Source organism: Sturnira hondurensis, unplaced genomic scaffold (assembly GCF_014824575.4).
Source record: "Sturnira hondurensis isolate 20B ecotype Veracruz unplaced genomic scaffold, ASM1482457v3 Scaffold0008196, whole genome shotgun sequence".
Classification (NCBI taxonomy): Eukaryota; Metazoa; Chordata; class Mammalia; order Chiroptera; family Phyllostomidae; genus Sturnira; species Sturnira hondurensis.
Window position 1 is genome coordinate 16,213,594 of NW_028080827.1, and position 116,213 is coordinate 16,329,806.

General features: G+C 41.4%; 2 protein-coding genes across 4 annotated transcripts; both read left to right on the plus strand.

Moving 5' to 3' along the window:
- Positions 1-10,042: 10,042 nt before the first annotated feature.
- On the plus strand, positions 10,043-68,131 carry RAB8B (RAB8B, member RAS oncogene family). Its single transcript, XM_037054065.1, has 8 exons — positions 10,043-10,255; positions 50,778-50,838; positions 54,111-54,171; positions 59,772-59,849; positions 60,799-60,888; positions 62,424-62,489; positions 64,589-64,639; positions 65,386-68,131. The coding sequence occupies exons 1-8, from the start codon at positions 10,132-10,134 to the stop codon at positions 65,476-65,478; spliced, it is 624 nt and encodes a 207-aa protein (XP_036909960.1). The 5' UTR covers positions 10,043-10,131; the 3' UTR covers positions 65,479-68,131.
- An 11,288-nt stretch (positions 68,132-79,419) lies between these two features.
- Positions 79,420-108,806, plus strand: APH1B (aph-1B gamma-secretase subunit). 3 transcript variants are annotated; one of them, XM_037054067.1, is made up of 7 exons: positions 79,421-79,669; positions 81,032-81,202; positions 87,818-87,888; positions 88,624-88,746; positions 100,241-100,368; positions 105,476-105,669; positions 105,953-108,806. In XM_037054067.1, the coding sequence occupies exons 1-6, from the start codon at positions 79,557-79,559 to the stop codon at positions 105,641-105,643; spliced, it is 774 nt and encodes a 257-aa protein (XP_036909962.1). In that variant the 5' UTR covers positions 79,421-79,556; the 3' UTR covers positions 105,644-105,669; positions 105,953-108,806. The 3 variants fall into 3 exon arrangements, with proteins under 3 accessions (XP_036909964.1, XP_036909962.1, XP_036909961.1); XM_037054066.1 differs by having other exon boundaries at positions 105,476-108,806; XM_037054069.1 differs by lacking the exon at positions 88,624-88,746 and having other exon boundaries at positions 79,420-79,669; positions 105,476-108,806.
- The last annotated feature ends 7,407 nt before the right edge of the window (positions 108,807-116,213 follow it).

Below are 116,213 nucleotides of genomic sequence, written 5' to 3' on the forward strand. Positions count from 1 at the left end.
GTGCCCACACAAGTGTCCACCTTCCTGAAAGCATACCGGCAGCTGCCCCACCACAATTCAGGTTCTCACATTGATGTGATTCGTCTTCTTTGTCTGCTCAGTTCAAGGGCAGTGTATGTCCAAACTAAGTGACTTAGGACTGGCTATCCCCACTTGCTGGGGGGATCCTGGCCTGCCATTTAATAAGAAGCATGGCTCTTGGATGATCCTGATGACTGCTGGGAAAGCCTGGCATCACCGATACTAAGTGATATAAACTCTCACTTACCCAGAGCAGCCAGGGAATGGGGAGTTCTAATGCACTGGGTAATCTGCCTAACTATAGACTGCCAGTTCGGAAAGAAAAATTAATTTTGAAAGAACCAGAGACTTACAAAACAGCACATTACTGGCATAGACTAATTTTACCCAGCTTTGTAATTATTGATGTGTGTGCCCCATCTCTCCTTTAAGAAGATAGGCTTCTTACAGGATGGTCTATGTCAATTTCATCTTTATTTCCTTAGAGCACCCGGTGAGTTGCTTTATACACTGTAGGTAATAAAATAATGTATTAAATGAATGAAAATATAGAACACAAACTAATTTACCAACATAACTGCATTCTTCATTGATGACTCAGAAGGCTCTCGAGGATTACACATTTCTTCAGGTTCATTTTATGGCTAATAGCTCTCAGAATGTTTAATACAGTCCAAGTGGCTGAAAGGGGAATTCTACAGTGACTGGAAGTTAGGACTGGCTATCTACTGACTCATTCCAATTCGCATGTGCATGTGTTTAAAAGTCAAATATTGAAGCGACGTCATTCACTGTTGCCTAAAAGAAGTACCACATCACAGTGCAGTTTATGAAAAGAATGGACTGCAATAAGGAGTGTTAACCAGCTTATAAATCTTAGCCAGGTCAAGGAGTTTATCTTTGAGATTTTTGAAAAAGTAGTATGTTATTAGTTCCATTAGTATATTATTACAATTATTTTGGAAAGTCCAACCATCAGATTATAATTTGGCAATTAATGCAAACATATTTATCACTCTATGCCTAATATATGCCAAGCTCTGTGTTAGTCATTAGGGATACAATGTGAATATGATTCATGCCTTCAAGAAATCTAAATAATTCATCTTTGAAAACATTTTATTGTGCAGATCATTTTATAGAATTTACATGTCACTGTAGGAAATTAGCCTGAGTGTGATGTGACCCTTTGACATATCCTACAATTCACTCAAAATACAGAATAATGCAAAAGAAAAAAAAGTGAATGTTAGCTTAATTACTTACTAGTGGTGTTTTTCTCTGAAAAAAACAAAAACACAGCATCTAGGATGTTCATTTAAAAATCTGTTCTTTTGCACTTTCAGAATTCTGGGTAAATGTGCTTCTGCACAAAAGGTGATTTTCACTTCAGTTTAGTACAATGTCTGCCGGTCCCCCAGAACTTGGGGGTAAGGCAGCTGCCCCAGGTAGGGAGGAAACAGCCATCTGGCACCCCCACACCCTTGGCTGATCTCTCTGTGGGCCCAGTAAGGGATAAGGAACCAAAGCAGCATGAGGGAGCCCTGCTCTGGGATTTAGGAAAAACCCAGGAGGTAGGAACAGGTGTTCTGGGGCCAGTTTGCCCGAAACTCTGGTAATGGATGCTGCCTCCCTTCCAGACAGCTTCCTGTAAACATGCTGATTTTCATCGTAACAGCAGGACTTTACTATTTAGGTCTGCATATCTAAAACTAAGGGCTTAGATTAAACCAGAGACTCTCAACATATATTCTGCAGGACACGGGTCCCATAAGATGCTTCCTCAAAGAGGGACCTCAGGCAGGATGCACACCACTCTTCCTCTGGGGAAGAGAGCACAGCACACCCAGTTGTGGAGTCACAAGGCACACCAGCCTGTTCAAGGTCTGAGAGGCTGTACCATCAAAACACTGTGATAGCAGCATTTCTCAAAAGGGTTTGACCATGAAACCCTTTCTTCTAGTTTCACCTGTTAATATTTGCTGATTCACCTAGTATGCTGAGGTGTGAACTTTGGAAGCATTACAATAAACAATCTCTATATTTATCGGTTTTATAGCATCATAAAGCAGAAACTAGTCTAAGAAACCAGACATCCATGAGTAAGATCTCGTTGCTAGTCTTGCCAAACTAGGCCCCTTCAATTCGGCAATTTCTTGTATTTCATGTGCTAAAAACCCCAATGAGTGAAATTTTACAGTGAGGAGGGCTAGAAAAACATCAGTAATAGAATTTAGAGATAATCTCTGTAAAAAAAGTGAAAACTCCAGGGTTTTCACTTTTGGTTAAACCCTGTTGTTTGAAGTTACTTCTGACCAAGCAAAACCAATGGTACATATTCATAGGCTAGTGGAGATGTACTGAGCAGAGGATTATCTACAGTTCGAGAAGCTAATGAGAAGAGGGAAGGAAAAACAAAAGGCAGAGTCCAAAGCCCAGGTTATTAGCTCCTGGGTGACTAAGACTAAATTGCCTTTTCTTTGATACTGAGTTCAAGGAGATCCTTTCATTGTTATTATTTTTTGAAGTACTGAGCCATGTATGTCTTTGGTCAGGACTGTGAAAAGAGAACCGATGCTTGCTACACTGACCTTAAAGTCCTGTGTCCGAGCTAATGTCTCCTTAAAAAAAAACTCATACATCACTCCACAATAGTCTTTGCATTGAGTTAAAAAAGATAGTATTAGGCTTCAGTTTCTTTTCATTCTATTTGTTTGTAAAGAATTCTTTAAGTTGGTGCCTAAGTAAACAGTATTCTCCCAGCAGTGAATGGGCTGTCCCACAGCCCCAACTATCCTATGGTCTAACCGTGAAGTCATTAAAGAACCAAGCAATTGCATTCTTTTTCAACAAAACTACTCTTGAGTAGCAGATGGCAAACACAAATGTTTTGCTCTGGAGACATATGGAAACCTCTCTGTTTCCTCAAAGCCTCAATGAATATTAAATGTCGAATGATGCCATTCATTGCAGAAATGAGATGTTGTGATAATCCTCCAAACAGTCCCAATTAGATCATATAGGGACTGAGTTTCAGAAAGTAATAGGTGGGGAATTACTGTGACTGCAGTTTCATAAACAGTTTTTCTTAGACTGAATATTCACCCTTGCTCAAAAGAATCACCTATTCAGCTTTATTTCTTCAGCATTCTATTAGATCATCACCATACTTTATAATTACAAATCTTAAAAATGAGTAATCAAACAGTTCTGCTTGATTTCATATTAACTCTTCGGGTCTGCCTGAACAGTGGGAGCAAGGAATTTCAAGAGAGATGGTGTGGCTTGTCATAATTTCTGGGGCATTCAATGTGCTCTGATTAACTCCATCTGTAAGCCCTTGCTACTAAGTTAGGGAAAAAATAGTCTATGTTTAAGATTATTCAGGAGAGATAATTATTCAGTAATAGATAATTATTCAGGAGAGAAAAATTATTCAGTAAATTTGAGGCAAGAGTCTAATTGGATATGGTTCCAAATACAAAGCAGAACTTCATTTTTCACTTACCCCTATAGATTGGCAACCCAATAAATTATTGCTGCTGTCACAGAGGGGACTGAAACTTTGCACGCCTTGTAAAGAGAGAAGTCCTGATAACTGAGTCATAGGGTGAACTGAATGCTATTTAGAACAAGGAACTAGGAGTCTCGGGCGCCTTTCCCAGCACTACACCCTGTCTGGCCTCCATGGGATCTGCTAGGCCTGGAAACTGTTGATAAATCCCCTTGATTCACCAGGGTGTTTGGTTTGTCTGTAAAACTGAAAACCCCACGGCAAACCTCAGGTCATCTGTTAAGGGAACTTTGATTCAAGCACCAGAGGAATTTATAGACACAAAGGTATTATCTAGTCTAGTACTCCTTCATTTTACAGATGAGGAAACGGAGCCACAGAAAGGTGGTTTTCTTTTTTAAGGTCACGGAGCTAGTTAGTGGCAGAGCTGGGAAAGAACCCAGGTCACCAGATGCTTAGTTCACTCCTCTTTCCTTTACAGAATCCCAGAACAGACTTGACTGAGCCTGACAGAGAATGTACAGAGTTCCATGCTGTGGGAGTGTTCAACCTTAGCTGGTTGCTGAAGTAGGGTAGAAAAAAGACCCGATGTTTAGGTGCTTATGTTAATTCTAACTGTGGACTACACATCCCCTTCTTAGGGAAATGATGTTTCTTTCATGCCTCTTCCCAATTCAAGATCTGTTTAAGAAAATGACAAGTCAGAATTTCCCTGTATTTAACCCATGACTCCTCCAGAAGTTCCAACATAACCAACTATTTAGCAGTACATGATACAAATGTCAATATGCACTTGACACTGAAACAGGTGGAGGTATTCATTTGCTGCTTCTGCAGCCTTGTTTCCTTATGTCTTCTCTATTTTTAACAGAACCCTGTGATTTAGGGTGAGTTTGACCTCACTCTCAGCTCCAGTGGCTTAAGCCAGTTGGCTTATACCATTCTCTTCGGCCCCAGGGTTAGTTCAGGCAAGGGCAGTCACGGCTCAGGGAGCTCAGTTCTAGAGTATATATTTGAACTCTCGAGAAAGAAGATTCTCTACATTTTGCTCTGTCTGAACCTGAAACCAAGAGTCCCAGGAGTTTCAGGAAGACATTTTGTAACCACCTGGCGCCAGCCTGTTGAAATAAGTGTTACTTTGAGGAAGCATTGTTAAGAAACCAAAAGAGAGAAAACCAGGTCCAAGCCATGTCATTTGAGCTGCTGGGTTACTAACCTGTCACTATTATTTCAGTATATGATTAAATAAATATTTTTTATTATTTAAGGCATTTAGTGTCCTATGATTTGCTACTATAAGTTTCCTAATACCTGTTATGATGCTGATTGTAAATTTTGGTTCGTCTTGACTTTGCCATTGGATCAGAGTTCATTTTAAAGTTGGTCCTGAAAGTCTTTCTTTAATCACTCAAGCTTAGAAGAAACTGTACTCAAAATTCCTAGTACTTCCTGCATATGGTCAATTTGACACCAATCTCACATAGCAACGCCAAGGTTAATGAAAGGAAAGAATTTTACTAACATGGTTTATTGTCAAAAACTTCATTATCAGACAAAGAAATAATATAAGAGGTAAAAGAATGGTTCCTTCCCCTCCCCCTTAGTAGAGTAAAATACTGAGCCAACTCTCTGTGCGAGCTAAGCTCTGCCTCCCCTTTCTGTGGTTCAGACCCAATCCAGAAATGGAGCCCCCCGGAATATTTGCAACTTGGGTGGCTTCTTGTCTATTCTAGGAGATTAGGTATCTGCTCTCAGTTCCGAGGAAAAGAGTTTTGCCTTCATCTGGGCATTGACCATGGCCCTTGCCTATTTCTAGGGACCCATGCCATAGATGGTCTTCCACTCAGTTATGTTCATTAACCAAGGTCTGAGGGATGCAGACTGTCTACGTATCCCCTCTACACCTTGCCAACTTTGTTATAAGAAGCTACCTTTATACAGATTTGTTGATCAAGAGGATACTGTACTTTCATGTAGCAATTTTTTTAGATTGTCATATAATTTTTATTGAACTTTTACATCGAGTTGTAATATGTAAAATATTTTAGTATCAGTTTTGCATGAACATTTAACCAAGCAGATTGGGAGTCTGACCAATCAGAATGTATATGCAAATAATCAAAATGGACACCCAACCAATGGACACCCAATGAATGCCTAATAAATCTTAATTAAAACCAACCAATCAGAATAGACACGGGACCCATCAGAATAAATGAAGCGTGTACCAGACAAATATCTGCCTCCCAATGATCATTAAACTTTTCATGAATGCATCCTCTCCTCAATTAGCTTAGCAAACTTAGGGCATGGACCACATGATAGATCTCTTTGTATCCTCCAGGTTGCCTTGCTTCATTGGTTTTATAGTGTGAGCTTAATGAATATTTGTTTGAGTAGACAACATTCTCTGTGATTGCTCAGGAAACATCAGTGGAGGGAAAAGAATATAGTTAGCCCCTCTCTTATAAAAATAATTATAGAATTATCCCACTGGAATATCACTAAACAAATAGCATATTTTTGGATGACACAAAAGTGATAAAGAGAAGTTGGTATTTTTGAGGAGTTATTATTCAATATGATCTTGACAAGCTAGAGAAATAATATATAATCACACTAATTTCTTAAACATAACAATGAATCGTATACTTAGAGAATGAATAACATACATACATGGCTAGAATATAACCAAAAGAGTATTGGTGAGGCCAAAAAATACCTAGGTATTGCAGCAAATAATAAACTAAAGGTGTCCCAGATGTTTTTAAAATACCTAGACTGCTGGCATGATAGATGTTCGTTCATTCAACAACTCAACTGAGTACCTACTATGTGTAAGGCATCATGCTAGGCATGCTGGGAACAAAGTGAGAAATTAGCAATGTCTCTTTATTCAATCAGCTCAAGTTTTAAGGGAGAAGACAAAGAAGTACACAAACTATTATTAGATAACAGAGAGACAACTTATTCAATGGCTGAGTCATCAGTCAGTGAAAATAATCACCATGAAGGACATCTTTGTAGCCCACCGGGACAGCTGTGCTCAACAGATGGCATAGAACCAGAACTCAGGAGTGGTTGGACAGAAGCATCAATATGGATGGGCACAGACTGATGGGCAGAGGATGCTGTGCCCCTAATTTTTCAAGACCACATAAGCACCTGGATTCTTGTAGGATAGAATTAAGGGGAAGAAGAGTCCCAATAATGATGGCTACCAAATGTGTCAGCCTTTGACGAGAAGGAGTCTCAGCCAAATATAATTTCATCTAAGCAATTAAGAAAGGTGACATTTCTTGCAATCAAGTTTCATGGAGCAATTTAAACCAGTTAAAGAATGCTTGAATTAATTTGAAAATTTTCTTAGAGAACACACATACCCTCAAGAATATGAGTATAGATTCTTGGAGGTCTTTGGCCCTTAAGATGAATAAACTACTGTAAGAGTGAATAATGCCTTGGGAATTGTGCAACATGGCAGTCCTGCTTGCTACCACAAGGAAAGCTAGCCCAGTGACAAATGAAACATCTCGAAAAGGGCAGCAACAAAAGAATACAGAAAAATGAACGAGAGCTCTAGTCAAAACCAAGAGTTCACATAGACCTCACACCAGACAGACTTCCTTTCAGTATCATTAGAAGATTCATAAAAAAGAACTCAAATGGACCCAGCCTGGTCATATGCCCATTTCTGTGGCTGGAGGAGTAAAGTAGCGTGATTCACAGTCACCAGTGGGGGAGGAGCAGCTTCCCAAAAGCAGGAAGGAAGAGTGCTGGCCTGGCAAAAACCAAAGAGGGTAAACTTGGATGTCTACATGTCTGTATAAGTCAAGCTGCCACGTGCAAAAGCTTCAATAAACATTTTCAGAGTCAAGTGGAATGTGCTAGTTTGCCTAGTGCTCTGCAGTGATGTAGCATTTCAACAGTGGGTTTGGGTAACTGACAAAAGACTAGTGATGTGATTTCCTTTAAAAAATTATCTGTAGATGCCACTTGGAGAAAGAAAGTGGCAACCAGCCACCTGTTACCTGTGGTACTCTCAGACCCACAAATATATTGTCTAGTCCTTTGAGCAAAATGCCTTGATTCAATAACATTGCTACGACCACCAAAATCATATGTCTAAGTAACATTATTATATAAAATATGAAAATTAATAATGCATAAAGGAAAATTTTGGATTTTTCTTGAAGTAATGTTAATATATCAAAATGCTTGGATGGTTCAACAATGGTGCACATAGTTACCTGCTAGAAAGTACCAATGTTATATACATTTGGTAGTAGAGAAAAACTGAGGAAGTGAAAATAAAATGGAATTTTAAAAATTTCCCATTAATTAAGAAATTCCCTTAAGGAAATTTAGGGACTTTAACATTCCTAACTATAACTTCTCTTCTGAACTTAAGTTCTTTACCACATCAGCATGTTCTTATTCACACAAAAATAGAATGCCAACAGTTGCATGCAGATAGTGGGACTAAAAGTTACTTTAATTAATGCACATTTTATAAAAGAAAGAAGATCCCACTGGTCTTTGTGGATTTTGTTCTTCTTTTCCAGAATGAAGATGAAGGTGTAGAACTGAGCTGTCCACACTTGTTCAGCCTTGGCTGAGGCCAAGTTCACAGACTTGCCTAAGAACTGGCTGGGGCAAGGAGGCTCAGCCTGTGCCAGGGGGCAGGATCCCTCCTCATGAGGTAACAGAAAAGTGAGACCTTGATTTCCGTAGAGCTTTGTTCCCATCAAATGCGCTCTAAGAATTAGACATTAGATTAGCAACAACTTCCTGGGTAATGTATGATCAAAAAGTGTGAATTAATGATACATTTCATCTGCTTTCCACAGAGAATGTAAAGGCCAATGCTAGGGCCAACTGAATCCTCTTCCATACCAAGACTAAGAGTGTAATCTCACTGTCATTGTACTTGAAGTCATAAAGCACTTAAGATGTGTTTAATAAAAGCCTGCTGTCTTGTTCAACTAACTATCCAAGTTTTTTCCTTATTCCACTAATGGTTGAGTCCAGTGGTTCCCTTAATGACCTCCTCCAACCTACTAGAAGGTGTTTCCTTAGATCTAAGGAAATGCCTAGGCCAATGTTTCTCAAATATTTTGGCCTCAAGACCCCTTTATCCTTTTAAAAAATAATGAAGATTCTAAAGAGCTTTTGTTCATGTGGGTCTTATCTGTTGGTATTTGACATGTTAGAATTAAAACTCAGAAAGGTTAAGAAGAGATGAGAAACAGGGAGCCCTGACAGGGAGCTTCTGGTCCCAGACCTCTTTACTATTTACTTGTCCTTTAGCTTTACCTGAGCCAGTGAACACTCCTTTCAGATAGCTTGGTCTGGTTGGGTTTCTGCCAGTAGCAAATGAAAGAGGCCTGAACAAGTAGTACTTCTACAAAAATAAAGAATAGTATAAGATATAAAAGGTTAAATGGGGAATTTTCCCCCCGGCATTCGTCATCCATTAAGTGAGAGCCTGCCTTGGAGGGTTGAAGAAGGTAACCAACACTATTAACATTTCTGCAATGCCTTGTGAATTTCAAAGTGCTTTCACATTCAGTGTCTCATTTCATTTTTCCCTACAATCCTATGAAACAGCTTGTTTTATACCCATTTTACAGACAAGAAAAGCCAAGGTGCAGACGACCTGCCTGTGTGCAGTTAAGTAGCTAAACCAAGACAAAATCCAACTGTCTCTAGATTCCCATGGTTCTAATTCCTGCCTCACATGATGCTTGCAATTTTTAAGGGCACAGACCTGTAGCACACCCTTAATGTTCTCAATTCCAGTTTTGTTTTTTTAATCCATCCTCCTGCGGGAGCAGGGGAGCGGTCTGCATAGTCTATGCCGCAGGTTGGACACCCCTGGTATAACCGATCCTCTAAAATACCCATCATATTTGGCTCTGGTCTGCAGGCCTGAAGAAGAGAATAGGAATGTGGTTCAAGTTAGTACAGCAATCCTTGTTTTACAGCTTTGTAACTTAGGGGCTGCTGGACGGGGGCTTTGAGGAGGTTCAGGGCAGAAACTGGAGGAGAAGCCCAATAATGCACTGCAGATAATCTACAGGCTGCGCCACACCAATGATTTGGAAAGAAAGCATCTCAGCTTTGGGTCCCGGCGGAAGACAGGCAGGAACCGCGGGACTCAGATTCCGAGGTCTTGTATTTGAAAGGCACCCGCACACAAAGAAATGGCGAAGTACCTTCGGCACGACACGCAGAGTTTGAAACTTGGCCTTCATTGCTAGCTGGGATGTAAACGCCTAGTCCACCTGGTCACCCCGTCCACAGAGGGATCTTTTATCTTCTGGAGCAGTCCAAACCGCCGGCGCCAGGCACGCCCGAAGTTCCTGGAAGAACTACAAATCCCATGAAGCCCCGGGGGCGCGGGGCGGTGATGACAAATCCCCCGCGGATTGGCCGTGTGGGGCGGGGCGCGCAGGCCTTCTCTAAGGGAAGGGGCGGGGTGAAGGCGGGGCTAACAGCAGCGGCTGGGCGGGCACGCCCCCCCGTCCCTGGCCCCCTCCCCTCCTCGCTCCGCTGCTGCTCTCGTTCCCCGGTCAGAGGGCCGGAGCGAGAAGATGGCGAAGACGTACGATTATCTGTTCAAGCTGCTGCTGATCGGCGACTCGGGGGTGGGCAAGACCTGCCTCCTTTTCCGCTTTTCCGAGGACGCCTTCAACACCACCTTCATCTCCACCATCGGTGAGGGAGGGGCCCCGGCCAGCGACTTGGAGTGAATAGGGGGCGGGTGCAAGGGGGCCTTAGGGGCCCCGGGGATGGGACCCCGGGGACGGCGGAACGGCCAGGGCAATGGGAGAGGGTAAAGGCGTGAAGGAGAGGGGCGGGCGGAGATGCGAGAGGGCAAAGGACGGGGAAGGGGAACCGGAGGAACAAGGACTAGGGGTGTTAGGGGAAATGAGAGGGTTGGGAGGTGACAGGGAAGGGTCTTAGAGGGACAAAGTGTGTGGCAGGGAAGAGCACAAGAAATCTCACGGTGAGAGAGAAAGGCACAGTGGGTGTAAAATGAATTAAAAGACAGGAAAAAAGGAAGGAAATGTGAAGGGGGAAATGAAAGGTTGGGGTAATGGGAGGGACGTGAAGTAGAGGAACAGAGGACACAAGGGACAAGAATGGTGAGAATACAGCAATGGGAAGGGAGTTCAGGGGAATAAGTCATCAGGAGGTGTGGGGCCAGGGGCATAAGAGGTCTTGACAGATGTCATAGTAGGGGGCAGAAGAAAACTGTAGGTAGGAGAGGAGTTCAGGGCACCAGAGGATACAATGAGGGTACTTGGTAGAGAAAGTAGAGGAAAGCTGGGTGTGATATAAAAACGGAAAAAGGAAGCAGGATATACAGTACCGAGGTTGAGCAGCGAAGACAGAGAAGGTGGCAAAAGGAGAGGAAATGGAAAGCAGTACTTTCTTCAGTAACAGGGAGCACTGTTACCATTTTCTCTTCTTCCCTTTTGAATCAAGTGCAGGAAAAAGAGAAAAAGTGACTAACTATAGGATGGTGTCTATGAAACAATAAATTGTTCTGTGAGTGTTACCGGTATTAAGAGAATTGGTGACTTGGGATGGTGTGGTCAGGAAAATATGACTCCTTAACCACCATCTCCTGCAAAGCAACACTTTTCAATTTTTAGAACTCTTGGGCTTGAATGTTTAATAACTTAGCTGAGGAGTCTGCCTGCCTCCCTGTATATGTTGCTTTAGTTTTAATTATTAGTTGCTCAATGAATCACAACATACAATACTTTTCCATTGATTCAGTGTTTCTGATCTTGGCTGGGAGCTGTCCTCCTCCTTTTGTACTGGAAGACTATGTAGGTAACAAATTCTCTCACTATAAACTAAAGACGAGATCAAAGCTGGTTTTACGCTGCCTATACAACATCATTTTCCTTGTTAAAGAGTGGCAGTTACTTAAGTACATTAAGAATCTTAGTTTTTGGTTGTCTGGGTGGTGTTTATAGCTGCTAAGAGTAGCTCACTTAAGAATCTTTCAAGTTGTTCTTATGCCCTATTTCACCATGAATTTTTTGGGATTATTGTAGGGAGCTAGTACAATGGTAATAAGTGTATTTGATTATTTGTATGTTTGAAGGATAATTTATCATTTTTTTATAAAAAGAATATTTGGTTGTAGGGTCGTTTTCAAGTCAAGTACTAGGAGATAATGGTTGGTTGGTTTGTTCTGGCCTCTTCCATATGGACCTAGTGGTCTGAAACCTCCCGGGTGTTTTGATGTCTAGGCTTAGGGAAGTTTGAGTTGCAAGTTCTTGGCAGGCAGTCTTGAGTGGGACTTTTTCTGAGGAAGCAGATTTTAAATGTCATGTCTCAAGTATATTCCTAAGAGATTTGGTTGGAGCTGTTACAGCAACTAAAGGGCGTTAATTTTGATGTTGGTACTAATTGCAAAACCCTGAGTAAGCCTTTTACGTTGTTTTTTTTTGTAGTTGTTGTTTGTTAGTTTATTTGCTTTAATTTATTGATTTTAGTGAGAGAGAGGAAGGGAGAGGAAGAGAAAGAACATCAGTTTGTAGTTCCACCCATTTGGGCATTCATGGATTGGCTCCTGTATATGCCCTGACCAGGGATGGAACCCGTAACCCTTTAGTGTTGGGACCACGCTCAAACCAACTGAGCTACGGGGCCAGAGCCTGTCCTCTGTTGTTGAATGCATGCAGCAGTCCAGTTGGTAAAGGACAACTTCTGACAGCCGGAGGGGTAGTCTTTTGTTTGTTCCATGTGCGACCCTCCCAGAAGCATTCTCCTGCTTTGAAAGTGAGGGAGTCCTACAGATGCGCTTTCTGTTAAGCTCCTTGGATGACCTTTGCTTGTTCATAATAGTTTTATTAGTTTTCCCCTTTTTGCCTTAATTTTTGTCCCACATTTCCCGTGGGGGGGACTACTTCCGTTTACAATAGTAGCTTTTAAGAATTACTTTTTTATTCTGAAGGATGAGAATCTTGCATGGATTTTGTTTTTTAATTGAAATTCAATGGAATTCAATTCAATTTAATTGAAATTGAAATTAATAGCGGAGGGTTGCAGCTATTAGGGCATGAAAAACAGTGTCCTGGAACTGTTTAGAACAGGTGGTAGACAGTTAAATGAGGTGACTCTCATGAATAATCTTAGTCTTTGCATTTTCTGTGGGGTGGATGTGGTAAAAAGAGGCTGTGAGCTGCGTCTTCAGCTGACATGAGGAAGGGGAAATCCTCCATGCCTCTTGTTCAGCCGCAGAGCCCCGACAGGAAGTGGTAGCACGCTGCCTCCGAACAGTAGAACAATTTATATACCTGAAACCTAATGCTTTGTAGTTGGAAGTAAGTTAGGAAAGTAAGGTGAGTGTTAGTACCATCCTAGTAAAAATTTCCACACACTTTCCACTGACTGCAGACATAGGCTTAGGGCATCCACATCTCTAGCCGCAACATCCCACTCTCTGCGCACCCCATCCCACCCCCACGGATCTGAAGTTGCTGAGGTTAGAGCTAGTGAGCCATCTCCTCCCAGTCTTGAGTTTTTGAAGTCCCTAAGTGTGTAAGTTCCTGGGTTATTATGACTGGGTTGTGACGAGGCCTGCGGCAGCATTGCTGACAGAACTTGATAAGGTCCACATCACAGAAGAGACCCGTTTCTTTCCACCTGGGGTTTGTGTGAGCGTGTGTGTGTTTTTGTAGATATGTGTGCTCGTGCCTGTTTCTTCTCAGGAGGGTGCATTTTAAGACTCAGTTTTGCTTTGTCAAACTTTCAGTAGTTTTCAAAAAGGCATCTTGCCATCTTTAGACACTTTTAATAGGGCTTCTTTAGTCATGAAAGGAAGGCGACCATTAGTTATTTTTGTTACAGATACAGTTGTCTCGCAGGTACTTTGTTCTTACTTTTCTAGGGTGCTGCTGTCTTCTCAGTTGTCCTGGCTCCCCTCATTTCCGTTTTGCCCTTTTCGGTGGTATTAATACTTGAGAACTGAAAAAAGTTTTTTTGATAGGTTCTCCAAACCCTTTACCTCGTCATAATTAATGTGTAATTAAATGTCTATAAAATGTAACCTTAAGACAACTAGGAAACAGCTGTACAGTGAGCTTTTATTATCTTTTCTATGGGATATGGGTGCCTTTTGGTACTGATACAAGGGCATGTTGACATCCCGGAATGGCCTGTACTGAATATGGTGCTGGTAGAAGAAAAAGAAAGCCAGGGCCTGTCCTCTAACAGGACAGTCTAAGCCTCCTCCCTTTGCTCTCTTTCCCCTGCTGTCCTCCCCACCCCCACCGTCTTCCTGTTAGGGTACTTCCTGAGTGGTTTCATTTTAGTGTAGTCATACTTTGACAGCAGAAAGAATCTTAAAGATTATCTACTTTATGCTCCGGCCCTAATTTTATAATTAAGAAAGCTTAGGTTAAGTAAGTTGATGTTGTCAAGATGAAACAAGTAAGTGTAGCAGAGCCCCCAGTGAACCCCAAATGAAAGTCTGTGTCACTTTTCACAATCAAGTTGCTGCTATTTCTGATCAGTATGACCATTTTCATAAACTTGTCACCACGTTTTCTAGAAAGGAATTAGATTTTGCACATAGGCTTTTATGTGGAGAAAGTGAAATGTCCTCGCTTTGATTAGCCAGTTCTGTTCAGGGAAATGGTAAATGCTCCTGCAGTGATTCAGAGTGCTATAGGAGTATGTGCAGGGGAAGCTCAGCATGTACTATAGCTGTCCTTTGCGCTTTCTGTGTCTACAGTTTCAGGTTAGGAGGTCAAAAGGCATCCCGTCATTAAAACTCCTTCGATGTGCAAAATAACTAATGAAATTATGTTATTAGTGCTGTGCTGGTTATTGTTGCAGCCTCGTTGCACCAATAGGTGTAAACACCAGAGCACTTTTAGGTGTTTTATTTGGTAACATTGCATTTTTTCCCCTTGGATTCACATTTCTCAAAATCAGGGGTTGACAAACTGTTGCCCATAGGCCACATGTGGCCTGCAGCCTGTTTTTCACAGTCACAGGCTAAGAATTGTTTTTACATATTTTAAGGAATATTAAAAAATCAACCAACAAAGAAGAATATGCAACAGAGACCATATGTGTCCCACAAAGCTTAAAAATATTTACCGTTTCTTTATAGAAGAGTTTGCCGACCCAGCTTAAAATTAAAAACTGTTTCTCGCTGGTAGCAATTCAAAGCTTTTTTTTTTTTTTACAAGACTTATTGATGGAAAAACAAACTTTGTCATGTTTACATTTTTATCCAAGATGATATCAACATTTGGCTGAGTGTAATCCAGATAGATACGTAGAGCAAGTTGATCTTAATTTTCGTAGTTGTTTTTGTTCATTTCATCTTTTCAAACAAAAATATGCACAGAACATTCATCTTCAAATTGAACATTTTGTACATAAAGCCTTATTTTAATCTCATTGTGTTCTTTCAAAGCTGTCAGTAGATTTCTAAGTGATAGCTTTAAAGTAATAACAGTACCTCAGAAAAGGTAAAATTTAATACCTGATAATAAAAGGTTAACCTCATGTCTTCAGTTCATGTTCTAGTAAATGAAAAAAGCTGCCCCAAAAATTAAGTAGGGGGTGGGGGAATGGAGTCTGGAATACAGACATCGGCATGTCTTAAGTGTAAGTGTACTTTAGTAAGGAGCTTGGCCAGCTGTTCTGTGTGGCAGCAAATCAGGGAAGAGATTCTCTTGGCAACAGCACCAAGATTGTTTGGATCCACGGAGAAGAGCTGGAGGGAAATGGGTTTGCATACTGTCTCGGAGGGAAATAAGTCTAGTCTTTGAAGACAAGGAAAAATTTCGCAGTTGGCTTTTGAATTGAATCTGATAACTGAAGCTGAGAGAACCGTGGAATCAGAAGCGGATGGATGACCAGGATGCTGCTGGCATGGCCTGGAGCTGGTTCTCCTTTGGGCCTGACTGTCTGCACACAGCCGTCCCGGGGACCAGCTCTCTTGTATGTGTCAGAAGTGCTACTTGGAAATATTTTGTAGGAAAGACATTTTCATAGCAGGATGAGAAGAACATTGGGGTGGGGCTGGGGCAGTAGATTTAGGTCGTTAGCATTAATATTGTGGAATAAACATAATGTGAAGCTTCTGACATGTAAGTAGCAGTGAAGTGGACTTGTGCGTGTTTGGTGTGAGGAAGGTAGCGTGATGCCTTGAGGAGAGCAGTTGGTCTGGGCCAGATCTGGGTTCTTGTCCTGGCATCTGCCTTTGCTAGTTTCCTGGCCATTTGTGAGTCAGGCCATTCCCAGGCCTTAGTTTTTCATCTATTATCGAGTGTAATAATATCGTACCAATTTTTCAGAATTGCTGTGAATGCCTTAGGGCAGAAATCAAGTCTTATTTATCCAAGGCCTGTATTAAATGACCACTCAGTTGGATGAATGAATGACTGCATAATGAATTGTGAAAGCACTGTGTAAGCTGTAAAGTATTGCTTTTGTTTTAGGTATTATCTTTCAGAGTATTATAGGTGACATCTGTGATAAGATTAAAAGCGCTGAATATGAACTCCTTTTACGAGAATGCTACTTGCCCCAGTGTAAAATGCTGTATGTCTTTCTATGATCGGTTTTAAAGGGATGTTTTAAAATATGCACCTTATTTCACTTATTTTTCAGACTCCATAATAAGCTGTTTAACACCATGCTTCCAAATCCCCACTAACATAAATACCGAAGAGAAAATGAGTGAAATCACTGCGTTTGCTTTTGAAGAGCCATTTCAGCTTCATCTCTGCCCATTAGATTCAAACAATGCAACAGATGCCTGTTAACAGTTTTGTGCCCAGTTTTAATTAGCAGATGGAGTCGTGTTTGTGTCTGTGTTCTGCCCAGCACTCATTTGAGTGACAGGGTAGTGAGTGGATTGGAACTTGGTGTTTGTGTTGAATAAAGCCAAATTCTATTTTTAAAATGATGAATATAAACCTTATTATATAGAACCATTTGCATATCTCACTGGAATAGCATACATAGTGTCTGGAGTAAAACTAGTGTTTGCAGTTGTGTTTTCTGCTCTTATTAAAGGAAAAAAATTACCATTTTTTAGCTTAAATGCAGGTTTTACTGTATCTCGAAACTATCAGGAAGTGGCTTTCTTTGAAGATCCATTTCAATATTTTGGCATAATACGTTAAGGAATATACAAAGGCTGGACAAAATAGGCTCTAGCATGAACGCCTACCGACAGATTGGTAGAGACCCCCTGGAACCCTGCGTCGTACAGAATTCTGAGGTCCTGTCTCAGCTCAGCAATCCCGAGGGCTGTCATGGACCCCTGGCGTCTGCCATAGCAGTGGAGGGAGGAGTGGACGGCAGCGTCATGCACATACACTGCCTGTTTTCTGAAGTGAGGAGGTAGCAATCCAATGCAGTCTGTCTAAATTTCAGTATTAGAAATATTATCGGTGAAGGATTATTGGATATATTGTATATGGAGATGTGTCCTTTTCTCGTTTTTCCTACTGAATGTAGGAAAGTCCCTCAATTTGTGTTTTGGAACTCTTCTTATTTTGACTTGAATTAATAAGAACCTTAAAGGAAGTAGATGCCTGATTGCAGAAGAAGAAATAAGCCTGCTTTTTGTTTTATTTTTTTGTTACTTGGTTACTCAGGACTTCCTTTGGGAAGCCGTATACAGTGGTGGAAACAGTTTGGAAAGTCTCCACAGTGGCCCTGTTACTTGGCTGTGATGAAGAATTTTGTTGCTCTCCTACCTGTAGCATTCAGCATCCGTTTAATTAGGCACTTTAGTATTTACCTGTTGCTGAACCTTTGGATACGAACTTTAATTCTTGGCTCCCAGGAGAAAACACGAAAGCCCTACATGTCCTTAGTGTTCATCAGGTTTGTTCTTGTGACCGCTGAGAGAGACTGGGCAGCAGTGCCGCTTGCATCCCCTGACAGCTCTGTAAAATTTCAGAGCACCTCGCAAAAGCTGGGTCAGGTTGGAATCTCTCCTCATCACGATGCACACCAACCGCAAAGCAGTTAAGCGACGTGTAGTGTTGCACAGCTTTCCGCTGGCAGAGCTTGGACTGGCGTGACTTCCCCCACGTCCCATTATAATTTTGCGTGTTTTGGCAAAGCACTTGGCAGTAACCATTTTAATAACTCATAGATACTGAAGTAGAAGGACAGTCTCTGAAATACGTGAAGAGGTTTTCCCGTGATACATAAGTGATATATTTAAGAGCTGAATTTTAAGAGTTTGTTTCTTGGGACACTAGGCAATATTTGTTCATCTGGGATAGGTATTGCAAAATATTCTAATGTCCTACACACTGACAAGAAAAGAAATACTGAGGTGTTCTTAACTAATTAAATTACAGTAGGGCGTAGAGTGAGAGAGAGAGCAGTTAGGCTGTGAATAGCTGGGGCCCAGCTAACCAGACTGTTCACATTCCTGTGTGTTGGAACTTTGAATTAACTTCCAGGTGGCTATTATCTAAAAGCGGGGATAGCAGGCGCCATCAAATCCCTGGAGCCTCCGCATCTTGTTTACACACAAACTTTACAGACTGTTGCCCAGGACCAATCCAAAGGAGCAAATACTTCTTCCTTACAGACTCTGCACCTATCCCAGCACTAGACCCTGTTCACCCTCTCCCACCCCCTTTACCTACAGCCAGTGATTGACATACATCTTTCTTCCCCCTGCTTTGTGGATGTGTAAAAGGCCGGCCAACTCCCAGGTGGCAGACGTGTTGTCTTTTTCACCTGGTGCTGCTGCCGTTGATTTTAGACTTCATGCCCCAGGACCTGGTCCTCCCACCCCTGCCCCCTCTTATTGGCAATCACCCAATAAACCCTTTCTTTTCAAAAGATTCTTAGCCATGGAAGTTAAAATTTTTAACTTCAAAAAATTTTTAACAACAAAAAATACACAAAATCCATGACAAAAAAAGGAGTTTATGTTGTGAGATGTCAGTGACTGATCCTACTGTAATTTGCTTTTGCTTATAAATTTGGATGGAGGAGCTGTTTATGGTTTCCAATAAAGAATACTTAACTTTTTTTCTTCTTGCGATCTCTGAATAAAATCTCGAGATGACGTAGGAAACAATTCTTTATTGAGAGTTAACTTCTATTTCTAGAATGACCCAGACCACCTTCTCATTTCACTCCTCTGTTAACACCTCACCCATACCAAGATGTGGGGACAGGAGGTTGGACTGGAACGAGAATAATGGAAGCAACATCCTACCCTCCTCCCTTATCTATTTCTTTGGCTACTTGTGTATTCACTTGCTTTTGTTAGCATTTGGAGTAAACTATTGGGTTTAGAAACTTCAGCCTAAATAGTTTGAGAATTAATAGTGATCTCTGACTGTATTACTCTCTTATTGTTTAGAACTAGCACATTAAGAAATGGTGCTTGTCTCAGTCACAGCTGACATACAATGGTGTCATACGGTGAGTGACACACAGGTAAGGGCGTCATCCACAGACAGTAATTTGAGTGAGTGCATTTCTTATTTTCTCAACTATTGTTTTGAAAATTTTCAGTTCTTATAGAAGCATGAAAAACTCATGAGACAATGGAAATAATTTTTTTTTACTTTCATAAAATTTCATTATAATTAAAACTTAAAACTTGCTTATATAGTATAGTTAGAGGTATGTCTCTGTCATGGCCCTTCAGACTTCAACTCTGATAAACACCATTCCATTTTAAATTTGTGTTGTGATCTCATTGTATGGTTCAGCACATTTTTTAATCAAATTATCTCTTTATTATTATGAAATAGAGTTCTTTGAAAAACAGTTGGTGAATGTTTCCAATCAGTCATGGCACAAGTTCCTCCCAAGGACATTAGTCTAGGCCTGTTTTCTCATCCTGCAGGCAAGTGCAGGCTTCGATGGTCTTCAGAGTTTCTTCTGGCCACAGCCGTCTGTGACTCTATGAAACCAAGCAGTATCTGTAAAGAACAAAGGGCCAGGTCTCTTTTGCAGTTGGCCACCGGTGTTTCGATGCCCTGCAGACGGGAGGAAGGAGCCTGCGTTAGTTCATTCAAGCCTGTGTCGATCTTGTCAGTTCGACTTCTGTCGTAATAAAGGAACGGCTCACTGTGTTCGAGCCCTGCCCTCCAAAATGCCTTGGTTTTGATAATAAGACCAAATTGCACCAGAATAACTACTTGAAAGTTGTAAAAATATTACTTCAAAGGAGATATATGTTTTCAAAGTATCTCATTTTATTCATATAAAATATGGCAAAGTAGGTGAAATATAATGTAAAATAATCAGAAGCCATTTGCTGCTTAGGAGTGCCGATGCTGAATTTCCGTTTGGCAGATGAGGGGCCCGAGGTTCAGAGGCATGGAGTCTGGTTAAGGTCCCACAGAGCCTGGCCTTGGGCTTTGGTTTTCTGAATTCAAGTGTCTCTTACACCTCATATACCTTCAGTTCTCCTGCTATGAAAAGACATTGATGGTATAGCATAAAATCTGGATATAGTTAGTCAACTACATCTGATGGGAGAAACGTCAGACCAACTAGGAGATGTGAGTCTGAGTACCGCTCCACCCTCCATGCACCATTTGCTTTGGCTGAGCCTTTAATCTTTTCGGGGCCTTTTCTTTTTCTTCTTCTTTTTTGGTCTTTGTTGTTTTAATCAGTAAAAAGCAGAAGTGGGGAGAGAGAGCTTCAGGGATTTGTTAGTCAACTAACAGTGGTTTGTTGGTAGGTTCACTAAATTCACAAACAGCGTTTTTAGTCGCCAAATTTTGAGAGCAGCAAGAGTAACAAGTATCCAGGCAGTTTTACTACAGTGATAAAAATGACCACAAATGAATAGATACTTGTTTTTATGTTATGAAAGCACAGAGGAGAGATAGAGGCAAACTTCTGGGAGGAAATGTCACCTAAACTAAAATCAGAACCCAAAGGAGTTGGCTGGTAAAATGGGAGAGCCTAAGGAGGGGTGACTCTTCCCTGCATCTGCCAGGCCCTACGGCCTCTGCAGGAACTCGGAGAAATCCTGTCTGACTAAAGCCTCAAGCAAATCGGGGCGCAAGGTGAAGTTGGTGGGTGATAGAGGGCAGATTGAGAAGGGATTTTAAACCCGTTTGGAGTCTGCACTTTTATCCTGAGCACACAGTCCCTGGGTGTTTTACGCCCAGAGACCAGTTAGGAGATGAGCAGACAGTTTCAGCTGCCCCTTCCCTTCACTGGGACCTGTACTGTTTACGGAGTATTTCCACTTACATCAGAATTTAAACTTCTCAGTATTCCTGTCCATGGACAGAGATCATTATCTCCATGTTCTAGGCAAGGAAGCTAAGGTTCTGGTCAACCAAGGAAGCAGGTAGAGGGGCTGGGACGCCAGCCTTGCACTTCAGTTCCGGACCACAGTGTGTTCGCAACAACCTGCACCTCCTAACAGGTCCTGGAGTTTTCCATGGGACTCAGTGCATTGGCACTTAGTGTGTGGTAGTGGTCATTTCCAGTGGTCTGTGAGAACTGTGTAAACTGACCGGCAAACCCTTGGGAAACGTGTTGAGTGCAAAGATGAGATCAAGCTCTTTGTGGACAGGACCCAGAAGAGCTATTGCAGACATGCATCACATTGCGCCTTGGCCCTGGGAGGTCAGTGGACTTGCGGTTTGGGGCTGTCTCCTGACCGCTAACCCTGTCCCATAGGAGCAATCAAATATACACACAGCAGCATGTGGGCAGGAGGGGACAGTGTTTAATTATGAGTCCAACTCTTTTTGTGTTAAGGAAACTAATTATGTCGGAAATCTCAGCGTTGCCGCTCCACGTGGTTCGTAGGATTGTTAAGTTTGTACGTTGTTGGCCTTAGATAGACTATAACATTACTAGGAAGAGCTACTATAATTGTGAGCTTCCTTCCTTTGACAGATTAGATTTAAACCTCCTGTTAGCCTGTCCTTTCCTTTTTTTTTTTTTTCCAGAGTGAAGCTGTCTCCACTCTGGGTTTTGTTTGGAAAGCCCTGGTTGGCAGAGTTTTCCTCAGAGTCACAGCGCATTGTAGATTAGCCTAACACCTGATTTGTTTGCTAACCCCATGTCTCCAGAATGGCGCAGTGAGCCAGAGAGCAGAAAGCAGCTAAATTTGATATAATAAAGTCCATCTGCTAAAATTCATGAACTTGCCTGAGAGGGGAGCCCCTAGGTCCCCACTTAGCCATGGATTCTTGATTAGTACAGTGGTCATTGGTTTCACTGAGCCCCTGAAGGCTCAGAAGCAAGGCTGAGGCCCTCCTAGAGGCAGGTCACCAGCATCCAAGAGGAAGAAATGGCAGTGTGGTACCCAGCGATAGCATTCATTGTATGACTTTGGGCAAGTCAGTAGTAAACTTTCTAGGCTTCCATTTCTTCATAAGCAAAAAGGAAGTATTGTGCTAGGTATACTCAGAAGTCCCTTCCCAAACACTGTTCCTCGATGATAACCTATGGACTCCCTGACAAAATAGAAAAAGTGGAAATGAGAACTCAGAATAACATTGTGTAAATAAAAGAACTTGGGCTTTTGAGACAAAGTCTCAAATTTGAATACTGATCCTGCTACTGGGTATTTGCGAGCCTTGGGCAAATTATTGAACCAATTTTTCTTACTGATGAAGGATAGTAACTCCCATGTTACATTTTTGTTTCATTTTATTTTTGAGAATGAAATGAATTATTGTTTGTGTACTGTCTTTGGCACATGGAAGACTCACACACACAAAAAAGGCATTTGTGTGTGAACATGTGTGAGTGAAGGTCCTGGGCCTTCACTGTTAGAACACTTGCTCTAAATGGTAAGAGCTAAACTAACCTTTACTGCGTTCTTTCTGTATACCAGGTGCAGCTCTAGGCCTTTCGCATGAATTACCACTTTTTTATGGACTGTTTAACTCTCACAGCAACCTCTTAGGTGCATTCCATTGTTCTTTCCATTTTCCAGATGAGATAATTGAGGCACAGAATGGTTGAATAACTTCTCAAGGTCACACAGCTAATAAGTAGTGGAACCAACTTAGATTTGAATCCAGGCAGTTTGGTTTCAGAGTATGTGTTATTAACCACTGTGCCTTTTGTCCCAAGAGAGTTAGAAATATTTAAACAAACCAACAAAAAGATGGGTCATCTTTAAGAAAGCCATGTGCTGCAAGTTCAGCAATGGCACCACTCCTTACCAGCGGGGTGATGTCACCAATTCTTTTAACCTCCTTGGTCCCAATGCCCTCGTCTGCAGAGGACTGTTGCACGGCGGCTTAGTAGTCCTGTAATGAAGCATTTAGCACAGGGCCTACCCCACAGTAGGGCTCAGTGACATTTTGGTTACCTAATGGGATGTGCTTCAGTTTTCTTGAAAATGAGTTCTTAAAGTTTAGGACCACATAATGCATTTTACAAAGCTAGAGAGAAATATTTGTCTTTAAACTCATTCCCAGAGTGAAGGTGGTTGTCTCTGGCATCCTCTGGCATAAGGAGGTGTCCCAGAGCAGCAGTCCTTGACCTTGGGCCCAGAAGGTCAGTGTGATGTAAGAAGCAAGTTCTTTTTACACAGCCTTCCAGCTGCTGCAAACTCTGAGGGCATTTTGAATTCATCCTTTGGGTGAAAATAAAAACAAAAACCAAGTCAGTGTAGAATGCCCTGTTTACAAAGGACAAAGGTTTCAATGAAAATATCCTCTGTTAGGGCCCTGAATTTTAAGTGCAGTGAGTTTCCAAATGAAGTCTTCTGAATCTTAATGAGTTTGTTTGCATACATGAATTTGAACAATACATTAAATCTCGAAATACGTAGCCTATTTTAATGGAGTAAATTGCCCAACTTGAAAGTTAGTTAATAGGCTTCTCCTTACCTAATAGTCAAGATGACGATACTTTAATCTCAAGAAGTCATTCACATTTTTATAATATCGATACATGCTATAGATTTCTTTTCAGTCATTAAACTACCTCATCAAGAAAATTAGTGAAACAAATGTGTCGTAATAAACATAAAGCACGATTCCCCCTTTAACACTTTCCTTCTCGTGCTGTCTAGTGCGTGACGATGACTAAAATGTGTGGTGGTGGGGATCTGCAGTTGGGTTTGGTTTTCTACCCTACTTGCTTTGAACCAGAAATGTGAGTTGAGATGCTTTTCACAGTTTAAAAGATCTTTTTAAACATTAAAAAAAAACGCCATAAAAAGAGGTGACAGGGGTGAGATCATGAAGGGCCTCAAAGATCAGTGCAAGGAAGTTAGATTTTATTCTGACCACAGCCGAAAGGACATATGCAGGGGTTTGTGCAGGGAAGTACGCATTTGATCTATACACTAAAAAGCTACCGTGGTTTTGAGAGAGTTAATTTGGAGGTTGAATGGTGCTGCAAAACCATGCCATGGAACTCTGGTCCAGTCCATTCCCTAAAATGACGTTGCATCCAGAGAAGTGTCTTGTTAAAAATGTTCATGTGGCTGGAGTCTTGCCTTTTAATGAAGCATAAAGATTGTGGTGGTGGGTTCAGTTAATGCACCAAGCATTGCCGTGTGCCAAAATGATGGTAAGGGCAGAGGCTTTCGGGCCATCACGTCTGATTGCGAACTTCTGGAGAACAGGAACTTGCTTCTTCAGAGCTCCTTTATCTGTTGCGCAGGCACACTCTACCTGTTTGTGGGATAAGTGAACCCACACCATGTATTTTCTTCTTAGGAATGGATTTTGGGCTCCTGCAATAGTGGTATCTCATCCATTAGCACATACATAAGCTTCAAAGGATGTATAATTATCACCTGTTATTGCTTCTGGTCTTTTTCTAGATGTGAGAACGATAGAAACAACCTGTTTCGCTTTCACCCAGAGTATTTATAATAACAAATGGCTGTTAACTTCATTTATGCCCAGGCATAAATGCCCACTTTCTGGGGCATGGAAGGCCCTCAGCAATAGCTCGTTGAATGGACACTTGACGGCTAACGGTACTGTCCACAAGTCCAGCTGTTCATATCGTACTCAGATCACAGCAAGTGACTCCCCTCTGCATCTGTTTTCCACAAAAGACTGCGTGACTCCCTACCAAGAGTTTCCTCAACTTTCTTACTGTCTCTAATTTCTGGGTATTTTCACCTTCTCTCATTTCCTTTCCCCTTCTCCCCAGGGAGCTAGGCTGACCTGTTGGTTGATGTTCTTGATTTAACTAATACCTGCCCGTTGTCCTGGGACCCAGCTCTGGCAGTGCTCCCCTCCTATCTTACATCTTCTGTCTTCTCTTTCTCTTGCCCTTTCTACTGTTCTTTCAGTCCTGTTGAAACTGTCCCCATTCGACTAAGGGGACAGAATCTTTTAAATTCACTGCTTCCTCAAGTCACTCCCGTCTCCTGTCTCTCCATCTCCTGTCCTTTGTGTTTAATTTTTTATTATATTTTTATTGATTATGCTATTACAGTTGTCCCAATTTTTCCCCCTTTACCCCCTCTCTGCCTGGTACTCCTCTTCCCTCCAGCAATGCCCCTATCCCGTAGTTTGTGTCCATGGGTTGTACATATATATTCTTTAGCTTCTCCATTTTTATACTGTTCTTAACTTCCCCCAATCTATTTTGCACCAACCAATTATGCCTCTTATTCCCTGCATCATTTCCTCATCCTCTCCTTTCCCCCTCCAGGCTGATAGCCCTCCAAATGATCTCCATATCTATGATTCTGTTCCTGTTCTGATTGTTTGCTTAGGTTGTTTTTTTAGTTTTTTTGTGGGTCTTTTTAGAGTCAGTTGTTGATAGTTGTTAGTTTGTTGCCTTTTTAATGTTCATGGTTTTGATCTTCTTTTTCTTAAATAAGCCCCTTTAATATTTCCTATAATAATGCCTTGGTGATGATGAACTCTTTTAGCCGGGAAGCACTTTATCTGCCCTTCCATTCTAAATGACAGCTTTGCTGGATAGAGTAATCTAGGTTGTTGGTCCTTGCTTTTCATCACTTTGAATACTTCTTGCCCGTCCATTCTTGTCTGCAAAGTTTCTTTTGATAAATTAGCTGATAGTCTTATGGGAACTCCTTTGTAGGTAACTCTCTTCTTTTCTCTTGCTCCTTTTAAGATTCGCTTTATCTTTAATCTTTGGCACTTTAATTATGACGTGTCTTGGTGTGGCCCTCTTTGTGCCCATCTGTTTCAGACTCTCTGCTTCCTGCACTTATATGTCTATTTTCTTCACCAAATTAGGAAAGTTTTCTTTCATTGTTTTTTCGACTATGTTTTCAATTTCTTGCTCTTGCTCTTCTCCTTCTGGCACCCCTATGATTCAGATGTTGGCATGTTTGAAGATGTCCCAGAGAATCCTAAGCCTATCTCATTTTAAAAAAATTATTGTTTCTCCTTTTTGTTCTGGTTGAACGTTTACCTCTTCCTTATGTTCTAAATCGTTGGTTTGAATCCCAGCTTCTTTCCCTTCTCTGTTGGTTTCCTGTGGCTTATTCTTTATTTCACATAGAATAATCTTCATTTCTTCCTTTATTTTTTTGCCGTATTCAGGGAGTTCTCTGAGCATCCTGATAACCAGTGTTTTGAAGTCTGCATCTGATAGGTTGCACTTGTTATATCTCCGTTTCACTTAGTTCTTTTTCTGGGATTTTGATCTGTTCTTTCATTTGGCCTGCATTTCTTTGTCTCCTCAATTTGGCAGCCTCTCTGTGTTTGTTTCTGTGTATTAAATGGAGTTGCTTTGACTCCCTGTCTTAGTAGTGTGACCTATTGTCAAAAAGGCACCTGTGAATTGTGTGAGGCAGAGCCTTGTAATCGCCAGGGTGGGGCAACCCACTTGCTTTGTTGCTTTATGTAGAAGAGGGGCTTGGCAAGGGGACTGTGCCACTGGCTGGCTTCTGGAGGTTTGCCTGTTACTCACCCCATTTCCAGTCACTTTAGTCACTCCCTGTATGTGACTGATGCCCTTCTAGCTGTTGCTTGGGTGTTGAATCCCACAGTAGGTGGATTTGCATACATTTTGCAGGCCCTTTAAGTGGAGTTTCTTGAAAATTCAGCAGTTTCTTCCACTGCCCCAAGCCCCACTGGTTTTTACACTAGAAGTTATGGGGATTTATCTCCCTGGTGCTGGAACCCTGGGCTGTGCAGTCTGGTCGGGGGCTGGGATCATTCACTCCAATGTACCCCTCCCAGTTTTTATACAGCACATGTGAATGTGGGACTGCCCCTGCCTTTTCCACCCCATCACGTCTCTGTACCACACTGCGCCTCTCCACCCGTTCCACCCATCTGGATGAACCTGGCTACTTTAAATCCTTGGTTGTCAGACTTCCGTAAAGTTTGATTTTCTGACAGTTCTGGGTGTTACTTGTTTTGAGATTTAGTTGTGATTGTTTGAGGAGGTGAAACATGTCTCCTTACACCTCCATCTTGACAGGAAGTCCTGAGATGTGTCTTTATGTTACCATGTCAGAGTCTTCTCCTTGCCCTTCCCCCATCAGAAGATGCTTTCTCTTTCCTCAGTGGCACTTTGAGCCCTGCAGTTCTTTGGACTTGCACATAGCAATTTTTATGATGTTTCTGCATTAAAAGTAGAACTGTCTTCTTTTTTCTCCACCTACCCTACTCCCCACTTCCATGATAACTTCTTTTAGGACAAAGGCTTGTTTTATTTTTTGGTTCTTTGTATTGCCAAACAGTGTATTTGGTGCTCAAAAAAAATGTCATTGAACTGAAATTTCAGAGTGATATGGATGAAATAATTTAGTTAAATAAAACTGTCACCTTTGGGGGCAGCTTAGAATTTTTTTTGGATGATTCTGAAATTAGATTTATAATTGTTTACTAAAACATGTTAAGAATGATTGTTCAGCCCTGGCTGTGGTGCTCAGTTGTTGGAGCATCGACCTGTGCACCAAAAAGGTTGCAGGTTTGATCCCCAGTCAGGGCACGTAAAGGAGGCAATGAACTGGTGTTTCTAGCTTATGTCGGTGTTTCTCTCTCACACACTCCCTCCTTTTCTCCCCCACCCCAGGCTCTTCCTCTCTCTAAAATTAATAAAATGTGTCCTCAGATGAGGATGGAAAGGAGAAGGATTTCCCACTAATCTTTTGAAGGTAAAATAATCTCAGACTGTATCTCTAGATATCTCAATACTGGATTTAGGTAGGCTGTGGTTGAGGTGGTTAAATTGAGAAATTACACATTTCATTTGACATTCTCCTGTGAAACCTGTGTTGAAAAGTGATTTCATTTTGACAGAGGACATCCTGAAAATCTTTCCCCCAGATGAGAGGCTATAATTTCTTTGCCTCTGACTTTCTCTTGAGCTGTGGGCACCCTGTGCACGTTAGCCTGATCTAGATGATGAGGCCTTCTCGGTGTCTAAGAGGAGGCCATGTTTGAGCTATGTACAGACCTGCCACTTTTGTTCTTCAAAAAAAGAAAAAGTTTTTCCTAGCTGCTTTGTCTAGCTCTACCCTCCCCCCCCAAATCTTTTGTTCCTGAGTTTGAATCGTGCAAAAGGAAACCTGCAAGGGAGATAGATAGGTGGTACCCAGCAAGGCCTCCTCGTATAAACTGTCCTGCAGTGCAAAGCACCTCTTCCTTTGGGTTTCAGACCTTTTGTGGTAAAGTCACTTTTCAGCTTTTTCCACTGAAGCCCTGCAGTCATTGTGGACTTGTGAAAAGGGCAGCGTTTCTGGCATGGAAGGCCCTGAGTGGAGAAGGCAGCGTTTGCCACTACCTCATCTGTCTTGTCTTTTCTACTGAAAGAGGAGCGGGGAGGGTGCTGAGTAGTGACCGCAGTGGTGGCAGTTGCAGCTGTGACCAATCTTGGCCTTCGTAACTGTAGGCTTGTTTTGGGTTATGAGGAACTGGTATTTAAATAAGAGATGAGAAATTACATTGTCTATTGAAGAGAATGAAAGCTTAACATCATATAGGCATTTTCTAGCAGCATGCTAACAGTACTACGTGGTATGGTTTTAATTAATTAGCCTTGAAGAACCAGGCTTCAACTCAACCTAAGGAAAGTTCTTTTGCCAAAAGCTACCACTACACAGTGACCTACTGGAGCCTTTGCAATATCAAAAGATAAAAGCAGGAAAAGAGTTTGGGGGAGGATGCTGAGGTTTTGGGGGATGTATGTTTTATCTGCAAAAGTGCAAATAAAAGTGAATGATTAACTTTGCTTTCATTGGCTCAAGTGTTTTGCATTAAAATCTCTTTTGGCTTCTTTGGCCTAACTTTTTTGACAGGGGAACAAATAGTAGAATATCATTGTAGATCAGAAGTATAGAAATTATTGAAATTATGGGGAAATATTTCACAGATGTTCCTGAAAGTACAGCCAAGTTGAGTGAATTCTTGCCCCTTTACGTGTTGGGAGGTTTGGAGATTATCTCACTTAGTGGGGTATTGTAACAGTGCTCCGTTCCAGGCTGTATACACTCATTGCTTCTCTCACTGACAGGCTTATTTAACCCTATTTTATCTTAACTATGATGGCCATTTGAACAGGAAAGAATATGTAAGACTTTAGAGAAAGCTCTGGTTTTAAATTTTCTTTATAAAGCTTCTTTGTACTATAATGAGCAAGAAATGCTTCCTTTACATATATATCTTGTTAAAAGTAAAAATGAGTGTGGTAGATTTCAAAATCTCCAGTTAAATCCAGTTATGGTCCTGGTGGATTTTTGCCCACCAGCACGCTGTCCTTAGCATTGCCATATCTTTACTGACCAATACAGCTTATGTACATGGGATCTGAAGGTGAAACGCCCCTGGTTGATTAGTGGATCAATATCATTCCCAGCCCTGTCTTCCTAGCACAGTGAGTGCACTGTGGTCCTGCCTTCTGAGTTGGTGGAGAAGCACCCTTGCAGCATAACAACAGAGCATGCTGAGCTAGCTCACAGCAAAAACAAACAGCCACAAAAACTTGACATCCAGGTTGTCATTGCAAATGGTCACCGTGTTTATCACTTTTAAACATCTGGGGCTGTGAGATAAAGTTTTTAAAGGAGGGATTTTACCAGCACATTTTCTGTTTCAGTCCACACTCAGCTGTGACTCATTTATTCTGGTCTAACCCCATTTTGTTTGGAAAGTTTTGTACTAGAAAATGTCACTTTCAACTAGGGGAGGGGAAATTCTGACCAAGGATCAGAAGAGTCAAGGTACTGTAGTGACAATTTGGCATCACTTTTAACTAAAAAAAAAAATAGAGAATCCTTACAAAGAAAAGTGTTATAAGTACAAAGTGATTGTCATAAATACAAATAGGGAGAGAAAATGTCCTCTGAACTTCACTGTCAGAAGGAAGGGGGGGATCAGGGAAATTATTATAAAATTTGTGTACGTCTTGGGGGGATAGCCTCTGGACTTCCCCGCATGTTCCCCTTTTCACTAGGACAGTTTTAGTGAATTGCCTCACGATTGCTGTATGAAGAGAAAGACGCTGGAACTCTTAAGCTTGATCTTGAAAGGCTCATCTTCATATATAATCAGCTGCAGATGTCTGCATGTGATTATATATTCCCATAGTGAGGGCATGATAACTGCAAATGAGAATCATGATATAATTTTGCCTTGCTTGCTTGCACATTTTCAGAATATAATTAAAAGCACATGTCACTGCCAGTAGTTAACTGTGAGGTTTGTGTTAGGTTTTTGTAAGACTTTGGCAAGAACTAAAGCATGTTTTAGTGTCTTAAGTCTTCCCTCTCCCCTCCCTCCTTCCCTCCTTCTTTCCCTCTCTTCTTTTTCTTTCCCTCCTACCCTTTGGAATCAAGAGGTTCTGACTAATGTCTTTTCAAAACTAGGGACAATTTCAAACTATACATAGATTAATTTTCATTTTTCTGCTTCCTAGGAAGCTGGTACCTGATATCATAACCAAGTTCTACATCATTGCTTTATGGTTCAAATAAAGTCTGACGAGACTAAATGTCTTCTGGGCACTATTTCACCAAAACAAGTAGATATATATGGAGGTGGGGTGTGGGGAGGGAGACAGAGGTTAGGTTAGTGGAACAGTCATAATTTGACTTCAGTCAGTGGGTGGGTGCTTAGTAAGTCATGGTTTTCCAGATAGTGCCAGGCGCCCAGACAAGCCACTGTAGTGCCTAAAGGATAACTTGGTCATTTACTCACTCTGCTTATGCTTAAGACTGTAATGTGTGCCTCTTTTAAATTCAGTAGCCTGTGCTTTTATGACTGCAGACAATGCAGCATTCATTTTAAAAATAATGATAAAAGCTTAAGTGGTTAATTTAAGTTGTAATGTGATGCTAAAAAAAAAACAATTTTCCTCTGGTTAAGGGGAATTTTTACATGAGTTCTTTCCAACTGCTTTTGTTTATGAGTATGGAAATTTAAAATGGGTAAATTCTGCCTTGCAAATAGTTTTCTCCATCTCCCACTTATTCCTATGTTATATCTGCTCTCAAGAACAAATAAAAGTGCCTTTATTCTCTCCACCAGTTTTGTAAAATATAGAAATTTTCAGTGCTTAAAAATTCTAATTGGTCATTCTTTTCAAGGTATTACAGTGTGGGAGGTAAAGGGTCTGTCTAATGCGGTTATTCAAGAGCTTAATTTTGGTTAAAAACCAGTTCTGAAGTGGTGTTGAATTCCTTGGAAATGGGCGTGCTGCTCAGTTTCAAACAGTGTACAAAGCTCGGCCCTCTGACAGTGGATGTGACTAGGCGGATCGCTGGCCTTCAACTTCAGCAGCNTAATTGGTCATTCTTTTCAAGGTATTACAGTGTGGGAGGTAAAGGGTCTGTCTAATGCGGTTATTCAAGAGCTTAATTTTGGTTAAAAACCAGTTCTGAAGTGGTGTTGAATTCCTTGGAAATGGGCGTGCCGCTCAGTTTCAAACAGTGTACAAAGCTCGGCCCTCTGACAGTGGATGTGACTAGGCGGATCGCTGGCCTTCAACTTCAGCAGCAGCTCATTTCTCCTTCCTTGTGTATCCCTTGAGATGTGAGTTTCTGCTTTGGGGAGCTCACGATTCTGTTTTTTCCTCCTAACTTAAAAACTGCATATAGTGGGGGTTTTATTTTTCAGAAAAGAGAAAAATATTTTTAATGAAATGCATATATAGTATTTATATATTTTTTCTTGTTTATCGAGTTCTTTAACATTGATAGGGTACCCTGAGCTCTTATGTCCTCTCATACCTTCCACCTCATTACCATTGAGTCAAGTGTCTGCAGTGGAACAGGAACCTAGGCCCCTTCCCCATTCCTGACACAGCAGATACCTTCTGTTGCTGTTTGTGGCCACATGCTGTGTTTGCCCCAGAGCACCAGCTGGGACCCAGAGAATCTCGAGTTGAAAACGGATGTCCGCTTAATTCAGTCCCAGGGCCCTTCCTCTCTTACCACCCTCCCTCACCCAGTCTGCGATTTGGACTCTAGCCTTCCTCTGGAGCTCAGCTTCCTCTTGTGTAAAACAGGGGCATAGCCTCCTTGCAGGCAGGTAGTGAGACTAGTGATAAGGTATATACATTAAGTACCTAACACAGTGCTTGGAACTAAATGCGTGCCTGAGAGGCACAGGTGGTAGCTGTTTTTAGTAATGATAGCCTGTCCCAATATGGCTGTCGGCATTGTTTTCTGCTGAGGGGGAGAAGGGGTCTCAGGAGAGTATCTTGAGGAATATCTTTTGATTCCATTCTATAGGGTTATCTAGCCTGATGCTCATTTTGTTTGGCTACATTTTGTTCTTTGGTACAATTTGTGCTGTAGCCATTCTGGATTGATTAAAACTAGAGTCCTTGACTATGCAGGCAATAATTTTCTCATGAAAAGGGTGTGGTCCCATGCATTTGAAATAAGGTCAGTTATCAAACCATGTTGATTCTTTTGCTCTTTTGCGATGGGCTTTTTTCTCTTTTGCTTCGTGGCCTTAGGCGATGGATCAAAACACCTCAAGTGATAGAGAAAGCAGAACCTCTGGCAATGCCACGCTAAAAAAATTGGGCATGTTGCCCAGGCAGTATTTCCATTATTGGAATTCTCCATTGTCTCCTCTAAGTCTTAGCCCCCCTGCTGCTTTCTGTTACTTTACCCACAAAACACACACACATGTACACACACATGTAGACATTGATGTGAGAAACATTGACCAGCTGCTTCCCAGATGCATGCTGACCGGGCATCAAACCTACAACCTAGGTATGTGCCCCGACCAGGAACTGCGTCTGCAGCCTGTGGTGTGGGGTGAGCCCCAGTCAGCTGAGCCACCAGCCAGGGCTGCAGTTGTCATTTTTTTCTCTGGTTCTCTCTCACTAAAAAGGGAAGGCAGAGCAGCCTTTCCTTATCAGCAATGGATTTTTTTAAAAAAGAAGGAAAGAAACTGCATGTGACCTTTGGTTGACTTCCAGAATGTTCTTCAGGCCAGTATTTTTCAGTGTGGGTTGCAATCCCATTGGGTAATGAAGTCAATTTGGTGTATCCAGACCAACTTTTAATTATTTTTTTAATGGAGGGAAAGAGAATAGACCAGAATGTTAAGAGAATGGAAAAGAAAACAGTCATATGTACAAGAGTAACAAGGAGTTAAGGTCAAGTGCTCTTTTTGAAGCTTTTGTTTCAGTTATTTAAGTATGTACATATGTGTAATATGCTGTAAAAAGTATTTCTTAAATGTGGATCAAAAAAAGTTAGAAAGCTACTGCTGTGGCTGAATTTGTTGCTGAAGACTTAAAAAAATTTTAAACCAATTCTTTGGAGGCTGTACTTAATCGGAGAAAGCCCCCTTTTTCCGCATGAAAGGAAATTGGGCCTTTCAATTGTCAAGCCCTTGTGGATGGAGGGCGTCACTACTGGTTTGGCCTCCTGGGTTTTTGTTAGGGTCTTTTGGGTCAATGAGCTTGTTACTGTCTCTTTTCTCTGTTTTCTGCCTTTTCTCTCTAAGTGGACCCTGTAAGTTGTTCTGGTTGTTGGAGCAATGGTAGAAGTTCGAACACAGCAGAGACATTTGCAATGTACGGTTTTGTGGTCATTGCTAATATTTTAAGAATATTACGCTTTCTGACTAAAGTAAAACTGTCTAACCAATGTGAAATATCCAATTCTTTGTTTTCTCCCCTTGCGGTAGCAATTATATTGATCCTCCTAACATAAGTACAGAATTGGTATTCATTTCATTGAGTGTGTGTTTTAAAAAATCACCCAGACTCCTGAGCTCGTCTGGATTAACATATGATTTTAAGGATTAGATAGACATCTCTTTTATGTTTACTTAGTACGTAGTGTGTTATGTGATTTATTCTTCTCTCTAAAATTTAAATATTTTAGTGTTTATGTGTGTTCCTTTTCTTCTTCTTTTTTTGCATTTATCACCTAAAGTTACTATACAAATAAGTAACTTAATCTGTCAGTCATTAAGATGCACTGCAACATCAGTTTGGAGATACATGAGTCTGATTGTATTCAAAAGTGATTACTCCATGTCAGGAAGTGTTTACTGAGTGCCTGTGATGTGCTTGGCAAACAGGAGGGAGGGTCCAGGAGCAGTGCTATGAGTAAAAGATGAGGCTCCCGCTTCTAAGGGCTTTTTAAAAAAAATTCATACCTTTAAACATTTATTAATCACCTACTTAATCAGTGACATACTGTGCTATATTCTCTGCCTAGGTCTCAGTGGAAAAGCAAAACTTATATCAAATAATAATTAAATGCCATATCTAATAATATTTATTGTAAATTCTGCAGGAATTTGGGTAGAGAGCAGATTCGGTTCACTGGCATATCTAGAGGACAGAGGAAGTGGAGTTACTGAACCTTAATGGGAAGGATGGAGATTATTCCAGACAGTGGAAGGGTCCTGAAAAATGCTTAGAAGCAGAGAATATCAGAGTGGAACATGAAGGAGGCATTTCTGAGGGTGTGTACTAAGGAATTGCACAAAGTAAGGTTGGCTATGTAGGGTGGGGCCATGTATTTTAAGGGGTGTAATTGTAGAGTTCCATAAGCTAAAAAGGTACCCCCACATCTGGTGGGTGCTCCCTGTCTATTCTGGGCCAAGGAAAGGGTTATAGATAACTAATGAGGCTGAACTGTGAGTACTGTGATGAAAGTATTAGAAGCAAAAAGCTGGAGTAACCATGTCAGTGGCTGCCCTAGAGCCACGTTGATACTGCTCTGGCTCACAGCTCGGCAACAGGGCTGACTCAGTGACACACTTCCTGTTTGGAAGGCCTGGCCCCTGACTTGCCAGCACCGGACACTCCCAGTTCACCAGGTCATCCTGTCCTGAACTGCCCAGTTGATTTTAAAGCTGCAAGATAGAGATGGCTGGGGCTGTTTTCTACCTCCAGTTAGACAGGTTCTTAAATGTGCTTCTCCTTCAGGACTGGAGCATGGTTGGGGATCTATCTGTACAGGTGCTGCCCTCTGCCCCAGGCTCACAAATTAATGGTGGGACTGTTTTCCTCAAAGCAGTTATTGAAAATAAGTATTAATATTATCTCATATTTGATGCTTCATTTATCTGAGTTTTCTGTCTGCTTATTTATTTACCTGCTTGCCGTTTTTGGCAGTACCAGCTTTTGCTGTTATACAGCCCCAAAGTCTCAGTGGCTTACAACAGTAATACACAGTCAATTCTTGCAGCTAAAAGTTGATTGTGTCCTTGGTCAGTTTTCCCTCCGACCCACTCCTCCCTCTTCCCCTGCCCAGACTGCTGCTGGCTCAGGTGGCTGCAGTCTGGGTTCAGCCAGTCGGAGATACTGGCAGGGGATTGGAGGGGAGGAAAAAGGGAAAGAGCAGGGGAAGGTGCCCTGCTTCTCTGGGGCTCTCGATCCCACTGGACAGGCCCTCGGTGTTTCCACCCTCTTGTCAGATGACTCTAGGCCTTCAGCTCCCGTAACCCCAGCTCCTTCTGTCTCTCTGCCTTAGGGGTGGTTGTGGCTTCCTGCTGTTGCTAAACCTCTAACTACCTTCTGTTGCACTTGGCTCTCAGCAACTTTATGACTGTGTAACTAGTCCTTGTAGTAAATTCCTTCTGTTGTGAAGTCTTGAAGTGCCTTCTTTTTCCCGATCAGACCCTGACTGATACATTGCTCCATAAAGGAGGTTTTCTTCTGTCTTTTTGTGTGGTTTTTCCCTATGGTGCAGCCTTAGAAATGGTATAAAACAACCCATTTCCTTACCCCACAAAATGTCTCCTAATGAAGCCGTATGTATAGTAAAAAGGCACGGGGTTTGGAGCCCCAGAGATGCTATAGAACATTCTACCAGCTGATCGTATTTTAATTTTTATGAGCATTTATGGTTATTTCCAACATTGTTTCTTTCTCATTATAAACAGAGAATTGGAAGATGCAACTATAATTATGTAGAAAGCATTCATCTCCTGTAGGAAGAAATTTATGGGTATTTAAAAGGTAGCTTTCAAATGGCCAGGATGTACATTTGACCACTGGTAATACCCTGCGTATCCCAAACTTTTCTATGGAACCAAGAGCTTGTTCCCCAGTGGAGTAGGTCACAATCCCTGTCTCAAAGGCTAACACAGGATAGATTTCATTTGTAAGAGCTTTTTGCCCCTTCACTTAAACTCTCCTTATTTTGGGCCTTTCTCTGGGGGGAAAAATTTACTTTGGTTCAAAATAGACTTGAAGTGACGGGGTCTTCCAGTTGGAAACATGCCAGAATGATCAGAGCTATTTCAGATTAATCTAGAATAAGCATTCTTTATGGAATGACTCTCCTAAGCACACTCAGAAGTTTCAAAAAACGAATATTTGACATCGGGTCCCCTCCGAGTGGACCCATCCTCCTTTTCTGATCTGGAGATGACCGAGAGCTAGCTTCAGCTTTCCGTGCTGATGGGAACTGCTTCCTCACAGATCCTTCGTAACCCGAGTTAGGACTTCCAGGGGGACTCTGGGAGGAGATTCCGCTGTCGGTGCCACTTGAGTCACAGAATTCTCCTTCTTAGCAAGTACCCCAGCTCGGCCACTTACTAGCTTGTAATCTTGGATGAGTGTACTTGACCTTGCTGAGCCTCAGGTTTTTTATTAGTGAAATGGAAGCTGGTGGCTATTTCCTAGAGTTATACCTGGCACATAGTAGTAGCATAAGTGGTAGCTCTTTAAAAGATTTTCATCATGTTTATCATACAAAGGACTTTGGAGTCTGGGGCTTAAGACCTTACACCTGGGCTACAGAGGTGTGCTGCACTCGCTGGCCATTACTAATAATAGCTTAAAACTGATGGAGTTTTTAATATGACCATTCTTTATAAATATGATGTTTGCTCATTTTGATTTTCAGCTAGTCATCAAAGCTCTTAGAGTTCAGAGAGAAGTTGAAACTTGAGTAATACCACAGTTTATAGCCCTGGCCAGGTGGCTCATTTGTTTGGAGTTTTGACTTGTACACCAGAAGGTTGTAGGTTTGAGAGGCAACCAATGGATGTTTCTTTCTTACATCAATGCTTCTCTCTCTTTCTGTTTCTCTCTCCTCTCTTTCCTCCTCTCCCCCTTCCTCTGTCTCTGAAATCAATAAAAACGTACCCTTGAGTAAGGATTAAAAAGAAAAAAGACTATAATTTATATACTGGGGTGCTGGGAGAGAATGTGAAGGTGATAGGATAGTGAGTACTTAAAAAAATAAGTAACAACTGTCTTAAAGCCTAAGCCAAATTGGTTTCTAAACAATAGTGCAAAATTGCTGTTGCCATTTTTGCCATTTGTAATAGACAAATGTCACTTGTTTACTCTCGGCCTTTAGGGAAATAATTATAATCTTGTTTGTGGGAATAACAGAATTAACGCAGGCAGATTCATATCTTAGAAAATGTTTTCTTTTGGTTCATCTGTTGTTAGTTCCTGCTCCTGAAGAGCAGGCCTTAGAAAATTATCTTTAACAAAAGATATAAGTATGGTGTATATTCACATTAGGAAATTTTAGTGACTGCTAGCCTAGGAGCTCCCTGAGGCCCATAACTTTTCTTCTTTGTATTTTTTAGTGCCTCGTACAGTGTCAGGTTTGTGTTGGGCTCAATACTTCTTGTCCAGTTAAATTTTAAAAGTTGCTCTTTCATTAGTCAACTTGATTTTCATGAAGTATGACTTACGTCTGACTAAGCTAAACCTCATTGTATCACATGGTTAAGAAATCTTTAGCCATATCTTTTGTATAGCCCAAGTAAAGTTTGTCAGTTTCTGTTTCTCAGTCAGTTTCTATTTCTCAGTTCTGTAATTTGAGCACAGATTATGCTCACACATGGGCTGAAGAGTTGGTTGCAAAGTCAGTATCTACAAGCATGGACTTCAACTTTGAGTCCTACAAAGGTTCATCCAAAGTAAATTTAAATCAGGTTTTTTTGAATGAACAGGTTTTTTTCTGTCACTTTCAGAAACTCATGAAAGAATAGCAGCCCAAGGGTTGTGTTCTCTTCTGTTCCCAAAAGGTCCAGTGACGTTTTCCTTCACCCTCTTCCTTATTCTGCTGACAGATCATTTAGGGTGAAAAGACACAGTCATCGTGTATCATGTTTTTTAACTTTTTTGCATCACTGTTGTATGCATTTCCTGACCTAATGACTATGCTGTCCAGAGTGGAAAGGCAACATTGTGACCACCAGATGTGGAAACCCTGCCCCAGGCTTGCCTAAGGACATCCTTGAAATGACAGTGTGTCTGTAAAATGATCATGTGAGTGGGCAAAGCTGCTTTTGTTTTTCATATTAGTAACTGAGGGTTACAGTTAGGGTTCTACCAATGGCCTTTTGCATCAGTAAAACATTGAGGAGGTAAATTTAACATTGTAAAATACTACCTTTTCAGTTGCAGATGTATAATTTTAAACTTGATGGTCATTCGTTTTGTTTAGGATTTTCTCAGTTGTTTATGCATGTAAACACTCTGGCTCCAGTCAACCCTTACACACCTAAGAACCCAGAATTCTCTACCCTCTGCCCCTGAGTTTACTCTTTAAATAATCTATAAATACCCGATGTTTCTTTTTTCTAATCCACATTGTAATATGGGTCCTTATGAATAGAAAGATGAGTTAAAAATAGACAATGCGAATGATTTGCCAAGGTTACTTTGGCCCTTCGGGTGTGTGTGGCATTCACAGGGGGCCTCAGCTGGGCAGCTCCCAAAGTCCAAGGCGTTCACCTTATTGCAGCTTGCACTGTTGCCCTCTCCTGGTTTACAGCTGATTAGGCTAATTGGATATGATTAATAAATTATTGTATGGCAAACTCAGAATCATCTGTGTTAATTAGTGACAGAGACAGCAGGGAAAATGCAGTCTTCAGAGGAGGCCTTTCCTCCCGGGCTTGTTTCTGCAGATGCCGCGAGGACCGTCACGTGAAAGCAAGCTCACGTTTCTCGATCCCTTTGTCTGTCTGCCACACATTCTCTTTCAGGTGGTCACAGGAATTAGAGAAAGAGGAACATTTGTCCAAGCTATTTGGTAAATAAGGGTTGAAGTCTTCAGTTAACACTGCTCTTTCAGATGGAGTGTCTGAATTGTTTGGTGTGCTTTTTTAATGCTGTTGTTTCCCTCTCATAGAAGCAGCATTATACTCTGGTAAGAGTCTGCAAGACCAGTCCTTCAAAGCTTGTTCAACCCAGAATTTGAAGTATAGTTGTAGTGAGCTATATTTCAACTTCTTCAAAATTGCTCAGTGGCAAAAATAATAGAAGAATAAGTGAAAATTTTAAGTTCATAATTTTGAAAATCACTTTACAGTCTCATCCCCTATGATAACTATTTTGCTGTTTTACATGTTGCTGACCATATGTATGTGTTTTCATGCAGTTACAGACGGATGTGTTTTATACTTGGCTACTTTTATAACATTGTAACAAATACTTTCTAAGTTTCTGTATAATCTTGATTGTAATCAAGGATTACTTTTCATAACTTCAGAATATTCCTTCATGGTGAAAAGGGCACAAGGCCTTCTGTGGGAAGTAAGGAAGGGGAAGGGATATGTGTGTGTGTGTGGGGGGGGGGCGGAGGCGCTATTTTCAAGGAAGTGGGTCTGTACTTACCTAAGAGAAGACCGCTCTGGGTCGTTCAGTTACTCTGTTGAGGAAGTCAGGTCACTGCCCTCTAGAACCCAAGGTCAGGCTAGAGACTTCAAATGAGTCTTTTGTATTTTACATGTCTGTCATTGGGGTCAACTGCCTAATCATGACCTGTTTTAAAAACATGTTGTATTTGCAACTTTGTAAAACTTCACTGAGAAAGACAGGTGCCAGTCATTCCGTGACCCTTAACATGCTTCTTCAGGATTTGAAAAGAACTATGTATCATGAAAGAAGTGGATAAAGGGAAACATAAGGTGAATAATTCTTCTATCCAAGACTGAGGGCCAGTCAGCAGAAACTGTGCAGTTAGTTTCTTGCTGTAACACCCGAGGCCTCTTCCTTGGTATTGGGGGTGGGTGGGGGAATTTGGGGGGACTTGGATAGGATGTTACACTTTGAAGTTGGTTTTATAAAAAACAAGCTGATAAAATATAATTGGAAATAATTTTTTGTCAGTTTTGGAGAAATGATTTTATGTGGCACTGGCTGACCTTCCAAGGCATGATAGTATCAGTATGGCTTTTTAAAAATGGTCTCTTGTCCATATTGTTTAGGTTTTCTTCCATCCCACCCCCAACCAACATTGGGATTTGGAATTAAGGTGAATAATGATCGAATGTGAAGTCCTCTGGAGCATATTTTGACAACCCACTCATTGTATGCTTTGAATGTAATTATTACTCATCCTTTGTGTATTTGAAGTAAACAAATGGCCATTAGCTGGGGACAGCGGGGATAAAGGAAGTGCTCTAGCTCCATTATTCCCGGCAGCATCTTTAAGTCTGCACCGTTGGTTAGAGAAGACCTTGGGTTCCCAGCCCAAGCTGTAACATTCCCAGCTGTAACATTGTATTCTGTGTGGAAAGCCAAGTCAAGGAAGTAGTTAGGTTCAGAATCTTTTATCACCCTATAAAGTTAGAAAAGTGTTTTAAGTATTTAGAGATGGATGACTGTCATATACATATACATATACGAGAGATGCATAATTGGTTTGTAAAAGTGTTAACTGTTTATGTGATATGAAGGTTAGAGAGTATCATTAACTTTAAACTCTTGTTACAGGAAATTGTGTTTATAAATCAGGATGATACAATCATCAGTAGAAGTTTTTCATTTTTGATTGGGAAAAACTGTATCTGTGCCATTTTTGTTGATTTTTGTCTCATCCTTTTACTTGCGTATACTCCATCTGTTTGTTTTAACCTTCCTCATTAGCAGTGGCTTGTTATCATTATCCGTCTGCCACCACGGCTGCAGCGAGCTGTAAGTGGTGCTTACTTTTACTGTGCTCCTGTGGTGGCACTGACGTTGGTTTGGATCAACAAAAGCCTCTTTGGCTGACTAGATTCAGAGCACTGTGAGTTTGCTGTCATGTTTATCTTATAATCTCTGATCACTTTCCTTTTATCCAGATAAAAGTCAGTGGGAGAAGAGGATGGGGAGAGATGAGGTGGGTAAATTGCAGGGGAAGATGACTGGATGATTCTTCTCTTCATCCTCCAGTAATCTGATACAGATATCCAACCCTAAAAAATAAAAAAAGTAGTTGGTTTGTTTTAACTTGGTGATGAAAATTACTAAATTTTGCAATTTGCTCCAGTATAAGCTGAAATCTTTCTTAAATAAGTGATTTGGAAATTTTCCTGGCTAATAATAACATTGTAGCCAGAGTTTGTTTCACCCGTAATTGCCAATATATTACTTTGTAACAACCTCTTTTGTTTTTCCTTTTTAAGAATTCATTCTCCAAGGGAGAAATATATATCATTTGTTTTTTATTAGTCGGCACCATATAGTGTTGTTAGTTACTACTTTGTAATACCCCCAGCCCCCGCCCACTTTTACTTACTTCCAGATGAATGGAAAATATGGTACATGATCAATACTTGCAAAGATCTAATAGATCAGTTTCACTGCTTCTTTGGTGCAACATCATTGGATGTAACAACTATATCATAGTTGTAATTTTTTCCAGTGATAATTCTAGTAATTTGGCAGTATGGTTTTCCCATAGCAATAGCATGTAAATTCAGGGACTTCCTTTTTTATCTTCATCTTTTGAATAACCACAATATTCCCTCCACCCTTAAAGGAAACATACCTGACCCTGAGTGGTCAAAGTGCAAACAAGGAAATTCCAGGTTTAGGAAGGAGGTAGTGATTCGTACTGGAGTGGCTTGCCTGCTAAAAAGCTGCACTTTCTCAGAAACAGTAGATGCAACAGAGGAGATGCAACTGAGTTCATTTAGGATCAGTTTGGGTCTTGAGATGCTCATGAATTAATAACAGGAAAAGGATGAAAATCTTAGAGGTAGTCTGATTTTTTATTTTTCAGCTTTAATTAATAAATTAGTCTCTTCATAAAGAGATTTTATTGAAGATAAAACATATGTTCGTGGAAAACCTCCAGAATCTACATTTTGACAACTTCGAGCACACGGCTACTTCCAGACTGAGTAACACTTAAAGCACGTTTCCTTTTGAAGGTGCAAGATTTGCAGAAGAGATTTGTCACGCATTCTTGTGGCCATTCTCAAAGGGGAAGCTGACTCCTGTGCAGTCTCTGCTGGCTCCTTAATCAGATTAAAATTCTCAATCCCTCCTGGGATTGTAGCTGTGTTACTACACTTCGTTTGCTATTTGCCTTTTTCTCTCTTGATATTTTTTTGGTAGTTCTGGCATTTTAGAAACCTTGTGTTTGTGATTCAACAAACAGTTCTATTTTAGTAGTTTTTTTAGTATATAATGATTTGTCCTTTTGCCTTTTTATGTTTCCAAAGACATTTAAAGTGTTGTTTAAGTCTTTATACTTCAATCTATAAAGCCCTTGGAGACTGTCAAATGTAGACATTACTTAAAAGTATTCTTAACCATGCTACTTTTGTATCTGCCATGCATGTGTTTACGGCTCAAGAGAAGAATTAGTAAATCCTTCCTAATTTCTAGAATTAGAGTTTATCTTTTGTTGGTGTGATTAGATTTTATGGATACAACTCCCTTATGAAAAATGCCAAGAGTTGAATTTAGTTCAGTAACAGTTAGGAAATTCTAAAACAGTGTCAGGATGTACAGCTTTTTCGGCAGGAAGTGGTAATGTGTGTCACTGTTGAGTTACTCCATAAACAGGGTTTCATTTACCACTCCCTACTCACAGAATGGAAGGACCAAAGAAATCTGAAAAGTTCTAGTCTTCCTTCTGTCTTCTTTAAAAAAAAAACATTAGGTGCCCCTTTTAAGGGTAAATTATATTCACAGGCCACTTGTTAGTTCACTTAAAAAAATACTGCTTGTCTTATGTTGGATTTAACAAAACTAACATATTTCGCTGCCACTGATCATTTCAAACTGTTGTTAAAGTGTCTTCTAAACTTACTTTTAAGGTGTTTTTCCTTCTAAACTTTAGACTTTTATAGTTCTCAAACAAAAAATATTGTAAATTTGAATATAAATAAAAAAATTAAACCGCTCTGAATATTTGGTACTCAGCGAAAATGTGTTTTTATGAACTTACAAAATGTGTACTTACTAAAGAGCAGTGCCTTGAACTCCTCTCTTTCAATGTAAGTAACACTCTTAACTTTATTTCTGCATTCACACATTCTCCAAGACCTTAACTTACTTTGAAAAAAATATTTTAAAGCTTCAATCTATGACTCATATTTTTTCCTATTTCAGGAATCTGTTTTTCTAATTAAGGATTTTAGCTAATTATCCTAAAGTCAGTTACTCTAAAATTTTATTAATCTCCATGTTTAAAAGCCTGCAAAAAATAGTGTAAGCAAAATGTGGGTGTCAGGCTTTCGAAACTGGCAGGACCCATCTATGCTGTGTCTGCATCATTAACAATAAACATCCGAGTAAGGAAGTGGATGTACCATTTCTTAAAGTGGATTTTAGTATTTAGGAAACTTGTTTCTGGAATATCTCTGAAATGTAAATAGACAAACCACATAACCCGCATTCACACAGCTTGGGATCACAGATGTTGTTTCCAAATGTCCTTTTGAAACAAAGTACGTGTTTTCCATTGTAAAAGTGCAGTCAACTTTCTGCTTCTTAAAATGGGTCAAAGGGGAGAGATAACCCATGTTTCTTCTTCACTGGTGTGAAACCCAGCATTGGAATCTCTCATTGCTCTCATTCACTGGAAGCCTGAATGTCCCAGAAATCTGAATTTTTTTTATGGCTCTCTTGACTGCATCCAAACTGGACTTTGAAAAGAATTTCAGTGGGAACCAAGTGATTAAAACCTCAGGTGAAGATCCCCAATGTTTCTTCACCCCAGATTTTCCTGAGCCAGGCAACAGACTTCCCCATGGAAGCCAAGATAGCATACCAGATAGAAGCGAGAGCTGTGTGTGTGTGCGTGCGTGTGTGTTACACCACCCACAGGGCAAAAATGTGTCACGTCATAGCTTATGCTGAAGGTCAGGACAAGGCTGGCTCCAGAGAGTTAGCCTTGAGGCCAGGACAAGTCCTTCTTCCTACTCTTTCCCACACTCCAGCAGTGGCGTCCCTTCAATCCATTTACAAACCCAGGGGAAGCCTTCTTTCTCCTTTGAAACAGAAAAGGTTATGTTATTAATATCTGTTGTCTGACTGATTTAACTTCAGTGTAAAAAAAATTTGTCAATCTGTTTCCTTTCCGTGTTAAGTTATGTCTGATTTGTGGAATGAAATGTGGCCCAATACTGGTCATTCCCAATTCCTTTTCCCTGTCAGGTCTGTTAACTGTGGGCTTGAGTCAAGTTCAGTGTTTCCTTCCCTCCTGCAGCTGGTCAAGCCCTCCCTCCAGGTGTCTCCTTGTGCACCACAGGTTTCTGAGAAATACCTGATAAACGGTGCTCTTCCCAAGTGCTGACTTCATAGTCCTTACTAAGCCTCCCTGCCAGGTCTCTGCCAGCTCTTGTTCTTGTGAGTTGCCAGGACAACGAGGAGGCCTCACTTACGATTTTACCTTGTCAGAGGAGCAAGGCACAGCTCCCTCCCCCAGCTCCCTTTTCCAGGTTCCCTCCTTCTAGCCTTTGGAATGAAAAATCAGAACTCCTTTGTTCCTCCCCCAGAGTGCCACTCCTAGTAGTGACCAAAAGAAGCCCCTATTAATCCTCCAGGCAAGGAAGGAAATGTCGATGAACCCCTGCTTAAAATCTGTGTAGCCAGGATTCCTGGCTTCCTGGAGCCCCTGATCTGCACCCTCACTTCTGAACTTGACCCAGTCTTGCTCTTGTTCACAGGCCTCTTTATATTGAATAGGGGCGGGAGGAGGTCATGCCTGCTCCACCTCCCCACTGAATCTAGACGGTGCCTTTCATCTCTAAAATGTGGTTTGGTTGTTCTACTACCATGAATGAATGGGTGCCTCCTTATGACATTTTTCTAGATAACTAATCATTGCTTTTTTAAAATTACGAACAATTCCAGGTGACAGAAGCACACCTAATGTAAAACACTTCCATGTTCATGTACTACCACGCAGTTTTAGAAATAATAAATTACAGAGTTGAAGTCCCAGTGAACCCCTGCCTAGTTCCTCCCCTCCCACTTCTCCAGAGGTAACAGTTGCCCTGATTTTGTTGATAATCATTCTCATGAATGTTTTTATACCTAAATTACACCTAGATATTTATAAACATGATACATACTGTTGGTTTTGGTATCTTTGAAACTTTGCAGTAATGGTTTGACTGTAAATTTCAGCAGTTGCTCATTTCACTTAACGTCATTTTTAGATTCACTGATGTTGCTCAACTGCTCATGAGTGTTCCCTTATATTCCAAGGTGTGCTCCTGCTGTGGACATCTCTGTTGTTGCCAGGGTTTTGCTATGACCCTGAAAGAGGGGGCCTCCCCAGGAGACATGGACATTCTTATACACATCTGTGTGGGAAGACCTGGACTTGAAATGCCAAAATTCACTTTTGACGCCTTTTTGAATTGGTCTTTGTGAGTCTGGATAAGCTGCAGTGTCTCTTGGGCCTCAGTTTTCTTAAGTTTGAAGGGGATTCTGGACTCAGCAATCTCTAGGGTACTTTGTAGGATGAGAAATCTGTGATTCCTTAATGCTTGCTTGCCTGCCTCCTTACAGTGTAACATGTATCAGGTATGAGCATGTTTAGCATGAGAATCAATTCAGAAAAAAATCTATTTGTGTGTGTATTTAATTCAAAGTGAAAATGACATTGGGTCCTTTGGGAATGTTTTCTTATCACTTAGATTTCCTGTTTTATTAATTGGATAAATGTCAATGAGAAAACTGGCACTGCTTTCAAGCCAAAAAAATTGACAACGGGGCACGTTCAGGAAACATGGAAGCAGCGCTGGAGTCCTGTCCCCGAGTGTAGATGTTGGCCGTGTTGGCAGCGGGGCAGGCAGCACACAGCCTGGTGGCTCACGGATTGCTCATGAGTTGGGATGACTCAGGGTCATCATTGTGAACATGAATTAGTATGAGATACTGCCAAAAGAAAACGATGCTTTCTAAAAGGCATTGAAATAGGAAGGGCATTGTGACCCAAAACGCAGTGCCTTTCAGAAGGTCTGTTTTTTGAGATGATACAGTCCTCTTAGGTGAAAGAAAAGAGAAGTCGCTCCTTGATGGCAGGACAAGCTGTGACGCAGGTCTCGCTGTTGTTGGTAGAACAGCCCCTGTCTGCCCTTGCAGTTTCTCCTCGCCCGGGGCTAGAGAATGAGCCAGGTCGCTGGGGCTGTGGGCTCAGGCACTCCCCTGGGTCTAGCACGGAGATGTTGTGGCAGCCAGTGGGTTGTTCGTGGTCCTTTTTCATCTTCATATTTTCTGGTTTGTGGTGAACACTGGATGAAATTACCTTCAAAAAAGAGCTATAGTTATCATGAAATTTAATAACATTCATCATGCCAGCCAGGGTAGTAGGGATAGCTGTTACGATTTATCAGTTTCGTGTGACTATGACTGTAATTGTACTAATTAGATAGACTTGCGGATTATTCTAACAGATAGGATTGATTCAACAGCTTTTCTGTGCTCCTACTTTTAGCAGCTCTCTGGATCTCGGGGGAGCAGCGACCCAGCTCCAGGCATGGGCTTTGATTAATCTAAATTCGGGATAGGCTGAGGTTAATTTAATCTCGGCAGCTACCCATGCAGCAATTGGCTCAGGAAATCAGCCCTAGCGCCCAGAACATGACAATTCCCACGGTTATAAATCCAAAAATGAAACATGAAAGAAAGATCTGCTAGAGGCTTTGGAGAAACAGTTCTTTACTTTTCAGAAAGAGGCACAGGAAGGTGATCTCTTTCTTCTTGGTGTTGCCCTTGTGGTCAGGAACTGCCGTCAGCCAGAGGATGAAACTGATGCTTCCCGGAGGGCGGCGTCAAAGGAGCTGCAGAGGAACGGCCGGAACTCCTGGCCCCAGCCGTCTCCAAATCCCGGTTCACCACCGGGCTTGTCACATGAGTCGACCAATCACCTTAAGATGGTTTGACTTGGGGTGTCTGTGGTTTGCGGCAGAAAGCACCTAATTGATATCATTGTATTGTTATTCTGATGCCTGGTTGTTCTTTTAAGGCTGGAGTAGCCTCAGGAAGTTATTTTTCCTTTAAATTTTAAAGTGGTTATTCGTCTTCTGTATATTCTGATACTATTTTCAAACTAACTATAATAGAAAGATTCTACTGTAGTATATCCCAAGACAACTTTGGCCTTCTATGGTTTTCTTACCTCTCTCCACACTCAGTAGCATTTAACCTGTGTGTAGTTTCCTACGAGTATTTAACCTTCCATTTGGTGTCTACTGTGTCCGTGTTTCTGTGTGCAGCCTACCTGGCCGAGAGGACGGGGCCCTTGCTCGAAGTGGGAGTGCTGCAGGGCAGATGTTAATAAACCAGGGGACACAGGATTGAATTACTGTGCATCAGCCAGGCCTTCAGGGAGTGATGGACGTGGCTGAGTGGACCGCTGAGGAAGGAAGAAGGGAGAGGATGGCATGGGTGGAGAGGCATCCTCAGAGCAGGCTGCTGAGTGAGGCGGCCGGGCTCGTGCAGGGGGAGGACGTGCACAGCCCACTTCGAGAAACAGAGGCCGAGTCCGGAGAGAGGTTTTGAGAGGTTCTGTGTCCGGAGGGGAGAGCGGTGCACCCAGCGGGAAAGGCTGTATTGCCAGGGTGAGGAAGTCAGAGGTTGGCTCCGTGGTGTCTTATACAGTGAGGGGCATTACCACAGGGATTGTCGAGCGTTATTCTCACAGTGGCTTGCGAGGGAATCAGACCAGGGAGAGTGGTTGGCACAGTGTCCTGGGAAGCTGTTACTATAATCCGTGCAGGAAGAGACAAGAGCTGGGGGATAGTAGAATCTGGATGTGTAGAACCGCATATTTACATGGAATGTCAGAGTTCCCACAGCACAGTCATAGGCACTACCTAATTTATCTGATACATGCTCTCAGTTTATTTTAAGAATGAGGATATAGAGGTTCAGAGCAATTAAGTAATCTCGCAAAAGCTGTTAAATGACAGAGCGCAATCTACTATCTAGGTCTTTTGACTTCCAGGTCCAGTGCTTTTCCGTAATAACATAAGCAGCATTTTCCATTTTTAGTGAAATTCAAGTTGGGTTCATTTGACTGTGCTTCACAGCCTTTGTCTATCGAGTGGCTCCAGCAGGCACATAAACAAAGCTCAGTACCAGCTCACAGCTCCTACAAACACCGAAAACCGCTGAATAGTGAAAAGATGGTTAAGTTTCCCAGATAATAGTAAAACCTCCTCACATAGCAGAAAGGTAATCCTTCTAGCAAATACAAAAAACAAGAGGCTAGGTCAGTAGAAAGTTTTCTAAGTGTGTTAAATAAATGGAGAGCAACTGAGACTTCAAGGGAGCCTGAAAATGGCTCTGTTGAATGAAGGTGGGACAGTTGCCTGTGACTCCCAACTACAGGCAAAAACAGCCGTGCGAGACCAGGAGTTGCAATCTCAGTGAGTCAGAGTGAGGGGAGTGTTCCCATGAACAGGCGTTTGATACACATCATGTCTTACTTAAATGTGAAGGAGCTACTAACTGATGGAATGTTGGACATCAGCCTTCTGATGAGAAAGTTAAGTTTCCAGATGTACAGTCAGCATTTTGAAAGTTATGAATTTTTCTTCTTTATTATGGTTTTTAAAAACCACATAAAATAAAATTTATCATTTTAGCCACTTTTAAATGCGCGTTCAGGAGTGTTAAGTGTAGTGATATTGTGGTCAAACAGGTCTCCAGAACTTGCTTGTCTTTTGCAAATCTTAAGCTCTATCCACTAAACTGCAACTCTCCTTTCCATGGTGGAACCCCCTCCCTCCAGTTCCTGGTAACTACCATCCTATTTTCTGTTTCTATGAATTTGGAAAGTTATGATTCTTTTAAAATGTTATTATCAAGGAACATTTACTGAGCACTTGTTGGGCATTGTTCTTGCTGCCTGGACCAAAAAAAGAGATGAAGGATAGTGGAGAATCCCTGGAGGGTCTTTGTTACTCTGGACTCAGAGATGTATAAAAAGATAAACCACAATAAAAATCGATGCAGGGGGCAGAGGGGGTCTAAGGGGGCTAAGTGATCATGGAAAAAATACAATAAAATCATTTTTTAAAAAGCAATGCATGTTAAGTCTTATATGAGTGATGGCCACAGTAAAAATCTGTGTGATGCTAACAATAATATTCATACTGTTTTGCTAAGCTTTGCTTCTTCCACTGCTGACCCTGAAATACTGAGGTACCCACAGGAAATGTGAGCCCGATAACCTGGGAATGTCGGGTCTCAGATTGCTCTTGTTAACAGTAATGCTGGTTATTAATGGAGGTGGGAGGGGAATGTTGAGAAGCTGTCCTGCTAGATTAGCTTGGGTGTGATTGTCGTCCATTTCAAGGTAACAGGAGAGTACCTGCAGAGGGTCCCTGTGGGAAAGTGCCACACGGAGTAGAAGGGCAAGGCCCACTTGGTCTATGCCTAGGCATCACGTGAAGCTGAGCTGGCAGGCAGCCTTTCTGGACGCTCTCAGCGCTGATGTGTAGAAACATGGTGGTGACATAGCAGTGGAAGGGTTAGTCAAGTTAGAGGGTACGTAATGGACGTGTGTTTTTTGAAATGTCTTGGAAACCACTTTATGGGGTTCTGTGTAGAATGCAAAAGGATTAAAAAACAAAAACAAGGCTGAGTAGCCAGATGAGGATTTAGTAAATTGCCACTGAGTCGTATGCACTAACAGTTCCCTTCAGGAAGGGTAGCAGCTTGTTCCTGATAGAGCGTGCGGATACTTGTCCAGGACTTTGTGGCTCTTTGTAGATGGAATTGCTAAATAAGTTTTGAGCTACCATGGTGGGGGGAAATAGGTGAGGGAGGGCTTGAGTCCCAAATGACTTTCACATGCTACCTGTCAGCCCAGTTGAGTGCTTCTGGACCTTTTGGCTTCAGGTTAGAATAAATTACCTAGGGAGCTTTGAAAATTATCATGCGCAGACTTTACCCTTGACCAACGAAGTCAACATCTCAGAATTTTGGGAAGGGATCAGACCAAGTTATGAGGGTTTTTTTGTGTTTTTTTGTTTTGTTTTGTTTTTTAAGTTCCCCATATAATTGTAAAGTGCAGCCAGGGCTGAAACTCTTTTAGTTTTTCAGCTCTAGCCAGTAAGATGCAGGGAACATTGATTAAGATATATGTGAAATACTTCTTAACTACACTAAATAAGTATACAGGCTTTCCCATCCCCCCCTCAAATAGGCAGGATTGTTTGTTTCTTTTTTTGTTTATGGGTTTCCGGGGGCTTAGCCAGTTGCAGATTTTAAAGAAACAAGTGGAAGTAGGTGAAGGATGACATTGTGAAGAGGCCCCTTGGCCATCTCTAGGGATGGATGGAGCATGAGGGGTGGGAAACATTGTTTATATGTATTTCAGGAAGTGAAAAATAAGGCATGTTCTCAATCTATCTAAATTATGTAACCTTGAAGGATGTGATCCATTTATGTCAAAATAATGAGGCATATAATACATTGCATTTAACATGTGTGGGAATTCTTTGCTGGGTAATTAGCATTCCTTTCTTCAGTCTGTATTCAGAGAAAACATACCATTCACACCCTGTGTTCACATTTTCCAGGGCGTTGGAGAGCTTTTTTTTTCAATAGAAATCTTTGTCCTTTTCCTAATAAGACTTGGATTATATTTGAAGAAATTTAGCATGTCTTTCTTTTTTTTTCCTGGCAGGAATTGATTTTAAAATCAGAACGATAGAACTAGATGGAAAGAAAATTAAACTTCAGATATGGTAAGTAAATATATATACACAGAGTTTCTACTTTATTCAGGAATTGAAAGTAGGCATTAAAATGTGGATTGTGATAAAGTGGAGGTATTCTGTAATACCTAAAATGTATTTTCTTTATGAGAACAAAGGGGAAGTGAGTAAATATTCAAAGGTCTCCCTACTCAGAGTTGGAAAGGTAAGGAATGATAGCGCTAACTCACAGCCAGAAGAGATCTAATCCTTCTTCCCAAATGCTAATTTTATAGGGGAGGAAACTAAATTCTAGAAGAGCAAAAGTCACTTCTGTATTGTAGTGGTTGCAGCTGTGAAATCAGGAACCCTGAACAGGAAGTCCTGCTCCAGTCAGGACTGCCTCTACACTGAGGACTGGGGCCGCTGCTTCCCTTCTGAGGACCTGCTTTCCCTCGTATGTAAATTGATTGATTAGATTGGTAATATCTGAGTTCCCCTCCAGCTCTGATATTTATTTGCTTAAATCTTCTTATTATATTACAAAAAAGGGGAACATTGGACTAGGAAATAATGGAGAAAAAAGTCATACTTCTCATCTCTCATGTTGCAATATGCAAGGCAAAGATCTTAAGATCACCCAAATCTGACTGGTTAATTCCTGAAGAATTTGTCAAGCTATAATGAATGAATACAGTTCTTCCAGATTACCAAGTTGAACATTTTTGGATTGAACTCCGAAACTCTTCATAGATTTTCTTTTAACTTCCTATAAACTGGTTTAATTTCTTTCAGTACAGGGCCTTCCATGGAGTCATATGGATTTGGAGCCTTGGGAAAGGTTTTTGGTGCTGTTTGCTGATCTAATGTGTGATGATGAGAGCAGTAGATAAACAGCTTAGAGACGGAGAGCTACGCAGACTATACAGGGTGAAATAGTCAAGTAATACGTATGGACCTATTTCTTAGGCTGTTTTTCTTCCTGGAATCTCAGAACAGGGATAGAATTAGAACATTGTCTTGAAATTCACTAGCCCTTCTTTTGGGAGGATTTAGTGTGGTTAAGTCCGTGTCCGGGCATGTGTCTGAGTTAGTGGTAAAGTTCAGATGACTGCCCGGGTCTTCTGGAGCATTGTGGCAGCTTCATCTACAAGCCTGCTAGTCCCCAGTATACATCTTCAGAAAACCTCGTGAAGGCTACCACAAGCTACCCTTTTTGTTTATTGGTATTCAGTAAGAAGCCACATATTTTAAACTTATAAAACAGTTTTTAAAGGGGAAAGCAAAGAGAATTTCTGATTCTGTGTTGTATGGTCCCAATCATAGCAATAGAGAGTGCTTCCAGGAGCCTGTGGGTGATCAGCTAATTAGAATTTAATATAACATCATGGCTGTACTTTTGGATATTCTCTGCAGCAAAATGGTTTCTGTTTACCTGTATTTTCCCGTGTATAATGTTCATCCACATATTTGGTCCAAACTTTCAGGGAAAGAAATCTTTCATTTTAATTAAATTGTTTGTTTGTTTATAGAAACAAAACCGGTGATCATATTCCAGGGTATTATTTTGCATACGGATATCATTATTGCTTTCTAGAGCTACACTTTCAATGCATAAACATAAATAAAAGAATTAAAAACATTTATATAGGCACAGAATTAGTCCTACCCCTGTATAATGCACAACTTTATTTTTCCCTGAAAAATTTGGGCAAAAAGGTGTGTGTTATACATGGCAAGATATGGTAGTCTTCATGACATATAGTACAGAGGGTTTCTGCTCTAGCCTCTCTGCAGAGCTGGCTCTAATCAAGTAGTGTGTTAGCATCAAAATATGGTTCTGACCATAATCAAAGGTGCTTGGTTTTGCACGTTCCCCATGGCTTGTTTGCCATGTACTAAACAAGTGCCCTGTGCAGCTAATCCTGGTCAGTGACAGAAGAATTGGACTGTGAGGTGAGGCCTGACCCTGCACTAAGTGGCCAAGATGTAGGGGGCTTGAGTCCCATTCGAGGGTGTGATCTGATCAGGGGCTGAGCCGGGACCCCTCCCCGCCCAAGCCCGTTTCCTCTAGTGAAGAACAAGGGTGGTGGTGATACCACACCCCGGGCTGTGGCGGGCATCGTGTGAGTGTTTTCTAAGGTAGACATAAGTATTAAAGGATTTACTGTTTTTAATTTATTGTATTTTCTTTGGGCCTTCATCTCTTATTTGGGTTTGGGATGCATTAGATTTCTAGTTTATTTCTGCAAGTGCCTCTTTCTCTCCTACAATTAAACTATACAGCTTAGTTTGTCTAAGTAGCACAAGGAGTGAATTACCATATTTTTTTCTGACCATAAGATGCAACTAGGTTTTAGAGGAGGAAAATAGAAAAAAAAAATTTGAAGCAAAAAAGTGGCAAAATATTTAATAACATAAATAACATAATATTTCACCAATGTAAATGTAAAGCTACATTCAGACTATAAGACGCACCTCCATTTCCTCCCAAGTTTGGGGGGAAAGGTGCGTCTTACAGTCTGAAAAATGCCGTAGTTTTGCTGGTAAGTGCCCAATTTAGCAATAGTGATTTTCCCAGATATCAAGGAAATTTCACCTGCTTTATAGGCATTACTTCAATAAATGTAATTGGAAGCCTTTGTATTTTTTAGAATATATTCTAATGGTATGCCATTAGAATATGGCATCAGCTAAAAAGGAAGAATATACAAATGCGTATGTAATTTTGGGGGTGTTGTTCATGTTTTAAAGCCTTTGGAAACATTGTCAGCCATTGTGAGTTGAACTCCAGGTTCCCATTTAATTATGGGCTCCATAGCTGGAACAGTTCACAAGGAGATCCATTTTAGTGTGCTCTGCCGGGCAGAATTCACTCAGTAGTACGTCCAACCCAGTTGCATTCTTTGCACAGAAATCCGACGTTCACTCAAGAGAGCAAAATGCCTTAATCATTAGGCATTTGGAAAAAGAGTTCCAACTACCTCTTGGATGTAGAACTTTCCTCTGTTCTCTCCCGTACGTGTTTGACTAACGCAGCATGCCAGCTCCTGGCAGGCCGTGGATTTTCCTGTTGCCGCTTTTATCACCAAGCTCCAAGTTTTTCACCCAAGTCATTGTGAACTCTTGACAGGCTCCCGTGGCCACCGCCGCCTCCAGCTCACGGATACACAACAGGCTCTCTTTGTATTTTATACCCCTTTTTCCTGAAACTGCTGCATTTGTGAGCAAACCAGAATTATCTCTCCTACAGTTTCAGGTTTCTCCTCAGTCATGCTGGTGATGCCTTTTAAAATCACTCTCTCCTTTGTTTAAAATTTTAGGGACACAGCGGGCCAGGAGAGGTTTCGAACCATCACGACAGCATACTATAGAGGAGCCATGGTGAGTGTGTTTTTTGGGCTTTGTGACTCTCAGGTGAAAGTAAAACACAAATACTCATTTGTCAAAGCTTGTAGGACTCAAGCTAAAGTCTGGTACAATGGGGAAAAGAGATTTTTTGATGTGAAAAAAATGTTTTGTGTTTAATTTAGTACCTGAGTACTTTGCCATTAGTCATCATAATATTAATAGGTAATTAGCCTGAGTTACTGTATATTTTTGTGATTTGTCTTTCTGATAATATCTTAGCAAACCACAGGCTTTGTGAATAAGTATTCATTCCTCACCTCTCTCATCATTCATCCTGCCACTATCATTCCTTATTTCTCACCAGGTCCACAGTATCCACTCTTAATGGCTCAGCTCTGTGGATTCTTCCCCACCAGCACCTACCAACTGGCTAGGAAACAGCCTAATGATAGGTGGCTCTTTGAGGCTTAGAATCTCGACTGCCAAGTCCTTTGCTACATGCTAGCCTTATCCTTGTTAGCATAACCTCATCATTTGGCTATTGTCCATCCTACAGCTTCATTTATGTAACCCATTTATACTGCTTGTTGGCTCAAAGTGGGTTTTGTGTGGTGCTGAGAGTACAGTGGTGAATGAGGCAGCATAGAAGCAGAGCTGTACGGAACCATGTCTAGAATGTCAGGCCCAGGCCAGGGCTTTATTTCTGGCTTTTAGGCCTAATCCAAGCACTAGTTGGGACTTTTGATTTTGACGAAACTCAGTGTAGTCAGAGAATCTTGGAAGGCTGAGCAGCTGAGATCACGAAACTCAACCTAGTAGAACGTGGGTATCAGCTGCCATCATACCCAGCTTATTGTGTAAAAGACTTGTGTTCCTGGGGGTTGTGTCAGGGTGACAGAGCTGTAGGGTGGTAGCTGTCCCTTCGCTTTCCGGAAGACGTGCCCTGAACCACAGATCCCTTTATTATCGTCCTGCCCTCCCTTCCTCTTGCACTGCCACTTACCCTGTCCTGTCTGAGTACCAGCAATTCACCCCGCAGAAATATTGGGTACTCCTTGTCAAGGCCCTATCGCCTTGGCACTGTGCACTGCTGAGCATTTAATGCACGTATCCCCACTCTTCACTCTTGTGATACTTTTACAATTGTGAACGGTCAGCGTTTTAAGAAAAACAGTTGTCAGCTACTCTCTGTTTTGCTTAGATTATGGTCAAAGGGAAGGGCCTTACCTTCTGTGCCAGGAAGAAGTTTGTTTGTTTGTTGTTTGTTTTCCCCAGGCATGATTTTAGGGATAAATAAGAAAATCTTAGCAGGGATGATTTGGAATACCGTATTTCACTATGTATAACAAGCACTTTTTTGGCCAAATTTTTGAGGAAAAAAATAAAGATGCACGTCATACATGGGTACAATGATTACATACCATGGGTATAATGATCTCGTGTATAATGAGCAGAAAACGTGGGTGCATATTATACATGGGAGCACATTATACACAGCAAAATATGGTAATTTATAGGTAATTTTAATTAGAGGCGTCTTATAAATACAAGCTTTTCTATTGGCCAGTTTTTTAATTTTCCAGGAATGATGTATGGACAACACTGGCCTGCTGGCTTTCACTAGAAAGTGGGCGGGAACAGCTAGAGCGGAGAGTGTTTCCCATGGTTGTCAGGCTCTCGTTCACAGTATGAGGAAGGAAGACATTGAAATGTGTCGTTTACTTTAGATGTGAAGATTGTATTTCACTTATCTACTGCCTAGTCCTTCTTCACATTACTTCAAATAATTAGGAATTGTGGCTTTTCTAAGACAGTATTGTCTTTTCCACTTTGGAGGTAGGCCTTTCTGTTTCTTTTGTTCTGCTGTAATGCCAGTGTCTGACACATAGTAGGTGCTCAATAAATCCTTGCTGAAGGGGTGAGTCAGTGGAAAATTTCAGGCCCAGAAACAATTTTCGGGAAATCCTCTGGAAATCCTGCTCTGCTGAAGTCCCAGATCTGGAGATTATCTGCTCCAGTGGCTTGTGGAGCCCTCACATTCTGTCGGGGCCATCGTGCTCTTGCTGGGGCACATTCTCATTTCAGCAAGTGCTGGTTCTGCCAGGTTCGGCAGGGCTGGGTTAGGTATGCAGTGTGCCAGTAAGCCTTACATTGGGGTCTGCCACCATCATAGGGTCTTCCGGTCTGTTTTAAACTCTCCACAACATTTATAGGCAGGTGTAACAGTAACCCTGGTGGACAGTCAGGCTTTTGGAGAAAAGGACCGTATCATTGGTTGTCGGCATTTCTCATAGACAAACACTGTCTTAAGAATTTTGAGGAAACTGTTGTTATTATGGGTACATATCAGATATATAAAATTTTAACTAGTATACTTGAGTTTGCATTTCCATCTGATTTATAATATCAATTTGCTTACATAAGAAATAGTCAAAGGGTTTCTGCTGTTGAAACCAAAGATATAAATTAAAAATAGCTGCCATTTATTGAGTCCAAGCTGTGTCGTGGATTCTAGGTTAGGTACCTTGTACGTAATATCTTGTAGATTCTCAAAAGAATTGAGTGTGGAGAACATGCTGCCCTCATTTTACAAACAAGGAATGGAGACTCTAGGATCTCGGAGGACCTACCTCTGACTCCAGAGCCCGTGTCCTTAACCACTTCACGCGCTCCCGCTTCCTGTGTGACCCATCCAGAGCGCCGCTCGACAGGCACAAGGCGGTAAAGGTCAGGGTTGTCCGTGTAGCCCAAAGGGTTGTAGAGCTATAGCAATTATTTGGTTAATGTTGATATTATAGGCAGCTAAAGACTTTGTGTCAGGAATTATTCCGATTCAGTTTTAAGGGGTTTGTTTTTGTGGTGAATGTACATAACATAAAATTTACCATTTAAGTGTGTAGTTCTTCACTTTGATTTTTTTAAAATTATTTACATTGACAGTTGTAAAAATCTCTTTGTGTAGCCAAAGTGACATATTTGCATTTCAGGCAATAATAGAGGATATTACTGTTTGTCATTTATACAATAATACATATTTTTCTGGTTGTCAAACAGTTGTTACATGTAGTATAGAAAACTTTGAAAACCCCAAGAAATCATCCAAAATCTTACCACCCTGAGATAGCTTTTATTAACATTTTGTTGTTTTCTGGATTGTCTGTGTGGATATTTGTACTGTATATGATTAATTTTTATTCCCATTTCCATTTGATATTCATTTACAAAGTTGGAAGCCAGACCCAGAAGGACGTTGCCTGCCCTGTTAGGAAATTTTAGCTTCATTATAAGTACCATGGAGAGGGATCAATGAAGTGGTAACTAGTGTTCCTGTGGAGAGTGGATTAGCAGTAGTTAAGAATGAAAGCAGGGGGCCAGTTAAAGACTGTGACAGTAGCCCAGGTAAAGGTTAGTTGCTGAGAACATGAATAAGGCAGTTCATGTGTGGGGTGGGGATGTTGTTGGGCCTGCAGGACTTGGTGACTGACCCACTGTGAGAGTGAGTGCTCCCAGGGTTGCTTGGGCCGACTGACAGGATTCTGTCGCCCTTCATCAAAATGAGAGGACAAGAGGGAAGCGAAGATTTGGAGGGACGAAGACAACCTTGTGTTTTATTTTGTTGAGTTTTCAGTGACCACGAAAGGACATCTGGGAAGTGATGTCCAGGTAGTGGTCTCCAAGTCACATCTGACCCCTGTCTGTCTCTTTGGCCACATCTTATGTTCTTCTCTCACTGGATCCGTGCACTTTTGCCAGACTGACTTTCTTTCACTCGCATCCAGTGGGTTCTGGGCCTTCCTGGTCAGCAAGATACTTACAGCGTTTCTCCTCCACACCAGGCTCAACCCCTGGCCTAGGTCTGCCCTCAGACCTTGATTCAGGGTCACTTTCTCGGGGAAGCCTTCCCCGCCGCCCCAGCCCATCAGTTAAAGTAGGTTAGCGTTTGCACTCAGAGCTCCTAGTACTTCTTCATAGCAGTTACCAGAATTGTATTTAATTGTGTAATTATTGGTGTATGGTTTTGTTTGCCGTCCATGCGTGAGAGGAAGGAGCCTTGTCTGTCCCGTTCACTGCTGGTGGTACTTAGTGCCGTGTCGGGCACATGGCAGCTGCCTACTGAGTGTTTGCCCGACGGCCGGGGTGGGCAGATCTAGCACTTGGTACAGGGGTGGTCTGGTGAGACGGGTTCTGAAATACTTAGCGTACAGATCTCATTTAGAGCACTTAAAAGATAAACCCTTTAGAAACACCAGCCATGAGGTCTTTAAAAACACGATGACAATGTCTTTCATTAAACTCCTATGACAAATGTATTATATTTTAAGTACTTGTGATTTACTTTGATAGTTAGTAACTTTTTCTTTTTTATCCTCACCCAAGGATGTGTTTACTGATTTTTTAGAGGGTGTGGAAGGGAAAGAGAGAGAGAAAAACGTGGATTGGTTGCCTCCCATATGCACTCCAACCAGGGGTCTAAACTCCAACCTAGGAATATATGCCCTGACTGGGAATCGAACCTGCAGCCTTTTGGTGTACTTGATGGTGCTCTAACCAACTGAGCCACCTGGCCAGAGCGATAGTGACATTTTGATCAGGCGATGTAAAAAGAAGTACTTTTAAAACAATATATTACAATCTTAGTATTGAAGTAAGAAGCAAGACAATTTCTACTTGGAATACACAAGTGCACAACAGAAGTGATTGCCTCTTACACTTGATGTTATCTCTGTTGTAACTTAAACACTCTTTTAGCTCTAGTTGGTGCCGATTCTTATCATGTGAGGTCAGGTAGAAAGGCTGTATCATCTTTACCATAATCACTAATTCATTAAAGGTTAACAGTGAAAATGTTAACAGAGTATTTATTTACATGGTGAGACAATGGAAGAATTTATTTATTTATTTTTGCTTCTCTGCACTTTAAAATATTGGGTTGGCCAGAAAGTCCATTACATTTTTTCCATAAGATGACTCTAGTAGTGCTTAGTTGTCTTTCACTCAGAACAATTGTGTTAGATTGTATTGTGACAGCTGTCATATCAGTGTGCATTTAAAAAAAACTTACCAGAATTGGTGAATTTTTGTGCAGCCATTTAATATTGAAGATGGAAGAAAATAAGTTACACTTTCAGCATACTATGCTTTATTATTTCAAGAAAGGTTAAAAATGCAACTGAAACCCCCCAAAACAGATTTATTTGGTGTCTGGAGGTACTGTGACTGACTGAACATATCAGAGTGGTTTGTGAAATTTCTTGGTCCTGTTGACATTTTGGGCAAATAATTAATTGCTGGGGGGCTCTCTTATGCTTTGGAAGATGTTTAGCAGCACCCCTGGCCTCTACCCACTAGAAGCCAATGTGGGAGATGGCTGACTTACTCAGAATATCCAAATCAATAAAGTTACTGGTGAAAATGAAAAATATGTCTTTTATTTTACAGAAAAAAAATAACAGACTTTTTGGCCAACCCAATAGTATCATGAAATTCTTTGATAAAGAAAGGAGGAAAGAAAGAGAAAGGGAAAAAGAAAGGAAATACCCAAAACGTTTCTAGAGGAGACGAGTACATCTATATTATATTTTGTAACTTTAAATATATGCAGTACTAAATAAAGATCTTTTTTTCTCCTATAGGGAATTATGCTGGTCTATGACATCACAAATGAAAAGTCCTTTGACAATATTAAAAACTGGATAAGAAACATCGAAGAGGTACGTATAGGAAGAGAACGGTGGTACTGGAGGCCGTCCTGAGGATAGCTGCCAGGCGCTGGAACGGGGCTCCTGGCCCCTGGAGCAGCAGCTGGGCTGCTGAGAAGTGGGCCGTGGGCAGGCCAGGCCCTGGCTCTGGGGAGCGTGGAGAGGCCAGGATCACGCGTCCGCCAGTCTGACTACCCTGCTGGGTTGGAGTGGGGGTGGAGGCAGAGAGAGGATTTTAAACTTGGCCAGATCTTGGAATAATTTAACGCAAGTCCCCACTTTACACATGAGCAAGCTGAGGCCAGAAAGAAGTGACTCACCTTTGAAACGGAGAGCCAGGATTAAAACATCCGATTCTCGGGTTCTTTCTCTTTCACCATCTGTTTGACTGGCAGAGAGCATGTCTTTATTCCAGCAACTTGTCATTTTGCCCTTCTAACATTTTCTCCATCTTAGATATTTGAAATTTTATTTAATTTCAGATTGATTGGCATTTAAGATTTTTTAAGTGGCTTTGACGTTTCAGAAAGAAATCTTCTCAGAAGTAATTTTGTATACTCTCACATTAACCTATAAGAATTTATTTTTTTAAGTAATTCAGAATCCAGAACACCTTCCCCATTGGCTCACTTGGCACCATGTTTTTTTTCTTTTTGACCCAAACTAGTGTTTGAACGTTTCACTGTTAGAGAACCGTAAGTTGTTTCTGCTTGTTCATGTACAAAAAGCCGAGAATAACCAAAAGCCTTTGGGAAGTAAGTTTGCATAGCCTCTTCCACTGTAGCTTTTCCCCTCTTCCCATCTTAAAATTTTCTCTGAATCATGCCTTGTGTTGAGTGAAAGATTATTTGCCTTAACTATTAAATTCGTGAGTACGTTTCTGACAGGCTGGGGCTTGTCTGTTGGACGAGGACGGCGCCATTCCCAGGCCGTCTCTCTGACGCCGGCTCTCTCCCTGCAGCACGCCTCTTCGGACGTGGAGAGGATGGTCCTGGGCAACAAGTGTGACATGAATGACCGAAGACAAGTGTCAAAAGAACGAGGGGAGAAGGTAAATCTGGGCTGAATGCCTAAGGATTCAAGTTTCCTCACATTAAGCATTGATTTTCTTAGTATGATTATTGGTTTAAGTTTTTTGAATATCTACATTTCAATCCTCTAAGAGCAGCAAAGAGATGTAATCCGTGCTTGAATGGTGCAAATTAGTATTCGAGATCCAGCTCTGTATACTATGCGGTCATGACTCACTCCTGAGGAATTTGCTCTTTTCTGGGACATACAAATGGCTTCTTTCTCAGATTCCTGCAGCTTAGAGTTCAGGCTGTTTCTCCCGCGTCTGTGTGAAAATGCGCAGTTTTGAAGTTCAGATCATTTATTCTCTTTGAAAAAATAGGATAGGTGAAATTCAACAGCAATCGTTTTCCAACTCATTATGTTTTTTGAGACTTATTGTACTACACATTATATTTAGGTCATTATGGATAAACTGGTAACTGAGCAAGCCATGAATGTCATTTTATAGGTCATTTATAGACATTTCTCTATTTTGTGTGTTGCAAAGCAAAGGAGTTTATTATATATACGTATTTACCCGTGTTTTGCCATATGTAATGTGCTCTTGTGTATAATAAGCACCCAAGTTTTTGGCCCAAACTTTCAGGAAAAAAATATTTCATTTTAATTTTTTATTTAATTTTTAATTTATATATAAAACCAATTATCATATTCCAGGGCATTATTTTGCATATGGTTATTGTTATTGCTTTCTAGAGTTATACTTTTAATACATAAGCACAAATAAAAGAATTAAAAACATTTATATAGATATGGAATTAGTACTACCTATGTATAACGTGCATCCTTATTTTTCCATCAGAAATTTAGCCAAAAAAGTGTGCATTATACACAGCAAAATATAGTACTTCTGTGACATTTTCTGAATTGACTTAGAGGCTTCAATTTTTAAGTCTTGGAATTTTGCTTTAATTACTTGTGTGTGTGTGTGTGTTTTGTGTATGTGTGACAAAGTTTTCAATCTGACTGAAACTTTTTTCTCCTAAAAGCATTCTCTTAATCTTGGTGTTATAAATGAACCAGGAACTCATGTGAGTAGATGGAAATATGGAAGTGTTCACATTTGTTACAATCAATAAAATCCAAAGCAATGAGGACTTAGTGTCTCAAGCTTTTCTATTAAGCACCAGTTTACTAAAAAATCATGAAAAGTCAGTATAGTAACTGTTGGAGAATTAATTGTACTTTCAGAGCAAATAAAAGGGAGTGAATGAATCCCAAATGGTAGGTGTGAGTGTCTCATAGTTTTTCGTACAAGTATACTGAGAACTGAAAGTATATCAGGAAAAAGAGAAGTACATAAATTGTGTTCTGAGTGGATGTGGTGCAGTGGTACTTATGAATTAGATATCTCAATTTCAAACACAATAGAAGGAAACAAAGAGATTTAAGAACCACAGGAGTTGCAAACTAATACTCTACCTTTGGGACTTTGAAAAACCTAGAAAACACAAGTGCTTTATATGTTCAAGCAACTTGCACTGAATTTAAATGTTTCTGTTTGCCTTTCAGTTAGCAATTGACTATGGGATTAAATTCCTGGAGACAAGTGCAAAATCCAGTACAAATGTAGAAGAGGTAAGAAAGAAAGGTTTGGTGACTTGTGCCTTTGTTCGAGCAATTCTCAAAGCCTTGCTTTTTTCTGACTTAGTGAATGCCTCATGTGAACTCTACCTCCATTGTGCAAGCTTCTGACTTTTATGTGGATCCTGGTTGTTGAATTTCTAGCACCCAACCTCCACATGGAATGTATTTGATTGCTCGGTTAAGATTGACTAACAGAAGATAGACATTCAGTTTAAGTTTAGTTTTTCCCTATATTTCGGAAGCTGGAGGTCCCGCACTGGTCGCACTAGCTGACCAAGTGCAGTGCCTTCCTCTGCTTATTCATCATTGTTCATGTCACCCTACAGCAGCCTGTAGCAGGAGAGTCTTAATCTCACTTGAGAGAGAGAAAGAATTAAACTGTCAGCTCATTGAACAGATTCCCTTAGGTACATGTTTGAAGTAGATTAAGCATGCTACATTGTAACATGATAGCTTTTAGTAGAAGTAAGAAAGTGTTTATCAGAGTACTTTAATAAATTTTCAAGATGTTAACTGATAAAACCAAATCAATCTAAAGTCTTCTAAGAATAGATTTTCTTTACCAAAGGTGGAATTGTTGATACTACTTTATTTTTAAAAACAGATCATAAAATTATTACATGTAATATGTTTTAATACATGTAATTCACTTAATAATACCGATGATTTTATAAACAGTTAATTGCTAGAGCTACTTACTGTTCACCAATTCGTCATGGCTAAAAGTTAAGGCTTAAATAACTATTGGATAGTGGACACCGATCAGAACTTTTTCTTGGTTTTGAATAAAACCCATTTTTTCAGGTTGGCTAATGGGTGTTAGGAAACAGGGTCCCTACTGATGTATTTCCATGAGCATGGATAAGCAGAAAAATGCTACTTTCTGCTTGCTAGCAGAGGATTCCCTTCCATCAGAAAGAGGGGAGCCTCTTCCATCAGCTTTCATGGTGAGGCTGGAGAAAAGCTTGCACCATGAGATGGCCCACGTGGGGTTTCTCCCTCCGAATGAACTCGGCACCCGGGCCTGCCTGGGTAGGTCGGCGGCCGAACCCTCACCACACCTGCAGCTTAGAGACGCTGAGTTATGGGAATGTGGAGCTGGCAGTGGCCCGGGCTGCTGCTTCTGGCCTGGTTTTCTGCAGAAGTTAGCGATTTCCCCAGAGCTTTAACTTAGTGTGGTTGGCCTCACAAAAACTGGGGTGGGGTCATTTAAAAATTTACACTCACAGGTGACCAGTGTGGCAGCGACACACCACCAGTGTGTAGCTTCTGTGTGACTTGATTGGAAATAATCCTTCTGCAGAATATCTTGGGGTCTCTGGCATGGTTGGGAATGGAGAGGCCGGCATAGCCGTGAGTTTAGCCCGGAGACCACTGAAGACGACCTGAGAGTCTCGGCTGCCTGGAAACAAAGTAGGGGTGATGGCAGGGTCAGACATGCGTGATTTGGGGCCACAGATGCGAGGCATGGATGTCACTGAGATAAGTCAGATTTGTTCTGCTGCGGTTGGAACTGATTTCCACTGTGGCGGATTCAGCTGCTGGCGCTGTCAGGATTCCGGGATCTTAAAATTATGTATGTTCTCAGGTATAAGAGTGAAAGTGATTCAAAAGAGAGGACATTGGGAATAAAAGGCAGAGATGTTTGTAAAAACAGCTTTTTTTTACACCGTATAGGGTAAAGGGTAAACTGTATCTACTCGTTTGCCCGTTAAACACATACTCAGCATCTCCCAGACCAGACACTGCCCGCTCTGGGTGTGCAGACGAGGCTCCGACGGAGCCCTGCCCCGAGCTGCTGTCGGTGTGCTGAGGAGGCGACACGTAATCCAAAAGCGTGTCACCCCAGGAATTTGGGTTAGATATAAAGCGTGGAGAATATTTGATGGATGAATGACATTTCGATAATATTGGTAAATGTTTATGATGTAATTGAAAAATAAGATACAGTAGTCATGTATATACTATAATTACAGTTATGTTTGTTTTCAACTAAAGGCTTTAAGATAATAAATATAGAATGAAAACATTCTATATTTCTATTTTTAAAATATAAATATATAATAATGCAGTTTTTGGTTTACCTTTAGGCATTTTTTACACTTGCTCGAGATATAATGACAAAACTCAACAGAAAAATGGTTTGTATCACTTACAATTTTTATTTTCATTACGCAGTTTATAAATTTGTTTTATTTATGCTGTGTATTTATTTGATTAAAAGGATGGGCTTGATTCTACTATATTCACAATAACTCATCTCTCCTTGACTCACATGTTCACCTGGTTGTGCTTTGACTCTGCTTGTTTCTTCGGGTTTCTCATTTCTGAACTGTGGCTGTTTCCGTTCTTTCGTTTGGCTCGTTAAGTGGATTTAATTGAATTTTGATCTGAATAGTCAAAATAATAATGGCACAAATTTGATTGTTTCCATAATATCATCTAGTTCAATTTTGATGTGACATATAACTACATGTAATTATGATCTCAAAGTTACTAAAGTTTCCTTGAACTTTATTTTAACCTGAATTCTGAGTGTAATTGTATACCTAATGTAGCCAACCCTTCTTATCTCTAACAAGGGGTCACCAATATCTTAACACTGTTTCCATCATTGCACTTGAAACTTTGGCAGTGATTTCTTGGAATTGGAAATGGGAGCTTCCTACCTGATATTAATATGAATAAAAAGTGCTATCCTAAAAACATTTTTCTCATTTTAATCCACCATTCCAAAGAAACCAACAACATCTGAGCTTAACCAGTTCCTTTTCTAATAAAATAATCTACTTAATACACATTTATGGTATGGTTTGGAATTGTTATATTTTAGATAATTGGGGTCAGACTATGAAACTTCTGGGTAACTTTATCTTCTGTGTTTTAGAATGACAGCAATTCATCAGGGGCAGGTGGACCAGTGAAAATAACAGAAAACCGATCAAAGAAGACCAGTTTCTTCCGTTGTTCGCTGCTTTGATGAACTTTCTCTGAGAGACTGCAGCGCACCCAGAGGACACTCTCCTGCTTCTCTGAAAGCACAGGTCACCCAGCCTCAGAGTCACACCACCAGGCTGCTGCTGAGAGCACCTCCGCACCCAGACCTCTCCGCGTGGAACACGGCGGGGACGCCAGCCTCCTGGCCTCTCAAGATTACAGGCTCCTTTTTCAAACATGGAAGCAATGATATGGAGACACTTGCAAGACTTTGCTTTTTCCCTTTGTTTTACTGCCTGTTGCAGAAGCTGCTTGCTCTTTTTCACTTTGCACTCAGTGTCAGCCCTTCCCTGTTACAGACCCATATGCACATACTTTCGCCTCATGAAGTTCTAGACACATCTGTGCTTTAGGGGACGTTCAAACCGAGAGTAGAGCTTTGAAAGCAGAGGTCAGTGTACTAAAATGAAAGGACACCTGGTCCGGTTCATACGACTAGGTGTTACTGTGTTCACAGCATTTATTTAAGGGCTCTGATTTGTGATTTTCTTAAATAAGAATCATTAAGTTCTGATAAAATTTATCTTGAAAATTTATAAAAATGCTCAGCTATTCATCAGAGGCCACAATTTCTTTATTTCTTATTACTTAGTGCTTTGCTTCATTCCTAACCTTTTTCCAGTGAGTCTGGGTAGCTGAATAAATCACTTTTTTCAGTTAACTCCCTCTACCTGATCTATAAAAACTGCATTGGGAAATTACCTTAATCTCACTTTTCCCGGGGTGTGTTTTTGCTCTCTTTTCCTATGCTTGACCTATTGCAACCACTCAGTTATCCAAAACATAACTTATTTGACCCCTTTTGTCTGTTTCTTGTCGTCAAGTTCCTAGTTGTGAACTTGTGGAGCTGAAATTTTACGTGGGCAGAGAGGTGCACCCTTTAGGGCTTTATTTTGGCATCCAATTGTGGTTCCACCGCATCAGCACACATAACATGGTTTTTTGGGGGGGTTACTTCTCAGCTGGCTGGTGTAGTCATAATACCTAGTTCCCTTTCTATAAGAGTTAATGGGATATAGATTTAGATTTTAGTCCGCAGAAAGCTTACCTGTAGGGAGAGAAACTAACTTGTTAACATAAATTTAGTAGAGATAGCTCTTGGTAATGGTGAACACAATGATTTTTTTTTCTGGTTTTACTTGGGCTTTTTAAAAAAAAAGTAAATAGACCTAGTACATCTCTAAGAAAAGTCTTGCCTTTTCATTAGAGAAAAATATGAGCAAGATTTCAGCTTTAAAGTAATTATTGGTGAATGTGTAGAACCCAGTTCCATCTCTTCAGGTTCGTTGTTGCAGAACTTGGTCTGGTCATTTGGGCCAAAGCCAGCCAAAAGCTCAGCTGCCATTCTCACAAAACACTGGTGTTGGTATAACTTTTGTAGATGAAACCATCACATAAGAAAGGTACTTAGTGTTCACTTACGTGCCAAATTAAGATCCTTGTGTCGTTGCTTTTGTTCTAGCCTTCAGTGTCATCACGCTGAAGGGAGGAATAAATGAGTCCTGTTAGTAATTACTCTTCCTCTTAGGCCTGCTTTGTTTCACAGAGTTCACCATCATGCTTGAAGTTAAAAATGGGAAATGAAAGTGGAGACGGATTGCTTGTCACCACAGAGAATTCAGCTTCCAATTCAGACGTATCATTAAAATGCTTGAACCACCCAACCGTTGCTACTTGGTTGAAAACTTAGGCACAATTTAGCTGCAGCAAATATTCCAGAGCTATTTTTGATGGGTACACGAAACATATTGCTAACAAAATTTAGCCTCACAGGCACCTGTGGTGTCCGGGTGTAAGGAAGCCGTTCCTTCCCTGGGAGCTGTTGCAGGTCTACCATCTTAAAATCAGATGTGTTTTTGGAAAGAAGAATTAGTTTCTTAGAAAACATTTTGTAGTCACTAATTTTCTGAAGAAAGATCCAAGCAGTTAAGCTTTCCGGAGCGCAACAAAGTTGTTTCTAGAAGGCAAGTGCTCTGACACCATGTATGAATGTAATTCTCTTCGTAATTTACCTCTGACTCTTTGGTGTCTTAACACTTTGATTTATATCTCAGGGGTTGTCTGCAAACCAAAACTGACGGATTCTGTGGTTAGCCTTTTTTCAATAGAACGCTTGGCTTTTGTTTTATTCCTTCTCTCTTTTGTCTTATGTAGATTGATAACTAGTCTCCATGAACTTCACTTTGAAAAAGCCTGTAAAAGCTAGAGGAGTCTAAAGGTGCTCTTTGAAGTAGCAGCAAATCGGGGTATATTCTCTGTTATATAGAAATAAATCTTCCTTGCTATTTTCTTACATTTAGTCTTGCTAAATTGTATATAATTTGAGCTAAGAACATAGGAAATTCACCTTCTGCATGGTAAAATGACCCAATAAATATTCCATTTTGCTTAATAATGTACATATAGTGCATTATTTTTTCTATTTGTAGATGAATATAGTGAGAGATAATTGTCCGTTCCCTGCTGAAACTGAAGAAACCTAGTTCCACTTGGACATTTTTGTGGTCTTGGGGATAAGGCACATGAAGATTTTTGCAGCGGTATTAGTGGCACCCAGTGGCTGCACTTTATCACCAGTGTGCTGATTTCTGCCAGTGGTTGGACTAGACCTTTTCAGATAGAGTCTGAGGGTATCAGACAATGAAAATGTGCTGTAACTAAGTAGCATGTAAGTCAGTTGGTTGTAAAGTGTTTCACTGGGAACTTATTTTAGCTATATTTTACTTCAGACAGATCATAAGAAAATAACCCACCTGTACATCAGTTAGGAGGTGCTGCAGGGTTTCTTACTATTCACACGAACATTTTGTGCAGTCTTTGTTATAAATTTTCAGAAGACTATACTCTTTGCTTGGAAGGACTATTTTTAATTATACCTCATTTAGCTAACTAGTATTCTAATACCTGATAGGAAAACAATGAGCCAGCCTTTAAGCATCCAAAACAATTTAGATTATATGTTTTGTTTTGAACTAAAGGCATCATTGAGAAAGGTAGCAGGTAGTTTAGAATAGAACACACATGTCATATCTAATAGTGCGAAAGAGAAGTATTATCTCCTTGTCTCCATTCATAAATTTAGCTGTGCAATATAGATAAAAGTTTGCAGAAATTTCTAAATAAGAGATTATAACTCCATTCTACAGGTTCTAATCCTGAAAGTCTGTATTAAGGCTTATATAAAGTTTTCCCTGTGAGCAGTGACACGTTGAAGCAGATTTTCTTTTCTAGTTCATGACTCGGATTTCTTTGTAAATTTAGTTCTTAATCTTTAAAGATGAGCTTCTAAGCTTAACATTTTAAAACAGCACTTCATTATGTTCATTTACTTGCCTCAGATTTTAAGCAGTCATTTCTGCCATCAGGTTTTTTATTTAGAGTTTTTATTTTAACGGAAAATACATTCCTTTTTCCTTCTTGTTATAGCTAAAGAAGGGGGGAAGGAATGTCTAAAAATGAAATTCCTTGTCCTAGAGAGACCTAGAGAGACAGGGCGTGCCAATAAAACTTCAAATGCCAGCACGATTTCACAGTAGAACCAGAGTCCTTTATAAAAGACTAATAATAAGACTGATGGGTGTCATGCTCGCTAGGAAAGAAAATCTAAATGACTAAAATATACAGGAATGAAAATCAGCAAACAATTATTTCTAGGGATATTTTCAAATTTTACTTTAGTTTTTAAAATGCTTGTACCATATGCAATTGCATTTCTTATTGCCAAGAACTAATAGAATGTCTTGCTTCATTTTCTTACCTTTTTAAAAAATGTGAATTTAATTATTGTAACTCATTCCTATGGCCTTACAGATGGGTTTTATTTTATTTGCAGCTGACACTGCAGTTCCTTTAATGCAAAGAACCATAAACCGTTTGACTGAAACTATGCCCCAATGGAAAATACCTAGTGTTTCCATAGAAGTATCCTTCTGTGTAAGCTTCAGTGTATTTTGTTTTCGCTCCGAAGGCTTCATGTGAAAGGCTCCTGCAGATAAAGTGCACCTGTCCTGTGGTTAATCTCGCTTAAGCCAGTTCATGAACTGTGTACTGATACTGATGCTGTGTGATTTTTTTAAAGGATTTTATTCCAGGTGAACTTTTTTTTACAATAATGTTCATCTAAAATAAAAAAAACTACATAATGAAAATCATGACTCTCTGAAATGGGTTGTACGTTTGAAAATCTTTCTTCAAATGCATGTGTGTGACTCGAACCATAGCAGACGTGGGGTACTTTAGCAAGCTTTCTGACTTAGAGTTGTTTACAGACAAAGATGGCCACATCTCCTGCTTGTACTTTGTTCAGAATACCCTGAGATTACTCTGGGATGGACCTGCAGCCTCCTGTTGCCCATGTTTCGCTCCTTAGACCTCCCGTGTTTTGCTTCTCGGGCTTGGTTGTCACTTCCAAATAACAGGGCGGTTCTAGTGCCCCAGCCCTACCCGTGGTCTGTCACTAGCTTGTGCACTTTGCCAGCTGTGGCCTTCCGCCTTCGTCCCCACAACCAGCACTAGCCTTTGCTGTCCTTCTCTGATACCCTGCTTCCTTCCTTCCACTCTTGATAGACACATGTTTAAACTCCTGCCTCCGAGAAAAGCATCAGTCTCGTGCCCCCTTGGCTGCCTCACCCTCCCCAGCCTTTAGCCTCCTTGGGTTTGAATGGTCTGTTTACTTTCCTTCCCTCCCAGACTGGCCTGGCTTCACTACATCTACCCTCATCCTCCCCTCCCTCCTCTGTGTCAGAGGCATTCCTCCTCCGTGCTTCTCTCTGCCCCGGCTCTGCATTTATTCCCTGCCCTTCTATCCTGCATCTCAGGGAACTCACAGCTATGATATCTTCAAACTCTTGTTCTGTGTGACCCTTTCCTCTTAGCATCTAAGCATCCCTAACTCTCCCATGCCTTTGCCTCATGTCCCTCTTGCCTATTGCTCTTCTTCCTCTTCTTGCGGTAGCTAAGCTTCTTCAGAGGGTTATCTATGAATACCGTCCTCATTGTCTCATCTTCCTTTATTCCTCAGCCTATTCCAATTTGGTTTCCTCCCTGTCGCTTGACTGACATCGAGTTTACAACAGCCTGGTTGTGAAAAAGTGGCGGGCAGTTTTCTGTCCTTATCCTGGTGAACTTTTTGGCAACATTTCACCAGCATATTGCTCCCTCCCAGAAATGCTCTTTTCCCTTAGCTTCTTGGACAGTCTTTCCCACTTTTCCAAAATAATTTCACCCGCCCTGGCTGGGTAAGTCAGTTGGTTAGAGTGTCATCCTGATACACCAAGGTGGAGGGGTCTATCTCTCATCGAGGTACATGTAAGAAGCAACCAATGAATGCATAAATAAGTGGAGCAACAAATCAATGTTTTTCTCACCCTTCCTTTTTTACTCTAAAAATCAATTTTAAAAAGATTCAAAATAATTTCAGCCTTTTTCATGGCTCTTAAATGCGTTTCTGGATGATAGCCCTCCAAAGATGTCCATGTTCCAATCCCCAGAACCTGCGAATGTTACTTCATGTAGCGAAAGAGACTTGGCAGATGTGATCTTGAGATGGGAGGTTATCCTGGGTTTCCCAGAAGGGCCCAGTGTCATCCCAAGGGCCTCCATGAGAGGGAGGAGTCGCAGTTCAAAGGAAATGATGTCATAGAGAAAAGCTAAGGGACATAGGTGGCCTCTAGAGTCTGGGGAGGGGAGGGAAGAGATTTTCTGCTGAAGTCTCCAGAGAGGACCAACCCAGCCCTGACAGCCTGATTGTAACCCGGTAGGGTTACAGAATTCTGTAAGACTCGTTTCAGAATTCTGACCTTCAGAACTGTAAGAGAGTAAATTTGTGTTGCTTTAAGCCACTAAATCTGTCACAGCAGCAATAGGATGTTCATACAGCTTTCAAATTTGTACATTTAGCCCCGACCTCTTTCCAAAGAACCAGACTTCAAAGCCAGTCTGCCTCCTGGACCTTGGATCTGCCCCAGGCCCATCAAACGATGCAGCCCCAACTCACACTCAGCCCGCCATCCTTCCCCCATTGCCAGCACGTCCCCCCAGCAGCCCTTAGTCCCAGGAGGAGAAGCTCGCCCTTTCTTCTCCTTTCCCCATTATCATCTGCCTCGTTAATCAACCTCCAAGTCTTAGGGGTCCCAACTCCTCAATCTTTCTAATCTGTAGTCATCCATTATTTCTCCCTTTGTCTCTGTTCAGGCCTCCTCATCTTTTGCCTGGATTTCTACAGCCTCTCCTAACCAATATCCTAGTCTCTAATTTTATTTGGCTCCAATCTAGTTTAAACAGTGCTGACGGGTTTTTAAAACTGGAATCTTATGCCATCACCAAACTTCATCCTTCAGTACTACTTCACAACCTTGGGGTGAAATCTAAACTCTTCAGCCTGGCAAGCAAGGTCCTTTGCCACCCCTGCCTCTTTCTCTTAGAGCGTGTCACACCTTAGCGCAGACCCACGTTCTGAATCTGACCAGGAAATGCAGCTCCCTGAAAACACGCCTCGCCGTTCCTTTGCTTAGGCTGCTCCCGCCGCTGACTTCCTAGGCTCCTCCAGCTAACTTCTCCTTACCTTTCAAGGCTCGGTAGGGGTTTTTCCTGGGGAGATTTCAGTCACAACCCATCTCTGGTTAGTCCCCTCCTGTGCCTGCCCAAAGTGTCACTCACTGCACTGGGTTTGAACGGTCTGTTTACCCACCTTCCCTCCCAGACTCTGAGTTCCTATAGGGTGGGGACCGAGCCTTTGGTTTTTGTATCCACACGACCCATTAAGGAGCTTGGCACATAGTAAGTATTTAATAGATCTCAGTAGAATCAGTGGACTTCCAAGCAGTCGTCAAAATGAACATGTCACTGGAGAAAGCTGAGTATAGTTTAGGAGATGTTTTGTTCATCATTTACTTCTTAATTTAAAGAAAGATTTGAAGGAAATTCACCAATGCCTTAGTAAGTATAGCAATAAAAAGAGAAACTTCATTCTCTGGTTTTTATTTTGGCCCTTACCTTACAGTACTTTAATTTTTTTAAATATTTTATTTATTTATCTTTAGAGGGGGAGGGAAGGAGAGAAGGAGAGAAACATCAATGTATGGTTGCCTTTCATGTGTCCCCTGCTGGGAACTGGCCTGCAACCCAGGCATGTGCCCTGACTGGGAATCGAACCGCGATCATGAGGTTCACAGGCCTGCACTCAATCCACTGAGCTACACCAGCCAGGGCTTTAATTTTTGTTAAATATCTTACGCTTTTAAAATCTCTATTACATACAGAAGTATTTCCTTTTAATAAGATAGATCACCCAGAATGCTGTTTATGAATTGATAAATTGAGTAAACCCTCTCTACCCCTTTATTCACGTTTCCTATATTCAAAATTTAGGTTTTCAATTTGGTCCCAGGGGTAGATGAGAATGCTCCCAGAGCAAATAAAATTCCTGTTTATTAATTTAAAATATATAGACTTCTGGTCAAGATGGGGGAGTAGGCAAACGCTGTTTGCCTCCTCTCACAACCACATCAAAATTACAGCTGAGTTATAGAACACCTATCCTTGAGCACCACTGAAAGTCTAGCTGAACAGAAGTTTTGTACCTAAGGACATAAAGAAGCAGCCACATGGAAAATGGTAAGCAAGGCAGAGACCATGAAACAGGCTAGTCTCACATCCACATGTGGTGGTTAAGAATCAGGAAGGATACCGTGGCTGCAGAGGTCCCCACTGGGAAATGAGGGGTTCCCACTCTGGGCTCCCCATCCTGGAACGCCACTGCCAGGAAGAGGAATTCCCCACAACAGCTGGCTGTGAAAATCATCAGGGGCTCAAATGTCCTGTTCAAGGGCCTGGAACACAGACTCGTCACCAATGCTCACCTTAAGCTCCAGCCAAGAGACAGCAGCTGGAGAAGCTCCAGGGGCACGTGGGGAGTAACTCAATTGTTTGGCTTCAGGCAAAGGGCTGGAGAGGCAGCTTTCTCCAGGACTACAGTGCACACAGGCACTATTACTCCTTTGTTAAGCACCCCCCACACACACACACACACATACACCCAGCAGATGCGGGCAGGAATCAAGTCTGAGTCTCCATTAACTTCTCTTCCCCGACCCTGAGACCTGTCCCCACACAATTCTCAGGCCTGGCCTGAACCTCTCTGAGAGGCCAGTTCACACAGGGGCTGTCCTGGGCCCACACTGCAGACTTTCCTAAAATCTCTCAAAGATCCACAGACCTCAAATAAGCAGTGGCTGTCCTTGTTGTGCCCCATACCTTTTGCTAAGTGTCCCCAAGCCAAACACTAGTGGCAGCCAACCTGGGGTCACAGTATAACCACTCCTAGATGCCTCCAAGCCCAGCAAAAACAGCTACGAACTGCAGATGGTAGAACTTTTTAGGTAGAACCCAGGTGACCCTGGGCCCAGACACAGGCAGATATTGACCTTGGCATGCACTGGAGCCCCTCCCAAGAGGCTTCAGAACACACCGGAGCACCACCCAATTAGTTTCATAAATGACACCTCAAAAGTGGACTCAGCAGGCACCAGAGCCCTGCTAAAGCAAGATTACCCAGCAAGCCTGCCATTTAGAATCAAAGGACATGTAAAGAGCTTCCCAGACAAAAAGCTGAAGGAGTTCATCACCGCCAGACCACTATAAGAAATGTTAAAGGGGCTCCTTTAGAAAAAAATATCAATATAAATAAAAATATTGCAAAGAAAAAATCTCACTGACAAAGGCATATAATAAGAGCAATGGATTAACCAACATAGTACAAAGGCTAAAAGGCAAAAATAGGAAGATCACATGTAATTACAAACTAGGAGATACACACAAACATACACGCAAAAGAAAAACATAAATGTAAATATGCAGGGGCTGAGTAAAAATGGTAGTGATTCTAGACTGTTTAAATTTAAGTGACCATCTACTTAAAAGAGACTGCTATACGCCCTGTCTGGTGTAGCTCAGTGGATTGAGCGCTGGCCTGGGAACCAGAGAATCGCGGTTCGATTCCCAGTCAGGGCACATGCCTGGGTTGCAGGTCAGTTCCCTGCAGGCCAACTCCCAGCAGGGGATGCACGAAAGGCAACCATACATTGATGTTTCTCTCCCTCTCTCCTTCCCTTCTAAAGATAGATAAATAAATAAAATCTTCAAAAAAAAAGAGACTGCTATAAACATAGCTTGGTATATATGAAGCACATGGTAACCACAAGCCAAAAATCTATAAGAGATATACGAGAAATAAAGAGAATGAAATTCAAACACAGCACCACAGAAAGTGATCAACATGCAAGAGAAGAGAGAAGGAGAATAGGAAAGGAACAGAGAACTACAAAAAAAAATCAGAAAATGATTAATAAAAATGCCAGTAGCTACATACTTGTCAATAATTACTTTAAGGACAAAATGCTATAATTAAAAGATGAATGGATAGTTCTTTCAGTTGCGATCTTGGTTCCACATTTGTTAACCACGCTAAATACCTGGTGAAACCACCACCCACTGATATCACATGAAATGTTGAAGGGACTTCTTTAAGAAGGAAAAGATCAAAAATATAAAAAATTAAATGGCAATAATTACTAACCTATCAATAATTACTTTAGATGTAAATGGATTAAATGCTCCAATCAAAAGACAGAGGGTAGCTGAACAGAGAAGAAAACAAGATGCATATGTATGCTATGTGCAAGAGTCCCATTTCAGATCAAAAGACACACATAGCCCTGGCTGGTGTGGCTCAGTGAATTGAGTGCTGGCCTGTGAACCAAAAGGTCGCTGGTTCGACTCCCAGTCAGGGCATATGCCTGGGTTGCTGGCCAGGTCCCCAGTAGGGGGCACTGGAAAGGCAACCACACATGATGTTTCTCTCCCTCTCCTTCTCCTCCCTTTCCCTCTCTCTAAAAAATAAATAAAATATTTTTAAAAGATACAGATAGACCAAAAGTAAAGGGAACGAAAAATAGTTCATGCAAATGGAAATGAAAATATGGCTGGGGCAATAATACTTATATCGGACTATTACTCAGCGATAAAAAAGGATAAAATCTTGCCATCTGCAACAACATGGATGGACCTAGATGCTATTATGATCAGTGAAATAAGTCGGACAGAGAAAGACAAATATTATATGATTTGGCTCATATGTGGAATCTAAAAAACAAAATAAGCAAACAAGTGTAATATTAAATGTCAATTGTAATTGAAAAATTTAAAAATGTATATAAATATCTTTCCTTGATTTTTTTCCTCTTGCTCAATTCATGTAGCTCATCCTTCACCAAATTCTGTTTGCACAGTTTCTAAATCTCTCTTCAATTTGTCTGCTTCCTTCCAGGCTCCTGCTCTCTCCCTGACTCAGGCCACTATCACCTCATGCCTGCAGTATGCCAAAGGTGTCCTATCTGGAATTCTATTTCCATATCTGAACAAAGGAGATCTGATCCTGTCACTCACCTAGATAAATCCAGGACTTGAGGTCAACTCTAACCTGCTGGGCTGCCCAGTCTTATCACTTCCCCTTCTCCTCACATTTCTAGGACGTCCTGAACTACTTTCTTTCACTCTGAGACCTACTCAGTTGTCCTCCCATTTCTTCCCTACTTCCTAGTTTTACTAACTTTGAAGATGAGACCTGAATGGGTGCGTGTTATTGTTACCAAAACCTCACAAGTTTGGACTGGGTGACCCTTCCCCTTCCTATGTACTCTGATAGCATCCTATACCTGCCTGGCTGGCTTCCCCTATAGACTGTAAGCTCCCTGGAGACTGGAGCACATCTGTTTCATTGGTGTAGCCAATGACCAGCATTTTAAAAAAATATTTCTTTCTTTCTTTATTTAGAGAGAGGGAGAGAAACATCAATGTGTGGCCGCCTCTCACGTGCCCTGCAGCCCACAACCCAGGCATGTGCCCTGACTAGGAACCGAACCAGTACACTCCTTGGTTCACAGGAGTTTACTAGTCAATTCACTGAGCCACACCAGCTAGGGACATTTTTTTTTTTAAAGTAACTTCTCATAAGTGTCATGACTGGGGACCAAATACGGAACCTAGGCACATGTCCTGTCAGGGAATCAAACCAGTGACCTTTTGCTTTGCAGAACGACACCCAACCAACTAAGCTCCCAATGCCTAGCATTACGCCTGATTCTTAGTAGGCATTCCACATGCATTTTGAATGAGTGAATAAATGCTTGAGTAAATATACATCTATCAGCACTGCAAGAAAACAAAACTCAGGTGAATTCATCACTATATGGTGAATTACCGGTAGCTGCGTGAAAGCCTTACTTAATAGATTGCTAAAAGGTGGTATTGCTTTTGCCCCCAACACACACCCAGTTCTGAGGAATTACCAGACTCCGTATCTATAGTGCATGCTTGCCTCCTTCCCCAAGTCATCTTTTAAGGATTTAACTCCCCAAATCACTTAGTACCCTTATATTTTTAGGTCTTGGGGGAAAACTAATGGCACATTCATAAAAACTTAAGGAGTCAATAGTACTGTTACTTAGCCTAAAATTTCTCATTTGTAAACAGAATCATTGAAATCAGTGCAAAGTACTTTTTAAACAGCCATTTAAGGTGCCATTATTCAGAGAAAACTTGAAATAAGTTTTTTTTCAAATATTTTATTTATTTTTAGAGAGAGTGGTCAGGAAGGAGAAAGAGTGGGAGAGAAACATCAATGTGCGGTTGCCTTTCATGTGTCCCCTACTGGGGACCTGGCCCAAAACCCAGGCACATGCCCTGACTGGGAATCGAACCAGCGACCCTTTGCTTCACAGGCCCGTGCTTGATCCACTGAGCTACACCAGCCAGGGCTTGAGATAAGTTTTTCTAGTAAATAACCATAAAGGCTGAAGATAACTATTTTATTGGTTACATTGCCAGTTTGGTGTGGTTGCTTTCTTCTTTTCTATTCCAACAGACATCAGTTAAAGATGTCTTCACAGACAGGTGGGAGAGGGGAGACTCATTGTATTTTCCATTGCCTTCCCATTTTTTAACTGGACTTGGGACAAGGACTGAACTGAAATATGGTCAAGACAGCATAAAGAAACATCCTTGTGATGCATGTTCAGCTCTGCATGTTGAATTGCCAACTTTCAAAGTATTTCTTCAGTTTTAACCAAGACATACTAGACCATGGTTAAAATTTGGGTAAATAAATTATTAAAATAGGGATAAAAGAATAAGTCATATTCAGACATCATAGCAGTAATTATAATAAAAATAGTTGCTATAATTGACTGTTAAATTTAGCTCCATGCTTCCTGGGAGTCAAGGTAAAGCCTGAATGTGACCAGTTAGCTCCCAAACGATGTATATGAATTTGTCAGGAGAAACAAAACTTTTTTCTAGCCCCGAACTCAAATAGTAAAGCATGGATCTATAGAGATGTTGAACAATGACAATGAATCAGTTTGAGAAGATATGCAGGAAAAATTGTAGATGGCCATTTCTTGTGTAAAAGTCTTTATTTATGCCAAGGGCACGCACATATTATGCTTCTGTGAAGGCATTTCTGCACAGAGCTGAAATATTGGAATTGCATTTGATGACTTTGATTCAGGATAGACCCCAAAGAATCTATCTAATGGTGAGTCGCTCCACCACTTTGAAATGTTGTCCCAACCTCAGTTTTGATAGATGCTGGATATTTCTAAATGAGTATTTTCATTTACTCCACTGTGAACAGAAATACATATATGTCTATTTTAAATGGGCAAATGTGATGTTTTACCATAAAATTAAATACCTGCAGTTGTATTATTTGAGGGACCATTTCCAGAGGTGACCTGCAAAACATCTTCATTTTGGTCCCAACTTTTGCCTACTGGTGTTTTTCTTTTCAATGTTAATTTCCAAGAGCTTTATTCATGATAGACATTAAAGAAGGAGTAAGAATGGCTAACACACAGCACTAATACACAGGTACGATCCTCGAAAAAACCCATTAGTTATTATTTATATTACTCCCATTAAACATGGGGAAAATTTTTAGATGTGAATGATCAGAGATCTTACCTTCTTGTTTTAATTTTTAAATCTCTCAGAAATTTTAAAATGGATACAAAATGGCAAATATTTCCAATTTTTATATTACTTCATTAACTGAACAGATATTTATTTAGTGAGCAGCACCTTCTAGGTGCTGTGGCAACAATAAAGAACAAAACAAAGACCCTGACCTCCAAAAGTTTATTTTTAATGAAGGAGACAAATAAGCAACAAAAACAGAGCAAGAAGATATTACCATTACTGTTTTGAAGACTCGGGGTGGGCGCGGTGTGGGGAACAAATAAAACCAGCTTTCAACAGCTGTCAGACAGCTCTCCAGCTGTCCGAGGGCAGCTGGTTCCACCACTGTTTCATCCCTGTACTCTCTGTGGGTTATTACCTGGTACCATGAACCCAACTTGGGCTTTATACAGGATAAAGTACGAAGTTCTCAGAACTATGCAAATGAAAAGATTTGTTTTAAAAAGACCTTTTATTTAGAAATGGGAGCCTGTCCAGCGCTGTTTTTCTTTATTTGTTTTGGAATCTTAGCGGAGGTCCCCAGAAGGGACTGGGGACCTCCCCTCCCTTAGCATATGGCAGCCGGCACACCGACCGCTTGATTATGTAGTAAGATGAAAACAGGGGCGCTACGACTCCACCAGTAAAGTCGCCAGCTAGCTCAGCCGCTGAATCCAAGAGCCGCAGCTCTGCCAGGCTGGGCCCCCTGAGGCGGTAGGACTGAGGGCCCGGAGGTGAGGCCCCCGCCCCGCCCCCTCCTCGGCGCCCCGCCCCTCCTCCCGGCGCCCCGCCCCTCCTCCCGGCGCCCCGCCCCTCCTCCCGGCGCCCCGCCCCTCCTCCCGGCGCCCCGCCCCTCCTCCCGGCGCCCCCACCCCGCCACGCCCAGCCACGCCCTCCCACACCACGCCACGCCCGCACCACGCCCGCGACCTCCCACTGCACTCCACTTCACGCCCGCGCCCCACCCCGCGTTTAGCTCTGCTTGCGCCTGGGGCGCTAGAGCACCTAACGTCCCTGCCAAGCCCCGGGCCGGCTTTAGCGGTCGCCATGACGGCAGCTGTGTTCTTCGGCTGCGCCTTCATTGCCTTCGGGCCTGCGCTGGCCCTCTATGTCGTCACCATCGCCACGGATCCGTTGCGCATCATCTTCCTCATCGTCGGGTGAGGCGGTTGTACTGGGAAACCCGGACCCGGGACTCCCCTTTCCCCGGAGGGTACTGGCGACCCCCGGCGTCCCTACCAAACTACTGGACTATGTTGGGTTTGGGAGGAAAGAAGGGTTGAGATGAGGAGATCCGAGAACCCGCTCCTCTGGGACTCCTCGCCCGCCTCCGAGGGTGAGCGGGGAAAGGATTAGAGAACCCGGACCCCAGAAAGCGGGCTCTGGGGGAGGAGTTCACACTGTGGGTCTCAGAAAGCCCTGCTATTTGGCTCCTGAGTTTTTGCGTAGTGTCCGTGGGTGAGTTATAGTGAGTTGTGAAGTCACTTAAACTTGTATGAAAAAATGTGGATAAGTTCAAATATGCATGTTTTATTTTTCTGGACACAGGGGTCCTACATTAAGACTTTTAGGTTCTTACAGGCTTCTGTAATCCCACAGCGGTTAAGAGCCATAGCGCCTGCGCATCGGCGCTTTAAAACATATGGATGCACAACACTACCCCAGATCAACTCATCGGAATGCCTAGAGGGTGGGATTCAAGACGACGGATTTTTTTTTAAACTCCCCAAGTGATTGAGGTGTGCAGCCAAAGAGTGGAAACCTGTACACACAGAAGCACCTGTCAGTCTCTTTTTAGGAGCTTGGTAAATACCGAACTCTGGTGGTGAATATGGTCATAATCCCAGTTTTCCTCTGCCTGGCAGCCCTTACTGAGAGGCTTCCCGCATACCCCTACACCCTTGGTGCTCACTTGGCACCTGGAGAAGCAGCCCCGGTAGGCCAGTGATGCTCCCCTTTTCTGAGTTTCTTCACCTGTCACAACTGTATTGAAAGTGTTGCATCACATTATCATTTAAAAAGCATTAGAGATTTGGGCAAAAGATTGTAACTTGTTAAAACTTGTTGTAATCATTAAAATCCACAGGAATGCTGTAAACCCCAGGCCTGGAAAACTGCTCTAGATCAGAGTGCAGGTTTTTGACTTCTGGATTTTATACCAACCACTCCGTTAGTAGAGATGTAGACTTTTTTTTTTTCTGGAAAAGACACTTAAATTGGCACATTAATGAGCAAAGCATTAGTTAGGAAGAGTAGCAAATAAAGTTTTCAACCAGACAGTCCTTGGCAGATAGTCTGCCTTGTAGATACTTAAGAAATAATAGGATCACTTACGAAATAGAAGAGTGATTGTTAGGAAAAATCCCAGATTCCTTTTGGATTATATGTTTATCTCACCAGGCAAAATTCACCACTGATTAAGAACAATGGATCCAGAGCATCACTTTACAAATACTAAAAAAAAAAAAAATTAATCCTGTACTTAACATTTACTTGTGACTTCCCCCCCCCCTAATTTTTAGAGCATTCTTCTGGTTGGTATCTCTACTGCTTTCCTCCCTTGTCTGGTTCATGGCGAGGACCGTTACTGACAACAAAGATGAATCAAAACAGAAATATCTGCTAATCTTTGGAGTGTTAATCTCAGTCCTTATCCAAGAGATGTTTCGGTTTGCATATTACAGACTTTTAAAGTAAGTTAAATGTTTGTTGACCTTTTCTGCAGTTAATTTGAATTATGATTTAGTAATTTGAAACAATGTAATGGGGTACTTGGGGGTCCATGCCTTCCTTCAAGCCAAGGGATTAGAACATTTCTAACCTGAAAATACTGAGTAGTTTAGCTTGTGGGTATTCCTTCATTCACTCATCAGAAATACTTTTTGAGAATTTACCCTCTGTCAGTCATCATTCTAGGGACTAGGAATACATCATGATTAAAAGACAGTTTTTGACCTCATGGAGGTTCTATTATAGTGGAAACAGACAACAAAAGAATGAATAAGAGCCCTGGCTGGTGTAGCTCAGTGGATTGAACACGGGCCTGCGAACCACACCATCGCGGTTCGATTCCCAGCCAGGGCACATGCCTGGGTTGCAGACCGGTTCTCTGCAGGCCAACTCCCAGCAGGGGACCCACGAAAGGCAACCATACATTGATGTTTCTCTCCTCCTCCTTCTCCTCTAAAGATAGATAAATAAATAAAATCTTTAAAATAAAAAAAAAGAATGAATAAGAAAGTACATTGTATGTTAGAAGATAATAAGTGCCATGAAGCAAAAAAAAAAAAAAAGCTAGAGAAATATAGAAACAACAAAAAAAGTTCCACTTTAAAATTTACATCAGCTTCCCTTTGCCACCTACTAAAATAAATAATTCTTAAAGAGATTATACCTACCATTATTTTGATCATATTGGGGAAAATAGGGGTTCATTTTGTGATATTTAATGTGATTTCATAGCTGTAATAGAAGAACACATTTATAAAAAATAATGCATGTGAGTTCCCTTTAGGGAATGTTAGGCCAGAAAGTAGGTCATCTGGGATTCATGAGGACCTCATGTGAAACCACTGATTGGAAACACAGCTTGAACTTATAACCATATTTTTTTTCAGGCTGTCATGAGATTGGCTTTGACTATGTAGTAACACTTAGAATAATAAATGTGCTATCTCTTAACATTTCAGCAAATGAGAGTTCAACCACTCCATGAATTTTGTGGATGTAACCAAGATAGAACCTCAACAGTGTCTCTTATAACTTCTGGTAATTTGTTCTTGCTGATATGGTAGGCTTTCAACATTTTTTACTTACTGCTTTTAATAACAGGCATTGAAATTTAATAATGAAGCAATTTAAATTCAAATTGAAAACCATGAAGCCATTGCTTCGAAGCAAAAGTCATATCTTAGAAAAGGTTTAAAATTGAAATTTCCATTAGTCCTTAGAAATATTAAAAAGCAACCAACAATTATCAAAGATAAAATTTAAGTTTCCATGGGAACACAGTATCATTAACAGATGGACATTCATCTGGTATGCAGCAGTTACTGTCATTCCAAAATTAAATTTTACTGTAGAATATTATTAAGATAATCAAAATCTTCCTTCTTCTGACCTCTGCCCCATCCAAGAACCACACAGTCAAATGAAGTCTCTGTCACATGGTAGTCATCTTGTCTCCTTCACAGCTAACCATTCCTCATTTCTTCACCTGGCCCTCAAAAGACATGTCTGTGGCTTCCAAGCGTTTTCCAGTCTCTGTTTTTTATGCCAGTAGCCATGTCCCTTTTGTCGTTGCCTGGAATTTACCAGTGCTCAGGACCCAGCAGAGTTCTCTTACTGTGGTCACAGTAGTGCAGAGGACAGCGGCCCTTCCCACCCTTGACTGGTGCGGTATTCTTTCTTTTTTTAAGATTTTATTTATTTAGAGGGGAAGAGAAGGAGAGAAATATCAATGTATGGTTGTCTCTCATGAGTCCCCTGCTGGGAACTGGCCTGCAACCCAGGCATGTGCCCTGACTGGGAATCAAACCTCGATCTTGTGGTTCGCAGGCCCGCGCTCAATCCACTGAGCTACTCCAGCCAGGTGGCGCTGTATTCTTTAAGAATTCAGCCTGAGACTGCACTGGGTTTTCCTGTCAGCAACATCTTTGGCTCATGTTGGTTGCATTTTCACATATGATGGTTCTAATTTTGAAGCAAAAGTTTGAATGGATTTTCACAGTTTAGGACATGGATTTAGTAAGCCTTAAGGACTTTAGGTTCTAAAACCTGGTTTTCCTAGAGTGGCTGAATAGGTATCTGCTTGTTTTTTCACAGTTCCCATCTGAAATGCAACTCTTTATTGGTACTACCTGGTGGTTCCAGAGGGCTGCACACTGAACATTGGCTGACATTTTACTGAGGGCAGTGAGGGAACAGGGCCACACGCAGAAGGAATTGCAGCCATCAGTGTGCAGGCTTTCATGCCAGGAAGTTCAGAGAAACCTGTTTGTCTTTCTGGAAAACCATGTTTACTGCTCCCAAAGGACCTTTGGAAATTTGCAAAAAGATATTAGGATAAACCTGTATTAACAGGTACCTTTGGTCGTCTTCACAAAATGCATCTTTAGCAAGCCTTTGGAATATTGTACAATATCTTTCTAGTAGATTTTAGAAACGTTGGATGTTATGTAGTTATGTGTTAGAACAAATTTGAGAATTGGAACGCCGTATTCATGGCTAACATTTATGTAGATACGTTTAAGTTCCTCTCTTACGCTACACTACATTCAAATATAGGCACTGGTTTAATCAATATTTTAAGTATTCCACTGCCAAAGTACATTTTGAACATGTAAATTTAAAGTACTGCCTCAATAAATTTTTTGCTATCTGAATTTGATGCCAAGATGAAAATGTGGAGAGTTTGTACCAGTATTTTTTTATATATATTGACTTGAATCAAAATACTTATCATTGCAGTTTAATATAAATTTTTTTATGGGCCAGACCTTGAGAAAAGTACTTCATCTTGAATGAGTGAAATGTAACTTTCAGCCTTACAAAGAGTTGCACTGTGGGGAATTGGCTTGTAGCCACAGGAGATAGCCCTTTCTACCTTAATTTCTTTTTAAAAAATCCAAGTTATGATCTTGTATGTTCATTGCCTAAAACATACATTAGAATTTTTTTTTGCTTGGATTGAAGCTTTTGCAGTTTTCAATTTTGTTTTTTAATGCTAATACTATAAATATTTGGTAATTTTAGAATCTGCCATTCATCGAAAGAGTTAAGATAACCATTGCTATAATATCTTAAAAGGCATAAGTAATTTTAGCCCTGGCCGGGTGGCTCAGTTGGTTAGAGCATGGTCCCATACACCAAAAGGTTGCAGGTTCGATTCCTGGTCAGGGCACATACCCAAGTTGCAGGTTTGATCCCCGGTCAGGGCATGTGAGGAGGCAGTCAGTCTATTGATGTTTCTCTCTCTCATCAATGTTTCTCTCTCCCTCTCTCCCCCTCTCTGTCTAAAATCAATGAACATATCCTTGGGTGAGGATTTTTTTTTAAAAGAATGGTTAAAAGGCATAAGTAATTTAAAAAATTTCTAGAATAGTGTATTTAATTTATATGTACATTTCTTGGTACTGTACCTCTTTTACACACATGTGCAAAAAATAACAAACAAGAAAGATAGAATGACTTACCAGTGGTTTTTCAAAGATTGCATATAAGAAACTTGGGCTTTTTCTTTTTGGTTCTTGAAAACTGTAATAAATGAAAACAAAGAATTTTCCACTTCAGCACTGTGGTCATGTTACGAACACTGTCTCTTACGTCATCAGTTGTGTGTTCTGTCTGTCAGAAACACGGAAGCCGATAGTGTTGTGTACTTTTCACTTCCTAACCTCGACGTGGAGAACTATTTAGTGCTATAGACCTTTCCTCCCACAAACTTGTGATATAGAATGAGGAACTTTATTAACTTTTGAGTTTATATATTTAATGTATTTGTCATAGCAGTACTTTGCTATACCAGATAGCAAAAAGTACTGAACAATTACTGAACAATTTATTCATTACTAAACAATTTAAATAAAACACAAGTCCTACAAAATTTTTTGATTCTATTACATCATTATATTCATTTGTCGATAGAGGTTATTACTACTATCTATGTTTCTAAGCTCTAATTAGCGTTTAACAGCATTCCAGTGACAGCTAAGTTTATTTTTTAGGAAAATTGGACATTTTAGGTAGTTACTGCTCCAGAGAAAGAAGTTGACAGTCATTGGCTTGTGTCTGTGCTACCAAACGACCCTACTGAATGGAGAATACTGAAATGGCCAGTTGTTTCTTTTGAGTCTAGAAAAACAAAAGACCTTTTCTGTTCTGCTTATTACTATTTTTGTTGAACTCTGCATTGCCTGTAATTTAATGATACTTATATATATAGTCGATATAAGTTAAATGTCCTTTGAGTCAGGATCCTTGTTGCAGGTTTCTAGCCAACAAGGGTTAGTAATAGTGATAGCAGTGGAACTGACCAGCTGCACCTTGCATTCCTGACCCATCTGTGTTGTCCACAACAGAAGCACAGATGTGATCACTCTGAGGATCATTTCTTATTAAACAATATTCTAATCCTTCATTCAGGCATTCATTTAGCTGCTTTTCTGAGGGTAGCATTTTCTTTTTTTAAGATATATTCATTTATTTTAATTTAATTTATTTATTTATATTTTATTTATTTATTTATATAAAATAGAGACAAGTGTTCAAGTACAGTTGCCTCTATTTTCCCACCATCACTCCCCCCACCCTCAATCCTTCCCGCTTTGGCTTTGTCCTTGGGTCCTTTATACATGTTTCTTGACGACCCTACCCCTTCTTTTTCCTGTAGTCCCCCACCTCCCTCCCCTCTGGTTACTGTCAGTTTGTTCTTTATTTCAGTGTTTCTGGTTATATTTTGCTTGCTTATTTTGTTGATTAGGTTCTATTTACAGGTGAGATTATGTGGTATTTGTCTTTCACTGCCTGGCTTATTTCACTTAACATCATGCTTTCCAGTTCTATCCATGCTATTGCGAAAGGTAGGAGTTCTTTCTTTCTTTCTGCTGTGTAGTGTTCCATCGTGTAAATGTTCCATACTTTTTTGATCCACTCACTTACTGATGGGCACTTAGATTGTTTCCAGCACTTGGCTATTATAAATAGGCTTTTTTTTTATTGGCAATTCAGGATTCTTAGGGTATAACCCCAGCAGTGGAACTGCCGGATCAAAAGGCAGTTCCATTTTAGTTTTTTGAGGAAATTCCATACTGTTTTCAACCAGTCTGCATTCCCACCAACAATATACCAAGTTTCCCTTTTCCACAACCTCACCAGCACTTATTGTTTGTTGATTTGTTTATGATGACCATTCTGACCAGTGTGAAGTGGTATCTCATTGTGGTTTTAATTTGCATCTCTCTGATGGCTAGTGATGCTGAACATTCTTGCATATGTCTCTGGGCCCTTTGCATGTCCCCCTTGGAGAAGTGTCTCTTCAGGTCTTTTGCCCATTTTTTAAATTGAATTGTCTGTTTTCCTGGAGTGCACTTGTGTGAGTTCTTTATATATTTTGGAAATCAGACCATTGTCTGAGGTATCATTTGCAAATATATTTTCCCATATGGTTGGTTCTCTTTTCACTTTGCTGATGTTTTCTTTAGCCATGCAGAAACTTTTTATTTTGATGTAGTCCTATTTGTTTATTCTTTCCTTTATGTTCCTTGCTCTAGGGGACATAACAATGAAAATATAGAATATCTGAAATTTTCCTGCCTATGTTCTGCTCTAGGACTTTTATGGTGTCGTGACTTATATTTAAGTCTTTTATCCATCTTGAGTTTATTTTTGTGTATGGTGTAAGTTGGTGGTTAAGTTCCTTTTTTTTCCCATGTAGCTGTCCTATTCTTTTATTTTTAGAGAGAGGGATAGGGAAGGAGAAAGAGAGGGAAACATCGATGTGAGAGAGAAGCATGGATTGGCTGCCTCTCGCACATGCCCCAGCCAGGGACCCAAACCACAACTGAGGCTTGTGCCCTGACCAGGAATTGAACAGGTGACCTTTTGCTTTGTGAGATGATGTCCAGCCAACTGAGTCACACTGGTCAGGGCCTAAGGGTAGCATTTTATTTTCCCCTTCAGCCTGTTTGGGGCAGGGGGATATGAAACAAATATGTAAAATAGACAACCATATGATTAAATGCCCATGTAGGAGTTCATCAGTATTGCAGGATTTAAGAGAAAGGAGAGATAGTGATTACTAATCATTGAGAAAGGTGGTTTCTTTGAGAAACTGCTGCTAGAACTAGACTTTGAAGGTTAAGTACAATTGAGGTTCTATAGAGTGGAAGCTAGAAGGGAGAGGGGCAGAACAAGTACAGTCCAGGTGGAAGACAAAACAAAATACCAACACAGTGGGAGTGAAGATACATTTCTTTGCGAATAGGAAAAAACTCAGGATTGTAGATGCCACAGGATACTGAATGAAGTATATAGCTCAAAAAGTAGTCAGAAGTATTGCGTCTTTCCTGATGGCTTGTTTACTTATATTTTCCTTATTTTTCTCTCTTATGTAAAAGTCAGATAAAAGGCAAAAGTGTGTTGGAAATATATGATTGAAAATTTGCTGTATTTTTGTTTAAATGGATTTTATATTTAGAGTATAATCTTGTCAAATGCCTCAGTGAGTATCTCAATTTTGAAGTATCTTGTGTATTTTCCTAATATATTACTTTTTCTTTTAAAAAAATTATCTGTGTGGTTTATTTTAGAAAAGCCAATGAGGGTCTGAAGATTGTAAACCCAGATGAGCCACCACCTTCTATGCGATTGCTGGCCTATGGTAAGTTAGAACTGCATGGCATCATTAGGGAAAAAAAAATCAAATTTGGCATAAAAGCCACTTTTATCTTTTATGTCTTTTTAGGTACAGTATTTTATTAGTGTCTTGGTCTGTTGGTGTACATTGTTTGTTTTTCTAGCTTTTCAGGCCCTTAGGTAAAGGGAAGTGATCACGGGTGTGTGTCCATTAAATATTAGCCAGGATTAAAAGTTAGATTTTTAACAGTTTGGTTAATTAACAGTTTCCGAGTAAGGTTATGCTACCTTCTCTGAGTGGTTACTAGGACTTGGGTTCTACTAGGAGAACTCTTTGTGTTACTGTAGTTAATACCTCTCATAGTCTCATTTAGAATTGTGTTTTAAAGACTGGATCTGGGTGTGTAAGTTGAATCACCCAATTTGGCCCAGGGATCACTCACTACAGTTCACAGTCACCCTGCAAGTGCAGCTCCCGGGTCCAAGCCTTCAAACTGAATTCTGCAGGCTCTGTTGTCATAAACTAAAGCCAGATCTTCAGCATCATATACTTCTCCACCTCACCTATTGCTTCTGTGCCTGCCAGATGTTTTTTCTCTCCTTTTTCGTTTCTCTCTGCTACATTCAATTATTCATTTCCTTTCCTCTCTACCCCCTTCTCACTCGATGCATCATTTAGCCAAGCACTGGCCATTTCTGAGGCTGCTTTCCAGTATTTTCCCAATGGCATGATTTGTTTTTTGTTTTTATGTTTCTTTAGTGTCTGGCCTGGGTTTTGGAATCATGAGTGGAGTATTTTCCTTTGTAAATACCCTGTCTGACTCCTTGGGACCAGGCACAGTGGGCATTCATGGAGACTCTCCCCAGTTCTTCCTAAATTCAGGTAGGTGCCTGGTAGCTGTGAATGTTCAGGCTGCTGGTCTAAATGATCATTTCCTATTGGAGTTCCCTGGCTTAGGAATTCAAGTGAATCGAAATGTATGTTATACTTTGTAAAGGCAAAACACTGTTAGGCATCACAGGGTAAAGGACCTAGGAAAATAAAAAGTTTGGTTAGAGTATTTTAGAATTTTAGAGTAGAATTTAGCTTGTATAAAGTTCATTTTTATTTTATATTAACAATGTTGCTATATAGTGATATATTACAAGTGAATTTTTATAGGCTATATGCTCTTTTTTGTTTTTATTAGTTTATATTTATCTTAATATAAGCCCTAATCTTTTTTAAATTATATTTTATTGATGATGCTATTAGTCCTCCTGAATTTTCCCCCTTTGCCTTTCTCCACCCAGCAGTCTGCACTCCCTCAGGCAATCCCCTACCTCTGTTCATGTTCATGGGTCATGCATATATAAGCTCTATTTGGCTACTCTGTTTACTGCACTGTACTTTACACCCCCCTGGCTATTCTGTAACCACTTATTTGTATTTCTTAATTCCCTCACCTCTTCACCCATTCCCCTACACCCCCCTCCCATCTGGCATCCATCAAACTGCTCTCCGTATCCATGATTCTCTCTCGGTCCTTCCTGTTTGCTTAGTTGGTTTTTTAGATTCAATTGTTGATAGATATATGTTTTTGCCATTTTATTGTTCATAGTTTTAATCATCTTTTTCTTAAATCCTTTTAACATTTCATATAATAATGGTTTGGTGATGATGAACTCCTTTAGTTTTTCTTCTTTGGGGAGCTCTTTATCTGCCCTTCAATTCTAAATGATAGCTTTGCTGAGTAGAGTAATCTTGGATGTAGGTCCCTACTTTTCATGACTTTGAATATTTCTTGCCAATCCCTCTAGCCCACAAAGTTTCTTTTGAGAAATCAGCTAGAGTCTAATGGGAACTCCCTGTAGGTAACTGTCTGCTTTTCTCTTGCTGCCTTTAAGATTCTCTTTTTATCTTTAACCATTGGCATTTAATTATGGTATGTCTTGGAGTGGGCCTCTTTGCATCCATCTTGTCTGGGATTCTCTGTGCTTCCCGGACTTGCATGTCTATTTCCTTCGCCAAATTAGGAAAGTTTTCTTTCACTACTTTTCAAATGTATTTCCTTGCTCTTTCTCTTCTCTTTCTGGCACCCCTGTGATGTGCATGTTGAACCTCTTGAAGTTGTTCTGGAGGCTGCTTATACTGTCCTCCTTTGGTGGGGATTCTTTTTTCTTCTCGTTGCTCTGATTGCTTGTTTTTTGCTTCCTTATGTTCCAAATCATTGATTTGATTCTTAGCTTCACCCACTCTACTGTTGTTTCCTTGTTAATTGTTCTTTATTTCAATTAGTGTAGCCTTCATTTCTGACAATCTTTTTTTATGCAGTTGAGGTTATCACTAAGTTTCTTGAGCATCCTTAAAATGAGTATTTTGAACTCTGCATCTGGTAAATTGCTTATCTCCATTTTGTTTAATTAACTCTTTTTCTGGAGCTTTGATCTGTTCTTGCATTTGGGTCATGTTTCATTGTCTCTTTGTTTTGGAAGCTTCCCTGTGTTTGTCTGTGTATTAGGTAGAGCTGCTTTGATTCCATGTCTTGGTGGTGTGGCCTAATGTAGTAGGTGTCCTATAGGATCCAGTGGCACAACCTCCTGTATCACTCAAGCTGGGTTCTTGAGGTACACCCTTTGTGTGGGCTGAGGACACCCTCCTCTTGTAGTTGAGCCTTAGTTGCTGTTGACAGATTAATGGGAGGGATTTACCCAGACCAGTCAGCTGCAAGGATTTGCTGTGACCGCCGACCACCAACCTCCCATCTCCTTGGGGGATCAGTTGTGCAGGGGCAGGGTGGTGGTGCTCTAGCCTGGTCTGTAGCTGTCAACTGGGAGTGCACTGTCCCCGGGTTTTCCAGGGTGGTGCAGGCCAGGGTCAGCCCCAACCTATGTTTGCTTGGGGCCACCCTGCCTGAGCTGTAAAGCAATCTGAGATGGCTGCTACTTGTACTGGGCTTGAAGATTCCCAGAAGAAGCCAAACTGTGAATCAAGGCTGGCTGCTGCTAGTGCCAGGCCTGGGGCTCACTGAGGCCAGCTGTTGCTTGTCTGAAAGGGTTTAGAAAGTTGTGTAGTATGAGCCAAGACCAGCCATTCAGATGGAAAAGGGACTTGGGTGGGCCCTTAAGTTGGGTGGGGTGGAGTCTCTGGGGATCTCCAAGGCAGGTCAAACTGTGTTAGCCAGATTGATTTGGTCTCAGCTATGGCACCAGCTTGCTGGTTCTGTGGCTCTGTTGGGGGAGGGTTTAGAAAAGGGACAGTGGCCTCTGCAGTTTCTCCCTGCATGCCACTGGTTCCTTTCCAGCTGCTACCCTGATGCTGGAGCTCCGAGGGAATAAGTCCAAGTAGGTGAGTCTCTGTGTGAGTCCTTTAAGAGGAACTGCTTAAGGGTCCGGCAGATTCTTCCACTAACTTAATCCCCACTTTTTTTTTTTCAGCCAGAAGTTGTGGGGACTTCTCTTCCTGGCACTGGAATTTGGGCTGGGGGGTGGGCCTGGTGTGAGTCTGAGACTCCTCGCTCCTGAGATTTCCATCTTGAATTTTTATTCACCACACATGGGTATGGGACCAGCCCATTCCATGTCTGTGCCCCTGGATGGATGTGGTTTCTTTAATTCTGTAGTTGTCAGACTTCTATTCAACTCAGTTTCTGACAGGAACCAGTGATAATTGCTGTATGTTTTAGTTGTGATTTTGATGAGGTTGTGTGAAGAGGCAAGCCATGTCTGCCTACACCTCCCCACTCCATCTTGACTGGAAGTCAGCTCTAATCTTTAATTAGATTAAAGATTTGGGGATAGTCAGTATAATTTAATCTTGAAATCGAGAGGGAAAAATGGTTCTTGTTTAATGTAAATTAATATATCAAAAATGTATAGTTAAACATTTATGTATCATTTAAAGAATAACAACTCATTGTCCCTGTTCCTTAAAAACTAGAACATTAGCAAGATCTCAGAGCCCTTTGTTCCTCATTACTCCTCCCTCACTGGTAACTGTTGTCCTGCTTTGAGGTTTTTAATTCCCTGGGTGAATCAGGTTTGAAAGTTAGGTTTTTAACACGAATACATGTTTGTTTTGAAGGTATTGGGGTTGGCCAAAATGTTTGTTTAGTTTTCTTCTGCACAATGGCTCTAGTAGTACTTAGTTTCTTTAACTTCATTTGAAACAATTTTGTTAAATTGTATTATGACAGCTATCATATCAGAGTGCATTTTTAAAAATTTATCAGAATTGGTCATATTTGTGCAATCATCTTAATATTGAAGACGGAAGAAAATATGCAACATTTTTGGCATATTACGCTTTATTATTTCAAGAGAGGTAAAAATGCAACTGCAGTGCAAAAACAAAAGATTACTGCTGTTGTATGGAGAAGGTGCTGTGACTGATTGAATGAGGTTTGCAAATTTTCTTGGTACTGTTGACATTTTGGCCAAATAACTCTTTCCTGTGGGGCTGTCTTAGGCACTGGAGGATGTTTGGCATCACCCCTGGCCTCTACCTGCTAGAAGTCAATCGTGGGAGATAGCCAACATGCTCAAAATACCCAATTCAGTAAAGTTATTGGTGAAAATAAAAAATATATCTTTTATTTTATGGAAAAACCATATGGACTTTTTGGCCAACCCAATAAAACATGAAAGTTTTACCTTCGTGTGTGTATCTGAAAGAAAATGAATATTTAGTTTTCCTGCTTTTGAATATTTAAAAATAAATCACACTATATTCTTTAGAAAGTAAGAGGAAAAAATGATAATAGATGAGTTGACCCTTTTATTCAAAGGTGCAGCATAAGAAGACCATGTCATTTAAAAGTGCTTTTTTTCACAAGATGAAAATTGTCATCATGATGCAGTGATCACACATTTGAGAGTTGGTAATGTGCATAATTAACATATGATTTCTCCTAAATTTTATAAGAAGAACCTTTTAAAAGTAATTTTTAAAAACCTCACTGTATGATTTGTTATCTGCACAAGTTATATCATTGAAATAAGTGACCTCATTCACATATTCTTAAAATTAAGTAATTACTTATTTAATTTCTACACTGAAGTAATTTCTGTCCTCAAGGAAGTTAGCCTTTAGTGGGGGAAATAAGACCCTGAAAAAGCGACTTAAGCATTTCAGCACAGTTTAATCATAGAAAAGATATAAGGAGGTGCGGCGGGATTTTGAAGCAAACCACTTCGGAAGCATAGAGACATTCTGCCTGTCTGGTGATCCCTAAACCCATTGGACACTTCTCACCATTTCAGTTCCAGCCTTAGCATTTCTTGTGTCGATGATTACCTTCCACCCCCACTGGTTAGTCTCTCCTCAGCACACGTTCCATGTGCATCCATCCAGCCAAACTACTCTCCCCGAACAACTGTGTGATGGCTGCCCAAGGTCTGCAGGGTAAAGGCAAAGTCCTTCACATCTGGCTGCAAGTCAGAGGACGGGAAAGTGTATTAAGGGGTCATGCTTACTTAGTGGTGCTTCCAACATAGCAAATTATCTTCTTTTTAAACATTCCATACTTAGAATTTTTTTAAATGATTATAGTACTGTCAGGTTTTTAGAACAAATGTAATATTAATAGCTAAAGTCTGTTAGAGTCCAATATAAATGAACAAGACATAATCTGAGGGGGTTTTACTGGTACAGATCTTTATATATTCTTAAATTTGCCTGTTATACTGCTTACATCAGCCACTTCCTCTTGGTTTTGAAGTGGCATTCTCCTAGTGGAACATATTTTTGTGTTTCTTTCACTAGATGGTGCTATTCCACCTTGGTGAGCTAGGTTGTTTTCCTAGGACCAGCTTTAAATGATTCTTTGGGAAGAAAGTAAAAGAAACATATGCTAGCAGTTTGAGGATTGTATTTGTAATTTCTGTAAATTCACAGGAAAATTTACATCAAATAAAATATTTACTATCTAGCGAAGTCAGGGAGGCAGACTTACCATGCTGGGAACGTACACCTACAAAGTGAGAGAACAGCTGTTACTTCACCGTGTGTAGGAGTCTCTCTTGTTTGTTATAATATTGTTGTTTGGAGCATACACGTTGAATTCTACATTTAAGAAATTACTTTTTTTGCATTTAAAAATAACCCATTATTTGTATAGATTTTTGTTTGTTATTTATAATTGCTATTGTTACCATTTATTTAGGCATGAGTTCATTTTTAATTTTTCAGTTAAATCTATTAAGTTTATATGTCAGTTTAACATATTCCATTATAACTGCCGAAGAAATAAAATAAATAAAGAATATAGGGGTTATTAATTAGTATATGCTGGTATAAGATGTATACTATATGATATCTGTATGTACGTGAGTTTTCATGGTATAGGTAGGTATAGTTTATAGATAACATAAGTTAATTCTGTTTTATTTGTCATTGTGTAGTATACTAGCATTAACTTATAGTAGAATCGTTACCATTACTTGATAATGCTAAATAGAGGCAAAACTGTGGGACTTGGAATCTTAAGTTCAAGTCTTATCCTGCTCATTAATTTAGTATTTTTAATGAGCCCATTTGATTATTTAATCACTCATCTCAAATCATTATGAAGCATTTTTATTCTATAGGGTTATAGCAAGCTGTGAAAATACGTCTCAGTAAACGTCTGTGCCTTCCACTCATAGTAGGAATGAAGAGAACAGCTAATTATAATGAAGTGTGCTAAACACTGTGATGAGGAAGAGCCATGAGCACACAGAAGACGAGCGCTAACCCATGCTCAGGCGGTACTGTACCTCTCCTTTGCAGTACTTACTGCAGTTGTAATTGGTCAACCGTGTAGTGATTTAGGTCGTTTAGGTCTTTTTCTCCAACCAGCTGCTGAGGACTGTCTTGTTCATCTCCGTATCCCTAGCACTTTGTGGAATATTTTGTTTCTAGATGGACTCATAAATACCTATTTTAAAAAATGAAGGCTAGGCACAGCTTATGGAAGAAGTGCTGTTTGAGTAGAGACTTAATGGATGAATGAAGTCATGCCCAGGGAATATGTGCTGACAGTGTCTCGCTGGGCAGTTTTATCCTTATGTGAATATCAGAGTGCACTTACAGAAACCTAAATAGTATAGCCTGCTGCATGCCTAGGCTATTTGGGATAGCCTGTTGTTCTTAGGCTACAAGTCTGTACAGCGTAATAATCTGGAAGGGGAAAATAACCCACCCTGGTATCAACTTCAGTGATCAGTCTGGCCTTCCTCAGCAACCTCAGATTGCTTCTGTGCAGCTCCACAGCTGTGTTGCGACTCCTGGCGTTTACTGAGCTGCTTCATGCCCACCAGGGATGCTCTTCACCACGGGAGCCACTTGCACCAGCTCACCTTTCTATCTCGGTGACTCTGCTACAGAGAATCAGGATGGTCGCATCAGAGCTGCTGCATTGCGCAATCTGGGGAAATTGTAACACTGTAAAATATTTTATCGGTGCACTCTGAGGTTTCCCAACACAATTCCTGAAATGGGTTTTAGCCAAATTTCCCACAACTAGACTTTTCTTATTATATACATAAATGTTTGGAAATCTTTATGGTTCTTTTAAGAAATTAATCAACCTTGAGGTTTATTTTAAAGTTTAAAATAAACTTTTTAAAACTTTAATCCTAAAGTTTTTCACCAAAGATTTCCTTGAATATTTTGATTTACAAAGGTTTACTTGGATATCAGTCTTGAGATCGAAGTCTCTGGAGATTCAAGTCCCCACAGTAGGCTGCTTTCCCATTTCTAGGAGGGCTGTCTCCTCCTTCAGTAGAACAGTGACCTGAAGTACTGCTGACTGCTCGTCAGAAATTCTGGAGGACAGAAGGCGGTGGGACAACATTTCCTCATTTGAGCTGACAGGCTTCCAGCCTTACTGTGGCTCAGGTCAAGAGCTGGAGTCATTTCTGATTCTTTTCTTTTTCTCGAAGTTCCCATTCAACTCAAAAACAAATCTTATCTCTAACTTCTGTTTAAGTCTCCACCCAAGTTCTTCTAGGCTTGCTTTTGATTTCTATATGACAGCAGGAATAGATGGTTTGGGAGCTAGTTTGGAACAGACATTTAAAGAAAATAAAATCTGCTGGTACTGAAACTATTCCAGACCTGAGGTAAACGTGGAAAGTTCCTGGTTAATTTCAAGAACTCAGTGAAGCATTAATACAAAGTGATGACACTCTGGGAGCCCACACTCACTGTCTGCTGCCAGAAGGTGGGTCCCCCGTTAGGGGTTTATGTATACCCCAGGTTCCTGTGAGCACCACCTAGAGCCCTGCTCCTAATGGCAACTCCAGCCACGGAGTTTTGGCATGGTTTTTTATCTCGCATTTTTGTGACAACAGCTGACTGATACAGAGTTGCAAGTATCTTTTAACATGTTACTTGTGAGAAGAGAAGAGTGGACTCGTGATTATTCAAAGAGCCTTGGTTGGATCAGTAAGGATCCCAAGCTTTCTCAGCACTATTGGGGTCAGATCATTCTAAGTTGCAGGGGGTTGTCTTGTGTGTGGAAGGATGCTCAGCAGTGCCCCTGACTTCTGTGCACTATATGCTGGAGACACCCTACCACCTGTGGTGACCGCAAATGCAAACGCCCTCTGGGGGCAAATTACCCCAGCTGAGACTCACTGAGTCAGAAGGCAGATTTGGGTTTAGAATGAGAATGAATTTTCCTACAGTGACTGTTTGCATTAAGTAAACTCCTAAAATGGAAGTATTTGAAGTGGGCCCTGTGGGATCTACTTTTTGATCGCATAGGGGGTTAGATCTACAGCCTCTAAGGGGCTTCCCACTGACTTCACACTGTTGAGCTAATTATTGAGGAGAGAATTTCTTTGTTCTTCAGCATTTGCTAGAAGGACTTTAAACATAAAATTACATCCTTGGCAGTCTTTCTGGCTCATAAACATACTTCGAGGGCATTTTCATAAATATAAAATGGTGAATGCTACTTAAACACCTATAATCATTCAAATTGCTTTCAGGACATGCTCTTCATGATGCGGTTGGTATTAAGTACTGTGCCTTAATGCCTCAGTGTCCTATGTCTTTCTTATAGCTGTGTAATGTAGCTATAAGATGTAGCTAAGATTTTCAAAATGTTTCTTTTTAATCTTGGAGAATATTATTTGATTAGTCATATATGTACACCTGTACTACATAAACTAGGTCACAGAATTCTCTTACATTTTTAAAGCAAAAGTTTAAAGTTAAACCCCTTTTATAGGAAAGACATTTTCAGAAACATTAATTTAATTCTGTGGCCTGACTTCTACTTGGGCTAGGTCGTTAGAGATTGTTCAAGAATCCAGAGAGTTTCTACAATCAAGTGGAGGAGAGTCTCTCACTTCACGAAACCCTGACACCCTAGACCCTTCTCTTACTTGGGAAAAAAAAAAAGCCAGAAGCCCAACCACATGCTGTGTGTCGCTGCCACCACCCAGCAGCACCCTTGGCTCTCCCGGGCGTGGTTAGAGATACTCTGACGTCAGGGGACACCAGCAGATAGCAGGACCCCGTATTAGAATTAGCTGCTATCCTAGGCTGTTGCCTTTGCAAGGACAGAAAAGTAGGTATCAGGAATGAGGGAGAGAGGGACAGATGTGAAAATGAGGATATTTATGAATCTGGGCTAGAGTATTTGGAGTATGTTCAGGAAAGATAAAAGAGCCAAGTAGTTAAATGTAGCCTCTTAAAGATAGCACTGAAACATTTTGCTTAGGAATGGGTTAGATTGAAACATTCGATACCAAGATAATTTGATTTAAAAGATTATTAGAAGAGGAAGTCCATTATTGAACTTGACAGCACAATTTCACACCTACAGTACTTACTAGAATTGTTCAGCTTTCTGTTTAGTGTTTTAAAACATTACAGATTGTGGCAACTCCTTTCATTAATCTGGGTGATAAGCTAATTTTGATAGTTTTATGGTTAATTTAGGGAAGTTTTTTTCTACTTTTAAGAATATTTGAACCAAACAAATTTTAGGGTTAGAGACACTGAAGGACTTTAGAATTTTCTATTTAGGAGCATGAAATGAGAAATGTTTTGTAATTAAAAGATAATACCCTATACATACTATTAACAAATCTTCATTTCTAGTTGGAGTTAATTCTTTTACTAGAGAGGAGTATCAAAATGATACTTTTGAAGAGCATGTTTGTGGCAGGATAGTTCAGATATCCAGGTCCTGGTTTCTATTGGACCTCTAACCAGTTGTGGAGAGAATAAACAATAAAATCCCAGTATTCCAAATAGCACGTTATAATAGTATAAAGACTTAAAATGACCATGGAAGCCAGCCAGAAAATAGTGCTAGCTGAGTAAATAAGCAGTTAAGTAGAAGTGTACAATGTTTCAGTAAATACCCAAGAGGTCCCTGTTAGATATTGTGATGACAAGAAAGTAAACTGGAAAGATGGGGCAGAATTCCATGAGACTGTGTTTTGTGCACCACAATACTCCCAGTATCTAGAACAGTGCCTGGCACAGACAGGTGTAGACAGAGACTTGACTTTGGAGACAGGGTCAATTCATCAAACATCTTTTTTTTAGCAGGAAAGAGCCTTGCAAACAGAAATATGGACTTAGAATTTGAAAGAGAGCTCAGGGCTAATGATAGCTTGAGGATCCTTGTCTGAAGCTCACAGACAAAGGTGAGAATGAACTAGAAATTTCCTGGGTTAGAGCATTTCCCAAGTAGCTGAGCTCCGGGACTTAGCCACAGGAGCGTGATTGGCCATTTTCAGTGTTTGTTTCGTGGTAACGCATAGACAGATGGGCAAATGTAAGCTGACAGACAGATGACATATTTATGGTGTCATTGCTTTCTTTTGACATTTAATTGACATCTAGGTTTTAGAAAAACCTTAGGGTGTGAGCATTTGTGCCTGTGTAGATTATAGTTTCTACCCTGGTTTTTTCTGATATATATTTAACTCCTGAGTGTCTTCGGTAGTCTCAACTCTGTACCACCATGTCACCAGACAGGTAAAGCGTCTTAGGACAACCTTCCTTTCTAGGATCATCACTGGGATTAAAATACGTCATTTTAGTTTAGTCTGCCATTGTTCCAGAATTTTAAAAAATCCCTTTTCTACTTCAGCTAAAGCAGTCACCATCATTTACAGAAATGGTGGCATGCTGTCGTGAGATGTGCCGCGTTTTCTCCAGCCACAACAGTTTTGTCTTTTTAACCTTGTTTTGTGTGTTTTTGACTTTGTGTAAGTGAAGTAATAGTCATTTTTTCACAAGATGCTTTTTTTCTTCCACTCAGCACCATATTCTTGAGGTCATTTATACTGCAGATCGTATAGTATTCTGTGTGTGAATACGCTACAGTTTATGTATTCTGGTAATGATGGACATTTTTGTTGTTGCAAATAGTGCTGATGTAAATATTCATGTGTTTATCTCCTCGTGCAAACATACGGGGGTTTCTCCAGGGCAGCAGTTCTCAAACTTGACTGCATCAGAATCAGCTGGAGCGCTGTTTAAACAGGCTCCTGGGCTCATGCGACCTCCTTCTGTACGTCTGGGCTGGGTCTCAAGAATTTGCATTTCTAACAAGTCCTCATCTATTGATTCCAGAACTAACTAACTGCTTCAGAGCATAGATTTACCTACAGAATTGCCAGAGTGAAATAGAGAATGCAGATTTTAACTTTAGTAGATAATGCTAGATTTTTTTCCTACCAGCAGTGTGAGAGAGAATCAGCAGACGTAAATTTTTGCCAGACTGGTAGGTGTTAATGGTATCTTGTTAAATGGCTGAAAAGGGGAAATCTGTATGTCTTTATTTTTTTTATGTTAAAGCTTTCAGAATATGTGGAACTTGACCATTTTAAGTGGAAGAATGTTATCCAGGACACACACAGTATTCTGCAGGAAAAGCTGTGTGTGCTAATCAAATTCAATTTCAGTTGCTAAACAAGAATCTTAGGTAATTATTGTGATGTTTAATATTTTTACTCTTCCTTTGGCCTTTAAAAAAATCCAAGGAGAAATTTCACTTCAGTGAAAAGACTTGTTTAAACTGAAGACATTCCTTTTAATTAAGGAAAGCCTCTCTTAATGAGTGCAGAAGGCTATTTCAGGAAGAGCTGATTAGATATCACATACTGTATCATTCCTCAGAGGAACTCCCTGACAGCCAGATTTAAGTTGTCTTTTTAACAGGTTTACCATCTAGAGAAGCTCTTGCAGAGCTGACCCCTTGTTCAGAAATGTTGCTTTCTGAGTTACTGATGGAGCGAATGTGTGTCACGGTCCTGCCTCCGCCCGTCGGTAAACCCTCACAGTGGTGTGGTTTACCCCAAGGGCCTGTGTGTCATGACCAGGTGTTCAGTGGGCTTTGGCATCGACTGTTCATATAACTGGGCACTAATGGGTGACTGTCTTTCAGCTTTCATGACGCTGGTTATCATATTGCTGCACATGTTCTGGGGCATTGTATTTTTTGATGGCTGTGAGAAGAAAAATTGGTACACCCTTCTGGTAGTTCTTCTGACCCACCTGCTGGTGTCAGCTCTGGTGAGTATCACCACTGTGCTCAAACTGTTCTTTGGAGCTCAAGTCCACATGTCTCAACTGGTAGCTTCCACTCTAAATGGAGTACGTGCTCATGGGAAAATGAGGAAATCCAGAAAAGTTGTTTAAAAGAATGGATGCATGCCCTGGCTGGTGTGGTTCAGTGGCTTGAGTGCTGGTCTGTGAATCCAAAGGTCGCTGGTTCAATGTGCCCCGTCAGGGCATGTGCCTGGGTTGTGGCCCAGGTCCCGGTTGGGGGTGTACAAGAGGCAACCACTCATTGATGTTTCTCTCCCTCTCTTTCTCCCTCCCATCTCCTCTATCGAAAAATAAATAAATAATTTTTTTAAAAAAAGAATGGATGAATGATAGATAAATCATCTAAGTCTTACTACAGAAAGACAACTATTAATTTGTTGGTTGATCTCATTAAAGATTTTTTTCTAGTGTCTTTCTTTTTAGTGGATATAGTCAAACCCAAAATAGTCTTGCATTAGGGTTTGCTGTGTAACACGTCTTAAGCAATTTGCATGTTCTTGTAAATCCTTTTAACATAAATTTTAATGGCTTTATATCATGACATAAAAATTATATTATAGAGTGCTTAAGTGACTGATCCTTTCTGTTTCTACTTTTGGTTATTATAATGATTTCTTGGACATTTTGTACATGAAACTTTTTCAATATGTTGTTCCAAGGAATGGAATTATGAAGTCAAATGGCATGAACATTTTTAAAGCCTTTGATACAAATTGCTAAAATACTGTCCACAGGGTTGTACCATTTTTACTCTGTCTGATCAATAACAAGAGTGACCATTGCACTCCCTTCTCTCTGACATTACAATACCAGTTTTTAAAAGAAATGTTTCAAAAAAAAACTTGACTAGATGCTTTTGTAAGTATTGTCGAATGCCTTAGGTCTGACTTTTGTTACAGTTTGTCAGATATTTACATCAGAATTCTCCCCATCACTACCTCATTCAGACTCTTATTATTTTTTATCTAAAGGATTTAAGCTTTCTTCCGATGTGTCCTGCCTTGTGTTGCTGTCCTCTCCATCCCTGTAGCATTTGTATCAGATGTTTTTCTCCCAACCTCCTTTTCCTCTTATCCAATCTGATTGCATCCCCCACCTAAAGCCTTTCAGTGGTGCAGGCCACTCGTGTTTCCCTCGATAAGATAGCACCTATGTAAAGTCAGATCGTGAAAAGAGACTGGGAAGAATGCATTAAAGTATTGACAGCATTTATCTCTGGGTGGATTCTTCTATGTAGATTTTGGCATGTTGCAAATTTTCTTCAACATACATTTTATTTATTTATTTAAAGATTTTATTTCTTTAGAAGAAAGAAATATTTTAGATTTTATTTATTTTTATTTCTTTCTATTTATTTTAGATTTTATTTCTTTTTAGAGAGGGGAAGGGAGGGAGAAAGGGAGAGAAACATCAGTGTATGATTGCCTCTTGTGTGCCCCCTACTGGGGACCTGGCCCACAACCCAAGCATGTGCCCTGACTGGAAATTGAACTGGTAACCTCTTGCTTTGCAGGCTGACACTCAGTCCACTGAGCCACTCCCAGAGCTGCTCCCACACATGAGGCCAGCCTTCTGTACGGGCCGTCTCACTCGCCCTCCCTGCTCAGGCCCCTCCTCTGAGCCATGCTACGCCTGCGCCTGCATCTGTGGCTGCATGCCACCTCCCTGTAAGCCCGCGGCAGGGCTGTCGCTGAATTCCCTCCACCACCCAGGGCCCAGGGTTCATCCTGGGGAAGGCCTTGCCCTGTCCTGGTTGTCAGGAGGAATGGGGATTCAGGGCAGCCTCCCGGGGGCAGAGGGACCACAAGCAACATACATTTTATAATCAGAAAGGAAGTTACATGAAAAAGCAAATGCCTTTCTTGTGGATCCAATTGACCATTCATTTGACAAATAATTTGTTGAGTGCTTTCTGTGTTCCAGGTACTGTTCTAGGTGAACAAAACAGTTTAGTGACCAAACTAAAGATCCCTGTCTTTATCATCTAGTGGAGGGAGAGAGACAATAAGCAAGAGACATAATCGGCAATTGTATAGTGTGCTAGAAATTGATAGGTACTGTGGAGGAAAGGAGGGCTAGAGAAGGTTATAAGGGATCCAGAGTGTGGGAGATGGAGGGATGTGGACTTTTTTGAATTAGGCAGTCAGAGTAGGCTTCATTGTGCAGGTGACATTTGAGCAAAGACATGAAACAGAGTTGGTTATGTAGCTGTCTGGAAAAAGCATCAGAAGGGTGAGCATGTCTTTACATATTTAATGGACATTTGGATAATCCTTTTGTAAAATGCCTGTTCAAGTCCTTTGCCTATCATTCAGTTGTCTCTCTTTTTTTTGTTTTGATCTTTATATATTATTTAAAAGAAGCATTTGTCAGGTGTATGTATTGCCAGTAACTTCTGCAAGGTGGTTTATCTTTATATTTTCCTAATGTCTTTTTATGAACAAAATGTATTCAATGTAGTCAAATCAATTTTTGTGGTTTGCATTTAAAAAGTAATAGATTTGATGTATAGAATTATTCTGAAAAAGAATCCAGATAATGTTCAATGCCTACCATGCCCACAGATGCCTCTTGAGAAAAACATTCTTTCTACATAAGGTGCTACCTGCAAAATTAGCCTATTTCTGTGGCCAGAGCTGATGGGCAGGGCTGGTGCTCGGCCAGGTGCATGTGCAGGGAGGGGGAGCATGAGGAAAGCGAGGAGCTTTGGAGGCACTCCCCTATCCCCAACACGCAGAGGTGTGTGGTGACCAACTGACCCAGTCAGATCCTGTCCTTAAAAAACATTTTATTTTTTAGAGAGAGGGAAAGGGAGGGAGAAACAGAGGGAGAGAAACTGTGAGAGAAAAACTGATCAATCAGTTGCCTCTCACCCCAAACTGGGAACCTGGCCTGCAACCCAGGCATGTGCCCTGACCTGGGATCCAACAAGAGGTCTTTCAGTTCTCAGGCCAGTGCTCAGCTGGCTGAGCCACACCGGCCAGGGCAATCCTCTCCTTTATTGAGTGGCTAGGTGGGAACCTGTCTCCCCACCTTACCCTGTCCCAGCAGAGGATCCCTCCTTCTGTCAAAGGTCAGTTCCCTGACTTGGGGCTAGACCTAATTCTTTCCTACTTAATGATTTCTCTTCTTCAATTTTGTCCTCTTTCCTATATCACCAGCTTTTCCATCTCCTCATCAGCTTATTGCCTTTTTCCCACCACTCTTTTCTTCCTCTTCCCTGTCACAGCAAAATTTAGTGTTGTCCCCACAAATTCTGTCTTCACTTCTTTACCTCTCATACTTCTAGTTCAATCTGGCATCTTCTCAGGCACCCCTTCAAAACCGCACATGTCAGGGTCAAAAGGACCTCCTTTTTCCAGATCTAATGGACAGTGCTCTTTTTTCGTCCCAGCGACCTTGAAAAGAGTTCACCACCCTCTCTGAATGGCGTTCTCTTTTGATTTCTGCATCACATTTTATCTTGATTTTCCTCTCACCTTCCTGTTTGCTCTTCTCAGACTCCTTTGCTGACTCTTGTTCACTTAGTCAAGCCACTAAGATGGTGTTGACACCTCTAATTTGCTCCTGCAGTAGCACAAATAATTTATAAGCGTTCTCAGGCCTTGGTCTTGACTTCTCTTTTCCCTTCTCTCTACAGTAGCTCCATGGGTAATCACACTCATAGCTGTGGCTTTAAATGCCATGCATAGACTCTGCCTCTGTATTCCTTTCTCAAGTCCAGACCTCTCCTCCCCCATTCTCATGTATCTAACTTCTTACTTATACCTTTTGCCTTCTGCCTTTTGAAATCTCGCAGGTAAGTCAATCTTAGCATGTCTTCTTTGAACTGGATTCTCACCCACCACTCCATGCTTGGTCTTCTTCAGGTTTTTGTTATCTCATTAAATAGCACCACCATTTACCTAAAGCCAGAAACATGGAAGTTATTCTTGGCCTCTCCCTATCCCTCACATTCCCTCCATTAGCAAGTCCTGTCAGTTCTTACCATCCACTCTCCATCTCTGCCCCCACCACCGTGGTCTAACTCACCCTCATGGACTCTCCCCATCCAGTGAAAAAAATCTTCCTAACTAGTCTTGCTGCTTTCATCATGGCCTCCCTTAATCCTTCTCTGCAGTTTTAAAAATCTAAGTCTAGTCATTCAGCTCCCCTACCTAAAACACTGTGTGACACTCCATTGCCCTGCGTGTAGAATCCGCATTCCTTACCAGCGTGCTTGGTAGCTGGCCCCTGCCTTCGTCTCTGACCTCACATGGTGATACTGATGCTTCCCAAGTTCTCAGCTGACCGAGCTCCTTTGGTCCCCTCCCTCCTCTCACAGGCTGGCTCACTGTACCTGTTGTATGTCTCAGTTTAAATGCCACTTCCTCAGGGCTTTGCTTGACCACCCTAAGTGTGTCACTGTATTTTTATCTATCCTGTTGCCATCACAATGATAATTATTCTGATCTGGTATTCATTATCATTCGTGATTGTGTAATTTATTTATTTCTTCACTCGTTACCTGTCTGCCTTGCTCGTGCATGAGCTCCATTAGGATAGACACTGTGGCCCCTCCCCACTGTGTAACACGGTCCTCTCGGCCTCCCGCCCCATCCATGCTCTTCGGGTGAACTTGTGGAACCCACAGCAGTTGTGCATCTGAAAAGAGATGCTGTTCCTTCATGTTCCCTTGGGCACTAAGGATTCATCCTAAAGTAGCTTGGACTTGTCTGGCTTTCTTCCAAATTCTGAGAGCCAGTTAACACAGAAATGATTATAAAGGGGGCCCTGTTATATGACATGTTTCGTCTGTTGGATATTCCATTAGGTTCTGGCTTCTGGTTGCATTGTAGGGCCACCATTTGAATACCATAAAGCACAGATGTATGGGCTGGTGTCTGTTGACTAGTTTAGTCTGTGTGTCTTTGTGGGTTTTGGTGTTCCTGAAGACATGACATACATCATATGTTTGGTGAAACAGACCCCAGCTATTAAAATTATTTCACATTTGCTTTTATCTTCAGTTGCTCCACATGTTTAATAAGCTAGCCGTTATTACCCAAGCTGATTTATTTTTCCTTTGCAGACCTTCATTAGTTCTCACTATGCAGTAAGTCTGGTGTCAGCATATGTGATCATGGTGCTCATGGGCGTCTGGGCGTTCTCTGTGGCCGGAGGCAGCTGCCGGAGCCTGAAAATGAGCCTGCTCTGCCGAGACAGGGACTTCCTCCTCTTCAACCCTCGCTCCACGTAACCGCTGAGAACGGCGCCTCTCAAACAGTAAGCTGCGTCTTTGGAGGAAGCACGACTGTGCCTTTTTCTAAAATTCCCTTTCCCCGGTGGAATTTAGTAAAAAACAAAAGTATCTAGATAGGGCTTTTGTTGCAACACTCTCTGAAAGGGAGTGGTGTGACCGGGCTGCACGTGAGAACCACTCAGTGGGGAAGCATAAAGAATTCTGATTTCTGGCTTTCACCCTCCCGTTTGAATTGGTCTGGGCATTTGGCAATTCTTTTAAATTTTTATTTATTTTTATTTTATTGTATTTTTTTTCATTTGGCAGTTTTTAAAAGCTTCCTAGATGACTCTCATGTGCTGCCAGGTTGGGAACCATCGGTGTCCAAATAGGAACGTCCTGGGATTGCCACAGGTGACTACAAATCAGATCAGCTGTTTCCTCACTCACCTTGTGCTGAATGTCAAGTCCTGGGCAGCCTTTGTCTTTTTCAGTTCTGAAGTCACAGAAGGCTGAAGGGCTGGCATCTCTGTGAACTGTTTTTGGGTACTTCACTACTCTGCTTTATAAGAGCATGGTAGGCTGTGCTTCTAAATACAGTAATAAATTGCACTGACTTACTATGATAATTTAGCCAAAGTAAACTATTGATTAACAGGGTGTTAATTTGTCTGTAGTTTTTCCATTCTAGGTTTTGCTTTCTGAGGCATTCATTGTTTTTGAGCATAGATTCAGTTTCTTTCTTAAACTAAAAACCAAGTTATTTTCTGACTTCCTGGGACAGAATTATAAAACCAAGGATGTTGGTGCCATTCTGTAAGTCTGCCCTAAGGCTTTTCGTGGGCTCCGCCGCACAGCTGAGTGCTAGTTGCTGGGCTGCGGGGTGACTCCGTTGTTCTCTCTCTGAGCAGCACTGCGGGCTGCTGAGCGATGGAACTTTTGACAGGCCTCACTGGAGCTGGAGGAAGTTTATGGCAAAAACAAGCCGAAAGGGTGGTGGTAACACTTTTAATTTGTGATACTAACCAGCACTTCCTCCTGAATGGTGTAGGTGTAAAATTGGGAATACGTCTTAAACTGCCAAATTCAGGCTTTTACATAATCTGTATAGTCTGTATATCTAGTAAATGTCCCTGGGTTTTGGCGGCAGATACAGCATTCCTTTATAGGAATACCCAAGGTGTTTGTTCAGCTTCTAAACAATGCTTTTGATTTCCTTTATGAAGGGAAATGCCAGTGAATTGTGCCTTCACTCACTACAAATTGTTCCCAGTTGATGGCTTTAGGAATATGATGGTGTGAAATGGGGATTTCCAATCCATTAAAGTGATAGATAACCTCGGTGAGTCCCACCTGTGCTGGAGGACATCCAAATGACGTCGGAGCAGCGACAGCAGGGCTCACCCCGTGGCGTGACAGATGGGAGAGTTTGACAGCCCCGAGTGGGGAAGAGTTGTGAACGTGGTGAAAACGGAAACGCGGCCAGTGTTGGGCCGCTCATCATCATTCCAGGGCCCAGAACCTACGCTGGAACCTTTCCCAGTTAAATTCCCTCCCGTGTTTAAATTACTGGAATTTCTCAGTCTAGCAATTTGAGAGCAGTAGGGTTTCTAGCAAGGCTGTAAATAGTCTCATAAGCAATTAAAGTCATTCCTTTGAAGTCTGCTTCAGTACTTGTACTAATGCTTCTGCAGGAGTTTGCAGTTTTTCACCTTTATATAAGGTAGTCCTTAAAGAGTCATAGGAGATGTCAAGGACACAGAGACTAACTAGTGCAATTGACTGTGCAGAGTTGAGGGGAACAAGCTATCCACCGAACTGGGCTTTATTCCTATTGGAACATGATATTTTTTGATGAATAGAATAAGAAAAATATGTACTTGGCTATTACTATTGATTTATAAATGTCTTCAATGGATAACCTGATAGAGTATTTGCTGATCTATAAAGTGTAGACAAATCTGAGAATATTAATATTAGTCATTCTTGAGCTCTGAGGATATCCTCTTTGCTTTGATAGTTTAGTATTAAGTAAAGAAGCTGAGATATTTTAAAATCTGAGATATTTATAAAAACCTCTCACGTGAGAAGAAAACTTTCTTTGACGGTGAGACTGTTGTCTCAGTTCAGGAAGTTATTTAATAACCCTTGATTACCTGTGCATAAAGGAACTTGGTAATCCTGATTTCTCTTAGAATGAGAGCATTGCCATAGTAGGTTAGGTACTATTGCAAATAGCCTTCTAGCCTTGCTTTGCCTGATGCCAGGGAAGCCCAGAGGGAGAGTATAGTCCTCTTCTGTTGCCATATGTATGCAATTTTCAAACATTGGTGTCTGCACTAAGCTTTCTGAATCCTGATAGTGTTTGGAGAGGAGATGGTGGTGGTGATGTTATCTGCTGCCCTCCACACAGGACTTTTTCAGTTTGGAGGGAAATGTAGGTGTAATAAAGTTGGCCTTGGAATGTGAATTATCATTGCAGCTCTTGAATATGTTGCCATGTGAATAATAGAGATGGATTTCGTTGCTCTCTAATAAATGTGTATTTACTTTTAATTAATTCAAATTGGTAGTAGTAACTGGAGAAGTTTTGTTACCTCGATCCTGGCCTAACTGGCAGGATAGCCTCTTTCAGTGCATCTTAATGAAAATGGAGCTGCAAGGAACAAATGATGGTATCTGCAGATGGCATGGGAAATGGTGTTTGTTCCCAGTGTTAATGTCTTCATTCTCAAACACATTCCAGTGTTTGCTGAGTGTCAGACTCCCTCAGAAGTGCCAGGTATCCTTCTTATCCATAGAGTTGATAGCACTCTTGAGCACTTCTTGAGAGTGCTAGCTTTTTGTTAGCTAAGTTTTTCCCGGTCCCTACCATTCCTAAATCTCGGTAGATGGAGTAGATGTCACAACAAAACAGTTACAAAGTGCTTTGCTCAGAGCACTTCATTTATGACTGCAATGTTTACATTTCTCATTTAATAAATGGTTTTTTACTTCATTCTGTTAAATTTTAGTCCTTGGAGAGGTGGGTGCTCTCTTTATGTACAATGTGCACCATTTTCTGTGTTTCACGGTTGTCGTATGTACTTGCACTGTCAGACCTTGTGTTCATTACACAATGCAATAGACTCTTTCCAGGCTGGTATTTTTTAGTGAACAATAAAAAGATTGTTTGGCACTACTAATTTTCCATGTTTCCTCTTGTTTGGAATAATGTATCCTTCAGCATCTGTTAACATCACAGTTTCTGTCCCTTATAAAACTTGGTTGTACATTCTGTTGTTTATGACTGGTCAGCTCTGAGAACTTTTTCAAAGAAAAGTCTTTGCTGTCTGATATGAAATCATGAGGCCTTTTCATTTCTCTGTTCTGAACACACTGGCGTTCAGAAGCACTTTGGTGCACAGAAGTTCCTTGAGATGTCTTAAAGCTTAGGTGGAAGAGAATCCTCAAAGGTCCCAGAATCTCAGCTTGAAAAATCTAGTTGTAAAATAGTGGATTTATAAAGTATCATATAATTGTGGCTAAAGACGGGAGTTGATTGACAAGGAGAGCACAATTTAGTTTCTACCAGGTGACCCTGAGCAGCTGGTAGAGTCCTTTGGTTTTTCTTCTCCTTGGTGAGGAGACAGTGCAGCCAAGAGGTCGAGCTTGGCCTCTGCCATTAGAAAGGCCACACAGAAATTTGTCGGGACTCGAAACTCAAAACCATATGATGCCTGTTCATTCTGATTTGAAATGAGACTGCTCCAGGTTTGTACTGACCGTGTTATTAAATGAAATAATCCTTAGGGACCAAGAGCCTTTTAAAATTTTTTTAAATTAATTAATTTATTTAGAGAGATGATAAGGGAGGGAGAGAGGGGGAAGGGAAGGAGAAAGAGAGGGAGAGAAACATCAGTGTGTGGCTGCCTCTCATGCGCCCCCTACTGGGGACCCAGCCCACAACCTAGGCATGTGCTCTGATTGGGAATTGAACTGGAGGCCTTTTGGTTTGCAGGCTGTTGCTCAATCCACTGAGCCACACCAGCCAGGGTGGGATGAAGGGTTTTTTGCACCTAACTTGTAAGCCAGTGGAGGAGGTACACATTCCTCAAGTAACTGTAATGAATTTACCACAAATGGCTATCAATAGAGCTTTGCCTCAGAGAGCAGAACACTTTACAGCCTTTAAAAAGAGTGAGTATATTTGGAATATGTGACTGTTTGTGAAGTCTTCCCTGATTAGACTCAGAAAAGCAAGTGGCTTTCTCCACTGCGATTCCCTAGCATGTTTTAAAATCAAGGAATAATTATATACAGTAAAGTGCACAGATCTGAAGTGTATAATTAGAGGGGTTTCGACGAAGGTGTACACCTGCGTAACTACCACCCCCATCAAGACATAGAATGTTTCCTCTTCCCCAGATGGTTCTCCGCCTTCTACAGAGAACTGCTGGTTCCAGCTTCTGTCACCATCGATTACTGTCACTTGTTTTGAATCTCACACAAATGGAATAACACAAAATGTACTCTTTTCTGTCTGACTTCTGTCACCCAACCTAATTTTCTTAGAGTCATCCATGTATTTGCATACAGCCATACTTTGCAACTTTTTGCTGAGTAGGGTTCCATCTTATGGCTATACAGTTTGTTTAGCTATTTTTCTATTGATGGACACCTCGTATCCTCTTCATACTTCTCTTCTGTATATTACCATTAGTGGTTTCTGCCTGTCTCCCCAAGTGAGACTGTGATACTAATTATCCTTGAATATTGGGACTCTATCTAAATCATGGTTGCACCCCCTCACTTAACCTGTGCCTAGCAAACAGGAGTTCATTAAATCTTTGCTCTTGAATAAGGAGGTATGAGAAAGAAAGGGTTATTCATAATACTTCTGACACCAAATGTGTGGTTTTTCCCCACCAAGCAGTTCTCCAGTTCTTATAGACGCAGCTGTGGATGTTCTGCTTTGTGACGTAGGTTGGACACTAACTGTTCAAAGTTCGTGCAGACCTCACAAATCAGGGGCTGTAGTCCACGAGACTGCCTCCACTTCAGACACCGATCGCAAGTCCAAGGTTGTCACTGTGCATCTGACTACTGGTTTTAAATTGTGGGTTCCCATGACTCCTCCTTAGGTCTGATAATTTGCTAGAACAGCTCACATTCACTTGTATTTACAAGTTTATTATAAAGGATATTACAAAGGATACAGGTGAACAGCCAGGTAAAGAGGTACAGAATTCAAGGTTTGGGGAAGGGGCCACAGCTTCTGTGCCCTCTCCAGGCTCAGGCCCGTGGCGTATCGGAAGCTGCAGTGTAAGGTTCTTGCAGAGGTTCCACTGTGTAGGCCTGACTGATTAAATCATTGGCCTCTGGTGATCAAACTAGACTCCCAGCCCCTTTTCCCTCCCTGAATGTCAGGGAGTGGGGCTGAAAGTACCAACCCACCAATCGTATGGTTGGTTCCTGTGGCAAGCAGCCCCCCATCCTCCAGCAACACCTCTTCAGCATAAACTTAGGTGTGGCCGAGGGGCTACTATGAATAAGATTTAGGAACTCTGTGCCAGGACCCGGGGACCAAATATGTATTTCTCAGTGTATCACAGTATGACAGGAGATTTTTGCCCCATTCACCCAGTGGCTAGTGGCAGGGAGTAAGTTCCTAGCCATGTGTGTTCTCCACAGAAAGGTTGTGCCATATTCAGGAAAGATTTTTAGATGGTTATGTGTTGGGTAGTTGGGAGGGAGAGAGACTTAGACGCGTGAGAGCTGCTGTTGGTTGTCTAGGTAGCTCGGGATGGTAGTTCCAGCCGATGGACTGACTGGTTGTGTTACCTGCCTCACCAGGGGAGTCTGCTCCTCCCGGAGAAGCCAGTTCACTCTGTCATCACTGACACGGAGCTGCTATAGAGGTCTCAGTCTGCCCTTGAACCCATAGGCCCTGTGTTTGTTGTCTTCATTGAAGTTAGTTAAAAGTTAATATTTGAAATGAGTGAACTCAGCAGAAATGATGACTGTGACTTAGAGTACCGAGAGGCCATGGCCAGCCAGGTGAATAGAGCTCATGTTCCCCCGGGGCTCGCCCCCACCGGCTGTCCTCCTCCGTACACCAGGAGGATGAGCTCTGCGTGGAAGTGCCGGGGTGGGGCGGGGCATCATTTGGCTGTGTGGGGGAGGTATCACTGTGTACCTCCTTTTGGGGCAGCTTTATTGAGGTATCATTGATATAAGATAAATGGCACATATTTAAAGCAAAATTTGAACAGTTTTGACATATGTGAAGAACCCATCGCCACAATCAAGGTAATGAATACATTCATCACTTCAACAATTTCTGGTACCCTTTTGCAGTCCCTTCATCCCCCACCGTCCCCCACCTCATCCCCAGGCAACCACTGATCTGCTTTCTGTCACTGTAGTTTAGTTTGCGTAGTTTAGAATTTTGTACAGATGGAGATGTGTGTGGGTGTGTTTATTCTTTCTCTCCAGTTCAGCCTTAGGAAAGAGAAAGTTCAGTGAATGTGCCCCTGGGAAACTCTTCTGCCAAATTAGGAGATAAGGGTAACATCCCAGGAGCTGAGCTGACCCCTTTGCTTACTTGCAGTTGTCCCTCCTTGGTCAGACTTCCCTGAACAGAGGCCAGGGTTTAGTGTTGCCAGTCAGACTGGAGGCAGGAGGTCGTTGCTGATTTTCCAGAAATCATTGGCACAGATGACTTTAGTGCCTTTAGCCTGAGGGGTTTTATGAGGTTACAGTGTGACTGAGATAAATATAGTAAATTCTGTTGTAAGATGTTTCCATGTCACTGGAGCTGTGGAAGGTGGACCCCACATTGTCGCTGAAGATCCTAGCACTGCAGGAGCTGTGTGACCTTGACTTAGCCCAGAGTCAGAGCCCTTGGTTAGTTTCCCACTTACAAGATACTGGCAGTGCTCCCTCTTTCCCAGGATTGTTGGAGCGCAGGAGCATTGAAATGGTCAAGGGTATACAAGTAGGAGGCCATACTGACTCCCTGGTTGACCTGCAGTCGTAAGGATATTCTGACCTGGTTGCAGTAAGTTTTTATGGTGAATGATTCTATACCACCATGGGCCCTTATCTCCAAGCAGTCATTTTGTAATGAAAGGGCACGGGTGAGGCACGGGGTTCCTCCTCTGTGGCGGTGTCACACCTTGCCTCCACTCCCTGGCCATGCATCCCTGCCAGGCCACTCCAGTGTGGACATGGATGATGAGGCCCGAATGGTGCCCACTGCATAGGTGACACCTCTGCTTCCCCACAGGTGGCCCCAAAGGTCCAGTTTCCTCTTGTAAGTGGGTCTCAAGACTTCTTCCCACACCTCGGGCGGGGGAGGGAGGGAGGGAGGGAGGGAGGGAGGGAAGGAAGGAAGGAAGGAAGGAAGGAAGGAAGGAAGATGGCTTATTCTAATAGGGGCACAGCTAACAATTCAAGAGACTGAGGTTGCAGGTGCTTACCCCTTTGGGACTGGCTGGCTCCAGAAGAGTGAAGACACCAGGTGGTCAAGTGCAGGAAGTTTAGAGCTCTGAGGAGATGGGGGTCGGGTGGGGTTGCAGCTAGCACTTGGCCAGGGACCTACCTCAGGTAACCCTGCCCATGCCTCCCTGCCTAGCCCCTGCAGTTAACCATCCGCCCTTGTGTCCACAGCCTGAGGTCCTGACAAGGCCCTGGGATGCCCCAAGATGGCTTGCTTGATATGAGAGCGGAAGGGAGGGAGAGAAACATCAGTGTGTGGGTGCCTCATGCATCCCCAGCCAGGCATGTTCCCTGACTGGGAATCGAACCAGTGACCCTTAGGTTCACAGGCTGGCTCTCAATCCACTGAACCACACCAGCCAGCCTTGCCTGATTTTCCATTAGCCCTCTTTTCTACCACCTCCCATATCTGCCTTCCTCGATACCCCTGTTCTCTACCTCCCATTCCCTACCCCCCACCCTGCACCCTCCCCAGAGCTTTCTGCCAGGGTTTATTTTTGTGCGAAAGTCCTCCAGGTTTAACCAGCTCATCGGGTATGTCAAAGGGAAAGGCTGCTTTTCCACACCCGCGCGGTGGCGTGCTGGCCCTGGCACATGCGCTACTGAGCACTTGGAGGGTGGTTTGTGAAACCGAGAAACTGAGTTCGTTTCATTTTAATGCATTTACATTTGAAAGCTGAGTGATTCAGTTACTTGGAAAAAGTGTCTTGGGAGCAAGTATGTGACTCTGCTTTTTCAAGTGTAAATTTTATGAAGTCCAAATATAGATCAAATACTTTCAATGAAAATGTAGCAACTGAAGTGGGATGGGTTAGAAGTGTAAAATACTTACTGATTTCAGACTTACTGTGAAGGAAATGAATGAGCTATTTCATATTAAAATAGTGGTTACATATTGAAATTACAGTATTTTGGATCTATTGCGTTATATAAAATATATTAAAATTCATGTCACTGGTTTCTTTTACTTTGGTGGGGCTGCTAGAACTTTGAAATGTCACATGTCTCACATTGTATTTTATAGAACTTCTGCCAGACTGTAAGCTCTAGATTGTCCTCTTAGCTGGGTTTCAGTGAGGAGGTAATGGCCAGACTGAAGGAGGACTTGAGACGCCTCCTCCAACCCTTGGCCGTGGCCACCACACTTCCTGAGCATCCTTGCAGGTGAATCTTGAGTTCAGGGAATGGGGGGTGGGAAGACTGTGGAGAGAGAAGGGATATGACATCTTTTGCACCTGTCTCGGTCCTAGGGCCACTGAAGTGAAAGCTGGAAGCTTGCCTAGGTAACTCAAACAAACATTGATGGACCTATTTGTAACCTTCAGAGGACTGCCTGCTTTAGCAAACCAGAATGTGAAATCTGGAATTAGACAAAAAAGATCATATGGAGGGTGATAGCATGTTTTGCAAAAAGGATCCAAAACGAGGTAACAGTCAGACAACTAAGGAAGGCTACCGGCCTACTAGGTACAAAACCCAGTAAAGAGACATAAGACTTGGTTCCTATACTCATGGCACCATGGTAAGAATGTCTCCCTCTTTTCCAAACATCTGTTGAAATCTGACTTTTTCCCCCAGGCTCTTTTCCTAAACACCCTAGACTTCGCAGCCCTCCTGAGTATGATCTGTGTGACCCTGGGGCAGCATAGCCGCAGGCCTCCGCGCTCAGTCAAGTGATTGAGTACCTCGCTGTGTTTTCCTTTGGAGCCATGTTCTAAGACCCGGATGCAAATGACGTGATTATTCATTCTGAATGGTTACTTACCACCATAGATAGGAAACTTCAAAGTGCTTTGCCAATAGTAGTGCTTTGACCTCACCTCCAAAAAAACCCAGTCTCATGTGAACAACTTTAATTTATAATTTCTCATATTTACAGTTTGCATCTTCATTACAATCATTCATACAATACACACAAAAGTGCTGAATGGACCTTTATCATAGTGGCCTATGGTCCCTCTGGGGCACAGGGACAGAGGGTTGCTACAGAACCCTGTGCCCCGAGGGGCCAGCCAGGAGGCCTTCAGAGGGCTCATTGCAGGCAGGAAGAGTTTAAGGTCTGAACTTGGAGTGGGATGGAAGTCAATGCAGCAGAACCCTAGAATGTCTGTTAAGAAAACAGGTATCGGTTTGAATGGTTTTCAGCAGATGACACTAAAGAAACAAAGCAGAGAGACTCAAGACCTGTGTTAGTGAAAGGCAGATAAGCCAGGGCCTTTCTGTGTCCCTTGTCGAGGTACTGGTTCCCTTTCGTAGCGACGTGTCGGTAGAATGAGTGAAACTTGAGGAAACGTTTCCCAGTTCCTAAGGTGGAGCTCAGGGGACCCTTCAGGGTTAGCAGGGAAGTCACCTGTTGACTCTGGGAGCCTTGTGTTCATTTCCTTGGCTTTGCTTTGTCTCAGCCACGGGGGGGGGGGGGGGGGGGGGGGGGGGGGGGGGCAAGAAACAGGCCTGGTTGTGCTGGGGGTAGGAGGACAAGAGAAATACTGTTGTTGTCACTAGCCAGCACGTCTTTCTTTTTATGAAAGCCATTGTGCCAGATACAGTGATCTCTCTGTTCCCCTCACAAAATTGGTCCGTAAAAAGTGTAGAGAGCATTTTGAGCTGGTCCCTTGGCTCTGGAGCCGTTTGTGTTGGTTTCTGATTGGCAACTTTGGGCCAAGGCCAAGAAAGCATCCCTAATTCACACTGCTCGGTCACGGGGGTTGTCCCTGCTGTCATTTGATCAGCATCGGGGGTGCTAAAAGCAGGAGTGGGGTGCCGGCCCAGGCCCCAGCACTGACAGAAGTCTCATAAACAGCCACATTTTTGAGTCTCCAGGAAGTCATGTGTAACTCAGCCTAGCAAACAAGCTACAGAGGCACAGGGCTTGCGTCACTACGAAAGGTTGCAACAGTAGAGAAAGACCTCTCAGAGTCAGAGGGAGGAACAGAAGGAAAACGATGACAAAGAAACCGGTGCTTCAAGAGGACATTCGTTGCTGTCAATCAGCGTGGGGCTGTGAACTGGAAGTTCTCTGGGATCTGCAAGGTGCTGACTGTGGGAGGTGGGTGGTGGGGACCCCTGCTCAGTCATGGACGTAACAGGTCTCCATGGGGCTCTTGCA

Coding starts and splice junctions, on each gene's coding strand:
- RAB8B (XM_037054065.1), top strand. CDS start 10,132: ATGGCGAAGACGTACGATTATCTGTTCAAGCTGCTGCTGATCGGCGAC. Junction 50,839..54,110: donor AAAATTAAACTTCAGATATG/GTAAGTAAATAT, acceptor TTAAAATTTTAG/GGACACAGCGGGCCAGGAGA. Junction 59,850..60,798: donor GGATAAGAAACATCGAAGAG/GTACGTATAGGA, acceptor CTCTCCCTGCAG/CACGCCTCTTCGGACGTGGA.
- APH1B (XM_037054066.1), top strand. CDS start 79,557: ATGACGGCAGCTGTGTTCTTCGGCTGCGCCTTCATTGCCTTCGGGCCT. Junction 87,889..88,623: donor TATGCGATTGCTGGCCTATG/GTAAGTTAGAAC, acceptor ATGTTTCTTTAG/TGTCTGGCCTGGGTTTTGGA. Junction 88,747..100,240: donor CCAGTTCTTCCTAAATTCAG/GTAGGTGCCTGG, acceptor ACTGTCTTTCAG/CTTTCATGACGCTGGTTATC.